The 144,179-nt window shown below is 38.7% G+C and overlaps 1 protein-coding gene across 2 annotated transcripts; it reads left to right on the top strand.

Moving 5' to 3' along the window:
• Positions 1-46,728: 46,728 nt before the first annotated feature.
• On the top strand, positions 46,729-126,799 carry CLVS2 (clavesin 2). Of its 2 annotated transcripts, none has more exons than XM_027551087.1 (6): positions 46,729-47,118; positions 47,580-48,516; positions 60,835-61,009; positions 107,840-107,950; positions 115,171-115,391; positions 124,835-126,799. In XM_027551087.1, exons 2-6 carry the CDS (start codon positions 48,128-48,130, stop codon positions 124,920-124,922), a joined length of 984 nt encoding a protein of 327 aa, XP_027406888.1. In that variant the 5' UTR covers positions 46,729-47,118; positions 47,580-48,127; the 3' UTR covers positions 124,923-126,799. The 2 variants fall into 2 exon arrangements, with proteins under 2 accessions (XP_027406888.1, XP_027406889.1); XM_027551088.1 differs by having other exon boundaries at positions 46,914-47,170.
• The last annotated feature ends 17,380 nt before the right edge of the window (positions 126,800-144,179 follow it).

Genomic DNA, 144,179 nt, shown 5'->3' with positions numbered 1-144,179 from the left:
CATTCATCCTAACTAAGAATTGTTTCCAGGTCTGAAATCAGTATTTTGTATTTTCTCTGAATTTAGAAATCTCTCTCACTTGACCCCTCTTTTTCTTCCTGTTCTAATGTTATCACACTGCATCCTGGCTGATGAATGCATTCAGGTGTTCTTGTGACCTTGAACAAACTATCTTATCTCCTTTCCAGTTTCTGCAGAGGTTCTGCTCTCCATTTCTCTAAAACATCCTCTTTTTAACCCATCACACATTTTTCAACCAGTCCTCAAATTGTGTTTTTTTTTAATCCTTCAATAATCTTAATAAAGTATATAAATTCTCATTGCAGAAATCATAGTTTTGAAAAATGAAACCATCATTTATGTAGACAATAAACATCTTCTAAATGCATGCCCTGTATGATATGTAAGGCTCTGAGGATATAGAATGCATAAAATTTACTTCTAGTGTTCCAGCATCTTCCAGCATCATGATGTGGGGCTCAAACATTAGCAATATTATCACTATTATTTCATAACAGAAACACTCAGACTTGAAGAGTTTAAGTCATACTAGTTCAAAGTCTCATGGTTATAAATGTAGAGGTAGAATTCAAACTCATGTCTGAGTCCTTAGACTCTGTGTCAAAATCTTACAGAAATCTTAAATAGTGGCAGATTGCTATCCCTTTTGTTTAGTGGATAATTAGAATTAGGTTCAACGAATGTCCCAACAGTTGTTGGGATCCAAAAGTAATATAATAAGTATTTTATTATATTTATATGCATGATCATTACAATGTGTATGTAAATATAAGCTTTTTTGTTTTTTTTTATTTTGGTTTCAGAACTTGAATAAGGTAATTGTAAAAAAAAGGTCCCGAAATATTTTAACTAGTGACAGCCTCCCTGGAATGAGTAAGTGAGTGAAAGTCGCTCAGTCATGTCTGACTCTTTGCAACCCCATGGACTGTAGACCATGGAGTTCTCCAGGCCAGAATACTGGAGTGGGTAGCCTTTTCTTTCCCCAGGGGATATTCCAACCCAGGGATCAAACCCAAGTCTCCCACACTGTAGGCAGATTCTTTACCAGCTGAGCCACAAGGGAAGCCCAAGAATGCTGCACTGTGTAGCCTATCCCTTCTCCAGCAGATCTTCCCAACCCAGGAATCAAACTGGGGTCTCCTGCATTGCTGGTGAATTCTTTACCAACTGAGCTTAGTTTTCTAAGATGAAGGATATTCTGAAGAATAACTTTCAATTATATGTACATGATCTTTGGTTTCAAAGAAGATATCTTATTAATTTACCACTATTTCTAGAAGGCTTTTAAAGGAGAAATAACTTACTTCAACATCCACTATTTACCACCATAGACCAGTTAGTTTATCATATTAATTTCTGTCACTTAGGCAACCCAGGGGGAAGAAGAGTACAAAGATAATTCAGTTCCGATCAGTTCAGTCGCTAAGTCGTGTCCGATTCCTTGCGACCCCATGAATTGCAGCACGCCAGGTCTCCCTGTCCATCACCAACTCCCAGAGTTCACCCAAACTCCTGTCCATGGAGTCAGTGATGCCATCCAGCCATCTCATCCTCTGTCGTCCCCTTCTCTTCCTGCCCCCAATCCCTCCCAGCATCAGAGTCTTTTCCAATGAGTCAACTCTTCGCATGAGGTGGCCAAAGTACTGGAGTTTCAGCTTTAGCATCAGTCCTTCCAATGAACACCCAGGACTGATCTCCTTTAGAATGGATTGTTTGGATCTCCTTGCAGTCCAAGGGACTCTTAAGAGTCTTCTCCAACACCACAGTTCAAAAGCATCAATTCTTTGGTGCTCAGCTTTCTTCACAGTCCAACTCTCACATCCATACATGACCACAGGAAAAACCATACCCTTGACTAGACGGACCTTTGTTGGCAAAGTAATGTCTCTGCTTTTCAATATGCTATCTAGGTTGATCATAACTTTCCTTCCAAGGAGCAAGCGTCTTTTAATCTCATGGCTGCAGTCACCATCTGTAGTGATTTTGGAGCCCAGAAAAATAAAGTCTGACACTGTTTCCACTGTTTCCCCATCTATTTCCCATGAAGTCATGGGACCAGATGCTATAATCTTCATTTTCTGAATGTTGAGCTTTAAGCCAACTTTTCCACTCTCCACTTTCACTTTCATCAAGAGGCTTTTTAGTTCCTCTTCACTTTCTGCCATAAGGGTGGTGTCATCTGCATATCTGAGGTGATTGATATTTCTCCCTGCAATCTTGATTCCAGCTTGTGCTTCTTCCAGCCCAGCATTTCTCTTGATATACTCTGCATAGAAGTTAAATAAGCAGGGTGACAATCTACAGCCTTGATGTACTCCTTTTCCTATTTGGAACCAGTCTGTTGTTCCATGTCCAGTTCTAACTGTTGCTTCCTTACCTGCATATAGGTTTCTCAAGAGGCAGGTCAGGTGGTCTGGTATTCCCATCTCTTTCAGAATTTTCCACAGTTTATTATGATCTACACAGTCAAAGGCTTTGGCATAGTCAATAAAGCAGAAATAGATGTTTTTCTGGAACTCTTTTGCTTTTTCCATGATCCAGCGGATGTTGGCAATTTGATCTCTGATTCCTCTGCCTTTTCTAAAACCAGCTTGAACATCTGGAAGTTCACGGTTCATGTATTGCTGAAGTCTGGCTTGGAGAATTTTAAGCATTACTTTACTAGTGTGTGAGATGAGTACAATTGTGCGGTAGTTTGAGCATTCTTTGGCATTGCCTTTCTTTGGGATTGGAATGAAAACTGACCTTTTCCAATTCTGTGGCCACTGCTGAGTTTTCCAAATTTGCTGGCATATTGAGTGCAGCAATTTCACAGAATCATCTTTCAGGATTTGAAATAGCTCAACTGGAATTCCATGACTTCCACTAGCTTTGTTCGTAGTGATGCTTCCTAAGGCCCACTTGACTTCACATTCCAGGATGTCTGGCTCTAGGCGAGTGATCACACCATTGTGATTATCTGGGTCATGAAGATCTTTTTTGTACAGCTCTTCTGTGTATTCTTGCCACCTCTTCTTAATATCTTCTGCTTCTATTAGGTCCATACCATTTCTGTCCTTTATCGAGCCCATCTTTGCATGAAATATTCCCTTGGTATCTCTAATTTTCTTGAAGAGATCTCTAGTTTTTCCCATTCTGTTGTTTTCCTCTATTTCTTTGCATTGATCTCTGAGGAAGGCTTTCTTATCTCTCCTTGCTATTCTTTGGAACGCTGCATTCAGATGTTTATATCTTTCCTTTTCTCCTTTGCTTTTTGCTTCTCTTCTTTTTACAGCTATTTGTAAGGCCTCCCCAGTCAGCCATTTTGCTTTTTTGCATTTCGTTTCCATGCGGATGGTCTTGATCCCTGTCTCCTGTACAATGTTATGAACCTCCGTCCATAGTTCATCAGGCATTCTATCTATCAGATCTAGTCCCTTAAATCTATTTCTCACTTCCACTGTATAATCATAAGGGATTTGATTTAGGTCATACCTGAATGGTCTAGTGGTTTTCCCTACTTTCTTCAATTTAAGTCTGAATTTGGCAATAAGGAGTTCATGGTCTGAGCCACAGTCAGCTCCTGGTCTTGTTTTTGGTGACTGTATAGAGCTTCTCCATCTTTGGCTGCAAAGAATATAATCAATCTGATTTCAGTGTTGACCATCTGGTGATGTCCATGTGTAGAGACTTTTCTTGTGTTGTTGGAAGAGGGTGTTTGCTATGACCAGTGTGTTCTCTATTAGCCTTTGCCCTGCTTCATTCTGTATTCCAAGGCCAAATTTGCCTGTTACCCCAGGTGTTTCCTGACTTCCTACTTTTGCATTCCAGTCCCCTCTAATGAAAAGGACATCTTTTGGGGGTGTTAGTTTTAAAAGGTCTTGTAGATCTTCACTGAAACTGTTCAACTTCAGCTTCTTCAGTGTTACTGGTTGGGGCATAGACTTGGATTACTGTGACATTGAATCGTTTGCCTTGGAAACGAACAGAGATCATTGTCGTTTTCAGATTGCATCCAAGTACTGCATTTTGGACTCTTTTGTTGACCATGATGGCTACTCCATTTCTTCTTCTAAGGGATTCCTGCCCGCAGTAGTAGATATAATGGTCATCTGAGTTAGATTCACCCATTCCAGTCCATTTTAGTTTGCTGATTCCTAGAATGTCAACGTTCACTCTTGTCATCTCCTTTTTGACCACTTCCAATTTGCCTTCATTCATGGACCTAACATTCCAGGTTCCTATGCAATATTGCTCTTTATAGCATCAGACCTTGCTTCTATCACCAGTCACATCCACAACTGGGTATTGTTTTCGCTTTGGCTCCATCCCTTCATTCTTTCTGGAGTTATTTCTGCACTGATCTCCAGTAGCATACTGGGCACCTACCGACCTGGAGAGTTCCTCTTTCAGTATCCTATCTTTTTGCCTTTTCATACTGTTCATGGGGTTTTCAAGGCAAGAATACTGAAGTGGTTTGCATTCCCTTCTCCAGTGGACCACACTGTGTCAGACCTCTCCACCAGGACCCGCCCGTCTTGGTGGCCCCACATGGCATGGCTTAGTTTCACTGAGTTAGACAAGGCTGTGGTCCGTGTGATTAGATTGACTAGTTTTCTGTGATTATGGTTTGTGTGTCTGCCTACTGATGCCTCTCGCAACACCTAAGCAAAAGGCATTCTGAAACGTTATAATTTCTACCATAAAGTTGACATCAATGTGCTTGTGTAATTGGGCTAGTAAAAACATCAGGATCTATTGCAGCTCAAAATATGCATTTTCTATAGTTTAATTTAGGCTTTAAGTCAAACTTCTTTAGATTATAGCTTTTTAAATGGAAAGAAAATGTGCTCTTTCCTTTTGTAGCACATAAAACTTATTTGTCCTCATTGTTTGCTCACCATGGTATTCTCAAGGCAGTTTTCTGTTCTTTCATATCTTTCTGGATATCACTTCAAATAAAAAGAATAAGCATCTTTTCATTGTTGCTCAAAAGCACAGAGAAATACCATCTGTTCCTTAAACTCTTCCAGGTATAGTGACCACCTATGGCTCTCCATCTGTCAGGAGTACATTTATCCACATCAGCTGTGCTTTCAGTAGATCCTACACTTTAATGCAGTGGCAATAATTTTTTTACATCTCATTTTATGTTTGGTAAAATGTGAAATTTTGAATCATAAATAAAATATGAAACTAGAAAACAGTGAATACTGTTTTCTAAGTTGACTTGCGAAGACATTTCAAAGGAGAATTTCCAAAAATGGTTGCAGCAGCATTGACATTTGTGTTTAGTCTTTCAAATGGACTGTTTGGATGGTAGCACTCATTGGGATGTTTATCATTCAGTAAGTTAATTTTTTTAAGGTAAATATTCCTATTTTTTTCATAACTCACACAAGTAAATACTATAAATACAGTTAAGTACAGTTAAATGGGTAGGCATTTAAATAACAAAATATTAGTATTGCCAGCCCCCCTGATTTTGAGTCATTTCAATTGCTATAAACATTATAATTTTAGCAATATTCATAGTAAAAATTTTTGCCTCATAATTCAAATTAATCGTAGGGCATTTGACTACAATCACTAGTCTTTTAACTATATATATTAAAATAATTCAATTTGTCTTGAAAGTTGAAGAAGTTAGCTAGGAATGTGAAAAAAATTTATAAAGTACACATTCATAGAAGAAGTTCTATAGAAAAATGGCAGAATAAGAACTTTTGGCCCTCATTACCCCCACAGAAGCAACAATTTAACAATGATATGTAGATCAAAAGAACTTTGTGAGAAGTCTAGAGTTTGGTTAAAAAGTTGTATTACTTCAGATGAGCATAAAACCAAAAGAAGCCACAAAGAAGTGAGTGAGAACAGCAATCTCACTTTACCTGCATCAGCCCCTCCCCAAGACAGCACCTGGCAGGAAAGAGAGGGTGGAACAGATCTTTTGGTGCACCGCCCTATGGGCCAGTCTCCTGTCTCCCCTCCTATGGAGAGAACTGATGGATCTGGCATACATCAGATACCGTGGTTCCATTAAGATCAAAGGAAAAAGAGCAGGTGACTTACTGTGGCTGACATGGCTTTATGAGAGGGAGGTGAGGCACAGAACCTGAGGCTTCTTCCCCAGGGGAGAGGGGAGTGTCCTGGAGCACAATCTTTTACTTTGTTGTCTGAGGGGCTGGCTTCTGTCTTGTCTCACCAAGACGGCTGACACAACCTGCTAAGTTCGGTGGAGGCAGCTAAGAACAAGAAACTCATATTCAGCACAGCTCTGTGAGATTGAGAGAAGGCACGGAGCTGGGCTTCTCCACAAGGATCAATCTAGAATATTACTTAACAAATCAATACATCACAAAGCCAGCAAGAGAAGTAAAGAGTGACGAAAGAACTACAGAATAGAAAAAAAAAAATTGAGACAACGACAACTTACTGTCTTTAATTATCTTAAAAGTAGAAAAGTAGATGGATTAAACTCCTAAGATCATAGAGGGGCTGAAAAGACTTCAAAAAAAAGAAAGAGAGAGAAAGACAAAAAAGAAGATTCAGTTCAATGCTGTCTACAGGAGACTCATTTTCAATTTAAGGATGTGTATAGCTGCAGCTCTAGATCAAGAGGGCAGAGTAGGAAGATCCTGAACTCACTCCTCCCATGAACACAGCCAAAATACAATTAACAACTACATTGAGGACAACTGTCTCTGAGAATGACCAGAAGACTAGCAGAACAGATTTTCTACAATTAAGGACATAAAGAAAAGGGCACATTGAAACGGGTAGGGGGTGCAGAGATGTCAGAACCCACACGTCCAGTGTGGGAACCCACAAATGGATGTCACAACTGCAGTTTCATCCAGAAGAATCTGGGATGCAAGTCCCAGGTTAGTCTCCCCATCCTGGGGGAACTGCACTGGGAAAATGAACACCTGCAGTGTCTGGCTTTGAAAACCAGCAGGGCTTGTATCTTGGAGAGCCAAAAGGCTGCGGGAGACTGAGGTTCTCCTCTTGAAAGGCTCATACACAACCTCACTTACTCTGAGTCTCAGGAAAGGCAGCAGCTTGAGCCATAGGAAGTTCATTGACTAGTTTTAAAATGTGTGCCAGAAGGGCAGGATTCTGGTGGAACTTTCTCTGAAGACAGAAATACTGGTAGGCGCCAAGTTTCAAGCTCCTACTATGAGGTTCAGTGTCGGAGGGTGCCATTTTCGTCACTCTCCATCAACCTCGCTAACATCATGCACCCTGTACTGGTGTTCCCTTGAGGATCTGCCTCATGTCACCTACAGGGCTTGGCTGCCACCTCCAAAGGAGTTCCTGTCCCATCACACATGGTGAACATCCCTGAACCCCTTCAATGTGGTTCCTGATCTGGGGGAGGGGGCCCAGTACTTCCAAGCGTGGATGGTGGCCTTGGCCAGCACACGTGCCCCTCCAAAGCGGCTCTCACTCTGGGGGCCAGCCACACACACCAGTGTACCCAGAATAGCTGCAGCTAGGTCTCACAGCCAGTCATGCCAGGGCCAGACCTGTGTAGTAGTCAAGACACAGACACAACCTAAGTGTCCACTGACAGATGAGTGGATGAGAATCTACACACTGAAAAGAAGAAAACAAGGAGACGAACAAATAGAATAGAAACAGATTCATAGATACAGAGAGCAACCTGGTGGTCACCAGAGGAGGGGGTGGCACAGGGTCAGGCAAACTAGGTGAAGGGGATTAAGAGGTACACATTTCAAGTTCTAAATAAATGATTTAGTCAATATTTTTAACAGCTTTGTATGGTGACAGATGCTTGCTAGACTTATTATGGCAATCAATTCATAAGGAATTTAAATTTCAAATTACTAGGTTTACTCCCGTAACGAATATAATGTTGTACGTTAATTATAATAAAAAAAATAAAAAGGAAATAAAAAGCAGGCAAAATGACTCAAAACTGTGATTTAAGTCAGACAAAGACAAATATCATATGATATCAGTTGTATGTGGAATCTAAAAGAATGATACAAATAAATTTATTTTAAAAACAGAAATAGAATCATAGATGTAGGAAACAATCTTATGGTTGCCAGGGGGGAGGTGAGGGAGGGGTAAATTGGGAGGTTGGGATTGACATTTACACACGGAACAACAGACTGGTTCCAAATAAGAAAAGGAGTTCATCAAGGCTGTATATTGTCACCCTGTTTATTTAACTTCTATGCAGAGTACATCATGAGAAACACTGGACTGGAAGAAACACAAGCTGGAATCAAGATGGCCGGGAGAAATATCAATCACCTCAGATATGCAGATGACACCACCCTTATGGCAGAAAGTGAAGAGGAATTCAAAAGCCTCTTGATGAAAGTTAAAGTGGAGAGTGGAAAAGTTGGCTTAAAGCTCAACATTCAGAAAACGAAGATCATGGCATCCGGTCCCATCACTTCATGGGAAATAGATGGGGAAACAGTGGAAACAGTGTCAGACTTTATTTTTGGGGGCTCCAAAATCACTGCAGATAGTGACTGCAGCCATGAAATTAAAAGACGCTTACTCCTTGGAAGGAAAGTTATGACCAATCTAGAGAGCATATTAAAAAGCAGAGACATTACTTTGCCAACAAAGGTCCATCTAGTCAAGGCTATGGTTTTTCCTGTGGTCATGTATGCATGTGAGAGTTGGACTGTGAAGAAGGCTGAGCGCCGAAGAATTGATGCTTTTGAACTGTGGTGTTGGAGAAGACTCTTGGGAGTCCCTGGAACTGCAAGGAGATCCAACCAGTCCATTCTGAAGGAGATCAGCCCTGGGATTTCTTTGGAAGGAATGATGCTAAAGCTGAAACTCCAGTACTTTGGCCACCTCATGCGAAGAGTTGACTCCTTGGAAAAGACTCTGATGCTGGGAGGGATTGGGGGCAGGAGAAGAAGGGGACAACAGAGGATGGGATGGCTGGGTGGCATCACTGACTCGATGGACGTGAGTCTGCGTGAATTCTGGGAGTTGGTGATGGACAGGGAGGCCTGGCGTGCTGCGATTCATGGGGTCGAAAAGAGTCGGACATGACTGAGCGACTGATCTGATCTGATCTGATATATAAAATAGTTAACTAAGGGGGACCTACTGTATAGCACTGGGAACTTTACTCAATACTCCGTAATTATCTATATGGGAAAAGAATCTAAAAGAGAGGGGATATATGTATATGTATAAATGATTCACTTTGTTGCACAGAAGAAACTAGCACAACATTGTAAATCAACTCTACAATGAAGGTCGTTGTATAATAATAAGTGGGTCACTTTATCAGAAAGATATAACGATTATAAATACACGTGCACCATGACGCACACATTGTCAGGACTGAAGGGAGAAACAGACAGCAAAACAATAATTGAAAACTTTAATACCAAACTTTCAAAAATCAGTAAGTAAACAGAGGACTCGGACAACTTGGAATTATCTATAAAGATTTTTCTGGAAGTTTAAAAAGCATTAAATGATTTCATTTTTGTTTCTCTTTTGTGTACTATCATATTCTATACTTCTCTCCATCAGATCTACTGTCGTCTTATAGGGGAAAAGTTGTTTTTCATCCTTGTTGGTGAAAGTAAACAGTATTATTAAAAATAGCAAATCAGAGTATACACAGTTCATCAAAGAATTTTGTTCCACGAGTCATTTACTCTATTCAGAGTCAAATCAAAGAATTCATACCAAACACTTAATGATAGGGTACAGATTACCCAATTTGATAGGAGACTCTATTGACCTCATAACAGCAGGAGTTGCAATATAAAAGACATTAGGAATAAACAGACAGTAATGATATGCTGAGAAATGTCTTAACTCTGCCTGTAATACAGACTAAAAAGGAAAAATTTTCTGTTATATTTCTTTGAGGTCTAGGATGAAATTAAAACCCCAGGGAATTTCAATTTTGTTTCAGCATCCTTCAATAATTATTTTTTATTAAAAATAAATAATATTTCCTTCAGCTCTTATCTTTAAACACTAAGTGAATCCTTGTTACTTCTCCCAGGAATATTAAATTCAGACGAAATTATCTTTTCATTATGAAATCTACAAAATAAATTATTTCTCTATAGATAGTAGGACTTTGCAGGTGGTGCTACAAGTAAAGAATCCACCTGCTAATGCAAGAGATGCGGGATTATCCCTGGGTTGGGAAGAACCCCTGGAGGAGGGCATGGCAACCTACTCTAGTATTCTTATTGGGAAAATTCCGTGGACAGAGGAGCCTGGCAGGCTACAATTTGTGGGGCTGCAAAGAGTCAGACATGATTGAGCGACTGAGCACATGGATAGGTAAGGGACACTGGTACACTTATAGACAAATGCCTTTCTCTTTAAATTTCCTGTTTTCTGTAATAAGTTTATAGTCAAGATCAAACTGTCAGTTGGCTGTGAAAGGGTAGGTCAATGTTCCAGTAGATGAGTCTGTTTCAGACTCTTTAGAGGCATAAAGCATTTTATGAGAGCACTGCCTGCAGGATAATGATTTATCCAAGTATTATACTCATTTGTCTAAGAAATGAAGTTGCTGCACCATCTTCCTCAATTTATGATCTTCAGTCCCAGCATGGGAGGACTAGGAAGACATGTGCAAGTGGTTCAAAAAATGAATTAAGGATATTAAATGTCATCACACACAAAAAATAGGATATTACAAATACAGTCTGAAACACAATATATAGAAAGTTCATACTTGACTGTTGACAATGCCTTCCAAAAGGTAACTTAACCATTTTTAAATCTTTTTACTATTTCTTCTCTGGTTGTCTTTATATCTCTTTATAATATCCTCACATTGAAATGTATTATGTTATTGATTTTATGCCTTATATTTTGATTTCATGTTATGCTGGCTTACTGTGCTTTTCTCATTCCCTTCCTCATTTATTCATTTAAGATATAGTCACAATGTGCCAGGTCATGGGGATACAACAATTAATGAAGTAGATAAGGTCCACGCTTTCAAAGAGCATATGGTTATATGAGGAGAGAGATAAATATGTAAATGAATTAATGAGAAAATTCAAATGTTAATGGAGTGAAATGAAGGCAATAAAGCATGGCAATACTAAGGGAAAATGTGGGTAGAACCACATACAGCTTTACATAGAGTCAGGGAAGTCTTGCTTGGAAAGAGATCTTGAGCTAGGACTGGGATAAAGGGATTCCTTTTACGGAAATCTGGGCTGTACATCCAAGATAGTAAAAAAAGCAAAAGCAAAGACCCTACAATTGAAAATTTTTCCATTATGATAGTAATTACATTTTACATAAATTTTGACACATTTGCATACTTAAGAAATTGCTTTTGCTCCATTTCTATTAGCATATCTTCATTTTTGCAGTATATAAGATAAGGGTTTCATTGTTTTAAAATCTCCTTTCCATCTTTTCCCTTTTACAGTTTTGTCATCTAAACTTTGGAATTGTTAATGCTAACAACTCTATTTTATGTTCTATAACCCAAGCTAAGCTGTTCAATTTTCCATAAGTTCATTCTAAAAATTCAAACGAAAACAGTGTTTACATTACTGTGAGTAGTAAAATCCTGCTCTTTACAGAACCAATGGTTTGCCATGAGTTTTTTTCTTTTGTGTACAGTTTTTTATTTTTCCTCATTTCCCTTGTTTTTTCTTTTCCCTGTACTATTTGGTTTATCATACTTTTGTTTTTTAATCTACCAATCAAGCATTCTATTAGCTTGACTTTTTCTCTAGAGGCTCTCTTATGAATTTTTTCTGGTTTTGTTTGCCATCTGGACCTTTTACATAACTATCATCTGGAGACTTTCTCTGTTTTTCATATTTTAGCCTCCAATTTCCTGAATCGCACATCTTTTTCTTTGTATCACTAGAATAGTTTAGACTACAAGCAACAAAACTACACTGAGATGACCTAAGTAATTGCAAAAATACTCACCTCACACAAAAGAAGGCCTGAGATGGAGTGACTCTAGGGCTGTTTAATTCAATAACTCAATGGAAACAAGGATGTAATTACTTTCCATTTTTCTGCTTTGCCAGCCTGAGAGTTATCTTCTTTGTCCAACTATCTTGCTGCTGTCAGGATGGCGACATGGAAGTCACAATTCTAAGGATCACACGTAGGCATGAAAATATCATCTCTTTTTTATTTCTCTACTTCAAGGTGAGGAAGACTTAACCTAGAAGCCTATGCAGGTATCTGCTCTTGTCTCACTCCTAAACAAAATGTTGGCAAAGCAAATGAAATTAGTATGGTTGGCTTAAATATCAAAATTTACCTATAAGGTAGGAGCTAGGATTACCATTCCAAGACCATCTGGGAGAAAGAGAGACAACTACCTAGTCCCTTCCCGACCCCAAAAGCAGAAAAATGGAAAGATTGGCTATTGAAATACTATTTTTTTTGGACCGAGACCACACTGTTCTGAGCCACATTGCCAGAAAGAGTATCCTAAGAAGTGCACAGAGGTAGGTTGTGGTGGTCCCTGCATATGTGAAAATGTCTCAATTTTATCTGCCAAAAGATAGGTAATTGCCTACTTTCGGACTCTGAGAATGGAAAGAAGTGTTTCCTCAGGACTTTGAAAGAATTTCTCCTTGTCAACCAGGATCCAGTGATGAGAATTTCCAAACAGGCCTTTTTAGGTGATCAGCTTAATCCTCTAGGGTTTTTAGGATATACTCCTTATTCTTGGCATGCTACAGTTTCTTAATGTAATGTTGTGTTTTGTTTTTTCATTCAGTGCCATTCATCTTTGAATCTAGGGTTTTATGATCTACTTCCATTCTGGGACATTTAGTTTTATCGATCAAATGACTATTTCCTCCCACTTCTCTTTTTCATTCTCTGTTTCTGGAAATTCTTTTAATTGCATGTTGGATGAAGATGTCATGAACTGGTCTTCTAAGTTTTATTTTTTTTCTCTTTTTTTCTCTTTGCTCTTACATTTTCACCTCTTTTTAATTGTTGTGATTTCTGAGAGGTGATCTTCATTTTATCACTTAATTCTCAGTTGAATTTTTATTTTTGTAATCATATTTAAAATTTTCATGATCTTTTAAATTTACTCCTATTATTACTTTTTTATTGCAGGGTATTGTTTCAGATATAGACGTGATATCTCCTCCAGTCCCAACAGCATTTATACTAAAGTCTACTTGTCTCATTATTTACTACTAACAGGCAGATGATGTGTTTTCTCATTTCTGAATTGACAAAAGGATTGAGGGGAACTTTAATGGTTCTGTTTCTATACAGAGATATTCACTTTATAAAGCCATTACTCCTCAGCTGACAAGACTAATTCAGGCAGAGTGGAGAAAGATATATGCAAAGACCAACAACATATGACAGCTCGGATGTTGAGTTCAGGGGTGTATCCTGGGGACATCATCAAGATTTGCCACTGTCAAAACTGCAAAGATGCTGAATTTGTGTTGTGTGTTCATTTAGTTCTCTTTCTCTTTCCTGTTCTTTATAGCTATTTTTTCCTGTTTTCTCTAAACCCAAACTGGTCACTGCTCTCACATTGTCTACTCTGAGATTCTGTTCAGGCCTTTCTTTCCCCAAAGTATGTCTAGTTTACTCATATTACTCATCTATTAAATCTGCTAATCTGTAAGATTTCAAAATTAGCTGATTAGTTCATGTTTAGATGTGAATGATTAATGATCCGAAGAGAGATCTTGAAAACTCAATAACCCTTAATTGGCATAAATGAGAAGAATATTTTTGAGAATCTTTCCAGGGCCCCTTGTTTTGGCTGGGCAGACACTCAGAAGCTCTAGCCCAGACACATTTAAAACAGTAATCAGCAACTTAACATCTTAATTCTGAAGAGATTTATTATACCAAAAATGACTTGTATATAAATCTAAATACACATATAGATATGTATGTATATACATACACATATATATGTAGATATAAATCTACATACACATTGTATACATACATTCTCTGTTTTTAGGCATAGGAGTATATATGTCTTTCCATGTTTTTCAAGATCCAGGTATAAATTACAGCCAATCTCTACACAGTAAAGCCTTCAGAGAGAGAAAGTTATAATTGTTATACTTCATATATTTCTTCCTTCTCAAAAACATCTAATGTCATTTTGACTGCAACTTGAAGTCTTTTATAATATTGGCCAAAGGAATTAGTCAAACATAAATGAGAGTGTTATACTTGTTATGTATTGATGACTGATTTAAGAATGCACTTAGAAGCATATGGGACTTCCATGGTGGCTCAGATGGTAAAGAATCTGTCTGCAATGCAGGAGACCTGGTTTAGATCTCTGGGTTGGGAAGATCCCCTGGAGAAGGGAATGGCCACCCACTCCAGTGTTCTTGCCTGGAAAATCCCATGGACGGAGGAGCCTGGCAGGCTATGGTCCACGTGGTCGTAAGAAGTTGGACATGAGTGAGTGACTTTCACTTTCACTTCACTTTAGAAGCATATATCTAGTTTTTCTTTTCCAATGAGTCAACTCTTCGCATGAGGTGGCCAAAGTACTGGAGTTTCAGCTTTAGCATCATTCCTTCCAAAGAAATCCCAGGGCTGATCTCCTTCAGAATGGACTGGTTGGGTCTCCTTGCAGTCCAACTGACTCTCAAGAGTCTTCTCCAACACCACAGTTCAAGAGCATCAATTCTTTGGCGTTCAGCCTTCTTCACAGTCCAACTCTCACATCCATACATGATCACAGGAAAAACCACAGCCTTGACCAGACGAACCTTTGTTGACAAAGTAATGTCTCTGCTTTTGAATATGCTGTCTAGGTTGGTCATAACTTTCCTTCCAAGGAGTAAGCGTCTTTTAATTTCATGGCTACAGTCACCACCTGCAGTGATTTTGGAGCCCCCCAAAATAAAGTCTGACACTGTTTCCACTGTTTCCCCATCTATTTCCCATGAAGTGGTGGGACCGGATGCCATGATCTTCGTTTTCTGAACGTTGAGCTTTAAGCCAACTTTTTCACTCTTCACTTTCACTTTCATCAAGAGACTTTTGAGTTCCTCTTCACTTTCTGCCATAAGGGTGGTGTCATCTGCATATCTGAGGTGATTGATATTTCTCCCAGTAATCTTGGTTCCAGCTTGTGTTTCTTCCAGCCCAGCGTTTCTCATGATGTACTCTGCATAGAAGTTAAATAAACAGGGTGACAATACACAGCCTTGACGAACTCCAAATAGGAAACTATTTGGAACCAGTCTGTTGTTCCATGTCCAGTTCTAATTGTTGCTTCCTGACCTGCATACAAATTTCTCAAGAGGCAGATCAGGTGGTCTGGTATTCCCATCTCTTGAAGAATTTTCCACAGTTTATTGTGATCCACACAGTCAAACGCTTTGGCATAGTCAATAAAGCGGAAATAGATGTGTTTCTGGAACTCTCTTGCTTTTTCGATGATCCATTGGATGTTGGCAATTTGATCTCTGGTTCCTCTGCCTTTTCTAAAACCAGCTTGAACATCAGGAAGTTCACGGTTCACATATTGCTGAAGTCTGGCTTGGAGAATTTTGAGCATTACTTTACTAGCGTTTGAGATGAGTGCAATTGCTGGGAGGGATTGAGGGCAGGAGGAGAAGGGGATGACAGAGGATGAGATGACTGGATGGCATTACTGACCCAATGGACATGAGTCTGAGTGAACTCCGGGAGTTGGTGATGGACAGGGAGGCCTGGTGTGCTGCGATTCATGGGGTCGAAAAGAGTCAGACACGACTGAGCAACTGATCTGATCTGATCTAGTTTTTCAATGTGATTATTGTAAACAAATTCACAATATATGAAGGACAGCTGCACTGAAGAAAAAAGATATATATATATACTGCAGTGCAGCTCCTAGAGAGGAGATTAAATATTTTAAGACTGCAGGAAAGACCTTCAGAGCTCATATCAACTTGGAAACTCTGGTAAAACAACAACCCATGAGAAGTACAGTAAGCATGACATGGAATGGACTGATAATAAGAATGAATTTTTTAAAAATTTTAAATTTTTAATTAAAGAATGATTGCTTTACAGTATTGTGTTGATTTCTACCATACATCAACATGAATCAGCCATAAGTGTACATATGTCTCCACCCTCTGGAACCACCCTCCTACCTCCCACCCCACCCCTCCCCTCTTTGTTGTCACAGAGCACTGGGTTTGAACTCCCAGAGGAATGAATTGTAATTGGTTCTTTACATGGATCCAACTCAGTAGGATCCAACACCACCACTCAAACATAATCTCCAGGATCAATCTTTCTTATCCTTTCTTCTCAGCATTTTGGGAAGATTTCATAATTTTCAGTCATTTTCAAATATTTGAAAAATGGAATCTAATGTAAAATTCTAATTTGACTTACAATTCAAGGCTTCTCTCGTTTTCTTAACTCAAGCCTAACCCAAGGCTTAAGATCAGGGATGGAAAGGAGAATCAGAGAGAGAGAGAGGACAGCTAGGCAGCACCTGAGGTCAAGTGCAGATTTAAGAGAGAAACACCCATGAGTGCAGAAAACCTCCTTTAAAATCTTGCTGCTTATTTGTAAAATCATGCCTGACTCTTTTGCAACCCCATGGACTGTAGCCGACCAAGCTCCTTGTCCAGACCTTTCTGTTTAGATCATGAAATGTAACAACTGAAGCCCATTTTATTTCTTCTTACCATTTCTCCTGTGGCATTGCCCAAAACGATTTAAATGAGTGATAATGTGAGCAGGGGATTTTCATATCTCAAATGTTTAGAATGTACTTGTGGGAAAACATAAATAATATACCCTCATCCCTGCAAAACTGAAGTGAGGAAACTGAGCATTTGGAGTGTTGATAGAGATTGAGGTTACCCTGGAGGAAAATAAGATATGCTAATAAATATTTATGTTCTCAATAAATATTTGAAGAACTTCTAAGATGGATATATAGTTAAAATTGGAGTGCTGAACTCAGCTTTGAGGCAACGAAGAATTGAAATATCTGAATGTGTTCAATATTCAGTTGGAAATAGCTGTTTAATAAGCACTCTGTGAGAAGTTCCTTTTTAAAAATTAAGTTAATGTTGATTTCATGATGCATATATATTTAAACTTCTGTGGTTTACTAGTAAAACTTTGAATTAAAATTATTTATTTTCCTGCTTTTAAAGATTATGCATATTGATGTACATTGTATTAAATAAGAAGACATTTTTAAGAAAGAAATTTAAAAATTAACACCTACAATTCTAACATCTAGAAATAACAACTACTGTTAAGTGTTTGATATCTTTTAAATTTCTTTTCTATGCAAATATAAATTTATATACATATTTTACAAACATAGCATATATAATATATTTATAATTTGAATTTTTAATCATGATTTTTAACAACATAATTTTTTTGCTGTTATAAATAGTGCCACAAGAAAAAATCCTTGCACATGTATTTTAGGTACTGCTGTGATCTGAATTTTTGTCTCTGCTCCCACTGCAAAGGATACAAATGTTGAAATCCTAATACCCAGTGTAACCGTATTAGGAGGTGGGAAGTTTGGAAAGTGTTTCACTCATGAGGGTGGAGCCTGCTTGAATTAAATTAGTGTCCTTATGAAATAAGTCCTACTGAGCTCCCTAGCTCCATCTGCCATGGAAAGATACAACAAGAAGTCTGTAACCTGAAAGAAGGCTCTCATCCAATCACACTGGCACCCTGATCTCAGACTTGCAGCTTCTAGAACTGTGAGAAATAAATGTTTGTTGTTCATAAGCCACGCACACTATGATAACAGACTGATAGGAACATATAAGTTCATCATATCTCTGATACAATTGTATTTTTATTTTTATCTGTCTTTTTATCATATAATGCATTTTGCCATAACTTATAGTTTATCTAAAATTAATATGCTACCTTGGTTTTCTTTTGATTAGTTTTTGCAAAATATATCTCCTCTCATCATTTTAAGGGGAAGAAAATGGCAACCCATTCCAGTACTCTTGCTTGGAAAATCCCATGGATGGAGGAGCCTGGTAGGCTTCAGTCCATGGGGTCACAGAGTCGGACACAACTGAAGTGACTTAGCAGCAGCAGCAGCAGCATCATTTTAAGTTCAATACATATGTGTGTGTATATGTACATGTGTTGTGTGTGTGTGTGTGTAAGAGTGTTTTGGATGTTTTTCTTATCAGCAACATAAAGCTGGACTTCTGTAAAAAAAAAAAAATCTAACCCAACAATATGTTTTTTTCAATAGTTGGATTTAACCCATTCACATATATTGGACCTAATGATTATAATTAATGGTTAACAGCATGGGTTTACTCTTGCAACTTGTCTTGTATTTTCTACTTTATATATATATATATATATATGTTTTCTTTTCCTATTTTTCTTCTTTCCTGCCTCCTGCTGGATTATTCCTTTTTATTCTTATATTATTTTTAGAAATTTCATTCAGCTCAACATTAATTTGGCATTTTATGTATATAAAATGAATTATATATTAGCTAATTCTTTCAAACAGTTCCATGAGTTATACGCTACTAGTATGTTAATTTTATGGGTAAAGGAAAATGAGCCCTAGAGAGAGAAAATTAGCCTAAAGTTACACAGTAAGTAAAAGAGACAGAATTCAACTCAAATATTTTTGCTCCAGAGTCTATGCTCTTCCCAACCACAGGGCTAAATTAGTGCCATGGAACAAAATGTAGAGTTTTGGACAAGGCTATAGGATGTTTTGGGACAATATTATATACTGTGAAGTAAATAACAGTAAGAAAGTCTTCATTAGGAAGTGGTATTTGAGCAAAGACTTGAAGGGGTGATGAAGCAAGTTATACAGATACCTGAGGAAAGAGAATTCCAGATAGAAAAAAAAAATACTAAGCCTTGTGGTGAAGGCCACAGACAAGGAGTCCTTGTGTCTGTGAGCAAGCAAGGGTTGAATGTGACAGTGAGCAACAGGAGGATAGGTCAGGTAGAGCCTTTTAGGTTATAGAAAAAACTTTTGCCTTATTGGATCACAGACACACCCATTCACTTGTGCATTGCAGAACTGCAGAGTAGACTGGTTCCAACAGACAATAAGGATTGCAAAGCCTAAAATATATATTATCTGACTCCTTATAAAAGAGTTTGCCAACCTCCCTTCTACTCCACTGATGTTTGTTGAATGAATGAAAAAAGCTTCAATTTTGATACTTTATCATATAATTATATTATCATAGACCACATAATGTATATTTTATAATATTCACTGTACATATATTAATGTATAAATGTAATGTATATTCATACAAATAAAATGTATATTGTAGATATATTAATTTCATGTATATTAGATGCATACATACATTATATAATATATAAATATTATTTACTAGCACAACTCTATATGCTATACAATTGTATACACTGTATAACATTATATAAACAACAGGGAGGCCTGGCCTGCTGCAGTTCATGGGGTTGCAAAGAGTCAGACATGACTGGGTGACTGAACAGCATCAACAACAACAATTATAATATATAATTTTAGCTCTCCATAACTCATACATATATGTGTATATATTAAAAACTCTTATACATGTAAGTGTGACATTAAAAAACATGCATGTCTCCACAACGTTTATTCTCTTTTCTCAATGAAATTCTAAAATAGGAACTAGGCCTTATAATTTTTTTATTATTTAGTTCTCAATTTAGCCTGGTGCTAAAGTGTTTAATAAATACTTGAGCTTGCATAAAATTGTTTGAGTTATAGTAATTCTTAGCCCATTGACCTTTATAGACAGTTGCTCTTAAATTGAAGGCTTATGTCAGAGATTTAGAAGAAAAATATGAAATTGAATAAAATAAATGATTCAAGTATAAATCAGTAATTTATTGCTGGAACAATTATATGTGTGCAGGATAAATACGCTGTCCTCCGTGAGTTGTTATTAAGCAGTCTCCCAGAGTTAATGAACTTCTTAAAGTGCCCTATTAGCAGCAGATAGTTACACATAGAGGGTAGCTAGCTTGAGGTACTATTGAATCAGAACTTTCTGTGTTAGTTTTATATGCTTTTTTTCCACAGGGGTTTTCCATTTTAAAAGCTATGGACATTGATGGATTAAAAAGTAACATGGCCAACATTGCTTGAAACCATGTAGTCCCAAACTATAAGCAGCTTCACTGAAGACGTGTAACACTTGTTTAAAAAGAAAATGTAAGTGAGAGAAGTGATAACAACTTAGAGGAAGCTAAATCCACAAGTGAAGGGCACTGATGTGTTTTAAGTTTGAAAAAAAAAATGATAATGTGTTCTGAGAGCAAAAATCTGTAGTAGAGTTATTTTAGAGCTAAATCCCATGGACGGAGGAGCCTGGTAGGCTGCAGTCCATGGGGTCACTAGGAGTCGGACACGACTGAACGACTTCACTTTCACTTTTCACTTTCATGCATTGGAGAAGGAAATGGCAACCCACTCCAGTGTTCTTGCCTGGAGAATCCCAGGGACGGGGGAGCCTGGTGGGCTGCCGTCTATGGGGTTGCACAGAGTTGGACACGACTGAAGCGACTTAGCAGCAGCAGCAGCAGCAGCAAACATCACCTGGTAACACACAAAATTAAAAATCTCTATGTTGCACCATGGACACTATTTGAATCAGTGTCACTTATCTAATGACTACACAAACCATATAAATGACACAGTTCATAAATGCACAAATATTCCACAAGGGAACACAAAATACTAAACTTTTATTATATCAGCTTAAATATGTTTTAGCTTGTTACAAGGCATAATGTTCATATGATTGATACTCCAACGTGTCTGGGAAAAAAAGATGGACATTTACACGATCACAATTACAGAAAGAAGTTGCTGAACCAATTGATTTCTTGAACTACAAATGGTAACATGCAGGACCTTAGGTATCCCACTCCTTTGGCATATGTATTTGTGTATTTTTCACTGAGTAAAACCCAATGGACTCTTCCAGTGCCCACAAGGGGCTAGTAGATTTTCTCTTTTGCTTTTATGCAAAAGAAAAAAAAAATTACTGCCTAGTGTATAGAGTTTGGGAAAGGGACACTCTTTCTGCCCTTAGACTTTGAACATCAACTACCAGCTTTGGATCCTTTGTTCCTATATTCCAATTTTTATTACAAAATAAACAACAATTCTCTCAGGTATAAGAATTTTAAATTTTGTAGAAAAACTGTGGCTGAGGCATGAGGGTGGAAATTGACAAGGGATTTGTACTGATCTTGTTACTTGGAACAAAAGACAAAAAAACATTTTTCTGATGGAGGAATTGTACTCTTTTCTTCTGGGAACCATGTGACATTTATTTGTTTTTACCTGAGGAAACAAGAGACAGAAAGCACTTTCCTTAATAAGTCTAAGAGTATGTGGAGAAAGAAATGTTGAGTCTCAGTATACAAGAAAGAAGAGGGAACTAATACATACTGAGAACTGAATGTGCATGAGACTGATAGAAACTTTACAAAAATTATCACTTTTAACCATGACAAGAACTTTATAGATCAGAGAGATGAGCTTTAGAGATATTAAAAAAATTCTTCAATTCATCCCACTATGCTTTGGTCTACAACTATTAGAATTTTTTATTCAAACTTACACATTAGGAATTCACATTGCACGAAATTCAGAGCTAAGGGTGGGCTCCAGTGTTGACTGACTTGAGCTAAATAGGTTATCAAGGATTCAACAACAGCAACAAAACCTGTTAGCCCAAGTACATCCAGTAAATTTGCAAGATAGAAAATCAACACATAAAATTCAATTGCATTTCTAATTGATAAAAATGAATAATCCCAAAGGGAAACTAAGAAAACAATTATATTTATAATAGCATCTAAAAGCACAAAATTGCTAGGAATAGACTTAACCAGGAGGTGAAAGATTCATACACTGAAAACTTCAAAATATTGTGAAATAAGTTAAAGACAAATAAGTGGAAAGACATCCATTTCACAGATTGAAAGAATTAATATTAAAATTTTCATGCTACCCAAAGTAATCTATATATTCAATGCAATTCCTATCACAATTCTAGCATCATGTTATATAGAAGGAGAAAAAACAAGCCTCAAATTCATATGGAATGAGAAAGGATCTTGAAAAGCCAAAAGGATCTTATTAAGGAGGACTAAAGCTGGAGGCCTCATACTTTCTGATTTCAAACATATTACAAAACTGCAGTACTCAAAACGGTATAGTACTGGCATAAAGACAGATATATAGGCTAATGGAATAGAATGGAGAGACTTGAAAGAAATTTAGGTGGTTGTTGTTGTTCCATCACCCAGTCATGTCTGACTCTTTGCGACCACAAGGACTGCAGCACACCAGGCCTCCCTGTCCCTCACCATCTCCCGGAGTTTGCCCAAGTTCATGTCCAATGCATCAGTGATGCCATTCTAGCCATCTCATTCTCTGATACCCTCTTCTCCTTCTGCCCTCAATCTTTCCCAACATCAGGGAAATGCAATCAAATAATAGTCGACAAGGGTGCTAAGACTGTTGTTCAGGCGCCAACTCCTATCTGACTCTGCAACTCCATGAACTGCAGCATGCCAGGCTTCCCCATCCTTCATTACACAATGGGAAAAAAAAAATCTCTTTAACAAAGGCAGTTGGGAAAGCTGGATATCCACATACAAAAGAATAGAATTGGACTCACCTTACACCACACACAAAAATCAACTCAACATGGATAAAAGAGTTAAAAGTAAGGCCTGAAACTACAAAACGCCTTAAAAGGAAACATTATGGTAAAGCTTCACAACATCAGTCTTGGCAATGATTTCTTGGATATGACACTCAAAGTACAGGCAACAAAAGCAAAAATAAACAAGTAGTGCGGTTTCAAACTATAAACAACAGAGTGAAAAGGTAACAATTGAATGGGAGAAAATATTTGAGAACTATGTATTTGATAAGAGGTTAAATCCAAAATATATTGATATGAGAAACTCCTACAACTCAATGATACAAAAACAAATAACCCAACTAAAAATTTGATAAATGACTTGTATAGACATTTTCAAAGAGGACATACAAATGGCCAAAAGATATGGAAAAATGCTCAATAACACTAATCATCAGGAAAATGCAAGTCAAAACCATGAGGAGATACCACCTCATATCTGTTAGGATGGGCAATAAAAATAAAACCAAAATAAAAAGCCATGATGTGGAGAAATTGAAACTCCTGTGCACTGATAGTCAGAATGCAAAATGGTGTAGCCACTGTGGAAAACAGTATGAAGTTTCTTCAAAAAAATTAAAAATAAAATTGCCATATGATTCAGTCCCATATCCCATTTCTGGGTATAACCCCAAAGAAATAAAAAACAGGATCTGAAAAAGATACTTGCCTTCTTGTGTTCATTGCAGCATTATTCATAGTGGCCAAGATGTGGAAACAAACTAAATATTCACTGATAGATGAGTGAATAAAGAAAACGTGGTATGCACAGGCAGCAGAATATTATTGATTCTTAAAAATAAGGAAATGCTGTCATATGCTACAGTATGGATGAAGCTTGAGGGCATTATGCTAAGTGGAATATGACAGTCAAAGGATAATCACTGTATTATTCTACTTTCATCTAAAGTAATCAAATTCCTAGAAGCAGGAAACAAATTGGTGGTTATCTGAGGCTGGTGGAGGGTGAGATGGGGAGTTGCAGTTAAGTGGGCACAGTTTCATTCATGCAAGATGAAAAAATTCTAGTGGTTTGCTGTATAACAGTGTGCATATGGTTAACAATACTGTACTGTACACTTCAAAATTTGTTAAGAGGAATCTCACAATTTATTTTTTACCACAATAAAAACAAATTGAAAAATTGAGTTCTGTTATAAAGGAAGAACAGAGTTAGATTCTGGGTAAGCAAACAATCTATTCTATTAAAACAGCATATTTGATTCCTGAGGAATCAAAACTATATTTCAGCATCAGAGGCTATGATGTGTTGGCCTGTGATCTACTAGTTTTCATTTAAAATAGAAAATTTACTTTAGGTAAAAGGAATGTATATTGTATGAGCATAATATTATTAATTACTGTTTAAGTATATGTCAAACACTTATTTAAGCTCTTTGTATGTTACCTAAGTTAACCCTCACAACAATTTTATTAAAGTATGTACAGGGGAGGGAGGTGGGAGGGGGGATCAGGATGGGGAGCATGTGTATACCCGTGGCGGATTCATGTTGATGTATGGCAAAACCAATACAATATTGTAAAGTAATTAGCCTCCAATTAAAATAAATAAATTTAAATTAAAAAAAATAAAAAAATGAAGTAAGTACAGTTATATCTATTTACTGACATGAAAATTAAGAGCAGAAAGTTAAAGCAATTTGCTTCAGGTAAGTAAAGTGTAGAAAAAGAATTCAAACACAAGTAGCGTAATTGTAGAGCCCACTCTTTTGAAACACATGAGAGAAAACTCCGAAGAGGGCTCTGTTATGAAAAAATGTATGTTAGAGTTAGCCTGCCTTACATGATTGACAAAATCACTATAGCAGCTCAAAAGCAACAAAAATATTAACATTGATTCACAGCATCTTGTGTGATGTGTGATCACTTGAAGATAAAAGGAGGAACTAAAAGCATTAATAATATTTTGTCTCTCTTGATGTGACACTACCATACACCCTTCTTCACTGTTTAAATGTGGTATTCTCTTGACTTCCTGACAGAAAAAAAATGTGAATTCTATTGTCCTTCGATAATGCAGAAACAATTAGAGAACTAATATTTGCACTCTTAATTTCTGCCTACCTTGATAGACACAAAGTACAGTTAAATATTCTAAGAGGTAACCGTAAATCATTTAAAGTAATTAGCTACTCTCCCTAGAAAGTTCAGCTCTGTAGCTCTATACAACAAACTGGAAAAATTGTCTTGATTGACCAGTACTAGCTGATTGTCCAGGAGACATTTAATCTCTTGGGCTAAATGTTACTTTTGTGTCACGAAGAATGGGTGCAAGCCTGATGACTTTCACCTCCATTTTTAGTTTATATTCCTTCACTTTCACAGGTGACATGCCAATGGCTGTCACACCTACCCTGTGCTGCCATCACAAAGATCTGTAGTCATTTTCCTATGTCACTCTTTCTCTGAATTACCATGTAAGGGTCTCGGAATAAAGTAGTTGTACGGCATCATGTTTTTCAAAGTCAAACTCTTCATTTTTCTTCTCAACACTATATTAAATTTGTATATATTCTTAGTTTTATTTTTGAATTATTTAAAGCATATATTCTAAGTTTCAGTAAAGTCTTAAATTTGAGTGTGCCAGGTCATAGTATAATATAATTTGAAAATAATATTATATATTGTATTTTCTTATACAGTAATTTCCCTTTTCCACATAGTTCTTCTTACCCATTGTTCTGAGAAGGGATTTTAATTTTTTTTTTTTTAATGCATCGTTTTCTCTTTGACTGTTTGGTTAGTCCATGGAATAACTTGAATCATCAGTGAACATTCTGGAAAGTGAAAGCTCTATCTGTTGAAAGGAGATGAAATTAAGTAGACTATCCATGTCTAAAATCTAAAAATTGTAATCTTGGACTTTCTCCAAAATTATACTCTTGTCAGTATCACAAGGAACCATTTACTTGAATAATTTACCATCTATGCTCCCAAGTGTGCATTTTGAAATCCTCTTTATTTCCTTTAACTTTTCATTAGGGGGATTTTCAAAATACACAAATTTAGCGAGACTAGCAGAGCAAAGTCACTTATATCCATAACCCAGCTTCAACAATTATCAACATTATCCCAATTATTTTTAAACTTTCCACTACTCTCAATTTTTTTTTTCCTAACATGTGCTTTAAAGTAGATCCCAGACATCATGTCATTTCACTTATAAGTAAAATAATATTGTTTGCATTGAGCTCTTGTTAAAGAGTAAGAATTGTGCAAGGAAAACATTCAAATCAATATGAAAATCACAGTTATCCCTCTGTTGCAGGAAGGGGGACCCCTTCCAGGGCCTGGAATTGGGCTCTTGAATACGTTGAGATGAATTGTCCAAGGAGACATGTGTGCTGACAAAGCAAGAGATTTTATTGGGAAAGGGCGCCCGGGCAGAGAGCAGTAGGGTAAGGGATCCCAGGAGAGCTGGTCTGCACGTGGCTCGCAGTCTCAGGTTTCATGGTGAAGGGACTACTTTCTGGGTTGTTTTCACCCAATCATTCGGACTCAGAGTCCTTCCTGGTGGTGCACGCCTTGTTCAGTCAAGATGGATGCCAGCAAGGATTCTGGGAGGTGGTTGGACATGTGGTGTCTCCTTCTGAACTTTCCCGAACTCTTTCGCTTGGTGGTGGGTTATTAGTTCCGTGTTCCTTACAGGACCTCCTGTCCTAAAACAGCTCATGCAAATGGTTACTATGGTGCCTGGCCAGGGTGGGTGGTTTCAGTCAGTGTGCTTCCTCTGACATCTCTAGATATGATCAAGTAGTAGAGAGTGAAAAGGAGCCTTGGCAAGCTTCTACTTCCCTTGAGTGACAATCCTAAGTCAGGCACATATTAATGAGATTTCAGTCACGCACCTTTCCCTCCGTGTCCTCAGTTCTCTTTTCTAAAGTGGAAAATTTCAAATGTCTTTTACCTCAGAGACAAATGCTGTGTTGTTACAATGAATACATACAAAGAATGTATGTTGCTGTTGTTTAGTCGCTAAGTCGTGTCTGACTCTTTGTAACCCCATGGACTGTGGCTCACCAGGCTCCTCTGTCCATGGGATTTCCCAGGCAAGTATATTGGAGTGGGGTGCCATTTCCTTCTCCAACAAAGAATGTACGCTGCTGCTGCTGCTGCTGCTAAGTCGCGTCAGTCGTGTTGGACTCTGTGCGACCCCATAGACGGCAGCCCACCAGGCTCCCCCGTCCGTGGGATTCTCCAGGCAAGAACACTGGAGTGGGATGCCATTGCCTTCTTCGAAAGAATGTATACATACATACAAAGATGTATACATACATACATACATACTCTGTTAATCTCAAATACAACAGCAACTTTAATAGAAACTTAACATAAAAGCACCAAATAACTATGTGTTAAATGGAAGAACAAGTATATAAAAAATGAATTAAAGATATTATCTGTACCATATCAGATAAAGTTAAATCACTTCACCAAATGTTTTGCTCAACTGATGTTGAGCAGGTAGCCATTTAGTCACAATGATTGAATATATAGCGTTTATGGGCTTCCCTGTTAGCTTAGTTGGTAAAGAGCACACCTGCTAATGCAGGAGACACAGGTTCGACCCTGGATCAGGAAGATCCCGTGGTGTAGGGAATGACAATCCACTCCAATACTCCTGCCTGGGAAATTCCATGGACAGAGGAGCCTGGTGGGCTACAGTCTGTGGGGTTGCAAGAGTCGTACACAACTTTGTGACTAAACCACCACCACCATATAGTGTATATAAAGTATACACACCTTGAGATTATTTGACTTTTAGTCTTTTGCCAATAAAACACCATATAATGGACAGATATTTTCATTCTTCATTTAGAGGCTTTACTATTACGTAGTAATAGCAAGAAAAATGCTATATTTTGCATACTACTGCTTGTATTTGGAGAAGGAAATGCAGCCCACTCCAGTATTCTTGCCTGGAGAATCCCATGGAGGTAGGAGCCTGGTGGGCTACAGTCCATGGCGTCGCAAAGAGTCAGACATGACTGAGCGACTTCACTTCACTTCACTGCTTACATTAAGTGTCAGATCTGCAACCTATGTGTTTGGGCATTTTTGTTGCCTAACATGGTGATGAAATGAATCTTCTTACATGAATTCTTATTGATTACTAGCTGCCTATGACAACTTCAGCAACATAATTTTTGCAAGAAATTATGTTCTCCCCTATTTTTTTTTTAAAAGTAAGAATATTTTGAACTGGTTAAATTAAACCATGTTCAATTATACACGAAAATACTGAAATTTTGTCTCTTTGGAGAGTATCATATTTTGTGGTTGTGAAAGGTGCTAAGATGAAACAGCCATGGGCACTGCCTTTTAAGAGCTTACAAATGTGTCATAGAGAAAAGCATGCTAAAATAAAGGTCTGCTTCTAGACAGAAAGTTCTAGAAAGAACTTTAATCAGCAGTTTTTCTAAATGTGCTGTATGCTGTGCCATGCTAAGTCACTTCAGTTGTGTCTGACTCTCTGGGACCCCATGGGCTTTAGCCTGCCAGGCTCCTTTGTCCATGGGATTCTCCAGACAAGAATACTGCAGTGGGTTGCCACTCTTCCCGACCCAGGGACTGAACTCATGTCTCTTATGTATCCTGCTTTGGTAGGCAGGTGTTTTACCACTAGCATCACCTGGAAATAACATTGCAGAATTAAATAGTTTTTGTGGAGAAATGGCTTAGGGAATATAGAATTAAACAGTTTTTGTGGGGGAAATGGCATAGAATTACAGGAAGCTTTTTAGTCAAAGCAGCTGCTCTTGTGATTTGTGTGGGGTTTACTGAATTCACACAAGAGGGCTTACTTACTCTGTCACCATGGTGGTTGCTCTTGTCTCATCACCCTACAATACTCAACTGTAGGCAGAAGCCACAAAAGGTTTACAGTGTCTAACAGATGGAGTTGACGAGATTTTAAGGCTGTAGCTCTCACCACTCTAGGACTAAGTAACAAACTGAGATTTTTTTTTTTTCCATTTTAAAAATACTGTGGGGGGAGTCTTTGAACGTGTTGTACATAGCCACATAGGGAAGATGTGTTGTGGAATTTCTACCGCTGTGAGGGCTGCGGAAGGATATCGACATCCAACTCTTTAAAGGCCCATATTTCATGCTTCTGTCCGCCTAATTCGCACCCCCTGGCTATAATGGAAGAAGGGGCCTCTTTTGCCCCTCACCCAGCTGTTCCTGTAAGTGCAAGCTTCTTCCACGGAGAAGACCTGGATCTCCCTGGGGCCAGCACTGCACAGCGTTCTCTCTCCAGTACCCTCCTCAGGTCAGCTGGACTGGAGAGACATAAATGGTGCACTGTGTTTGTTTTTCCCTTGGCCTCACATTCCTTGGGACCATCCTCAGCCTTCCTGAACTTTGCTATGTGACACACGGATGAAACATCTCTCTCTCCCCAGCCATCTTCATAGTGCCATTGTCTTATTAGACAGTGAAGGGAGGATCATGCTTATCATACAGATAGAGTCAATTGATTTCCATTCAGAGTGACTCATGTTTGCTTTAATTGGTACATCATCAATGTCCATTCTACTAAGACAACCAGTATGCTCTTTGATGAATTGCTTTTAATTTTGCTCTGACAGTTTGTGGTGGATTCTCAAAGGTGATATTACCTTATTCACTGAAAACTGGAAATTCTAATTCTATGGCCTCATAGCAACACACTGACATTAAATCATATTCATTTGAAAGAGAATAATGCTAACATTTTGAATTATCCATGCCGGCTTCCATATTGTGCTAATCAAAGAAGGATGCATAAAAAGGTACTAATAAAAGACCCAGAGTCAGAGGTAAAAAAGACCATTTAATTGAAAAGTGAATTTCTATCTGAGATTGAATCCGAGTAATTAAAATTGAATTACTAAAAGTAGACTTGAGTGGGTTTCAAGACACCATTTAGAATTGAGACAAACTTGTTTTCCACTTCAATTTTAGTTAAGAATTAAGTTTTTCATTCTATAGCAAAATCACAAAAACAAACTGATTTATAAAGAGTGTGAAAGATATTTAATCAAATAATAATGACTATTTATATATATATATTTATATGTATATAAATATACATATATTATTTAATTCACTCCCATTTTACACAACTGAATAGAAGTAAACAAACCATCATGTGTGTGCGTGTGCACTCAGTCGTGTCTGACTCTTTGTGACTCCATGAACTGTAGCCCACCAGGTTCCTCTGTCCATGAAAATTTCCAGGCAAGATTACTGGAGTGAGTTGCCATTTCCTTCTCCAGGTGATTTTCTCAACCCAGGGATCAAACCCGAATCTCTTGTGTCTCCTACATTGGCAGGTGAATGCTTTACCAGCTGAGTCACCAGGGAAGCCCTATTTCTGGTTAAATAATTTGGGAAACAGTCATACTTTACATAGATGCTGCCTACATTTGATGCTATTATCTGAGTAGAGAATTTTAAATTTGAAAGAAATATTGGGAAGTGTCTAACTGAACACCTTCATAAGTGAAGAAAAACTGGTTAAGAGATCTTAAATAACTTAATCTAAAGTGCAGAAAGTGAGAAAGACATAATTAATATTGGGTCTCTTGACTCCTACTCACATAATTTCTACCATGTAATTCATAAAGCTTTTTCTTATCTGTTTTATATCACTGCTATCATATATCATTTGATATTTTTATTTGAATTTTCAAATCCACTGAGAAACCTGGCATATTCCTTAATCTAGAAAGACAAATGGTGTTACTCATTAATTCAACATATATTTATCACATCCCTACAAGACAAAGCCGTAACTTTAAAGTGAAAGTGAAAGTCGCTCAGTCATGTCTGACTCTTTGCGACCTCATGGACTATACAGTCCATGCATTCTCCAGGCCAGAATACTGGAATGGGTAGCCTTTCCCTTCTCCAGGGGATCTTCCCAACCCAGGAATCAAACTGGGGTCTCCTGCATTGCAGGTGGATTCTTTACCAACTGAGTTATCAGGGAAGCCCATGCACACTAAGGGACAGGAAAAACAGGAGAAGGCAGGCAATTACACTGGAGCTTGATGTGTGATACAGTACGGTTATCATACAGCATTATGAGCAGGGTAGAAGCTCAGAGCAATCTTAGCCCGAGGTTGTGTAATGAGGTTGGTTTCAAACTGAGCCCTGAATGATTCATAGTTGTTTCCACTACAGCGCAGTATGTTCCAGGATTAGGGAGCAGAGTATGAAGCAGAGTGTGGAAAGGCTCAGAAGTGAGACTGTGCAGTACTTATACTTTCAAGGATATGACAGGAGGTTGATTTTACTGAAGCTGAGTGAATGACAAGAGAAATGAGTCAAGAGGTATGCAAGGTTCAATTATATTTGGACTTTAAATTGAGGGAAATAGAGATCTGGTGAAGGGGTTTAAGGAGGAGATACAAAGTTCACTGCGGTCCAAGAGCAGGGACCGGCACCTCTGTGGTCAGGGTAGTCATCTTGCTAGGTGACTTCCTGATTTGCATTGGTTTTCCATTCTCCTTAGGATAGAGTCTAATCTCCTTACACAGTTTACAGGGATCTGCTTCTGTTTCTTCTACCTTGGTGCCAAATTTGTCTTGGTGCCAAAGACTTTAAATAGCCTTTTGAAAAGGTTTAAAAGAGATGAGTGGGGAGGAGAGGGGTAGGGTGGGAGTCAGAGAGATTTGTGAGGTTGAAGAACCCCATAGACAACAACATTTTTAAAAAATACAAAATCATTTTGAGAACTCATCAAAATATTTTTCTTTGACTTGTAATTGGATGAATATAGAGACATCAAACAGGAAGGATAATTGTGTACTGAAAGATAAAAATCATACTAAGTAAATGTGTATCACATACTTTGATTTGTATATTTGAGTCACTGAAGCATGTATATTATTGAAGCAACTCTGGTTTCTTCTTTCTTAAAAGCTTATTGTGAAACATGTAAGACATAGACATAGAAAATATATTATGAGGTGACCCTTACACCCAGTTATATACTATAAAATAAGATAATGCCAAATTGCTTAAAGCCCCAAGGTGCCCCTCTTTTATTTTATCTCTCTGCCTTCAGCTGAACAGTTACCAGCATTATGAATTTGGTGACACTTCCTCAGGAGATAAACTAAGAATACATTCTCACTGTGTCATTTTCCTGCAAGTAAAATGACCACTAATCAGGATTAGTATAATGTTGATTTATTATTTGACACTATGAGAAATTCTCAATTTTGAAAACGTTTAAAACATATTTTTATACAAACAGGAAAATGAACTTTAGAAGATGGCTTAAGCCCTGCAGGATAAGTAAATTCTCATGTAAACCAGACAGTCTGGGCATTATAATAAAAGATAAAGCTTATGAGCTAAACTAAAGCTCTTGCTTTGACTGGTGTTCCTAATTTCATGCCATTTCCTTATTCTCATGGTGTTTAATATGGTATTTTGAGCTCAGAATGATTTTTTTCCAGGGTTAAGCCTCTTAGGCTGAAATACCAGTCTTCCTTGTGAATGTTACCATTCATTTGGTAGAAGTGCTGTGCTGTTTATACAGGTGAGCAGGGCAAGTCCAGACACTGGGCTAGTTGATGTGAGATGAGAAGGGGAGAAGATGGGACATAAGTCCAGAAGCACATCACCAGATATTAATAAAGTCCACGTGGTACTCCTTGCTTATCCAATAACTTAAACCCTGGTCACGTTAAAATCACTCTGTCACTGGAGGATTGCTAACCATTTTCTGTAAGACAGGAGTACCGGGTCTTGCATGGATTTAGCTTCAATAGTTTTAGTATTCACAGTGAAATATTTCAGCTTTGCAGCAATAAAGAGATGCAATTATTTTTTACCAGATTACTTTTTCCCCTCTTTTTGAAAGTCTCAATTACATTTTGATTCATTGATCATTTCTGAAACAAACATACAGTTCTTGAGGCTCTGAAAGTTCCATTTTTTGTCTTTGGAGAAAAATAAGTTTCAGTCTCATAATCACAAAACATTAACACAAACATCCACAGCAGCTCCTTTGAGACACAATTGCATCAGGTGTTGGGAAGTCAATACAAATTTCCTGAAGAAAGCCCAAGTATTTCCTTGAGAATGCAAGCAGACCCCACTGTGCCTGCTGTTTCTGGGTCCTTTAAACCAAGCACACTCCAAAGGCAGGGATTATCTCAAAAGACACATGTAACTCAAACATCCATTGAGTTTCTCTGAATTTGTAACTCTCCAGCCTTTCTATTCCCTTGCATGAGACAAAGCAGTGTCCTGGAGCCTCTGCCCTTCCTACAAGGGTCGACGCAATCATGTAAGATGGATCAGATAAATCAAATGACCAGATAAATCAAATGTAGTCTTCCCAGACTACAGAAACCCATGGTGAATTCCAGTGGAAGTGCCTCCCGGATCCACTGCTCCTATTCTCCGTCATGGCTACCCCACAGACCCGCAGTCTAAGCTCCTAGCTGTCAGGTTCAGTGCATTAGTATGGTCTTATTCACCAGCTCCTTGCCTATATCTTCCCTGCTTCCATTTCTGGTGTTGATTAAACAGGACCTGTCTTTTACTGTTAAAGCTTCTTTCTTCCCTTCTGTGGGCAACAGGCTTTTCAACTAAGGCTACTCTGGTGTGGTCAACACAGTAAAGGATCCACCTGCAATGCGGGAGACCCAGGTTCGATTGCTGGGTAGGGAAGATCTCCTGGAGAAGGGCATGGCAACCCACTCCAGTATTTTTTCCTGGAGAATCCCCATGCACAGAAGAACCTGACAGGCTAGAGTCCATGAGGTCACAAAGAGTCAGACACAACTGAGCGACTAAGCACAGCACACCAGATAAAACAGTGGGCTGTCCAGATTAGATTTAGATTTAATTTTTTTTTTTTTTTAGTATAAATATTCTCAGATATTTCATGGGGCATATTCATTGTAAAATTTTGTTATTTGAAAATCAAATTTTTTCTGAATTGGGCAATTTTGTTCTCTTTTTTTCTGAATCAGGCAATCATACTTTCCACTAGCTTTTGGTAGCCCAGACCCTGGAAGACCACTGTATTTTGGCCCCTGGATGATAGCCAAGCTCATTCAAGTTTGTAGCACCCTCTACTGGGAAGCCAGACCACATTTTTGACTTGAGCTCTGCTCTGAAGCTGTGAGCAGTGAGCAAAGGGTAGTTCTGGAAGAAAGTATAAGATGATAATGGGGAATAGTGAGTAAATCCATTTATATGAAGCATGGGGTATTTTGAAGAACTGGGCCATACATTTTTTTCTATCAGTTATTTTATATTTTAGGAATTCTTACAGTCATATGAAGTCACTTTTTGTTCAATTATTTTTGGAATCATGACACCTGTGTTTTATTTCTTCTACTCCATAATGAATATACATCAAACTACTACAAAATTATTTTGTAACTTGGATCCCAGAAAATGTCAACTATCTTTAAAGTCTTGTTTTGTAGCTTCTTGAGGGTTGTAAGATCAAAAGATAGAAATAGGATGTTATTTTCTAGTGATTAGTGTTTGTGGCACAGTAGTAAAGAATCTGCCTGCCAATGCAGGAGACACAGGTTCAATCCCTGGGTCAAGAAGATCCCCTGGAGAAGAAAATGGCCATCTGCTCCAGTATTCTTTTTTTTTTTTTTTTTTAATTTATTTTATTTTTTATTTTTATTTTTTATTTTTTTTCTTCCAATTTTATTTTATTTTTAAACTTTACATAATTGTATTAGTTTTGCCAAATATCAAAATGAATCCGCCACAGGTATACATGCGCTCCAGTATTCTTGCCAGAAAAATTTTATGGGCAGAGGAGCCTGGCAGGCTACTGTCCATTGGGTTGCAAAGAGTCAGACATGACTGAGCGAATGAGAAATAGACAATTTGAAACTAACTTCTAATTGGAGAAAATCGCTACTAATTGGAGAAATGGCTTCTGTTTTTCATTACAATGTTATTTTTAAATTATATTTTGCTTCTTTGTGAGAGTCCTTCAGATCTTTTTCCATAGTAACTTTTCCACAGTAATTTGACAGGCACCTGCTGCAAAGTTGCTGAGGTGTGGGGAAGTATTTATAGTAAATAAGTCTTTCACCCTTTGGAATCAAGTAGTATGAAAATGGACAGCTAGCAGGTTGACTGAGCCAAATGCAAATTTTACAGGGCAGCGTACCCTGGCCTGCATGTTACGAACAGCTTTACATCTGGTGGCCAACATCAAACTCCTCATCAGTTTCTTGAAATGTGAGGAGAAACTTGCATAATCCACTGAGTGGAAAACAGAAGGCATATTCTGGCCAATTCAAGGTATATTCTGCCTTGAATTGTAATTTTGGTAGACTCAGGACAGTTGTTGGCTGGGTAAAGAAGAAATGTGGAGCCAGAAAATCTATCTCTGAGATGCTGCTGGGCTCTATTCTCCAGAAGGGCCTATATCTTTCCCACACAGTGTTGTAGGAGAGACGTGCCCTTGACCATGACTCTGACAGCCTGGACAGAAAGTGATGCTGCAGCCTCCAGTGCTCAGACTGGTGGGAGAACATTAACAAGTCAGAGAGTTCTTGGTCAACTTCTGGAGAAATTTTCTATTGAGGACTGATGCCTGGTTTCAGACACAAGGCAATATTCTGGCCACAAGGAGAGCAACCAGAACCAGCAAAGCAGAATACCAGATGGCTGTTCAGCATGGAAGTGTCTGAGGCAGGCTTCATAGCTCAATCCTGCAGAATGAGCCCACTTGTGTGTCAGATATAAAGGAGTTCTGAGGTGCTGTGACTCATGGATCATATGGGAATGAACTTCTGGCACACCGTGTCCCGGGGAGCTTGGCAGATAAAGCTGAGGGGCGGGAGAGGTCAGTGGGGCATCACAATCAACTTGAACATCTGGAAGCTGCAGGGACAGTGGCTCACAAAGTCTCAGGTTTGAAGCACGATAGAGAAGAAGCTTAGGCAGAAAATACCAGCTTACATTAAAGGATGGAAACTGACAGCCCAGCAGATGTTTTGGGGGCTTAGTAATGGTTATCGACTCCAGTATTCTTGCCTGGAGAATCCCAGGGACAGAGGAGCCTGGTGGGCTACAGTTCAGGGGGTTACAAAGAGTCGGACACAACTGAGTGACAAACACACACACACACACATAGTGTGAAAAGAAATCAGAAGATCTGAAAGTTAAATATGCTTTCACATTTGTTACAGTTACCAACACTCCCTGTGGCCTTACACAGGCTATTCCACATTTTAAGATACCCAGCTGCTGGGTCCCTAATGCCATCTGAATCTGGAAACTCTGGGGGACACCTTACTTTTGTTTTGGTTGACCTGTAAAGCTGAGAAAGGCTGGAATCTTCAGACGCAGATTGGATCCAGCTGTGAGAAGCTGGATCAACCAGAGGTAGAAAAGGTAAAGTAGCTGCTGACATTGCTAAAGGGAAAACTGTCATTAGAAGTACTATCAAAGACGTCTGGTTACTCTGACACAGAAACTAGCTAAACTTCATGTCAATTGATGAAAACAAGGCCAGTTGCTCTTAATTACAGGGAACTAACAGACACATCTTTTTGCTGTTTCATGCTGTTCATGGAGTTCTCAAGGCAAGAATACTGAAGTGGTTTGCCGTTCCCTTCTCCAGTGGACCATGTTTTGTCAGAACTCTCCACCATGACCCATCCGTCTTGGGTGGCCCTACACAGCATGGCTCATAGTTTCATTGAGTTAGACAAGGCTGTGGTCCATGTGATCAGTTTGATTAGTTTTCTGTGACTGTGGTTTTCATTCTGCCCGCCCTCAGATGGGTAAGGATAAGAGGCTTATGGAAGCTTCCTGATGGGAGAGACTGACTGTGGAGAAAACTGGGTCTTGTTCTGATGCTGACAAAGATCCATCTAGTCAAAGCTATGGCTTTTCCAGTAGTCATGTATGGATGTGAGAGTTGGACTGTAAAGAAAGCTGAGTGCCGAAGAATTGATGCTTTTGAACTATGGTGTTGAAGACTCTTTAGAGTCCCTTGGACTGCAGGAGAGCAAACCAGTCCATTCTAAAGGAAATCAGTCCTGAATATTCATTGGAAGGACTGATGCTGAAACTGAAACTCCAATACTTTGGCTACCTGATGTGAAGAATTGACTCATTGGAAAAGACACTGATGCTGGGAAAGATTGAAGGCAGGAGAAGGAGACAACCGAGAATTAAATAGTTGGATGGCATCACCAACTCAATGGACATGAGTTTGAGCAAGCTCCAGGTGTTGGTGATGGACAGAGAAATGTGGCATGCTGCAGTCCATGGGGTTGCAAAGAGTCAGACACGACTGAGTGACTGAACTGAACTGAACAGACACATTTTATAAGGACTCCAGGTTGTATTCTATACTTATTTGAGTGGAAGAAAACTAGATAAGCAAGCTTTCCAGAGACTGCACAACACCCAAAGGTCTATCTTACCTATGAGGTCATTGGACGATATCTTAAATAGGTTGAGGAAACCTGTTTTGGATAAAATTTAGGTGCTCCTAAAGAGATGCTAAAGGATATCCTTTAGGTTACAATTTGAAAAGCCATAGTATCACCTGTAATGGTCACTATCCCAAAGGATTCTGTTTGAATTTATAGACCTGTGCCAATCTGAAACCAGAAAACATGATCTTAGCAAAACAACCCTAAAAATGAGGCTTTTGCAAATTAATCCTCTAATAGTTCAGATAATTTAGCTACAGTATATTATACAGTGGTTAGCTAAAAAGGAAGCAAAAGTTGCCTAGCACAGGGTCTACATTGGTTTTCAATAAATATTTGGTGAAAGAATAAATGAATTTTCAGAGAACTGAAACTGCATTCCCATCTTTAAAAAACATTTTGTTGTTTTCAAACTTCATCTGAGAATTGTCCATGACTTACTAGAATGATATTTAAAGTACTCTTTGTATCAGTAAGAGTGTCATCTTAATAATCTGTCAACACAGATCCAGCTGGACAGTTTCAAGACTTTCTTCTACTACATAATCCTCTCTAGTAAGCCAGAAGATAAACAGTTTGGGAAAAGCACTTGAATGTTTGTAACTGTAGCCTAAAAGGAAGTGAACCAATGGATATCTAAGGAAGGCACTTTCAAAGGATGATTTAACTGAACTGGAAAAGAAATCCTAGAAAACCAATTTATAACATACAGTCAAATGTCAAAAACAATTGCTTTCAAGAATCTAAAATATTTCACTGGTATATTATGTGGTCTATTTCCACTTAAAAATGCCCACTTATAGTTGGAACACATAGGGATTTTTTTAACTCCACAAGTTTTACTTTTCTTCCACTTGTTTTCAGTGGTGGCCTTTTTGCACATTTAATGTGTGCTGAACACTTGGGGCTATAAGCAGGGCAAATATATGTATGACTTCCATGCGCTTTTTGTACAAAATTTACTTCAACCTTTCATGAAGTTTAGCTAATTATGTTCCATTAGAACAAACCTAGGTCCTATTAACTGATTGTTAACAGATATGATGCAATAACAGGATTCTCAATATTTTGGAGAATAAAAATGAAAGAGATTCAAGTTTGAGCAGTTGGTATGAAAATATGTTATAACTGAAATTATATGCCTCAAAGTAATAGCAATGAAGCAGAACTGAAATTGTTCTTATCTACTAATGAGACATCATCAACAGGATGACATTTAGTCGCAAGCATATTCACTGCCGCGGACAAGCCTGGATATGCTGCCTTTATTTACAGAGTGACAAGTCTGGGAAATTCAGCACAATGTTAGTTTTCTACATGTTTTTCTCTTGAAGTATCTTCCATTTGATAGACTCTTTAGTATTGTATTTGGGGGGACTCATCTGGGGTCTAGTGTTGCTTATAAAAAACTGCTGCCCAGGGAGTGAGCATTCAGTTGGTGATTGTGTTAAATATAGCTGAGGTTCATATACATCCATCCAGACCTTCACACACACACACACACACATGACTCTTAAACCATTTATGGAACCTTTTTCCTTGAGGTGGTCCTTAATGATTATTTTAATCTAGTTTCATCTGCACAGCTATATTGGAACTATTGACACGTAGAATGAAGTGATCCAGGCAAATCTTTTTAGTAAAGTCTCATTTAAAAGTAGGAAACAACTTTGCAAAGTAAAATAAAATAACTAAGAAATTGATTTAATATAGATCTGTGATATGAGATAATAATTAAAATAGTTATATATAATATGTATTATAAATTTAACAAAAACTGTCAGGCTAATAATTTAACGTAATCACCTCCTTGAGTACATTTACTTCTCTGAAAGAAGGGAGAGAGCAGTTCAGTCACCTAGACTGCACGAAATAGGGTCTCTGGGAAGCATTTGTTCATCAAGGGGATAGCTGGATCAATTTCCCATTACTGGTTTCTGTGAAGGTGTGATATTACCAGTAATACAATACTAAGATGAAATGAGAATTTGTCAACTACTTCTGCAACACCGCATCTATGTAATACTATTAAAGACCATACGCTTATCTGTAGTACTACCTATATAGGAAAAAAAGAGAGGGATAAAAAAACAAAATAAACCTCTGGATAAAAGAATCTTGCCTATTGACTATCACAATAGAGACTACAAATGATAATTTGGAATGAAGAATAATGAAAAGGATAAATATGTATATAAATCTAGAGCAACAATTGTCAAACTTTAGTGTAAATTATTGAAGCCTGAAAGGCTGTCTGGATGACAGTTTGAGATCCCTCACCAGGATTTCTGATTCAGTATGTCAGGGTTGGGAAGTTACATTTCTAACAACTTCCCAGGTGATAGTACTGGCCTGGGGTACCTACTTTGAGAAACACTGAGAAATATTGGTTGTAAAACAATGATGTCTTGTGGGGCTTAAAATTTGTATATAGTTAAAATCAATGTATATACGAACAGTTATTTTGTGACAATGGTAGCTCTTCTGCTCATTAGGAAAAACATAGTCTTTTCAATAAACAGTCTCAGTAAATGGTGCTGAGTCAACTGGATATTCACATAGGGGAAAAACCAGCGCTTGATCTTTCCCACACCCTGCACTAAACTCAGTCTCAGGTGGACCACAGGAGGTCCAAATGTGAAAGGCAAAAGAATAAAACAACTAAAAGGTAATATCAGAGAATATCTCAGTGACCTAAAACATTCTTGAACAGGACACAAAAACGCTATATGTAGGAAAAAATTAAGCTACGTTAAAATTTTAAATTACGTTAATCAAAAGACACTATTAAAAAGAGCAAAAAAAAAAAAACAAGTCACAGACTGGAAGAAGATAGTTGTAACATATATAACTGACAAGAGATTCATATTCTGAATCTATAAAGAACTATAACTATAATAAACAATCCACTCTAAAAGGGGGCAAAATTCTCAAAATGATACTTCACAAAAAAGGTTATGCAAATGGTCAAATGTATGGAAACTTCATAACCTCATTAGCAATCATGGAAATATATATATGAAAACCACTATGAAATTCTCCTGTTTAAAATCAAAACATAGTTTTAATTAAAATATAGTTAAAATGATCAGATCAGATCAGTCGCTCAGTCGTGTCCAACTCTTTTCGACCCCATGAATTGCAGCACGCCAGGCCTCCCTGTCCATCACCAACTCCCGGAGTTCACTCAGACTCATGTCCATCGAGTCAGTGATGCCATCCAGCCATCTCATCCTCTGTCGTCCACTTCTCCTCTTGCCTCCAATCCCTCCCAGCATCAGAGTCTTTTCCAATGAGTCAACGCTTCACATGAGGTGGCCAAAGTACTGGAGTTTCAGCTTTAGCATCATTCCTTCCAAAGAAATCCCAGGGCTGATCTCCTTTAGAATGGACTGGTTGGATCTCCTTGCAGTCCAAGGGACTCTCAAGAGTCTTCTCCAACACCACAGTTCAAAATCATCAATTCTTTGGTGCTCAGCCTTCTTCACAGTCCAACTCTCACATCCATACATGACCACTGGAAAAACCATAGCCTTGACTAGACGGACCTTTGTTGGCAAAGTAATGTCTCTGCTTTTGAATATGCCATCCAGGTTGGTCATAACTTTCCTTCCAAGGAGTAAGCATCTTTTAATTTCATGGCTGCGGTCACCATCTGCAATGATTTTGGAGCCCAGAAAAATAAAGTCTGACACTGTTTCCACTGTTTCCCCATCTATTTCCCATGAATTGATAGGACCGGATGCCATGATCTTCGTTTTCTGAATGTTGAGCTTTAAGCCAACTTTTTCACTCTCCACTTTCACCTTCATCAAGAGGCTTTTTAATTCCTCTTCACTTTCTGCCATAAGGGTGGTGTCATCTGCATATCTGATAGACAATAGTAAAAACTTATGAGAACTGTGGTACAGTGAAAAACCTTACATACTGTTAGAAGCAGGGTGAAATGACACAGTCATTAGGATATAAATAGTTTGGCGTTGTTTACTGAATTTGATGGTGTTCTCTGGCGGCTCAGCGGTAAAGAATCCACCTGCCAATGCAGGAGACATGGGGCTCATCCCTGGGTTGATGGCAACCTGCTCCAGTATTCTTGCCTGGGAAATTCCATGGACAGAGGAGCCTGATGGGCTACAGTCCATGAGGCTGAGAAAGAGCTGTACACAACTGAGTAACTAAACAACGATAACAACTGAATTTGAAAATGCATATTCCACGCGACCCAGCAATTTCATTCCTAGGTTATGTCCACATGCACTAAGAGACTTGTACCAGAATGTTCATACATCATGACTCCTAATAGTCCCAAAGAGAAAACAACACAATTTCCATGAACAGGAGAATGGATAAGAATGTCATTTGTAAAATGGAATTCTATGCATCATCACTGATTATGGTTGAACTAACTACATGCAACCAGTTAGGTGAATCCTATAATATTGAAAGAAAGTAACCAATCACAAAATCACATATGAATGATTATATTTAAGTCAAAGAAAAAAGACTAATTTGTAGGGCATAGTTACTTAGTTTGCAAAATTTAAAGAAAGACAAGTGATTTGAAGTGATCATTTCCAAAATGAAGATAGAATGGTTTCATTTTTGGGGAAGAAAAGCCAGTAGTTATGAGTGAAGGATAAGGGGGCTTTTTTTGGTACCTGCAATGTTCTATTCCTTAACCTGGGTAGGTGTTTACTTTAGTATGTCACTGAATTATACATCTCGTTTTGTGCCTCTTATGGTACATATATTTTATTGGACAACAAATGGGATAAAATGCTTTAAAACAAAAACCACTCTCTCCATTTTAATACAGCAGTAAAGCAAACTGTCTTTTTGGTTGCTTGAAAACACCTTAAGTCCGTAATTTAATCATTTTCTAATTATGACTTAATTATTCCTGTTGCTTAGTTAATTTATTTTCATATTCTAGTTTCTACATTGCTGTAGTCCATGGGGTGGCAAAGAGTCGGACATGAATTAGTGACTGAACAACAACAGTTTTTACATTACTTTCCATTAATTTGTCAAAGCGAGTTAAGTTAATTTTGAATGAGAATGAAATGCTCTGGTGTCATCTGGATAAACATCTTGTTTCATTCTTAGAAGGCTTTACATATTTATTTTGGCTTCAGAACTGATTTCAAGTGTACAAGGGGGACAGAATAAAAGTATAATCATTGAAGGACTTAGCAATTGTAAATACAACTAACTGGCTAACTCCAACAATGTTACTACATGACAGAAGTGATCTGTATCATATACTGATATGTTGAAATGAACCTTTTTGAGGCAATTCTATTATTGATATATAATGAAAACATCATCACTGAACATGGGCTATACCATTTCAATGACCAACAGGTTTTATTTTATAAATTCTCCTCTAAAATTATAGTTTAATATTTCCATCTCAGGGAACAAAATTAAGCAATGAAGGCAATGGCATCCCACTCCAGTACTCTTGCCTGGAGAATCCATGGACCGAGGAACCTGATTGACTGCAGTCCATGGGGTCGCTAAGAGTCGGACACGACTGAGAAATTTACTTTCACTTTTCACTTTCATGCATTGGAGAAGGAAATGGCAACCCACTCCAGTGTTCTTGGCTGGAGAATCCCAGGGATGGGGGAGCCTGGTGGGCTGCCATCTATGGGGTCCCACAGAGTCGGACATGACTGAAGCGACTTAGCAGCAGCAGCAGCAGCAGCAGCAAGTACCTTGAAGGATTTGAGATTTAACCCTTCCTGCAAGCCAACAAGTTAGATGGCCACAGTTTCAAGGATGCAAAACTCCTGGGTTACAGATGAAAGACTCAGACTCAGCAAGAGGTCTGAACATCAGCATATTTGGGGCTGGTTTTCTGAGCCCAATTCCCACAAGCCTAAGAGAAGAGTTATATTTGCATACCCAGTGGGTGGCCTTACAGGAGAGTAACTCTTGAGTTGAAGGAAACCAAATAAATCTGCTTTGTTCAGGAGGGAGACAGTATCTTCTTCCTCTAAAGCCCTAAGCAAACCAGTCCTTCCTTCAGATGGAAGTACCATCTGCAGCTTCTAAGGCTCTTCCAAAGCTGCTCACTATGCACACAGCCTTGAAAAGATGGTCTCGAAAAAAGGATAGTTAGTGCCTTGATCATAAGACATGAAGAAACATGAGACCCATGGAGAACTGTGTCTCCTTATTGGTGATAGTTAAAACCTCTCTATGCATTTGATATGAATCATTTTCCTCAGAAATTGAAAGCTGACTACTGTCCTACACTGAATTTTTCAATTTTTTTGGAAATAGGAACCCAAATATTTTAACAATTCATGTTGCACTCAGAATGCTTTTGAGAGTCATAAACACATAAAGTCCTAGAAGGACTTTGAATATATATACTGCATATATATATATGGATATATATATATGTATGAAGTGAAGTGAAGTCGCTCAGTCATGTCCAACTCTTTGTGACCCCATGGACTGTAGTTTACCAGGCTCCTCCGTCCATGGGATTTTCTGGGCAAAGGTACTGGAGTGGGTTGCCATTTCCTTCTCCATATGTATCATATATATATTCCTTCTCTATACTACATATTTTTTATATGTATACACTTATATATATGTAGTATATGTATATGTATATATATATATATATAGTGCATATATATAAAATATGTAGTGCTAAGTCATTTCAGTGGTATTCCATTCTTTGTGACCCTATGGACTATAGCCTGCCAGGCTTCTCTGTCCATGGGATTCTCCAGGCAAGAATACTGGAGTGGATTGCCAAGCCCTCCTCCAGGGGATCTTCTCACCCAGGGATCTAATCCTCTCTCTTAAGTCTCCTGCATTGGCAGGTGATTTTTTTTTACCACTAACACCACCTGGGAAGCCCATATATATACACATATAGATGTGCATGTTTATACAAATGATGCTAAAGCTGAAACTCCAGTACTTTGGCCACCTCATGCAAAGAGTTAACTCATTGGAAAAGACTCTGATGCTGGGAGGGATTGGGGGAGGAGGAGAAGGGGATGACAGAGGATGAGATAACTGGATGGCATCACTGACTCGATAGACAGGACTTTGAGTAAACTCCGGGAGTAAACTCCGCCAGGACAGGGAGGCCTGGCGTGCTGCGGTTCATGGGGTCGCAAAGAGTTGGACACGACTGAGTGACTGAACTGAACTGATACAGGTCTGCCACCCCTCTTTCTCTTTGTCAGCACCATCACCTTGAAAGCAATAACAGAAAGCCTGTTTATTAATCTGAAGGTTCTAATAGTCATCAAATACAACAATGTTTTCTTATCTTCAAGACCACCCATGCATAGACTCTAGGACAATGGCTCACACCCAGTTCAGTTCAGTTCAGTTCAGTCGCTCAGTCGTGTCTGATTCTTTGTGACCCCATGAATTGCAACACGCCAGGCTTCCCTGTCCTTCACCATCTCCCAGAGTTCACTCAAACTCACGTCCATTGAGTCGGTGATGCCATCCAGCCATCTCGTCCTCTGTCATCCCCTTCTCCTTCTGCCCCCAATCCCTCCCAGCATCAGAGTCTTTTCCAATGAGTCAACTCTTCGCATGAGGTGGCCAAAGTACTGGAGTTTCAGCTTTAGCATCATTCCTTCCAAAGAAATCCCAGGACTGATCTCCTTTAGAATGGACTGGTTGGATCTCCTTGCAGTCCAAGGGACTCTGAAGAGTCTTCTCCAACACCACAGTTCAAAAGCATCAATTCTTCGGCACTCAGCCTTCTTCACAGTCCAACTCTCACATCCATACATGACCACAGGAAAAACCATAGCCTTGACTAGACGGACCTTTGTTGGCAAAGTAATGTCTCTGCTTTTCAATATGCTATCTAGGTTGGTCATAACTTTTCTTCCAAGGGGTAAGCGTCTTTTAATTTCATGGCTGCAGTCACCATCTGCAGTGATTTTGGAGCCCAAAAAGATAAAGTCTGACACTGTTTCCACTGTTTCCCCATCTATTTCCCATGAAGTGATGGGATCGGATGCCATGATCTTCGTTTTCTGAATGTTGAGCTTAAAGCTAACTTTTTCACTCTCCTCTTTCACTTTCATCAAGAGGCTTTTGAGTTCCTCTTCACTTTCTGCCATAAGGGTTGTGTCATCTGCATATCTGAGGTTATTGATATTTCTCCCAGGAATCTTGATTCCAGCTTGTGCTTCTTCCAGCCCAGTGTTTCTCATGATGTACTCTCTGCATAGAAGTTAAATAAGTACTTGACGTACTCCTTTTCCTATTTGGAACCAGTCTGTTGTTCCATGTCCAGTTCTAACTGTTGCTTCCTGACCTGCATACAGGTTTCTCAAGAGACAGGTCAGGTGGTCTGGTATTCCCATGTCTTTCAGAATTTTCCACAGTCTGTTGTGATACACACAGTCAAAGGCTTCGGCATAGTGAATAAAGCAGAAATAGATGTTTTTCTGGAACTCTCTTGCTTTTTCGATGATCCAGCAGATGTTGGCAATTTGATCTCTGGTTCCTCTGCCTTTTCTAAAACCAGCTTGAACATCTGGAAGTTCACGGAGAAATGGAGTAGCCATCATGGTCACAGCCAGTGGAGCTCAGTAGACATTTGTTGCATTGAGTTAATCTGAACTCAGGACCCCATTGGACACTCTATAAGCCAAAAGTTTATAAAGTGACAGGCTCAGTAATACATGCTGTGCTTTGAAAATACAAGGCATTCATTTTTCTCAAACCCTTAGTCATCTTAACCTCATCGGTTCAATCATGATGATTCTAGTATACAGATGTATCAAACTGAGGGAACTATCAAATGCATCTCCAGAAACATGTTTTATTATGAAATGTAAGTCAAAGAGTGCCTGTTTTTCCTTCTTCTGAAAACGGGTCCCCCCACCCCCACCCCGGCTCATTTCCATCCTCTTCCAGAGTTTGAAATATTATTCATATAAGTTCCTCCGGAGGCTTAATCATCAGCCCAATGCTGTGGAACCACTCTGGTCTTTTCTAAATTCAACATTTCTGTCAACAACAAATGCGGAAAGTACAAAATGTTTCCCTACTTCTTCCACATCAAAATTACCTCCTACAGGAACTAGAAAATGTTGTGTCGCTGAATTACCGTCTACAACAGCCACTCGCCGCCGGGCAGCTCAAGGGTCTTGCACACAAAGGGTGAGAAAGGGTCGTGGGGAGGCTGCGGGGCGTCGCTACCCCGCCTGGCCCCGCGATGCCCGTCCCAAGTAGCCGGCCCGGGAGTTGGGGGACCAGGAGCGGGCTAAACTTGGGGCTCGGGATATTTGAATGCCACGGAAATTGCGGTCCTATCCAAACGAGTCAGGGCGAGAGGAGCGGAGTGCGTGCGCGAGCTGAGTGAGTGCTTACGTCGCAGCGAGATCTGTGCTGGGATAATTAGAGAGGAGTTGGGCTGAGCCGAGTCCTCTTTTAGCAGCGGCAGCCGGAGCCGCAGCAGCAGCAGCGGCCGCGGCGGCAGCCCGGAGGGGCGCGTCTGACTTCGGCCGCCCGGGCGCGCACAGGGTGAGGGCCCGGGGCCCGCAGCAGCCGCGCCCTCGGCCCCAGCGGCTCCGAGCGCACAAAGGCGGCGGCTGCCCGCGTGGCCTCCTCCATCCAGGCGGTCGATTCTCGCTCCCTTCCTTCTCTTCTCCGGCAGGCGAGAATGGCAGGGCCGGGTGAGGACCTGGGACAGCGGTGACCCTAGCTCTGGTCTCCCCCCAACCCCCATCCCCCCACCCCTCCCGCGGGGAGAGGAAGCGGCTGCTTGCCGACGATGTGGTCAGGGCTGCTCCCCAGTGCGTCTTCTGCCCGGGTCCCCGCTGCCGTCCCTCTTCTCTGCTCGCTCCATCCCACCGAGAGGAGTTGATGCTGCGATCGCCGCCGCCGCCTCCGAAGCCGCGGCTGATGGATGCCAGGGAGTGCCGCATTGCTTAGCGTCCCCGCCTCCGGGTTTGCTGGTAGGAGCCGGCTGCTCTTTCTTCTCTCTTGCTTTGGGGCATTGTAGAAAAGGTAGAGATATTTAAATTTTATCTTCCACTCCTCTTTCCCACCCTCTCTTCCCCCCAGCCTCGCTTTTGAAACGTACCTTTCCGGAGAGATAGCCCTCCCCCCACCCGCCCCCCTCCACAGCAAGTCCGTTGAAATAAAGGGCTAGAGGCAGGCAGAAGTTGGTGGGGGTGGGGTTGGGGGGGAGCCCACACGGGTGCTAACGCCACCAAAAACCCTTCTGGTGTCTTAAGAGATCACGGTGTATCCAGGAGGGGAGGAGGGAAGGTGCGCTCTCTGCAGTCGCCACCTAATTGGATCCTAATCGTTTTCAACGGAATCCCACAAATGTCTTGGAAATAGCATCTCTGAATAAGTAGGAAAAATAAGCTTCGTTCCCCTCTCTTTCTCTCTTTTTTTCCTTCTGGCAAAGACGCTCTCTCTCCCCCGCCCCGAGCTCAGCGCGCTGAAGAGCCACCTTATTATTAATCAGAATTTCCATCGTTATCCCTGGCAGGAGCATCGTTCAGTAGGGACCGCAGAAGCATCAGAGTGCTGGGGCTGAGATGTGCGTGGGGGTTGTTTTTGTTCCATCTCGGAAGAGAAGAGGACGGTACCAAGATCAGCACCCCCTGTGCTGGGTGCAATTAGGGGTGTTTTGTTAGGAGAGAGAGAGGACAAGAAGAGGGGTCCTGGGCCACCGGAGGGCCGCATCTCTTTGGAGGTAAAGGAAGAGGGAACCAGAGCGGGACGTTGTTTTTAAGGAGGGGTGGGGAAAGAAGTTCCTATCTTTCAGAGAAAAGGTGCAGGGAAGCAGGAGCAACAGGGTAGTTGATTGGACACCAAGACAAATCATTTCCTGTAAAGAAGAGGAAGCAGGCAGCAGGGAGGTCTGGAGGCTGGAGTGTGGTGGTGGCCAGGGCCAGCTTGGTGGTGGGACAGTCAGCAAGAGAGAGGCAAGGCTCAGGAACACGCAGGACAATGACTCATTTACAAGCGGGTCTCTCTCCTGAGACCCTGGAGAAAGCCCGCCTGGAGCTCAACGAGAATCCGGACACGCTGCACCAGGACATCCAGGAGGTGAGGGACATGGTCATCACTAGGCCGGACATTGGCTTTCTCCGCACAGATGATGCCTTCATCTTACGCTTCTTGCGGGCTAGGAAGTTTCATCACTTTGAGGCCTTCCGCCTCCTGGCCCAATACTTTGAGTACCGGCAGCAGAACCTGGACATGTTCAAAAGCTTCAAGGCCACTGACCCTGGCATCAAGCAGGCACTGAAGGATGGTTTCCCTGGGGGCCTGGCCAATCTGGACCACTATGGCAGGAAGATTCTAGTCCTTTTCGCTGCCAACTGGGATCAGAGCAGGTAAGTCCTAAGTGCAGTCTTGTGCTGGGTCTTCTTTTACTCTCCCATTTTCCAGAAGGTATCCTGGGCAGTGTCACCGTTTTACTGCTTTGAGGGTACTGTTTATTTGGCTCTTGAGAAAAAGAGAAACCTGAACTAAGGCAAGAGTTTTTGGTGGCTGCCTTGAGGGGTGGCAGGGGCTTTTATTTTTACAGTTGAAACTCTTACTTCACTAGCACCCTTTTCTACTGGAGATTTAAGTATATCCTGAACCTTATTATTGTGCTGTGTAATCTAAATCATTTGGCTTCTAAATAAAGCTGCTACATTTTTCAGCTCCTGAATAAGTTTACTGTTCTGTGGAGAAATGAGTTTGAGAATAGAGACAACTTTCCCTCTTTCCTCCCTAAAGAAATTCTTGTTTTTTTTTTTCCTAAAGAAATTCTTAAGCTAGATTCATCATCACCACCCTCCTTCCCCTCCATGTCCTCCTCCTCCTTTGCATCTCTCTCTCTCTCTAGCACTGCAATTTTATTTTATTTTTTAAAGAAGAGCCTGGCATTCAACCAATATCAAGTAGCTTTATTGCTTGGGAACTTTTCTGCTTGGTGATGTGTAGATGAAGGAATAATGCGATGTATGTCACTTCAATAAAGAGGAAGAGTTGTCCCCTCTGTTGCTGAGTGTGCTGCCGACACCGAATAGGAAGGCTGACTGGTGTGGTTGTTGTACACCTGTCACTAATCTAAAGAATGTGTTTCCTGTCTGATGTGATTTTTCATCTTTTGGAAGGAAGTGAAAAATGTTCAGATCTGTTAGTTGGTAGACTTTTTTGAGCTCTCTGTCTTTTTAATAGAGGAGAACTAATATTCTTATTTCATCTACATGACAATAGAAAATAACAGACAATGACTTCTCCTTCCTCAGTCGGGGGAATTATTTTCTTAGATTGAAAGATATAAGAAATTATAAAAGACTCTTGTTGGAAGGTAGTTTCAATTAAGTTCAAAGTTAAATAAATTTCATGAAACTTAAAAATGTTACCAGAATTATGAATAATAGGAAGCCTATTACATTAAAACATCAGTGTATATTTAGTTCTGTGAACCGTGATTTTTGATGCATCTGGTTAGTTTAAACCATCTCTGAAGCAATTTTAAAAGACTTTATAGTTACTGGGAAACCTTATAGATCTTATAGATGTCCTATGGCTTCTCAGAGTCTTGGGATCTTAGAATGCAAATTAATATTTTTAACAGGTGTTTAACTCTTTGATTGGTCTCCTATTCTCTTTAATTTTAGGTTGAGAACTACTCTAATTCCTTTTTAGGTAAATAAAAAGATAAATTACTACCTGAAGAATCATAAAGCTAAGACACTCATTGAAGGATTTGGCCGTTGAGGTGAAATGAAGTTCTCTTTCTGTTTGTTACTTTGGTTATTTATAGAGATTTTACTCTGCTTTTTATCAGGTAGCAAAGTTGAAAGTCTCATGAAATGCCATCTTTGACCACAATTTCTCTTTAAAAAGTTTTTATTTCATCTAAGGAGTACATTGAAGATTTATGCAAACCAGTTATTGTGTAGATCAAAGTCGAAAAAATTTATTCAAGAAAGAATCTAATATTTCATATGTCAGTTAGGCAGGAACTTAGTTTATTGAGCTACCATGGAGTGGGAGCTGTGGAAATGGTATGTTTAAATATGTGTCAGAGTCTGTTAAAGATATCCTTAGGGAGGCAGATAGCCCTTAGAGACATAAATCTACATTAGACCTATTTTCCTTTATTTTTATAAGTGATCTAATATTCACATTGATTTATAAACCTAATTAAGTTGAAAATCACTTGTAGTTCTCACCTATATGAGAAGGTGATTATTCTGGATTTACTAAAGAAACTATGTTTTAGTTGTCTATCTCATGCTTTCATATAAAGTATAAGTTGCTAGTAATCAAAATATCTCCCTAGAAATCTACAATGGGAGGGGACTTATTAATTGATATATAGAATTATTTCTTTAAATCAACATATGTAACATTAATGTATATGGGACATTAAAATGAAAAGCTATGTCCTGTAAAAATACCTTACAGGATCTATAGACTAATAATTGTGAATTCTATTTCTAAGGTTTAAATGAATAGGTATGATCAACTAATAATAGTACTTCAAGGTCAAAATGTATACATGGTATTTAGAGCTTGTCTAAAATTCAGTTGAGTTTCCTCCTCCTATATTCTTTTAAAAAAGTTCCCCCTTGCTTCTCTTTGCCTCCTGCCACCCCCATCCCAGATCTAAGTATACATATGGAGCTCGTGGTAAATAACCTACCTGCCAATGCAGAAGACACAAAAGACATGGGTTCGATCCCTTGGTCAGGAAGATCCCCTGGAGGAAGGCATGGCAATCCACTCCAGTATTGTTGCCTGGAGAATCCCATGGACAGAGGAGCCTGGAGGGCTACATACAAAGGGTCACAGAGAGTTGGACATGACTGAAGTGACTTAGCAGCAGCAGGGCATAAACAGCTCCATCCTCGTATCTTCTGTGAAGCTTTATCATGGGGACATGTGCATAAGGACTGTCTCTGCCCTGCTCTGAAACCAGCAGGACAGCTGCCTTTCTGACAGTACCAGGGTGTCACCAGCCCTTTTCCTGCCTTCTGCCTGAATCCTTTTCCTTCCTTCACCATACATCTTCAGGGCTTATCTGACCTGACTCCGACAGAAGTTTCTGCCACCTTCCCTCGATGTTTACCTTGTGATTGTTCTGGTAGCTGGATATGCCATGTGCCGGGTTCTCTTGCTCCCCATCCCTCCCCTGTTCTGTGAGTCAGGTGTTCTCCCCTTCCTGCTCTGATCCCTCCAGCCCAAACAACCTGGGTCCCTGGAGAAGACTGCACATCTCAACATAATTCTAGCCATCTTCCTTGAGTTGTTCAGTGAGTTGTCTGGGTTTCAGTAACTTAAAAAAAAAAAAAAAAAAAAAAAAAACAGTTTTAGAAGAAACAGAATTGTTTTAAAGAAAGAATAGGTGGGAATTGATCAGGGTTACATAGGGAAATTCTAGAAATGAGGTAGAAGAAAATGCACCCTCCCCTTTTATTTCCAACTTCTCAAAGGGGATAAGCAAAATATTCTTTGTAAATTTTGAAAAACTTTGTAAAGACCCATGAAATAATTGATCTGTATAACAAAAAGCAAAGACAAAACTAAGCTTTGTATTATAACAGGACCTAAACTAGAGTTAATGTTCAGTATATGTTTGTTGAGTTGAATTGAATTATGCATTTTCTTTAAAAAAAGGTTTCTAAGTAGGAAGTTATCTGATATATACTTTCTCCTATATTAAATTTTTAGGACAGTTTTCTGTGCTTCTCAGGAGACTGGAGACAGTAAATACATGTGAGATGGTGACTATAAATAAAATAGTCTCTTCCTACTGCAATATAATGCAGGTCAGTTTCAGGTTATTGCAAATAACTGGACCATTTCCAAAGCCTTTACAAGAAATATGGAATCATCAGTAAGACGAAGGTATAATATTTACAGTGTGCCCACCTAATAAAAATAAAAAAATAATCGAAATGCTGAAATGTCAAAATGACTTTCAGCGTGGTTGTGGTTCTTTTTAAAAAAACATAGAACAGGTTCAGATGATTTATTACATTTATTGAGCAGGCTATCCTTGGAAAAGATTCACATAATCTTATCTTCTTTCTTTCAAATTGTCCACCATAATTTCTGAAAGCAAAAGTAGATTCCACGAAATTAAAAGCGATTGAATTGATACCCTGCAGCACGATGATGCAGTAGTCCTCCATGCCTGACATGGTGTCTTGCTGTCCTGAGTGACAGTACCCTGCTTCACGACTCAGCAATACCTTTGCATTTCCCACCTGATTTCATCAACAGAATGTGATGATAATGTACCAAGAAGCTAGAGCAGATTACACTACCTTAAGAAAGGAAGTTTGGAATGAAAGTAGATTGTGCTCTAGACCCTAGAGCGTGAGAGCAGGTATCTGAGAGGTTGAAATTCACTGGCATGTAGTGATTGGGAATGTTCATGAGTAAATTGTCTCACCCAAAACATAATGATAACATATATTCTGATAATTGGCCTGTAATTTGTCAGTTAGCCTGCAAGTGGTATGTCACATTTGTTGCTGTGGTTTAGTTGCTAAGTCATGTCTGACTCATTCCAACCCCATGAACTGCAGTGCACCAGGCTTCCCTATCCTTCACTCTCTCCTTGAGTTTGCTCAAACTTATGTCCATTGAGTTGGTGATGCCATATTTAATCCAGCAGACAACCATCGATTTGGAATCAGATTAACAACCACTAGAAAACAATTAAGTACAGTGAAGTTAATGATTCTAATATAGTGGCAATTCAGAAAGCACTGACCGTCTTGCAGCATGTTTGGCTTGTCATAATGGACATTGATTATCACTTTTAGTACTGAAAGTTTGAAAGGGCTGGAAGACTGATTGGTGAGACCATGCTAAGATCCTCTAACCTGTCCTGGAATTTGCCTGAAAAATGTGCTATTGTCAGTCTGTTTGTTCCCACAGTATGGCTTTTTCATACAAAAGAAAATATACAAATGGCCAGCTGTTTGAAGCTGTAGTTTGAATTATGATTATATTGTAATTTATTGGGCTTCCCTGGTGTCTCACATAGTAAAGAATCTGCCTGCAATGCAGGAGACCTGGGTTCGATTCCTGCATTGGGAAGATCCCCTGGAGGAGGCCGTGGCAACCCACTCTAGTATTCTTGCCTGGAGATGGACAGAGGAGCCTGGTGGGCTACAGTCCATGGAGTCCCAAAGAAAATTATTTGGCCAGCCTTCAAAATGAATGAAGATTATGATGATGGTAGCTTAAATTTTTTTTAAAAATAGCCATAGACTATACATATTTGTTTTATTCTCAGCTACAAAGCTTTACTATTCTGTGAAAGTGCAATAAAATAAAATAAAATAACTAGAAATAGATTAAAATAGACAAGCAATTAACTAGATAATTACAGAGAAACAACTTTTACTTGGTAATTTGCAAAAAGCAAGCCAAAAAAGAGGTTTAAATTTTTGGACTGATTTTTTAAGTCTTCCTGGCTCTATTTACTAAAGTATTTAAATATTTCTCAACTTTTTGTTTCATGGTAGGGTCAGGATTCCTTAACTTCAAAATCCTAGAGGCACTGCTGTGCTGTTTTACAGTTGATTTTAAGATTGTGCTCAGTAACTCAGTTGTGCCTGACTCTTTTGTAAACCCATGGGTTGTGGCCCACCAGGTTCCTCTGTTCATTGCATACTCCAGGCAGGAACACTGGAGTGATTTTCCATTTCCTGTTCCAGGGAATCTTCTCAACCCAGGGATTTGAACCCACATCTCCTGCATCTCCTGTATTGGCAAGTGGATTTTTTACCACTGAGCCACCTGGGAAGCCTGATTTTTAAGATTAGGTCAATCCTAGAAATGACAGGTATGGATTCCACGAGGTTTCTGTCTCAGCAGAGCTTCTGTATTGCTTCCTTATAGGGATGCTCTTTAAATAAATATTCTGGGAACTGCAGCTTATTTCAAAATATGCCCTTGGTTCATACCATGAAAAATGAAAGAGAAAAATTATTGTCCTGAGAAATGTTATCAAATACTGGAACAAATCTCTGAACAAAATAGGACAGTCTCTAAAAACTAGGACAATTATGCAGTAATTAGAGAAATAACCCTGAAATAACAGCAATGACCAGGAGTGCCAGACTTCACTAGGACCTTGATTGGGTCTGGCCCAAACCAGGCCATTTTCATGTTTCAAATATGCAACTTTAAACAAAGTTGAAAAGAAACAATGGATTTGGTGTTACTATAGTGCTCTGAATGGATGCTTCAAAAGAAATCTTTAAAGATATTTTAAAACATGAGCCAACAGTTAGTAAATTCACAAGTTATCCTTAGTAAATTACTATATTTCCTCCATTCTGAGAAAAAGATTGAGCTCTTTTAAACCACTGAAGGCAGGTATATATGTGTATACATATATAAATATATATATATTAACAGTTAATATAGTCATTAACATAGTCAGTGGCACTCTTGATGTGAGGGAAAAGATGTCCTTGTGTGTTGGCTGGATCTTTACAACATCAAGTAAACTGTGTGAATAGTACTTAATTCAAATCAGTGTTTTAAAAAGTATACTTTTCCCCAGAATTTGCTACATACTTAGAATTTTAATAGGTGCTAGGGGCGAAAAAAAGACACATAACACATTTGTCCTACCATCAAGGAACTTACAGCCTCTCTGGGAAGAAAAACATGAAAAGCTAAATGACTATCAGAGAGATAGTGAGTGTTTAATGAGGATACTGCTGCTAGTGCTGAGAAGTCCGGGCAGACGCGGTAGCAGCCTGCTCTGCGTTGTGTGGAAAGAATGCCACTTGTTTGGGCAATGTAATTCAACTTTTACTTTTTCATTTTAATTAATCCATTCATTTTAAAACACTTTTATACAGTATGCTATATTGTAGTGTATGTCATATTTTATATATATTATATACAATATTTTATATATATATATACACAGACACATATATATATACATGTCATATATTTTATATAACGTATATATTTTATATGTGTCAGGCACTATTCTAAGCACTTTATAAACATTCATTTATTAAATCTTCTTCACAATCATGAAATAGGCCCTGTTAATATCCACATTTTGCAGATGAGGAAACCGAGGCACAGAGCAGCTAAGTATTTCACCCAGAACTGTACAATGAGTAAGTGAATTGGTCAAACTTGTTTTGTGTGTACAGATAGTGAACCAACATAAATCTGGGAAAAAAAACAAATATATCAAAAAAAGCAAGCTCTGATAATTAAAAAAATCCATCTATGGCTTAGAAAATCTTGATTAAACATCAGAATGTAGACAATTAGGCACAGAAAGTTAAGTTGGTAGAATAAATATTCTTAAGACAAAGACTGTACTAAGCAGCTAAGTAAACAGAGTATTTTGCCCTGAGGAAGAGTTGCCTTTCCAATGTTTGTATTTTTTTTCCAACACGACTTCATTCTGTTTTATTTCATTTTGGTGGCAGTAGGTGCACATTTTTAAACTTTTTTTTTCCAAAGAAAGACATTTTTCCTCTGGATGTTTCATGTCCAATTATTTTCTTGTTCTCACTCACCTATGTTTCCATAGCAGTAAATTCTGGAAAACACTCAGCAAGGCTGAGACAGCTTCATATGCCTAGTGATGATGTGATGATTTTGGATTTCATATTGCCTCCAAGGTTTGTAGACTTAGCGTCTTCCCATTCTGACTCAAGATGTCTTGATGTTTTCCTTCTGCCAAAGCCCCTTGCTGGGACCAGGCTGGAGCTGCCCTGATACCTGGCCTGGTGCCATGTTGGTATCGACTTTCTGATCCTTCTTCTGATGTACATTATGCCACTGACACATAAAAACACAGAACAGCTATTCATCAAACTCTGTTCTAGGTCTTGGCACCGTAAGGAGTGGAGAGCTCTGTGGTGTCAGAAAAACCTAGCTTCTCATCTAGGCTTCCAGTTTTACTCTTACAGTGATTTCAGAAAAACTCTAAATTCTCTGAGACCTCCTCTGTGTCTTTATCTTCAAAATAATAGGAACTAAGCCATGCACAGAGACTTTGGGCTTATTTTGAGATTAAGATAATGCTTTTGAAATTGCTTTGGAAATCTTAAATGGTTACACAGATAGAGATATTATTATTACCACTCAGTAATATAAAGCACCTTGATGGATTCATCAACTTTAGCACCAATGATACCCCAAGGCATTAATGAAGGTATTCTGCTCCTTTGTCTCTCCCTGTACCACCTTTCTAACACAAGTGCTTTAGACATTGGGAAATGTGGCTTAATGAAAGCTGACGGTTGGGGGCAGCCTTAATGAAGAATTTAATAATGGCTGATTGATTTAATGACCAAGGCAAGCTGCTTGCTGTTGTGCTGCTCAATGTGATGCCAAGATGCTGGTTTTTCCATGTCAGGCTAAAGAAAGGGCTGGAGAGTAGGAAGGAAATGACCTGTTTGTGATTTGTGTTGCTCTTTGCACTGATGGTCAGCTCTAGTAGGGGATGTGACCTTGTGAACCCCAGGAGAGTAGCACAGGCCAGGAAACTCCCCAAAACCTTGCAAGGTCAGAGGCAGGAGAAGAGGCTTTTTTTTTTTTTACATATTGTAGCAGCTTTGATTTAAGAGCAATGGTTTACATAGTCCCAAGTTGTAAAATCCCTTACTGGTGTCATTGTTTCATCATCTCCAAGTCGATTTCGGATGCAGACTTTACCCGATGCTGCTTTGGGAAGCTCAGTTAGGAGTCAAGAGCTCCATTAACATGTTGGTTTATTGTTTATGGCTTTCTTTCAACATAGAAAGGAAGAATAGCAATGGTGGATCTACTATAATTGGGGTGTAAACCTCAAACATGAGCTTTAGAAATACTTACTGTAGTAACATCTAATTTGTGAAGTACAACAGTTAGAAAACAGTTTTAACAAGGATAATGAAAGTCAGATTCCTGAAGACAGAAAATTCATAAAATACTCCATTTCTTCAGAAGATATTTTATGGACTTTGGCATGTAATAATGTTCTGCTTAGGAATAACCTGCTGAGCTGCTAATGGTAGTAATGTGACATGTTTGACAACAGAGGATCGGAACATCAGGAGTGGTTTTGACCTGCCCTTTGAATGCCGTTATTAATAGCTAGAGTGTTTTTTATATTTCTTCTATTAAATGTATAGTATATAATGTATACTTCTAATAAAAGAAATATAAAAACACCCCAAGCTAACTGCATTCAAAGGGCAGGTCAAAAAAGAATCCACCTGCCAATGCAGTAGATGCAAGAGATGAGGGTTTGATCCCTGAGTTGGGAAGATCCCCTGGAGGAGGAAATGGCAACCCACTCCAATATACTTGCCTGAAAAATCTCATGAACAGAAGAGCCTGGAGGGCTAAGGTCCATGGGGTCGCAAAGAGTTGGACATGACTGTGTGATTGAGTGCACGCACAAACACACACACACACATTAATATAATTTATATAAAGGTCATTTAATTCTCTTTTTGGAAGAATATATTAAATTAAAAAAAAAAACATTGGTTAAATTTACTCTATTGATAATCCTGGGATTTACCTTATTTTATTTCCTTTGGAATAATGATATGCATGTAAGTTTTCCTCTTGATTTGACACAGTTTTGGAAAACCATACTTAAAATGTGTTATTTAAAATAAATTGCCTCTTATTTTCAGCCCTTACTGGTGTCATGGTTTATTCTTATTATATACAGTGCATCATTCTTTCAAAGCTGATTTCAAATTCAAGTTTTACTTAATGCTATTTGGTATTCTTACAGGAAAATCTAAGAATGATCATAATGGGAGGAAGTTCTAAGTTGGATTGTTCTAATTTTTAATTTTTTCAACCGTTATTATTATGAATTTCAAAAATTAAAGTGAGTATTTTTTTAGAGGGGGCTCTAAGTTTTAACCAAGCTTCCTTGGTGGCTCAGATGGTAAAGAATCTGCCTGCATTACACGAGACACAGGTTTAGTCCCTGGGTTGGGAAGATCTCCTGGAGAAGGGAATGGCAACCCACTCCAGTATTCTTGCCTAGAGAATTTCAGGGACGGAGGAACCTGGTGGGCTAAAGTCTGTGAGGTTGCATAGAGTCAGACATGACTGAGCAACTAAAACTTTTCACTTTAAATTTTAACCAGAAATACAGTCTTTCTGCTCCAAACTTTTCAGTCTGTGTAAGTTCATAGGGGTTCTGGTCACAGTACTGTGTTAGGCCATTATATTTAAAAAGGAGATGAGCCGGCCATGAAGTGACTGATAAAGGTGTTCAGTCATTCATATTTTACAGTTTTAAAGACAGATAAGTGGCAGAGCTCTACAAAAAGTTTTATCTTATAGACTTACATAGTATTTGGGGAATGCCATATCCTTGCTACTGCTAAGTCGCTTCAGTTGTGTCCGACTCTGTGCGACCCCATAGACGGCAGCCGACGAAGCTCCCCCGTCCCTGGGATTCTCCAGGCAAGAACACTGGAGTGGGTTGCCATTTCCTTCTCCAATGCATGAAATACATAGCCTGTATACTTTCCAGAGATTTAAAAATAGTCTCTTGATCTTTGCCTTTAACAGTAGCAGTAAGCTATCTAAAGATTGTCTTTACTTTTTAAGTAAAATTTACAAACAAATATTCTTTAGTTCTGATTACACCCTGCCTAGTGCACTGTGAGTGTGGTCACCACTACAGTGAAGAGTGTGCTGTGTGTGCATTCCAACAAACCCTTCTTGAACACACTGTATACTTAGCATTACTCACATGCTCTCACCTGAATCATATCTTTGACTTCCCTTCCTATTCCCCCTCCTCTCACCTGGCCACTGCCAGTGAGTTGCTGTGAGATAGTCATAGACACTCTCATTTAAGGAACTCAGCCTCAGAATGATAAGTCATTGACTTGTCCAGGGCCACACAGCTAATGAGGAACAATGAAGAGATTCCATCTTGAAGTCTTCTGATACCAGGCCCTTTGCTTGATTAATGCTGGGACCCTAAAGAGATTCTATTCCAAACTACTGATATTACAGATGAGGAAATGAAGCCCAGAAAAAGTGAGAAATTGCCTGAGGTTTCACTGTTAATTTTTCCTTCCTTTCTGAACTACTACGCTTTCTCCCTTCTCCTCCAAATGTTTTTAGAAGTAAAAATAGAACTGCTCCCTCACATGTGCTCATTGTCTCAGACGTCTTCCTGGTGAGCCCATCACTTCCACTAAATCCCAATGATTTCAACTCCCAATCCACCCCCCCCACATCCCACCTCTCCCCTCATATCAGGATCTCTTTCTCTAGCTTTTCCTGGACACCTCCACCTGAACGAGCAAAAAAGTAAACTTGAGAGCAGGGTGCTAAAAAAGGAAAATTGTTAATATCTTCCATAAATGTACTAATTTCTCTTGAAATGCAGGGCTTCCCTCTTAGAACAATTACCTCGTTTTCCTCTCAGCTCTGATTGCATTACCTCCTTCACTTCTGTGAACAAGGGATTGATATGCCTTTGGTTCTGGAATTTTCAATTTTGGGCTTTCTACTGAGTTTGAAATTTACTTTCTCAGATGTTTACTTGATATATCTTCCTGGGTATACTACCCGTTTCTCAAATACAAGCTATTCTATTCCAAATTCTACATTTCCAGCCATCCTTAACAGCATCCTTTTTTTTGCATTATTGATTTTGATGAAAGATTTTACCATTTGATAAATGGTAAAACCTGAAGTACCATTTACTTTAGATAGCTTACTGGTACTGTCAAAGGCAAGGATCTGAAACTAGAATCTGTGTCATCTTTTACTTTTCCCTCAATCTTAGCCCCCACATCTAATTAAGTATTAAATTTTCACAAGTTTACTTCAAACATACTTGTCAAATTTGGCTTCTTTTCTTCTTACTTCCACTGCCTTTGTTGAGACAATGCCGTCGTGTACAATTAGTGTCTTTGCACTCGAGCTCTGTTTTACAAGAAAGGAAGAGCATTTATTGGATTTTTACAGTGTGTCAGGGACTGTGCTAAGCTGCAAGGTAGAAAAAGATAAAGACTCAACTCCTGAATGTGGGTGGCTTGTGTAATAATAGGCAGATACATTTTCCCTTATATTTTCATTGATTTTACTGATTTTCCTTTCTTTCTACCCATCCCACCTTTCCTTTTTTCTTTTCTTTTATCTTTATGATATAAACTCAGTCCAAGTAATTAAAATTGGTTGACACTTTCAACCACAACTGTTTACACATGGTGTTGTTTATTGATGAAACTCCTTCAAATCTCATTCTCAAATTGTCCACATGTGAAGATATGAAATGTCAGTACTTTTAAAAGCATTCCTGAACTATTTAAAAGTACCATGCCTAGTTTTTAGGGAATAGTACATTTGCTGAAAATGAGATTTTGTAAGGTTATAAGAAGGCCTGCAAAGAAAGGAAATGATTATAAAATATGAAACAAACTGTAGAATTTTCAAAAGCATTGGAATTTGTTTTGGTAGAATGCATGTTAAGTTCTAATATGTCCCCTGAGTATAGTGAATAAAGTAAATTTCATCTTAGAAGATTTGTAAACAAAATATTTTCCTTAAGCTTTCTGAGGTATTTTAAAGGCAATTTTTAGTATGCTAAAGACATTCCATAGTTTCTACAAATGGTCATTCTACATTCTACAAATGTCAGATTTAATGCAGTACTTTTCTGTTGCTGATAGGTACACGCTGGTGGATATTTTGCGTGCCATCTTACTTTCTTTAGAAGCCATGATTGAAGATCCTGAGCTTCAGGTGAATGGATTTGTTTTGATCATAGACTGGAGTAACTTCACCTTCAAGCAAGCTTCTAAACTGACACCAAGCATGCTGCGCTTGGCTATCGAAGGCCTTCAGGTAATGATTTACAGATTGCCGAGTTTCTCAGTCTCCCGTGTTTGGCTTATCTCTAGTAGAGTAACAGGATGTCTTACTTAAATAATAATAATAATTAAAAAACAGTTTTTAAGCACAAACACTGAAACACTAACAAGATAAAGGATCATAGAAGAAAAGCCAGAAGATGTGGGCCTTTCAATGAAGGGAATTTTGTGGTACTTGGCAAAGCCCTCACTATGTCTAAACGTTAAGTGGATGATGAGCTGAGATTTTTATCTTGCTCATCAGAACGAAATCTGGACTTTAATTATTAGCTATTTAGGTTTTTGTTTCCCTTTCTTTTTCTGTGTATAGTTGTTAATTAGCTAAATGTTTGCTTCATTATTACGTTTAACCTGGTGACTTTGGGGGATGATTAGCAATATCTTCATGTGGTCCGACAACTGTTGGAAAGCCAGTCAATCAATATGTATTTTCATGCCTAAGATGTGGAATCACTGTTTTGAATTACTTCTTTAGACTTAATTTGGATTTTTGTTACTCTTTTTTTGTGGAGGGGCCATCATGTGGAATTGACATAGGAATGGTGCGTCTTCCAGTGAATGACATTTACCTGGTTGCAGATTATGAAATAGAAAATCAATTATTATTTAGTGGCATGTTATAAAGCTAATATTGAAAATTTCTTTTTAGCTTTTAGGATGTCCTTCTTCTACTCTCTGCTGTCTGCTACTTTATATATAATATTTATGGAATAAAATTTAAATTCTTAAAAAGATTTGCAAATTAATTCTTAAGTGATGTTATTCAGTAATTATTCTTAGTGTGTTCAACGTGCATTTTAGAATTTTGAAGCAGTTAAATTTTTGTAACTTTTACCAATGAAAATATCATAAAATAACTAATTTTATCTTTGTCATTCATTAGGCCAGGATGGTAGTTCTCTTTAAGTCAAATAACTAAAATTATCTAGAGCTTTCAGTTCAGTTCAATTCAGTTGCTCAGTCGTGTCCAACTCTTTGCAACCCCATGAACTGCAGCACACCAGGCTTCCCTGTCCATCACCAACTCCTGGAGTTTACTTAAACTCATGTCCATTGAGTTGGTGATGCCATCTAGCCATCTCATCCTCTGTCATCCCTTCTCCTCCTTCATTCTTCATAATAATTTCTGACTGTGTCTAAAGGCACCTAAAGTGATGGATGATGACCCCCTAAAATAGGGTCACTTTTCCAAGCAGCAGGGCGTCCTAACCAAATTGAATTCACAGTTTGGGTTTTGCCTCTGGAGTGAATAAAAAACTGATTTTTTTATATGAATATGTTTTTCCTGATGCAGGCTTCTTGACTTGCTCGTGGTGAGTCAGCCTTGCTGCTACCTTATCTTGAACAACATTTCCTTTTTAACTCCATAGAGATAGTTAATATGAGTTGGAGAGAGGGCAACACTTGGAAATGTGTATATCAGGTAGAATCAGTCCTAATTCTGCCCTATTGCCAGCAGCATGTAAAGTGTTCTTCACAGAAGAAATTAGTTACCGCCAGCATATTGCTTAACACAGAATGGTAACTTAGCCCTTGATTATTGTGATTCCAGTTTCGCTGGCAAGAAGCATAGGCTAGGCCTTCAGCACATGAAGAACTGGAAAACATATTATTTCCAAAAGATTGAAAAAAATCACCTCAAGGATAGGCCTAGTATCTTGCTATTTACTAATATACACACTTTACGGAGTCATTTAATAGTAATAAGTCACCACTGGAGAAAAAAACATGCTTGGGAGCTTGTGCATATTTGGGAGCTTCCCATGACTCATGGCCCCAGTTAGGACTTTTTAAGTGCTGAGAGTCAGCACAGCAAGAGCTACAGTCAGATTCAACGTCTGTGCTTGTGTCAGAGAGGGAAATGGTCCCCTCTCCCTGCAGGGATCTCTACTGAACTTCCTTGTCTCTATCCAACATCACTCTCCCAATTCCCTTTCCTTCCTACCAGGACCCAGACTGCATAAGCAGGCTTGATTCCTCCTGGTTGCTGATTGGGAAGCCACTTAAAAGAAGGGAACTCCTCCATGGGAATAAATTTGACGTGTTACTACTTTTAAACTCAGTTTTTCCTTGGTTCAAATTAATTTCTTTTTAGTTTAATCTTTTTTTTTGGCTGCGCTGGGTCTTCATTGCTGCATGCGGGCTTTCACTACTTGTGGTGAGCCGGGGGCTATTCTTCACTGTGGTAGCTTCTCCTCAGATTGATTTTAAATGCTCCATATCTATATCTGTGTCTGTGTCTATATTGGTATCTGTAAACAATGGTGATTCTGAATAGGAATGTAAGATGTGCTAAAAATGTTCCATTGTGACATGTGCGCTTTCATATTCAGTTTTACATACGAAAGTAACATTTTCTGACTTTTCTAATTAAGACTGTTTTATTTTACATTTACTATGTGAGAAATACTATTGTATAATGAAACATGTTTCATGCAGAGCTTGAATAAACTTCTGAGATAACGTAAGATCATAAAATATTTGAAGTAAAGATACATATACACAATTTTTGATTGTTAAACACAATTATCACTATCACTAAGATCATCACCACCACTACAATAATAAACCCCTTCCGATTAACCCAATCAGAGAAATTAAGAGGTAAAACTATTTTTAATAACTCAATGATCATTTATATCATGCTATCATCCTGCTATAATATTGTTACTTTTACTTGTTGTTTAGTTGCTAAGTCATGTCCAGCTCTTTTGTGACCCCCCATGGACTGTAACCCACCAGGCTCCTCTGTTCATGGGGTTCCCAAGCAAGAATACTGGAGTGAGTTGTCATTTTCTTCTCCAGGGGAATTTCCTGAAACAGGGATCAAATGTCTCCTACATTGCAGGTGGGACCACCTGGAACACCTACTTTATCAAGCATAAAATATATCCTGGAATTGAACCCAAAGTAAGAAAAGCTATCAGTGGGTCTAATGCCAGGGAGGAAACTTGTTTTAATGATGTATATTATTAATGAGATGTTGCTATGTTTTGAAGAGGGCCTATCTCTCACCCTTTTGAGGGGACTATGTAACCTGTCTACCCTCACCAATCCCCTTTTTTCTCAAGTATTTTGAGTGACTCAACTGGAGATAGCACCTTATACTTTGGATAAAATATGTAGGCTATTGCTATAATATCCACCCCTGTTCACAGTACAAGGCTATAGAGGCAGACAGACCTGGATTTGGATGGCAGCCCTGCCACATATCAAATATTTGAGCAAATTACTTAACTTGTTTGGATGTCAGTCTATTCATTTATACTAATTTTAAAGTATTAAATTAGAAGTGATACATCTTGCACCTAGCAGGTGATATTAATGATCAAAGTAATTGCTGTGGATAAGCTCATTTTTCAAGTGGCATTTTTTTCTGGATGTGTGCTGATTTTCTCACAATTCAGTGACTACCTTGACTGTGAAGACTTAAAGATGATTGACTTTGGGAATCTGAAAAATATCATACTTTGTCTTAAATGCTCAGATTATAGATGCTCAGATTACATTTTTAAAAAATCGCTTCACTTTGTGGTTAAATAGCATCTAGATATTTTCATAGCAGGTGCCAAATAATATATTTTTTCTTGTTGAAAGCCAGGCAAAAAATGAGGTTTTTTTCACCTGGTAAAAATTAATCTTTGTTTCTTTAGCCAGAAGCTCCAGCACAGTTGGAATGGTGGTGATTGTAGAGATAATTTTGGCCTTAAGGGATGAACAAGAGTTTGCTAAGTGGGTAAGGGCAGGAAGAACAGTTTGGACAAGGAAACTTTAGGGAGGTAATTTGAACAAAATGAAAGTGAAGTCACTCAGTTGTGTCCAAAACTCTTTGTGACCCCATAGACTGTAGCCTACCAGGCTCCTCTGTCCATGGGATTTTCCAGGCAATAGTACTGGAGTGGATTGCCATTTCCTTCTCCAGGGGATCTTCCCAACCCAGGGCTCGAACCCCGGTCTCCCACATTGTAGACAGATGCTTTACCGTCTGAGCCACCAGGGCTTACCTCGTGGCTCAGCTATAAAGAATTCTCCTGCTAATGCAGGAGGTGCAGGTTTGATCCTTAGGTCAGGATGATTCCTTGGACAAAGAAATGGCAACCCACTCCAGTATTCTTGCCTGGGGAATCCCATGGACAGAGGAGCCTGGTGGGGTACAAGCCATGGGGGTTGCAAAAGAGTCAAACATGACTTAGCAACTAAACAACAACAACAGCAGTTATAAAGGATTGAGAGTATGTGGTAAGTCTGATTTGATGTAGCTAGAGTGAGAAATGAAACGAGTGACCAGAGATGATCTGCAAAAGACAGGCTGAGACCTGGCTCTTTGGACTGGAGGAAGGCATGTTTTGTGGTTTGACCTGTGTTCTCCAGACATGGGGACATTTGGGATAGAAAAGTGACCTGGTCATCCTTCTGCTTTGGAAAGATCTGGTGAGTAGAAGAAATGACCAGGATCAAAGGAGGAAGGGTTAGATATAGAGAACCCCCAAGCTACCCTCAGTTCAGTTCAGTTCAGTTCAGTCGCTCAGTCATGTCTGACTCTTTGCGACCCCATGAATTGCAGCACGCCAGGCCTCCCTGTCCATCACCAACTCCCAGAGTTCACTCAGACTCACGTCCATCGAGTCAGTGATGCCATCCAGCCATCTCATCCTCTGTCATCCCCTTCTCCTCCTGCCCTCAATCCCTCCCAGCATCAGAGTCTTTTCCAATGAGTCAACTCTTCACATGAGGTGGCCAAAGTACTGGAGTTTCAGCTTTAGCATCATTCCTTCCAAAGAAATCCCAGGGCTGATCTCCTTCAGAATGGACTGGTTGGATCTCCTTGCAGTCCAAGGGACTCTCAAGAGTCTTCTTCAACACCACAGTTCAAAAGCATCAATTCTTCGGCACTCAGTTTTCTTCACAGTCCAACTCTCACATCCATACATGACCACTGGAAAAACCATAGCCTTCACTAGACGGACTTTTGTTGGCAAAGTAATGTCTCTGCTTTTGAATATGCTATCTAGGTTGGTCATAACTTTCCTTCCAAAGAGTAAGCGTCTTTTAATTTCATGGCTGCAGTCACCATCTGCAGTGATTTTGGAGCCCAGAAAAATAAAGTCTGACACTGTTTCCACTGTTTCCCCATCTATTTCCCATGAAGTGATGGGACCAGATGCCATGATCTTCATTTTCTGAATGTTGAGCTTTAAGCCAATTTTTTCACTCTCCACTTTCACTTTCATCAAGAGGCTTTTTAGTTCCTCTTCACTTTCTGCCATAAGGGTGGTGTCATCTGCATATCTAGAGGTAGTTATATTGGTCCCATTTTATAGGACAGATAATGAAACTTCAGGGAGTTTAAGACACCTACCTAAATTTTTTCAACAGATATCAAGGCTTGAGTCCAGGTTGTCTGGATTCCAAAGAATGAATATCTTCCGTGAATCTTGTTGTTCCTGTTGTTTAAACATTAAAAAAAATTATACAAATTTCCATTCACAGTTAGTATAAAATATCGCACATATTCCTTGTTATGTATAATACATCCTTGAGCTTCTTTTACATCCAATAGGTTGTGCCTCCCATTCCCTGTTGATGTTTCTGTTGTTTCCGAGACTGCGCCTAAGAAAACATGGGTCAGCTCAGGTTAGGGTAACTTCCCTCCCCATGCCAAAAACCCTCACATTTTCATACAGATGAAATTGCTTTATCGGGATAGTACAGTACTAAAATAGTCACAATGGCTGACCTTGCACTTTTTTGAAACCAAGTGGCAGAACTATTTTCTTCTTCCCAGTGAGTGGTCTCCTTGAGTGACTACAAGCCTCCCATTTCCCTGTGATGAAGGACAAGGGCAAGGCACTTTTCTGATAGCTAAAGAAAACTTTTATCCTCCAACCACAAATTGGTAAGCCACTCATTATATCGATTCAAGGCAACTCTGTAGGCTTTCTTTCTGCAGATTCTTCAAACATTTTTTTCCAAATGAAAGGCATAAAGCATTTTTTTACCAACATAGTGCTCCTTGATAGATAAGAGGCAGCATCAGATATGTTTTGTGGAAATAAAGAATTCAGGCTTTTTTTTGGGGAAAGAAACGAGAAAGAGAAAATTGTCTGCACCTTACATGACGTTAATTGATTAAGGTAGTCATAGTAACAAGAAGCATCCTAGAACAATCAATAGAAGATTAAGTGGATGTGACATGTTGACGCTAAGATATCTGCCTGGGAGGCCAATTAAAACATGAAATATTTGGAAATACCTGGAACAGCTGAAATTGAATTTATAATGAAGTGGTATGCTTTTAATATTTTTTGGTTGCTATTGCTCTGTTTTAATTTTTTCTTATAAAATATTATAGTTGTTAAAACTCTTGGGTAATGAAAGACTCACTCTCTTGTGAATCCTTAATCTCTCATTTGTGATTTTTAAAAAACATATCCTGACTCTGTTGCCTTTTTGGATGCATTTATCTGCTATTTCCCCTTAGCTCTGTCCTGCTGAGTCTCTGTGCTTTTGCTTTCACAATTTCACAGGAATCCCCAAACTCCATCTGCTAAACAGTACATAATGTAGTCAGGACGTGGCTTGCTGGCAAAGGGTTTGGCTCTAACAAGGAATTGAATAGCTCTTTGAATTGCTACATAAGACTCAGATGTAGGGCTGTCACAAAGTGCCTAAATCAGTGCCAAATTTTGTAAGAACCCTTAATAAATGGGACTTGTGAAAGAATAAAGAATATGTAATCAATTCACAGCACTTAGTGCTGGCCCTTTCTTTTGACTCAAGGGTCCAGTGTTACTAACAGCCACCAATCTGCTAGCTCTGAGGGCTCTGGTCATTCATGTAGAAGGCTGAAAGTGCTGCCACTACAAATTCTGGCTCTAACTGTTTGGAAGCCCAGTCCTACCTAGGGGATCTTGCCAATAGCAGGGGCCATGCAAATGACTTGAAATATCCCTATCCAAGGCCAGCGGGTGAAGAGCTCCATTAACTTCAGTCTTGCATTGGATTATTTAGTCTTCCCGATCTTACCCACAATTCCCGCTAGCTTTGAAATTGTACGTGTGTATGTGTTTGTGTGTGTGTCTGTATGTAGGACGGTTATGAGAGAATATTAAAAAGGAAGTCAGTGAGATCTTGAGTAAATTAGGCTTTCATAATAAAACAAAAGGCCTCTGCTTTGCAACTGTTTTTTGCAATGGTTGTTAACCTGCCAGTAGTTTTCATGCTTATTAACTTTGGACAATAGCAGAAACCTCTTGCATGCAAGCTACCTTGTAAATTTAAGGCAGCGTGATGGTGCATTGATGGGAGAGGTCTGAAACAATAGCTATCTTTTTGAAAATGAACACACGGCCTCATGAACTGTATTCATTCAGACAGCCTGGAGGTGGGAGCGTTTATTTCCACATTTTGTATGCACAGGCAGAACCATATTGAGAAACAGTGACAAGGGCAGTGTATAAAAAAAGTGACATTTTGTGCATCACATGCTTCGCTGTCTGAGCTAAGTGTGCTTCCTTTCAGTTGTTTCTTAACCTAAAACCAAATAAGTGAAAACTCTAAAGTTACTTTATTTCATGGTGTGATAATGTGGTTTGGTTGAGAGGTTTAGTCCCCAGAAGTAGAATGTTGAAATCTTTTTAAAAGCTGACCATAGGCTTGTAAAAGCTATATATAATATTTAGTTCAGCAAGGAGGCTAAGGATTATATAATCTTTGCTAACAGGCTAAGTTAATTCTATGTACCTATATACACATACATCACATTTATGTGCCTATATACATGTATATCTGCATATATATCACAATTTTTTCCTTGCATTAAAACTGCTGTTTTTTTATATTAGCAGTTAAATCTATTTAAAATGTCTAGTTATAGGAAGTAGCTGTCAACCTTGACAAAAGAAGAGATGATTACTCTAAATTTACTTAACATACACTTACTGAATTGAAGTAGAGAATATCAATAAGTATCAATAAAATTTAATACCTCTACACTTTCAGCCACTGAAAAGGAGACTAGTTACCATTGTGTTTCAAATAGTCAAATAATTTAAGCAATAAAAGGGAAGGAAGCAAATAATCTTTCTGTTTGAGTCATTGAAATAATGATAAATGGATAGAAAGTAATTATCTAGAAAGAAAAACTGAACAAGTCATATGAGTTATTCTGCATTTCATTTTATTGGCTGTGTTTAGACAAGTCCTTAACTGGAGAACAAAGAAGATGAGTAACTGCAAGTTCTTTCTTACTCTTTTTATTAGCAATGTAAATGTATCTTGATATATTCTTCTCTCCCAGTAGAACTACATTTTTTTTTCACTCTCTTCAAAGCAAAGTGGCAAAATGTGAATGTTCATGTATCTTCAAAAAAATAGTTTAGCTGCAACCTTAAAAAAGAAAGAAATCCTGCCATTTGCAACAATATGGATGAACCTTGAGAACATCATGCTAAGTGAAGTAAACCAGGTACAGAAAGACAAGGACTACATGATCTCATTTATATGTGGGATCTAAAAAGTCAAATTCATAGTTAACAGGGAGGAGAATGGTGGTTACCAAGGGCTAGGAGGTGGGGTGGAGAAGGCAATGGCACCCCACTCCAGTACTCTTGCCTGGAAAATCCCATGGACAGAGGAGCCTGGTAGGCTCCAGTCCATGGGGTCGCTAAGAGTCGGACACGACTGAGCGACTTCACTTTCACTTTTCACTTTCATGCATTGGAGAAGGAAATGGCAACCCACTCCAGTGTTCTTGCCTGGAGAATCCCAGGGACGGGGGACCCTGGTGAGCTGCCATCTATGGGGTCGCACAGAGTCGGACACGACTGAAGCGGCTTAGCAGCAGCAGCAGGAGGTGGGGGGAATAGGAAGATACTGGTCAAAGGTACAACATTTCAGTTATGAGATAAATAAATCCCAGAGGCCTAATGGTAGCATGGTGACTATAATTAATAATAAAGTGTTGTATACTTGAAATTTGCTAAGAGAGTAGATCTCAAATGTTTTTTATCACACATACATAAAGAAAGGTTATTATGTGAGGTGACTGATTTGTTAGCCTGTTTGTGGAATACCACATCATGCTGTGTGCTTTAAATATATTCAATTTTTGTCAATCATCTTAGTAAAACTGAAAAGAAAATTGGTTTAAGACCCATGTGCCATCAGATTTCCCATGGATGTTAATAAAATTGACATGCTTATCTCTCAAGTGCTTAGTCATTTCCCCTTCATAAATGTAACCTCCTGGATTCTAAGAATCAAAACCTTTAAAAATCACAAATTAAGGTGTCATTTTTGTTTTCTTAGGTTTTAAAATTCTAGTACCATGTTGCCAGAATTTGGGAGGTGAGCAGTTCTTCTGTTCCATCCATGAATAGCAGTCTTGTTATATTCTCAAGATTGATCTGGAAATTAAAATACTCTTTTATTCTTCACATCAGAGCTTCCCTGAGAGCTTAGTTGGTAAAGAATCTGCCTGCAATGCAAGAGACCCGAGTTTGATTCCTAGGTTGGGAAGATCCCCTGGAGAAGGGATAGGCTACCCACTCCAGTATTCTTGGGCTTCCTTTGTGGCTCAGCTGGTAAAGAATCTGCCTGCGATGTGGGAGACCTGGGCTTGATCCCTGGGTTAGGAAGATCCCCTGGGGAAGGAAAAGGCTACCCACCCCAGTATTCTGGCCTGGAGAATGCCATGGGCTGTACAGTCCATGGGATCTCAAAGAGTTGGACATGACTGAGTGACTTTCATTTTATTCTTCATTATAACCATTCTGAGGATTTGTTTTTATTGGTCTTAATTTTCTTCAGTTTCTGCAATTGGAGAAGTCACAATAAACTCATAAGAGGAATGTGTCCTTGTGTTTATCCTGGGCTAATATTTCATGCACAGTGAGTTATAGTGTGTTTTTATGACTTCAAGTCAACTGCAAGGCTTCAATCATTGGAATTTTAAGATGTGGGTGACTGTGAGGTAATTACAAAAGATAGTAATAGCTGCTGTAACACACAAACGTGTGCATTGGCTTAGCCATCTCATGGTGAAGTCAAATAGAGTCTTTGATCCATGTATGTTGCTTTCCCTACTGAGTCAGTAACCCATGTTCCTTCCACCTTGTTACCCTGCTGTTTTCTATGTGTGGTTTCTCAGGCCACTTTGTTCCGTTTCATTACATTTCCCTATGAGGTGAAAAAGCATGGAGAAACACATATGATAACATTTCTATGGGCCAAAGCTGAAAACAGTGTACATTGCTTTATTTGAATTCTGTTGGCTAGAAAACCTGGTCAAGTTGACATGCATAACTCGAAAGGAGGTGAAGAAATGTAGCTTGAGATCCTCGTAGGAAGAGGGGTGGTGGACACCTCGTTGCAAGGCTGGTTCCCTAAAATGGCTTTGATGACTCTTCTGTCAGCTCTTTATAGCATGTTTGCTTATGTCCTCTGAAAGGAAGAGGTGATAGTGTTTCAAGAAAGTTTAATTCCAACATTCAAGCTCAAAGGAGTAAATGCAGTTTTCCTACAATTCATGCACTTATTGGAGTCTCTGTACCCAGCTAGTTTTGCCTAGGTAGGGGTGCTGGCAATCTCTATGCACCTGTATCACTTAGCTGTATCCCTGTTGCAAAGGTAGCACAGGTGTGATTCAATCAGTTCAGTGCCCCTAAGATCCTGATTTTAAAAGGAGAAAAAAGGCACATCCTTCCTCTAGGGTCTCAAGACTGCGTGTAAGATGACTGTAGTGATACTTTGTTTTACCTTGGAAGTTAGGAAGCCTCTGAATTGGGGATTTGATTTTCATAAAGTGAGAACATGATTTTTTAAATAACTTGAGATTACTTTGAGAAACTCCGTGAAAAGACTATTAGCTGTTGAAACACTGAGGAGATTTCACTCTAAAGTCTTATTATATAGACTGAAAGACTAAAATCAGTGTCAGACTTTAAGATGTAGAGTCCACCAACTTTTACCATTTTGTCAATATCTATTAAATGCTTTAAAAACCAGTTGAAGTTTTACTTATTGTTGAGTCATCTAGTCAAAACATGCAAAAACGTCAATATAATTTTAGCACATAAATTAACAAAGTAAAATTATATTATCAGTACTTAGTTTTTGAATCGTATTGTATTAATATAAGGAATCCACTTTCCTCTTGAATGTATTCTAGTAGCTCTTTATTTCCTGTTATGATTTTTTTCCCTCTTGTTTATTAAGTCTATATTAAGCTATCATTCTAGAAAATTTGAGAATTTCACTCGTGTTCTATTCACTGCTTTTTAGATTTCCTTTCCTCAAGTCCTTAAATTCTTAGTTCTTCCTTTTTTTTTTTTCTCCCGTAAGAATACAGGGGAGGTAAAGTTGCAGAACACATGCATTCTCTAAAGTGTTTTTATTTTCACATTGGTTGATAGTTTTGTCTAGACATAGAAGTATAGGCTCAAAATAATTTCCCTCAGTACTTTGAAATCATTATTTTATTGTTGTTAAGCATCCATTATTTCTGACAAGAAGCCTGGATTCAGACTTTTTTTTTTTTTTACTTTGTAGCTCCGTGTATTTTGTCTGTAAAGATTTCAGGATCTTTTTTCATCTTTGGCATTTACAAGAATGCGTCTGGGAGCGGATCTTTTTATGTGTCTACCAGACCTTAATGAATCCTTCACTTTAAAAAAGAAACATTTTTGTGATTCTTTCCTTTCAATTTTTCTCTGATCCCTTTCTGGTATTCCTATTGTATGGACACTGTATCTGTGAACTTAATCCTCCGTGAACCATAATGTTTCTGGATCACATGTTTTTAAATTAAACTGTCTCATTTTTATTTTGAAATTGATTTAGATTCATGTGCAGTTATAAGAAACAGTACAGAGAAGTCTCATATATGTTCTCCTCAGTGGTACCATCTTGAAAAAATATTGTGTAATGTCACAACCAGGATATTAACATCCATCTAACAGGGATGAGAGTCTTGGCTACCCACTCTGTCTTCTCTTACATGACACTGATTGGGGCTGGGATACTTCATCACAGCTTGGTGAGGGTGCTCTCATCCTTTGCTTGTGTGGGTGGGGGTGAGGTCACATTTTTTTTGTCTCCTATAGTGTTTGGCTGGAGTAGACTAGTTATCGCCTAAAACTTTTATGCATTGCTACGAGGCAACTTTCCCTGTCTTCTGTCCAGTGACAGTAAACTTTAGTTAGGGCTTTTTTTGGTCTGTGTCCATTGTAGTTTCCAGTGGCCAATTTCCTGAACTATAAATCTGGGATAAAACCCACTGCAGTATTGTTGCCTGGAAAATCCTGTGGACAGAGGATGCTGGAGGGCGGGCTACAGCCCACAGGGTCACAAAGAGTTGGACACAACTGAATGACTAACACTACTCCTACTATATGAAGCAAATTCAAACCCAGGGAATTTGCTAGCATTTTCTTCTTTGGATCCCAAAGTCTCCAGCTGGTCTGCCTCCTTCTCTACACCATTTATAGTCCTCTTATATTTGTTTGGATAGCAAGGAGATCCAATCAGTCCATCCTAAAGGAAATCAGTCCTGAATATTCATTGGAAGGACTGATGTTAAAGCTGAAGCTCCTGTACTTTGGCCACCTGATGCGAAGAACTGACTCATTTGAAAAGACCCTGGTGCTGGGAAAGACTGAAGGTGGGAGGAGAAGGGGATGACAGAGGATGAGATGTTTGGATGGCATCACCGACTCAGTGGACGTGAGTTTGAGTGAACTCCAGGAGTTGGTGATGGACAGGGAAGCCTGGCATGCTGCAGTTCATGGGGTTGCAAAGAGTCGGACACGACTGAGCGACTGAACTGAACTATGTTTATCTTATGTATAGTGCCCAGGCTTTTTAGTTATACTTAATGAGAAGAATAGGGAAAAAAATAATTACTTCATCTTTCTTGAAGTGGAAGCTATAAACATGTATTTTTCACCTTTCAAAATTTAATCCAATATCTGATTTAATAAAGTTACTTTGCCTTATTTAGTTTTTGATACTGTTGTAAATTTATTATAGTTTGTAATATTTAGTGTCATTTAAGTTTGTGGGGGAAGGTGAGGAAATTGTGCTTATTCAGTCTGCCTTATTGACGTGGAAGCTCCTTGACTCCTTAAAACCAACCATTTTTAGTTTATGGTCATGAGATGATAGAAATGAAGGTCATGAGCCATCATTTTTATCTATAGACAAGGATCTAAGGGATAGATTATTATTATTCTATGTAGTTATAGCTTGTATTATTATTATTATGTTCTTTAAATTTTTGGAATGAAATATGGAGTAAGTTTATTTCCCCTCCCCCCAAAATTCCAAGAGATATACTCACAATTCTTTGCCAATCATTATAGAACTAAGACTCTAAAGCTTAGAAAGCCAGGCTTATTTGCAACTAAGACTCTAAAACTTAGAAAACCAGGCTTATTTGCAAGTAAGAAGTAATTTGGAGCTTCCTTGTAGCTCAGATGGTAAAGCATCTGCCTGCAATGCAGGAGACGTGGGTCAGGAAGATCCCCTGGAGAAAGAAATGGCAGTCCACTCCAGTATGCTTGCCTGGAGAATCCCATGGACAGAGTAGCCTGGCAGGCTGCAGTCCATGGGGTCACAAAGAGTTGGACATGACTGAGCAACTAACCAACACAACAAAGAAGTAATTCAGGCTGATAGGCAGTTTTATCACTTGGCTTTAAAAGAAGGCCTCAAGGAAATGCTACCAGTCAACCTATTATCTCTCCTAAAGTGGCTAAGAAAAGAACACTCTGCCCCACATAGGACAGTGCTGGGTTACTACAGAACTGGTAGGCAAGCTACACTAGTGATATTTGAGGCTTGCTGCCTCAGTAGGAAGTAGATAATCAGCATCAGAGTGGGTTACTACTATATGCTAAACTTAGAGATGTAATTTAGTCAGTGAAAGGAGAGTAAAAGCACTCTGCTGTAAATCACAACAGGCTGTTTTCTAGCTTCGTAAGTATTTGGATCTGGAACCTGCATTAACTCGAAGAAGAACTCATGTGACTTCAGGGCTGCATAGTGTTGGTTGCTCAGTTGTGTCAGACTGTCAACGATCCCGTGGACTATAGCCCACCAGGGTCCTCTGTCCATGGAATTCTCCAGGCAAAATACTGGAGTGGGTTGCCATTCTCTTCTCGAGGGGATCTTCCTGACCCAGGAATCAAACCCTGGGTTTTGATTCCTGCATTGCTGGCAGATTCTTTACCATCTGAGCCTCCAGGAAAGCCTATGCTGCTGCTGCTGCTGTTAAGTCACTTCAGTCATGTCTGACTCTGTACGACCCCATAGATGGCAGCCCACCAGGCTCCCCTGTCCCTGGGAGTCTCCAGGCAAGAACACTGGAGTGGGTTGCCATTTCCTTCTCCAATGCATGAAAGTGAAAGTGAAGTCATTCAGTCGTGTCCGACTCTTAGCAACCCCATGGACTGCAGCCCACCAGGCTCCTCTGTCCATGGGATTTTCCAGGCAAGAATACTGGAGTGGGGTGCCATTGCCTTCTGTGCCAGGAAAGCCCATAGAAACCCTCAAAGGAGGCTTAGGCTGAATTGAGCAGCACCACGGAGAGCTCCTTGAATTCCAATGCTGTGGTTTATCTTTTCCACTTTGCAGTTGTTTTTCTCTGGCCATCACTGCCTCTAAAGGGCTTCCCTGGTGGCTCAGATAGTAAAGAATCTTCCTGCCGATACAGGGGGACCTGGGTTTGATCCCTGGTTCAGGAATATTCTCTGGAGAAGGAAATGGCAATCCACTCCAGTATTCTTGCCTGGAGAATTCCATGAACAGGGGAACCTGGCAGGCTACAGTCCATGGGGTTGCAAAAAGTTGGACATGACTGAGTGACTAACACACACACACACACACACACACAGTCTCTAAAGTAAGCCTTCTACCTCTTGGAATATGTCCCAGTCCTCACAGAAGTAGAGATTTCCTTCATTATTCCTTAGTCTCATTCCTTAGTTTCAATGATTCAGTGTTTGAGTCACAGCTACATTTTTCATGTGGTCCAAGGTTTTGCTTTTAAGTCTTCTTTTCCATTATTATTTAGCTCCTATCTTTTTGGGATTGTTTACTGGAAACTCATGTATTGGCATTGGAATAAGAGCTATCTCCTCTCTTTGCTTTATTCTTGAAATCTTCCCATAAATTATTTATATTCTAATTTTAAAAACACAAAAGACTTTCCAAAGTTGGATATAGGGTAAGAGAAATGACACAGTGATTTGTGTTTCGTCATAAGGCCATGTAAGGAAGAAAGAGATTGTCTTCTTTCACCCAAGAAAATTGCTCGGAAAGTGGTGGTTTGATTATATGCTTTCTTCATAAAGAGTCATTTGGACAAAAATTATATAGGATATAGTTGAAAATAAAATTGTCTCTCTTCCTGACAAGTGCTAGAATAGGAAGCTTTAGAATCAAGTATTCCTGGGTTTAAATCTTGCCTGGTCACATCCAGATTTCAACTTTAGAAGGACTGGTTAACTGATCCTAGGCTTTGTTATCACATATAAAATTGGAATTAATACTTTGCATCTGGTGTTATTGTGAGAATTAAATAAGGTAACATATATGAAAGAGAATGGCATGATATCTAGTTAGAGAAGTCACTTGGTTACCGTCAGTCCTGCCCACGCAGTTTTCCCCTACCCTGTACCAGAGAAGATAGTTTAAGTAAACTATGTAATAAGATGATTACATCTTTAGAACAAAATATGGTTGTTCTGTAATGTAATTAGTCTAATTTGGCAGATCATAACAAAACTCACCAACTAAAGTTAGGTGGGAAGAAACTCCCCCCACCTGGATATTCAGCAAATGATCCACCTTTTAAGAAATTAAGTGGATAATTTTCTCTTAGAAATTTATAGTCCCTGCCTTTGTTCTTCCAAGTTGTAACATAATGGGTGCGTGCTGCGTGCTGAGTCACTTCAGTCATGTCCAAGTCTGTGCTACCCTATGGACTGCAGCCTGCCAGGCTCCTTCTGTCCATGGGATTCTCCAGGCAAGAATACTGGAGTGCGTTGCCATGGTCAAACTTTAGAATAGGTCAAAGATCCTCCAGGGGATCTTCCTGACCCAGGGATTGAACCTGTGTCTTTTAACATCTACCTGCATTGGCAGGTAGGCTCTTTGCCACAAGTGCCACCTGGGATGCTCAGATAATGGATAAATGTGATTATAATAAGTGTAATAAATATTGTGTTTTATAACATGTGGAACTCATTGGTTTGTTTTTAGGATGTAAGACAGGATATTTCCCTCTTGGAAATATCACAAATATTTTCTGTTGAAATAATTAAGAGATTTGTATTTACATGATTATTATACATATCTCTCCTCACTTAACTAGATGAAGAGTTCCTCAATGATAAGACCAACATTTAGTTCAGCTAAATAATTCACTGACTGTCCGACAAGGAGGATTATGTCTCTGGTTCTGGGTGGACTAAGGTGTGTTAAGACCCGCATTCCTTAAAGCTTTCCACCTGTGGTGAAATATGATGGGATACTCTTGGAAGAGCATATACTGGAGAGTGCAGTAGCTAGGACATTTGAGAGCTTTGGGGAAATTACTAATCAAAAGGACTGTGGTAAAGCAAGCTGGTACATTAGAGAAAGTCAGTGAAAGGATTCTCTGAGCAATGGGGATGACTGGATTCAGAAATACTACTGGGCAGTTGATGGCGTTTACACAACAGAAGTATGTTGGGTGCAATTTTTATAATGAGGAGCAAGGTTGGAATGACAATCCTAAGGGCCTGGCTCTTAGGGAGCTATCAGTTCAGTTCAGTTCAGTTTCTCAGTTATGTCTGACTCTTTGTGCCCCATGGACTGCAGCATGCCAGGCTTCTCTGTCCATCACCAGCTCCTGGAGCTTGCTCAGACTCCTGTCCAAGGAGTTGGTGATGCCATTCAACCATCTCATCCAACCATAGGGAGCTATGGATATGGTTATTAAACACGGTGTTCCTATAGGAAAGAAAGATGGGAAGACAATAAGTTTTGCTTAAAATATTCAACCAAAGAATAGAGAGAGAGAGAAGGAATGAAGGCAGCTATCTGAATATAAAGTTAGAATAACATGCCTAGTTTCCTGACCTGAGGCAGTTTTCAAACTCAGAATCCATGTGCTAAGGGAGAATATAGATCCTCATGAAGAAGGACTCTGCAACCCTAAGTTATTTCTATGATGGATGATCTTTCAACTATGAGGAGTAATGGTTACAAAGAATTTATGGTAATATGAGCAGTGGGGTTATTAATAATCTTAGGTGTGCATGATAGAAACAAATGTAAAATAGGATCACGTTTACATTAATAATATGTTAAAGAGAAGAAGAAGATGCTTTGGAACCTAAGCAATGATTATATGGGAGTGCTAAGACTGTGGTGAAAATTTTTTCTTCCCTACTTTCTGCATTTTGTACATTTTATCATTAGGAGCATTGCATTTTTATCATAAAGCATTTTATTTCAAGCAGTCATCATATACAGTAAAAAATAAAGGAAATTAACAAATAAGTATACAATGTGCTATGTTTAAAAGATTAGCTTCTATTTTAAAGTGATATTGATATAGTCTGATGAGAAAATTAATAGAATTAGGCTGCTGCAGCTGCTCATCTTAAGAAAATTATGCAGTGCTAACACATATAACTGTGATGGGTCACATTTGGGGAGCACAAAGGAAATTTACAACAGGGCCTAGGAAAACAGTCAGTGAAAATGTAAATATGCTTTGGAGTTAAAGATCAGACATGCTTAAAAAAGCATGTTTTATGAAGCTACCAGCCTTATATATATTATGCTAATATATCTGTATGTACTAAAGAGTTTTGGTAGGAGAAAAGGAAGTGGAATTGTTAAATAGCCATTAATAAGCCCTATTTAAAAGCACTTTAAGCAAATCTGAATATGATAACCATGGATGAGTTAAATAAAAGACAAAAAGTGGACATAAATTACACCTTATAAAGACAATCATGGGACTTCCCTTGTGGCCCAGTGATAAAGACCACCTTCCAGTGCAAGGGTGGGCTGCAGATTTGATCCCTGGTGGTCAGGGAGCTAGGATTCCACATGACTCTCAGCCAAAATTCCAAACATAAAACAGAAGCAGTGTTGCAACAAATTCAACAAAGGCTTAAAAAGATAAAGACAATCATGCTTTTAAACAGTACATCTTATTTCTTCTGTCAGTCATATCCTTATATTATTACAGTTAATTCTATTAGTGGCAAAATAAAATTTGCAGACAGAAGTTGTTTAATTGATCAGAAGAGAGAGTTGATGTGTGTGGACTAAAGTGCTAGAAATGTTTTATGGAAGAGTTGAAGATTGAACATATCTTCAAAGACAAGAGTTGGTATATAGACATAGGGAGGGAAACAGCAGAGCTAAGTATAGAGGTGAAAATTCATACATTGCATTTTGGATGTGTAATAAGTCTAGGCAGTCTGATGTGATGAGTTGTTGTAAGGTAGGCAAGAAAGATATGCTGAAGAAATCTGATAGGGTAAGGTCAAAATGGGATACATTTTAAATTTAAACTGTATTTTATGATCACTGGAGAATCAATGAGTATTTTCAGTCAAAGAATAAATCTTGGAAAATGGCCAATGGAAAAATTAATGTGACATAATTCTTTTGTTCGTGATTTCAACCCACAAGTATCTATTGAGTGGGACTAGTTTTAAAGAAAGAACTTGGAAAAGTGGGAATTTAGGAGACTTTTATAGCATCCCAGCCCAGAGATGCTGAAAACATGCATTTGTGCTGGCCAGCTGATATGAAGAAGGAGAGGGTACTTTTGGTCTGTTTTCTTTCCCATTCACATTTTTGTTCCTATCCTCCTTTAAATCTTTGTTACCTCCTCTCACCTTTGTTCTCTCTGAAGATAAAACAGTGGCCCTGCCTCCAAGTGTACCCTGTCCAGTTCCTCCTCATCATGGATGTGGAAACCACAGTTGTGTTTCTAAAACGTGATCTGGTCACCAGACCCTCTGCTCCACCTCATGTCTTTGCTCACTTTGGTCTCTTTGCACAGACAGGAAGTAAGGGTTCTGGCATGCTCCCTGGACCCAGAGCTTGTCAGGCTTACCTCAAATGAAACAAACCAGAGGTTTTGGCAAGGCAAGAGTTTGGCACCTAAATTAGAATGCCATTTAAAGATACTCTTAAAATATTAAATTACTTGTTACTCGTGGAAAAGCCTTATGTGGAAAAGATTTTCTTGAGAAGGTTTATACTTTAATTTGCTCAAAATATGATGATAAATTATATTTATGATATTGAAGAACCCCACATTTATAAGGAAGTGCATTCTGTTTTATAAGACTTTTTAATGGATTGATTTTCTCCTAAAATCTGATCAAATGTTGGTAAATTATAAACATACTTTAAATGTGTAACATTTACATATTCGTGAGTGGATTCTTCTTTTCCCAGTAGACTTTCTGGACTAGTAACTAAGTACATGTGAATGGAAAGCCAATTATTAAAATATCAGAGAGCATCCTAGTGTGATCTTTCTTGTCTAGTAGCTATGCTATGTCTTGGCATTTTATGATTCTGTATTGGGCTCTTGAGCATTTTATATAGATCTAAATTAGTTTCAGGTGGTGCCTGACACAGGCACACATTCTATGTTGAATGCTACCATGAAAAGCTTAGCATAGATGTGGCTAGAATCTTAGCATTTGAAGGAAACACAGACGTTACACAGACGATCATATGTAATAACTACTTCTGTGATAATATTAAGAGATGATTCTACAGCTTCTGTTTATACGCATTCTGAGCCTGCTAGCACAGCACCTCAAAAGGAGTACTTTTCATCTTTAAGAGTGGCAACAAAGCCCTTTCTTCAGCTAAAATCTGCCTCTGGGTATTGCACCCACGGGTCCTTAGACCAACTCACGAAGATAGTATCAATGCTACTACACTTAGTAGGGTGGCCCTTTACATAACAATACTTCAGAATCATAGAGTGTCTGTTCCCTGGGACATTTGAAGCTCTCTGGTATTTTCTATTTTATGGTTTTCTTCTCCAGTTACCTGTGGCCTGTTCCTCCATCCTTTTCTCTCATGACAGAGTTTCTAAGTAGTGTATCCTTCTAGTTGCCTTCTTCTAAATTCAAAACATTTTTTTCACTGTATCTCCAAATAAAAAAAAAATTACTCCACAAATGTTTAGATCAGTGTGCAAATATTGCCCATCATGAGTAAAAGATATTATTAAATAGCCAAATGTGATGTTAACTTAAAATTGTAAATACTCTGTAAAAGTGCAAATAACATAGAGAGGAGAATGGAAAGGGCAGTTACATTTTACTTAAGGAACCATTAAGAAAAAAGATATTCTTAGAAGGCCCTGCAAAGATTTTGAGAGAAGGGAAATGCATCATTAAAAGCATTATAGGCTGAGGAGCAGCTGGGGGGAAAAATAGAGATGAAAATGTACATAATGTACATAATGGGTATTAGAAAGTAGATTAATTTAATTGTATCTTAGCATTCATGAAAAAGTAAAGTAGGAAATAAGGTTGCAAAAGTTAATTAACTCCTAATAGTAAAAGGTCATAAATGCTACACTAGAGTTTGAATGTTTTTTCTGTGGGTGATCAGTCAAGTGTTTGAATTGACAGGAAAAAAAATGTATTTTAATAGAAAAATCTAGCGGGCCTGTCATAAAGGATGGATTAAACAGAGACAAACATTGTAATATTTGCAACATGCTGTTGGTTAACTTAAGCAGATCATCAACCCTGCTTGTAGTAAACACTGATCATGGAATTCAAAGGTAGAAAGGAACTTGTGTATGAAAACACATATTGATGAGGCAGTTTTTGCTAAAAGCACCATGAGAATAGTTCTCATACGTCATCTTACATGGAGAATGCTGTTGGACCTGAAGAAGCATCACCCTCCTTAGTGAAATGCTCATAACCTCTGCACACGGGACCTTTACCGAGCCACACAGAGAGCCGAGTCAAAGCCCTGTGCCAGCTCTGCAGCCCTGACTGGAAAAAAGACAGGAAGTTAAGAGTTTATCACCGTTACACTGTTGCCTTTTGCTATCCTAACATCTCCTTTTATGTCATTTTTTTCCTTGCTTCTTTGAAATAGGCTTTTAAATAGGCTGTTAATAAAAGTGTGTAAATTTAGGTCTTTTCTTGTTCAGTTCTATCTGTGCTTGATCTTTGATCTCATCTCTTGTCTTATGGGGCTATTATAAGAGACAGATAAGAGACTGGATTCTTGAAATCTTGGTGTCAAGTTTAATCTGCAGTGGAGTCCTAGGTATCCAAAATCCTTATCTCCTGTTCTGTTTAAATGTTCTCAGGGCTATGGGAGTGAGCAGCAGGAATGAGTCATGTTGAAATCAAGCTTTATGCCACTTAAAACTGTATTCTGTTCAGACTCATATATGACTGCTTGGAGAATGGCTCACTCTCTGCTGGCTAAGCGTAAAGGTCAGCCCTATCTTCAGTAACATTTTCTTTAAATCTGCTTCCCTTTGTCTTTTTCTTATATCTCCAAACTGGACTTGCTGTCCAGGTAATGTTGGGGTGGAACCAAGGTGTGCAGATCCCAATGAGAGCATGTACTTTCTTTTTTACACTAAAACTTGCTCTGCCAAACTACATGGAGTAAATCTTAGGGCTTTAACTGCTAATTTGTTTCTACGCATTAGGGCAGGTTTGAAATACTTCTGTAAGGAGAATCAATCCTGCCTGAAAGGTTTCATTCAATTCATCACAGAATAGAGGAAGGATGAATTTATGTTGTGTTAGTCTCTCTTAGGCCACCTCTAAAAGCTGCTTGTTTTCACACAAGCAAATGCTAATCCTAATTCCATCTCACATATCTGTTCACCAATCTGATGAACTTTTAAGTGAATGTTTCCTGAAGATTGTCAGGAATTACATCCCCAAATTCTGCTGCTAAAACACCCAGGTATATATCTGTAGTCCACAAGTACTTACATATATCTTACTGCATTATCATTTTTGTGAATCTTGGTCTTATTTTTCTTCTTTCTATATTTAATTTTTATTTGAAAATATTATTTGCTGTTTAGTTGCTAAGCTGTGTCTGACTCTTTTTGTGACCCCATGGACTGTATGTAGCCCACCAGGCTCCTCTGTCCATGGGATTCTCCAGGCAAGGATACTGGAGTGGATTGCCATTTCCTTTTCCAGGAGATCTTCCTGACCTAGGGATCTGCATCTCTTATGTCTCCTGCATTGGCAGGCAGACTCCTTACTGCTACAGCCACCTGGGAATCCCCCAAAATCTACTTCTTCATAATCCCCCAAAATCTACTTCTTCATAAAAAATATAAGAGCTTATAATTAAAAGACTTTTTCCTGGTGTTTACTGCCAGTATCTTATAGTCATCTTTTCATACTTACTCATGAAATTTTTTTTATTCTTTTAAAAAGCATTTTTCTTTTAGCCCAAACCCTCTCTCTTCTAATTTGTCTAATAGCTTTCTAGTTTTGATTCATGACTATCATGTTGGGTTGTTCTTCAGTGAATTTCTGGTTTAAATCTATTGTTTCTTATTAAAATATCTATTTCCTTCATGTTTTCATGCCTGTATTGCCTCTGCTTAATTCATTAGACTTTCGTACCCTTCTCCTATTCTAAAAATGCTTTGAAATGGTTTATGTGATCATGTTTTTTTCCTCCACTCCTCTCACTATTCATGGTTTCATTTCCTCAAAAATATTTCCTTCTCATCATTTTAATGAAGTCTCAGGAGTAAGGAAAACACATATACATGCTCTGTCTTTTTAAATCAGAAAATACTCATCTACTTTCATATAATTTTATGTATCACTATAAGCCACCAAAATGCTCTCTGATAAAGCATAGAATATAAAATTTTATTTCAACTAAATGGCAAAATCTATGAGTGGCAGGGATGGTTTCTTACCATCACTAAGGGAATGGCAAAAAAAAAAAAAAAAAAATGAGGCTTAACAAAAGTTCCTTGAAAGAATATGTATGTCATCAATAAAATGAGAAGTTCTTTTTTGCCTAAACTAACAAAATTATGAAGGTGGGTGTTGACTGTAGTTTGACTGAAGCAGTGCCACCATTACGGGCGTATTTTCTTAGTATGATACTTAACTCAAATATTCAAATTTTTGTCTCTTTCTCACTTACTAACTAATAGACAAAATTTTAAGAGTGGATTAAGAAGTAGACTTGAAACTATGGTAGAGTCCATGCTTATCTTAACTACAGCTTCATTAGAAATTTAGTCCTTTAAAATCTTTAAACTTTCTGTGCCTCAGTTTTTTCGGTTATAAAATTAAGATCATGTAACAAGAGACGTATCCAAGAGGCTATGGGTATTCTGTATATCATAATCACCAAAAGTTTATTTGTTGTCTGTTGCTTTGTCTATGTCAGAGATTTTTTTTTAAATTATTTCTTAGTTGTATATTTTTTCCTAGTAATTTTTTTCAATCTTTAGATATGCATTTTTTAATTCAGATTGGAGATTTGGGGGTTTCTTTTTTTCATACTGGCATATTAATCTTTTTTTTTTTTTTTTGCCTAACAGAAACATTTCGAACTAACACTATTTGGCCCATGAAATTGAAAGGTATAAAATGGCAAGTTAATTTTCAGCTGTTTCTAGGGATGGAATTGTTTCTTCAAAAATCAATTTTTATTTATATTTCAGAGAACTACATAAAGTTATATTTGCAAAATAATTTAAACTTACATCTTTAGAAGAAGTAGATTTTTTTTGTGTGTGTCAAATTTATACAGCCACAGTAATATTATATATAAATATTAGAATGTTGAACTGGTATAGGGTAAACACATAGAAAAATAGAGCAGAGCACCTAGAAATAGACTTACAAAATTATCCTTGGATCTTTTGCAGAAATTTTATATTTCTATTCAGTAGAGAAAGTATAGCCTTTTCAACAGATGATGTAGGAAGTAACTGGACATCCATAGGCAAAAAATGAATCCCAATTTAAGCTTCAAACTTTATGCAAAAATTAGCTTAAAATGGATTATGGAATTAAATGTAAATGACAGAACTGTAACTTCTAAAAAACTGAAGAAAATCTTTAGGACCTAAGAACAGGCAAAGCTTTTTTAGACTTGATATTGAAAACACAATCTATAAAAGAAAAAATAAATTGAACCTCACCAAAATGAATGTTTACTTTGTGAAACACTGTTTAAAGGGTGAAAAGACAAGCCACAAACTGAGAGAAAATATTTGCAAACCACATATTGAAAAAAGGAACTTTTGTCCAGGAAACAACTCTTAAGAAGTTAACATTTTCAAAAAAGCTCCAGTAATAAAATGAGCAAAATAAATGAGCAGATATTTCACTGAGAAGGATATATAGTTGACAAATAAGGATGAGAAAAGATGTTCAATATTTGGCATTTTATGCCTTTAGGAAAAGGCAATTAAAACTACAATGAGGACTTTCCTGGTGGCCCAGTGGTAAAGAATCTGCCTGCCTTTGCAGGGGACATGGGTTCAACCCCTTACGCCACAGTTACTGAGCCCACGTTCTACAGTGACTGAAGCCCAAACCTCTTAGAGCCCATACTCAGCAAAAGAGAAGCCACCACAGTAAGAAGAAGCCTCCCCTCACTGCAACTAGAGAAAAGCCTGCTTGCAGCAATGAAGATCTAGCACAGACGATAAATAAAATTGAAAAAAAAAAAAAAAAACAAGCACAATGAGATATCACTATATACTTACCAGAATTGCTAAATAGTGAAAATACTAAATGATGGTAAAGATCCAGAGAAACTGGATCTCTCATACCTTCCTTGTGGTGATCTGAAAACAATTCGTAGTTTCCTATAAAACTAAACATGCAGCCATGTGACCCAGCAGTTTCACTCTGGAGCGTTTATAGCAGATAAATGAAAACTTAGGTTCACACAAAACCCTACACACAGATGCTCTTGACATAGTAGCCCCAAGCTGGAAACAGCCCAAATATCCTTAAATGAGTGAATGTTGGTATATCCATACCATGGCATGTGTGTGTATTAGTCACTCTGTCGTGTCTGACTCTTTGTAACCTCATGGACTATAGCTTGCCAGACTCCTCTGTCCGTGGAGTTCTCCAGGCAAGAGTACTGGAGTGGGTTGCCATTTCCTTCTCCAGGGGATCAAACCTGGATCTCCTGCATTGCAGGCAGATTCTTTATCACCTGAGCTACCAGGGAAGCGACTGCCACTGCTGCTAAGTCACTTCAGTCATGTCCAACTCTGTGCGACCCCATAGATGGCAGCCCACAGGCTCCCCCGTCCCTGGGATTCTCCAGGCAAGAACACTGGAGTGGGTTGCCATTTCCTTCTCCAGGGGATCTTCCTGACCCAGGGATCAAACCTGGATCTCCTGCATTGCAGGCAGATTCTTTACCACCTGAGCTACCAGGGAAGCAACTACTTAGTAATAAAATGGGGAAAAAGCGACTATTGATACACACAGTTTTCAAGTATATCAAGGACATTATGTAAATGAGAAAAGCCAGTCTCAAAAGGTTTTATTCTGTTTGTTTCTACTTATATATAAAACTCTCAAAATAACAAATTATAGTGATGGAGTACAGATCAGTGGCTACCAGAGGTGTGGTATTGGTGTCAGATAGATTGGATGTGACTTTGAAGAGGTAGCGGGTTGGGAGCCCTGTGGTGACAGAGGATTTCTGGATCTTGAACGTGCTGAGCTACACAGATGATCCAAACTGCATAGAAGTTACACATGTGCACACTCACCAGTGAGTGCTTGTCAAGCTGATGGCATCTGAATAGGCTCTGTGGATTCAGTTGCTGAGTTGCTGAACTCAGTTCATTCAGTTGTCAGTTGCTGAGTCATGTCTGACTCTTGGCAACCCCAAGGACTGCAGCACGCCAGGCTTCCTTGTCCTTCACTATCTCCCACAGTTTGCTCAAACTCATGTCCTTTGAGTCAGTGATGCCATCCAACCGTCTCATTCTCTGTGGATTGTACCAATATCAATTTCTTGATTTTGATGGTTTATTCTAGTAAAATAGTATCCCATTGGGAGAGACTGGGGGAATGGTACAGAGGCTCTTCCTTTCAGTTTTTCGGCTTCCTGCAAGTCTATAATAAAAATTTAAAAACCAGTGAGTGAATAGATAGATACAAGTACCTTCCAATTGGTTAAAAAAGTGAAAATATTATAGCCTGGATCTCACCATCAGCATCATGGTATACTTAAATACTTGTTGAATGAGACAAACACTTTATTATCACTTTTGAAGAACACCATAGAATAACATTCAGGAAAACATTTTTTATTTTGCGTCATTAAAAGAAGTAGATTTTTTTGCTGTTTTGTTTTTGATCAGATCTATATGACAGAGACTATTAGACAAATAAAAGCAGTACATTTTAATGTAAATCTACCCTTGTGATAATATTTACTTGTAAAGGAATTTTTGATGCCTTTTCCTAAAGGATTCCCTGCTGGCTCAGACGGTAAAGTGTCTGCCCGCAATGTGGGACCCTGGTTTGATCCCCGGGACGGGAAGATCCCCTGGAGAAGGAAATGGCAGCCGACTCCAGTGTTCTTGCCTGGAGAATCCCAGGGACAGGGGAGCCTGTGGGATGGAGGAGCCTGGTGGGCTACAGTCCATGGAGTCACAAAGAGTTGGACAAAAGTGATAATAAAAGTGTTTATCTCATTCAACAAGTATTTGTTTTAAGTATACCATGATGCTGATGGTGAGATTCAGGCTATAATATTTTCACTTTTTTCACCAATTGGAAGGTACTTGTATCTATCTATTCACTCATTGATTTTTAATATTTACTTGTAAAGGAATTTTTGATGCCTTTTCCTAAAGTTGGGGGTTATTTTTTTAGAGTTAATAGACAGAACTTTATATGGAATTCTCTATCAAATATGTACATATATACATACATGAACACAGATAAGACCCATGTTGAAGGGATGGTAGGAAAAAAAAAGGAACGCAATCAAGACCTGATCCAATGACAAACTATATGAATGTGACAGAGAGAGTGTTGAAGTTAGAGAAAAGGTGTAGCTCCTGGTGTTTTGTCTCCAAAATCTCTGGAATTTACCTAAATTGTAAGTTACAGTTGAGCCATGGACTATTATAAAGGTTAGAAAGTGTTAATTGCTCCATTGTGTCTGACTCTTTGCGACCCCACGGACTGCAGCCCGATAGGCTCCTCTGTCCGTGGAATTCTCCAGACAAGAATACTGGAGGGTAGCCATTCCCTTCTCCTGGGGATCTTTCCAACCCAGGGACTAAACTCAGGTCTCCTATATTGCAGGCAGATTCTTTACTATCTGAACCACCAGGAAAGCCCAAAAGATTAGAGTGTGAGTTTTAAAAAATTACACAAATTGAAATATCAGCCTAAAATGTTGTATACTTCAATTTTTAAAATGACATGCATTGCTCCAGTCAGATTTACACCTTATATAAAGTGGATATCTACCAGTTTTATTACTGGTTCAGAAGTGTTGTGTTCACTTAGATTTCAAGGTCAGGTAAAGGGGTGTAATTTCTTCTGTTCATGAATTGCAAGGAAAAGGTGAAGGTTAGGAACTTTTTTAAACACATACATCCATGCATTCAGCAATCGTTGGAAATAACATTTCTTTATTCAGGAAATCTGTGCTTTCTTGAGGGTTTTATGCAACTTTATGTGGCTGGGCTGGAATTTTATTTTATTTTTTATGTATATGCCATGATTGAAATTATGGAAAGAGGATGTGTGGTTGCCTGAATATGAATTCTTGGACAAATAGAGATGTTTGCATATCTTTTTCATGCACATTGGCAGGCCAAAAACTAATATTAACGCTCCAGTACCACTGTAAGATTCAACAGTGAAAGGAGTCCTTCAGCGTGTAGGAATACTATGAGGGGACAGTAAGTTCCAATCAGTGACATCTCCTCTCCAGAGACGTGTACCATGGTGCAAGATCTTTTTGAATACGACTTCCCAAACAGATTTATTTGTAAGAGGACTTTGCAGCAATGTGAAGGCAAACTTCCAGGGAATAACTTTGGATGATTATTACTGCCAATAAAATCACAGCGGGTAAGGTAAAGGAAGAGTAATCCTACATAGGCCATGTGAATTTCCTGGTGATCTAATTAGCATCTTCTCAAATTAACCAAATCGATAAGTACCTTTGATTTTTGTAATAAACACTAGGAAAGCATGGTCAAATCTTTGAGAAATGAAGTTAGAATTTCTTTTTTTTAGAGGTACATTCATTATGTGTTTTCAGATTTGGAGAGGGAGTGATCAACCCAAGCCATATCCTTGCTTCCTTCCTGTTGTAAAACTCCCAGGTAAAGAAAAAAGTAAATAGTCCCAGGTTGGCTAAACTGAAGCATCATCCTCCTTACCCTTGGCCTTGCAGAAGACACTCAGAGACCAAAGAGGAGTTCCTCATTAGCAGTGTTGGGTGAAGGGACTCTCTCCACCCTGAGCCTCGGCCATGCTGTTCTTCATGTGTACTTCTATGAAGGACACGTGCCTGAACATCTTTAGACCCTCTCAAGCTATCTTTATAATCCACTGCCTCACTATCCATATGGACCCCACACGGTCTTGGAAGGAGTTGGTAGAGCTAAAAATGTTCTGGCGAATGATTGGAAAACATCACTCTGGCTTCAGTGACCTCTTCTCTCCAACTCCTTACTCAAGCCGGCAACTCACGTGATATTGGTCAAGAACTTCAGTTAGGGAGACAACTGTGTATTATTATCATTAAAAATATATGAGGGCTTGTATCCTTTTAAAACGTTTTTCAGTGTATTCACGAGTCTCCAGTTTTTGCTCCGTTTCTGCTTTTCTGTGTCTCTGCTCCAGTCTGAGCTATCCAAACTTGAGGATAGCTCCACATGGCCTTCTGCCAGTTGAAATTCGACATATCACACTTCCCTTCAAATATAATCCTTTCCCTCTTTCAGTTTCTAGTACAAGTAGTGGTCTTTCAACTAAGCAAGATTAAAATGTACCAGCCTGCTTTCAGCCATTCTCTGGTATGCTTCCTCTGCATCCAGTCATTTCAGTTATATAACGTCTGTCTGCCCCGTGTTTCTGTGAGTGTGCCTTGTTTTCCTTTTATGGGTAGCACCTTCCTATGACTTGAATTTGGTTTTTTTACTGGCACAGTCCTAATAGCCTTGACCTCATGCCTCCTTCTGCCTTTCTCCCTACTTGAAATCAAGTAAAGGGGGACGTTTTTCAAGTCTTCATTAAGTGAACTGGGTAGGTCAAACCATAAAATCACTACACCCAGGACTCTCATTCCACCCTTATCTCCGTTAGTTCCTTTGGGCCCATCCCATTGCTAACCCTTACCGTCTTGAACTCTCTGCCTGGTGATGGGAGGACCTGATGGATGGATGTCTGTGTCTTAAAAAACAAAACAAAACTGACACTTGTTTTCTATTTTCAACCTGAGACAGAACGGCTCTACATCAAAGTGGTTGCACTAAAGCGTAAATATTAAAATGTCAAATTTCCATAGCAAACTACACAGCCCTGCTAGATAAGTGTTCCCACAGCAGGACTGAAACATGCCACTCTTCTCCGAAGGCCCAATGGGAGATACACACAAACTCTGCTGTGAGACAGCTTGGACAGTTCGGGTGGACGGCAAAACTGGCTTCTCACTTGTGCTGCCAATACTTCTTCACACTTGGCTTCAGCTGCAGATAAACAGTCCTGGTGTCTGTATCCTGAAGGGCCCAGTCTCCTCTCTGGCCCCACTGCTCCTCTCTGAGATACCCTCTTCCCCTGGCTCTGTTGCCTCATTCACAGCGACCGGATTCTCATGGACATTCTAAGATTTACTGCAGATACTGCCTCTTTGGGAAATTCTTTCTTCATCATTCCAGTTTCTGTTCAACCTATCATTCTTTCTCTCCTTTAAACCTGATAACATCTTGTGGACATTATCTTCCCTTATTTTACATTACTTGTTCCCTTTACCAGAATATATATTTCTTCAAAATAAGGACTCTGCTTCATTCATATTCCCCTGATGTTTCCTAGGCTTGAGCAGTTTTCAGTAAATATTTGTTAGAATTAATCAATGCTTAGTTCTATATTGTCTTTGTGTTGATTTTTTAATAATATTTCTCTCAATAATAAAAAATATTGATTTTTTAATAATAATATAAAAATAATAATAATATTTAATAATAAAATAATAAATATTTTAAAATATTTAATAATATTTAATAAGAGTGTGTGTGTGTGTGTGTGCACGCATGTATGTGTGTAGTATATGGTCATTTCAGAACATTTGAAAGATATAAAAATATACAAAGAAAAAGATATAAAATATACAAAGAATAAAATAAAAGTCATCTATTCTATTACACAGGGTTAACCAGGCCAATATTTGATGTATATTTCCAAGTCTTTTATATTCTTTGTTAAATTAAAATTTTTCCTGATTTATTACCTAATATTATATTTTGATTGTTTTCTGTCATTAAAAATTCTTTGAAAATGCCTTTTCAATGGCTCTTTAGTATTATATATTACAAATACATCATTCATTTATTCACTCTTTTGTTAAATAAATTTAAATTGATTCCAGTGTTTTCCTCATTACAAAATATGTACAAAACATTCTTGTACAAAAATTTTTGCTCCAATTAATGATAATTTCTTGGAATTTATTTCCAGAAGTGGTATTAGGAGAAATAAATTACATGCTTTGAGATACTGGGGGAGAATGTTTCACCAGTTTCTGTTTCCTTGGCAGACTATGACAGGTCCTGTCTTGCCAAACCCTTACAGCGTTGAATTTCACCATCACAAACAATCTTGGCGAGTTTCACCTGCCGGAGTCGGCAGGAGTGACCTGAAATATTCACTTAAGGACTTCTGCCTAATTCTTTTTATAATTTGCTCTTCTCAGTTCCTCTGGCTGTAGTTTTGCTGCTTCATTCCCCTTTGGCAATTATGAATATAAGAACGTCAGCACTTCTGAATGTGTGTTACTAAAGTAGTTTAAAAGTCAAGTGGGAGACCTGATTCGTTATTGGTCTGCTGCTGCTGCTGCTGCTGCTGCTAAGTCGCTTCAGTCATGTCCGACTCTGTGCGACCCCATAGACGGCAGCCCACCAGGCTCCCCCATCCCTGGGATTCTCCAGGCAAGAACACTGGAGTGGGTTGCCATTTCCTTTTCCAATGAATGAAAGTGAAAAGTGAAAGTGAAGTCACTCAGTCATGTTCGACTCTTATCGACCCTATGGACTGCAGCCCACAAGGCTCCTCCATCCATGGGATTTTTCCAGGCAAGAGCACTGAAGTGGGGTGCCATTGCCTTCTCCGATTGGTCTTCTGGCTAGGGGTAAAAGTAAAGCTGTCTTGCTACAGCTAGCATATAGATTGAAGCCACAAGACTCATGACACAGATCACAGAAAATTGCCATATATTCTCTTTTAATTAGAAATGGTGCGATTGTTTCTTACCTTTGCTTTGCGTTGTTTTAATAGACGAACCTAGCATTTTCCGCGGCGGTAGTTTTTAACCTTGGGCTCCCTCCTGCTGTTACATCTGATTGAAATTGGTGCTTCATGAATGGTGAAGAGGTGTGAGAATGGCTTTGTGTCCTGTCCTCCAGGCTCTCTTGCCCCCATCCCCCTGCATGTACCAGGCACACACCAGCAGTGACTAATTCAAATAAGCTGTGTGTCTTTGTGTTAAGGCTCTGTGACTGTGATTTGTTTCACAGACCTTCTCTGACAGCAAAAGTAGCTGGGGAGAATACCAACTGCTCACAAAAAAGAGATCTTCTTGCTCATTCAGTTATGTGATGACTAAACATGTTACAAATTCATTTTCAGTGTTGGTTTTACGTTAAGAAATATTTTTAGCTAGGTAGAGCTCTTTCGAGGAGGAATATTTTATATAATATCCCACTTTATGTTACCTATATTTTACTGTGCTCAAGACTCAGACATGTACAAAGTTGATGTTACTATGTCATCAGTGTAATTTCAGAGTTTTATCTAGGGGCAGTGATTTAGCCACACTAATAGACCAACATTGTGTTCCAGAGTTCTTCACAGGGTGGGAAGGGATGTATTTGAAGCAAAGTTTTATTTTGATTTTTTTGTCATTTTTTCTTTCTTTTGTATTTATTATCTTTTATATTGGAAGGTAATTGCTTTACAATGTTGTGTTGGTTTCTGCTGTACAACAACGAGAATCACTCATAATTATACATCGCCTCTCTCTTGAGCCTCCCTCCCCCCTCCCAGCCCACCCCTCTAAGTCATCACAGAGTGCAGTAGCATCAGGTGATCAACTGTAGGCACAAGAAAACAATAATAAAATAATGATTTGCCTGGAATTAGAATATACCTGAGATTTTGAGAAAAATTAGTTCTCGCCCACAAATGTCAGAGACCCTGATCACAAAGTTATAAGATACTCTCATGGGTGTTCTCTCCATAATAATCCCTCTGGTCTTTTTTAATGTTAATAATTCTGATTGTGTGGCTGGGGAGGAAGGGACAAGGATACTTTTGCTGATGGAGACACATTTACCTAATAGGTAAGTGGATTTATCCCTGGAACCGGAAAGTCAAGAGTATTATGGATTACTTTAATATATGTGCTTGAAGCATAACAAGGATAGGAAAAAAATGGAATAACACTTGTGTTTTTTCCTGTGGAATTAGTGTATAACCATGATTTACAAGCAGTGATTTACTGATGAGAGAAGAGATAAAGTTCTCTAAAGTTCTTCATAGATTTAAGAAAGCCAACTAAAGTGTATTTAAGATTCTTAAAACAAAATTAAAAATTGGGAAGTGGTGATCTGTATTAAGATTACAACAATGATAAGAACATCACAAAAGTCTCATATTCATGTGAACAGGTGATAATCATGTACCATCTTGGGTGAGGAAAGGATCGCTCCTTCCCTTTCTCTAGGTCTGTAGCTTCGTGAGCTGGAGCAGCCCGTGGCCACCACTGGCTTCAGGGTGACCCAGAGATGTTCCTTCTAGTCCTTTGGAGTGGAAGGTGGAAGACTCTCTCAGTGCAAACAGAGTAATGCAGTCAGATACCTCTGCCTTCAAAATGTTGGTGTGAGACCTGCTGTCCCTACAGCACATGTCCACTCATAGTTTAAAGGACATGATAATTTAATCCCTAAGAATCCTGTGGCCATTTTCCTAGTTATTTGCATTGAGAAGATACAGCCCTCCAGTGATCCCTCTAAGCTTTCTTTTATGTTTCCCAGAAAGGAGAATATCAGGCAACATCATTGCACTTGGATATCATTTCTAATTAACTTAAAAAAAGAAAACACCCTCAGACAAAACTGAAAAAGAACAAAGCTAGCACATCTCTATAATGGGAACTGAATTTTATGAAAGGAGAGTGACAAGGCAAAAGATAGATTTATTAGGAGTTATAGTGTCATAAAGTCTTGTTTAGCCAAATATTGATGCATATAGAATGAAGGAAAGTGGAATTTTTTTAAACAGAAATGTCAGAAATGATATGCATTTGCCCTTGGGTACAGCACATCCTATTGGTCACCCTTAAGAGAAATACATGTTGACACACTTGTGTTCATGATAGACACTTTAAACAATAGCTGACCTGTGCCAGAGGTCTTAAAACAGATACTATGAAGTATGTAAATGAAAATCTAAGAACATCAATTTACAAATCAAAAAATTTAACATTGTACTTATATAAAATTTAATTTTATATTTTTTAAATATAGAAACTTCTATTTTAACACATATTTGGATTTAAGAGTTTAACCTTTAGAAGGGCAAAGTCATTTCAAATTATTTTCATATCTCAAAAATGTTTAACTCTAAAAGAATGCCACATATTAATGGGAAATTAACGTACCCTATTCATCACTCTTTTAAATGATCCATCATGGTTAATCCATGTTTCTTAAAATACTTATTAAAATTAAGGCACTGTTTTCTGAGGAATCATAAAAATTTAAATCTGTAATTTACATGCATTTTGTTTCAGAGATTGCTCATCAAATAAAAAGCTTTGCTAAGTGCTTATTTCGAAATGCAGTGTGATCTATCTTTGAAGGCTGACTTGTTTCCTGTAACAGGAATCTACTAATTTTTTCAACCATTCACTTTTTTCCCCCCCTTTTTTCTCTGATGACAAACTCTAAATGTTATATAAACTGATTCTAGAAAGTGTTAATCATTATTGTTTCCCTACAAATCAGAGCAATTGCTTTTTTGGGGGTAAAATTTTGTTTCTTAACAATTCTTTGCCTCCAACTAATTCTTTTATTGTATGCCTACCTAGGTCGCTTGAGGTTTTAATGGACAGTTAGAAATTAAGAGGATGGAGATGAAGCAGCCTTCTGCACATGTGCAATTTCAATGTAAACTCTTATCTCTGTACCAGGGTCAAAGTCCTTCATTTTCAATATGTTATTTGCATTTATTTACGTATGGCTTATTACCAGTTATGAGACAGGCACAGAAAAAGACATCCCAGTTAGCTGATAATTAAATACTTCCCTGTGTGTCTTCTCACAGTTTGGCAGAAGGCACTAGTTCGAATGTTTTGGTAAAAATTCTTGTTTCCCTTGTGGACACAATTGAATGACTTACCTGGATCTGTCTGTCCACTATTGATGACACTAAACATACAGGATCACAACTGATTTTCGGTTCCAGACACTGCTCCGGGTGCTAGTGTTAGGGAATGGGAGCTAGGCTTTGGAACTAGGACAAACATTTCATTCAGGAATCTAACCTCCTTGAAGATGGTTATGACATGTAGTCAGATAGCTAATACAACATTCTAGAAGATGGATATGAGGTAGTAAGACACGATTTTACCATCTAGAAAGGATATCCTCAATGTACATACTTAGGAAGACATGGTATGGTTAGCATGGCAAAGCAATCTTCAGAAGTTTGAACGTATCTGAAGGAAATTAATGTTGACTGTTGACTAAAAAATATCGTCACAACCTGAAAGAGAGTTTTTTTTTTTTGGTGGGAATGTTTGGTGGGAATGTGTAGCTCTGAGAAAACTGCTCTAAGAAGGAAGGAAGGGAAGTCAGGCTATATACAAGTTTGCAACAAAGGGAACAGGCAATCTGAACATCAAAGATCAGGTGTCCAGTTAAGGAATTTAACATTCTTTGTATGGGAAGATGCAAGCCTCTGGGCTCCTTGAATTCAGTCCTTTCATGTGAACCTCAGCTGTCTGGGGCCCGTCCTCTTTCCTTGTTCATGTTGCTTCTTGCGGTCCCCAGCTCCTCAGCAGTTACTGTGGGGGTGACAGCATCTGTTGGATCACAGTTTGGGGAGCCCGCATTCACTTTTGGAGGCCAGAAATTGCTGATGGCTGTGACATTTCTTGTTTGTTGATATGGCAGGAAATATTTTCATTTCACATGATCCTACCTGAGGAATGTGCCTGTGTGCTTGGTCCTCAGTCATGTCCGACTCTGCGATCCCATGAACTGAAGCCCACCGAGCTCCTCTCTCCATGGGATTTTCCAGGCAAGCGCACTGGAATGGGTTGCCATTTCCTTCTCAGGATCTTCCCGACCCAGGAATCGAACTCGTGTCTCTTATGTCTCTTGCATTGGCAGACAGATTCTTTACCACTGAGCCACCTGGGAAGCCCACCTAAGGAACCAGTGGTATCAGTTGCTATAATAATCACCTTCTACTTTCTATATCTGCTCATACTTTTAGAGGGAGTGATGTTACGTATGTTGAATACATACATGCCATTATTAAAAAAAAAACCTATTATCATAATTCCTGACTATTAGATAGAGTTTCATGCCATCTATATAAAGTTTAACTGAAAAAAAAAAATGGAAGCATATCCCAAGATGCTTAGAGTATTGCTTTTGTCTCTGGTTGGTAAAATTATGAGTGACTTTTTAAAAATTATACTTATTTTGTGTTAAAGATTTCTGCAACAAGCATGTTTTATATTTATACTAAAAGCATCATAAGAGAATAGTATTTTATTTTTTATTCTAATGTAACTTTAGGGATAGAGTTACGGAATTAAAGATCTAATTAAAAAAAAAAAAAAAGATCTAATTTCTAGGTGCTGGTGCGTTATCACTAAATGCATTTTGCCATAGCACATACAGTAGCTGAAACTAAGTGCTATAGAAAAGTGCAAGAAAAGAGGAAAAGAAAAACATTTTAAAAAGCTGAATAGATTTAATTCTGAATGGGTGAACTACAAGTTGAATTTTTGCCTATATTCACATGGAGGACAGTTCTTAACACAGTTGAAAAGTTTAGGAATCCTGGACAGTGTGGTTTAGGAATTCTAACTAGTCTTACTTGTGAAACAAGACCAAAGTTGTGGATTTAATAATAGAAAGTTCATTTTCCTCACATTTATGATGTCAGACTTTACACCAGAAATTATATTGATTTATGCTCTTAAATCTGACAGTTTATTCATAGTAGTAGTAATCTTATTACACAATTTTTATATTTCATCAAGATTGGTTAAAAATTAAAGTAATATGCTAATAGATTCTCCAGCTTTTTTCTTGAATGGCTAGATATTTGGAGCAAACATATTTTTTTGCTAGAAATATGTGAATAATCAGTTATGTATATTTGATAGATACAAATATGTTTGTCATTGTGTTGTTGTTTAGTCATTAAGTCATGTCTGACTCTTTTGCAACCACATGAACTGCCAGGCTCCTCTGTCCATGAGATTCCCCAGGCAAGAATACTGAAGTGGGTTGCTATTTCCTTCTCCAGGGGATCTTCCCTCCTAGGGATCAAACTCGTATCTCCTGCTTGGCAGGTAGATTCTTTACCACTGAGCCACCTGGGTGGCCCCATAAATATGTTAACTCCTCCATATATTGACTTTGGCCAATGGTGCCAAAGTCTATAGTGTCTATAGTTTTTCTGTGCCAATGAGGAGATGGTCAAGGCTTTGCTTTAACTGAGCTTGTTTTGCAGTTGTTTGTCAAGGCAGTCACCTCTTAAAGAAACTCACATACTACAGGATAGAAGTACTTCCAAATCCATCTTCTCCCAAAGAATGATATTTATTTAAGTTTATGGTCGACAAAGGATGAGATGATTGGATGGCATCACTGACTCAATGGACATAGTTTGAACAAGCTCCAGGAGTTGGTGATAGACAGGGAAGCCTGGTGTGCTGCAGTTCATGGGGTCACAAAGAGTCGGACATGACTGAGCGACTGAACTGAACTGAATGGTCTACAGAGGCTTGGAGAGATGCTGAATTCCACTAGAGCTTTAGTGGGTCACATTTGCATTTAACTGAAGAATTTATTCAAGAGTTTGTGCATTAAGCCCAAATGTTCTGCTCAAGGGAAAATGAATGGAAGCAGGGGAATTGGCAAAAGCTCTTGGAGGATAGAAGTTCTATTAACTTTCTTCAGCCCTTTTTGGCCCTTCTCTATTAATTGCAAAGCATTTCTTGTTTCATTGTCTCCAGTGAACAGCAATGTGCCCAGCAGAGCCAGTGATTAGCATATTGTATTTTCTTGATATTTTTATTACTGTTTTGTACTCTGTAGTGTTGGAGGAGGGAATGACAACCCATTCCAGTATTCTTGTCTGGAGAACGCCATGGACAGAGGAGCCTGGTGTGCTACAGTACATAGGGTCGCAAAGAGTAGGACACAACTGAAGCAACTTAGCACCCATGCATGCACTCTGTAGTTTTATTTAAGGCCAAGCAACTGCCCGGTAAGCCATATTGTAAAATTTCCTCCATGGTCATTTCCACTTGTGTAAAGGGAGGGTTCATTGTTAACTTGGTAGCTTAGTACCAAGGAGGTGTGCTGAATGAGTAACACCAATGGTTAGCCATAGCAATCCTATTAAATATTGTTCCCATTTTGCAGATCAAGAAATTGTAGCTCAGAGAATATGGCTTACCTAGACAGCATATTAAAAAGCAGAGACATTACTTTGCCAACAAAGGTCCATCTAGTCAAGGCTATGGTTTTTCCAGTGGTCATGTATGGATGTGAGACTTGGCCTATAAAGAAAGCTGAGTGCCGAAGAATTGATGCTTTTGAACTGTGGTGTTGGAGAAGACTCTTGAGAGCCCCTTGGACTGCAAGGAGATCCAACCAGTCCATTCTAAAGGAGATCAGTCCTGGGTATTCATTGGAAGGACTGATGTTGAAGCTGAAACTCCAATACTTTGGCCACCTGATGTGAAGAGCTGACTCATTTGAAAAGACCCTGATGCTGGAAAGGATTGAAGGCAGGAGGAAAAGGGGACGACAAAGGATGAGATGGTTGGATGGCATCACCAACTCGATGGACATGGGTTTGGGTGGACTCTGGGAGTTGGTGATGGACAGGGAGGCCTGGCGTGCTGTGGTTCATGGGGTTGCAAAGAGTAGGACATGACTGAGCAACTAAACTGAACTGAACTGAAATAATAAATATCAAGATCTATTTCATTTAATAAATATTCATCTAGCTTTGCTCTGGGACACACACATATATATACACACATTTTCAAAACACTAGGAGTATAAAGGTGAATCAAGCACAGTCTGGATCAACATTCAGTGCACAAAACAGAAATCTCTGGATAGTTCAAGTGGATTTAAATGCAGAGAGTGAGTGCCTAAAACCTCATTGGAAGAGCAGGAGGAATGAGAATTAGGGGGAACTGTGACTAATCTCTTGTTTTGAGGTCACAACCCTGCAGATGAGATTCAGAGGTCAATAAACAAATGTCTTTACCTTCTTACTGACTGATGTCCCAGCAGACTTTTACCTGCCAAAGTGACAACTACAAAGTGGAAGATCGCGTCCAGATACTGCTGTAAACAATTGCTCCTCTAGAGCTTGCTTTTGTTGGTATTTAGTCACTATGTCATGTGCAGCTCTTCTGTGGCTCCATGTTCTTTAGGCTCCTCTATCCATAGAATTTCCCAGGCAAGAATACTGAAGTGGGTTGCCATTTCCTTCTCCAGGGGATCTTCCGACCCAGGGATCAAACCTGCACCTCCTGCACTGGCACAGATTTTCTACCCCTGAGCCCTTGGGGAAGCCTGGTGCTTGTTTAGCAGCTGTCGTTGCACAGGAAGGTGACTGCTGCCTCCTTTTAGTCCTTTAAATCTCACTCAAGTAGATCTCATATAGATCTCTCCTGTTAAGAACCCTTGTGGTAAGATTCCTGTGGTTTAGCCTTCCATGCCCTGCTCTCTTAGTTGGGCATGAAGTGGGTGGAAATGGATGCCAGGCCCAGCACCAACAGATCATATGGAACACTTTGAGTGCAGAGGTTTCTGCACTCAAAGAGCTCACAGTTTAGTAGTGAAAGCAGATAAATTAAGAGACAATTTTAGTATCTCATGGTAGGTAGAGTGATGGACTCCAGCACTGTGATGGTAGAGGTAGGCTTTTATGGGAGAGTGGAGAAAGACATGGCAACCCACTCCAGTGTTCTTGCCTGGAGAATCCCAGGGACGGGGGAACTGGTGGGCTGCTGTCTATGGGGTTGCATAGAGTCGGACACGACTGAAGCGACTTAGCAGCAGCAGCAGCAGCAGGATGAGGCTACCAGTGGCTCAGATGGTAAAGAATCTGCCTGCAAAGCAGGAGACCTGGGTTCAATCCCTGGGTCAGGAATATTCCCTGGAGAAGGAAGTGGCAACCCACTCCAGTATTCTTGCCTGGAGAATCCCGTGGATGGAGGAGCCTGGCAGGCTACAGTCAATGGGATCGCAAAGAGTCAACATGACTGAGCGACTTCACTTTCACTTTACTTTCTTTCACTGGGATGAGAAGTGAGGAAAAGGATCAATAAAGCTTCCTGGAGAAGATGTTGCCTGAGCTGATTCTTAAGGATTCAGTATGAGCAGATTATTTTAAAAAGGGGGGAAAAAAGGAATAGAATCAACAAATAATAAACAGCACATGAGTATGAACAGACATGAAGGGGATGGAGAGAAGTGACATGATGCTAAGCAGAGAAATGGGGATAGTGGTTTCAGGTTTTCCTGGGATCACATTGGCATCGTATGGAAGGTGAATATGAAAATATGAAGCTGCACAGCATTGGGTATAAATATTTCAGGACGTGGGGTGTGGTAAGAAGTGAAGGAATCAGACTTCTGATTTTCAGTTTCACATATAAAAAGCTTGGAAGTTGCTACTCTGTCCTAACAAGGAAAAAATGGAGCAGATTGAAAAGTCAACGACTATTCTTAGATTTTTAAAGATGATACAAGGATACAGGGCAATCCCCTACCTCCAAGACTGGAGAAACAGGTGAATACAGGCAGTCTTGGCTTAGTGGGGCAGAAACTCTCGATCAGAAACCAACATGGAAATCAGTGCTGGAGATGGACAGCCTGAATTATAATTGACAAATTGCTGGAGGCTCATTGTACAAAATTCTGAGAGTGAAAAACTCCAGTGAGGGTGCAGGTGTAGGGGTCCATCCATACTTTGGTGAGATTTACCTCCAGAATCTTGACCCAAGTTCTCTCAGTAAGTATTTGAGAAAAATCCCCTTGTGTTTGCTTTGGGGGTGGGGAAAAGGAGCCATTTTTAAATATGCCAGAGCACTGTTCTGGTCATCAAGGCTTGCTCTCAGGAGAACACACGACCTTTGCACTTAAAGAGCTCACAGTTTGTAAATTAAGAGACAATTTTAGTATCTCCTGGTAGGTGCAGGTAACCAGAACCCAAGTGGCTGGGTTATTAGAATATATTCTTAGAATATAACTGACCTATGTGGAGAAGGAAATAACAACTCACTTTCTTATTTTTGCCTGGAGAATTCCATGGACAGAGGAGCCTGGCAGGCTACTGTCCATGGGGTCACAAGAGTCGGACACGACTTAGCAACTAAACTACCACAACTGACCTAAGGAAAGAAAATTCCCAATTTTAGTCCCCACATGGGAGAAGAGAAATACCCAACTCTGGGTACTTTAGCCATGTTGTTCTACCTAAGAGGGGAGAAAAAAATTATAAAACAAAAAACAACCCTTGGGAGTGCACAGTCCAGAGACAGGATCATTAAAAGCATGAGAGCTAGTCTGCTGCACTATAGAATGCTTCACCCTGCCCCACATCTTACCATTATACTACTGAAGGCTTTTTACAATAGTTCTTTATACCTAGTAGGTCATGCCTGGCTGTCATGAAAACATTATAATGCATAGCTGAAAAAAGGTAGAAAGCACAATTGGAAGAGACAGAGTAATCATCAGAATGATACATGGCAGGGGTGCTGGAATTATTAAACTGGGAATTTAAGCAACTATGAGGAATATGCTAAGGGCTTAAATAGATAAGCTGGAAAGCAGATTTAATAGATAAACTGGAAAGCAGTTTAATAGATAAACTGGGCAGTGTAAGTCAAGAGGTGGAAAGTCTAAAAAAGAACGAAGAAAGAAATGCTAGAGATCAAACACTGTGACAAAAATGAGGAAGGTCTTTGATAGACTTTTTAGTAGACTGGACACAGTTAAGCAAGAATCTCTGAGCTTGAGGTTATATCAATAGAAACCTCAAAAACCGAAATGCAAAGAGAACAAAGGGAAAAAAGCAGAACAGAATGTCCAAGGACTGCAGGGCAACTACAAAAGACGTATCATACGTATAATGGTAACACCACAAGCAGGAGAGAAAGAGAGAGGAAGTGAGTGGTGTCACCGTGAGGAAAGGAAGGAATCAAGTGTTATGTCCTCGGTGTGGACCTGGATGCCCGAGAGGACACAGGCGGTATTAAGTTAGAATTTTAACCTGAGTCTACTTGATTTCAAAGTCAGTGCTTTTCTTTCTCTTTTACACCATCTTAACTGTGACCAAATTATTCTGTATTTAAAGATGTGTCTAATGGCATCATTTGTAAGTTATGTGCTTACGTGTGCATATTCCTTTTTCACAGTAGAAGAAGCATGACCTTCAAATGATTCTCAAAGTTGAAAAATCTCTGAGCTAAGACTTTTGGTTAAATAAATCGATAACTGTTGTTCATTCAGTTTTGTTCTAGAGATCAAAATGCTCACTCGGGAGTATATTTTAAAAGTGTACCAAGTAGTTCTGCTTTAGGCAGTGCTATAGGTTAAAAATTCTTCAAGAACGCCCTGCCATGAAACACCAAAGTTTTGAAAAAAATCACAATGAAAATATGTCTAGATGATCTACTGAACTCTCGTGAACATAAGACAAGTCCCAACAGAGACTAGCACACAGAGTCTACTTGAAAGAAAAAAAGAATTTAAGTGAAGTTTGAATGGTTCTGCAGGTAAATGTTGACTGTAAGAACCTAGCTGGCGCTAGTGGTAAAGAATCCACCTGCCAATGCAGGAGACAAGAGATGAGGGTTCAGTCCCTGGGTTGGAAAGATCTCCTGGAAGAGGGCATGGCAACCCACTCCAGTACTCTTGCCTAGAAAATTCCATGGGCAGAGGAACCTGGTGGGCTGCAGTCCATGGGGCAGCAGAGCTGGATGCAACTGAGCACACACCCACAAGAACCTAGGATTTTGGAGAGTAATGGTTGCTGGGGCTGTGGGGTTGGCAGGAGCAGGCATGAGGCCTCCACACACTGAGGGCAAGTTGGTGACTGATGAGAACCTGCATTCCTCCAAGTGCTACATCCTTAGGGGAAGGTTGTGCTGGGAAAATCCCAGCTGGCCAGGAAACTTTTAAGGAAACCTGTCTGCTTCTCCCATGCGTGCTTGCTCAGTTGCTTCAGTTGTGTCTGACTCTTTGCAACACCATGTACAATAGCTTGCCAGGCTCCTCGGTCCATGGGATTTTTCTGGCAAGAACACTGGAGTGGGTTGCCATGCTCTTCTCTAGGGGATCTTCCCAACCCAGGGGTCAAACCCCCATCTCCTGCTTCTCCTGCATTGCAGACAGATTCCTCATTGCCAAGCCACCAGGGAAGTCCGCCTCTTCCATACTCAGGTATAAAAATAATAATAGTAATAATAGTATTAATAATAATGATGATAATAGTCTTCCCTGATACTCTGAAGTAATAATTGTCTCATGTATCTGACATTTGCACATACATACATCCTACAGGCAGAGAAACTGTGAGATGAGAAATTAAATTATAGCCAAACGAGGTTGATAGAACCTGGTAGAGATGATATAGATCTTGCCTGGAGAGAAGCATCCTCAAGATAGCTCTTTCAGGATTCCCAATGATTAATAGTAACCAAATATAAACTCACTGTAAACAAGATATCATGAACAAGGTCAGCAGACAGGCCCTCAAGGACTCAGAAGCAGAATACCTCTGAGTAAAATGGTTATGCTATCAAGCAAGTTATTAATGATGGAATTACAAACAGCAAAGACCAAGCAACTAGCAAATTAAAGTGTCAAGAGAACCTATTTTATACCCGTTAGATTGGCATTAGGAAGATTGACAATATCAAGTGTATGAGGAATAGCCAGAACTTTCCTGCATAACTGGTGGAAGGAAGAGTATAAATTGGTACAATTTGATCTCACCTCTTCTAAATGAAGGCTTTCCTGGTGGCTCAGAGGTTAAAGTGTCTGCCTGGAATGCTGGAGACCCGGGTTCATTCCCTGGGTTGGGAAGATCCCCTGGAGAAGGAAATGGCAACCCACTCCAGTACTCTTGCCTGGAGAATCCCATGAGAGGAGCCTGGTAGGCTACAGTCCATGGGGTCGCAAAGAGTCAGACACGACTGAACGACTTCACTTTCTTCTAAATGAAGAGGAACTAAAGAGCTTCTTGATGAAGGTGAAAGAGAAGAGTGAAGAAGCTGGCTTAAAAATCAACATTCAAAAAACTAAGATCATGGCATCCAGTCCTATCACTTCATGGCAAATAGATGGGGAAAAAGTAGAAACAGTGTCTGATTTTATTTTCTTGGGCTCCAAAATCACTGCAGATGGTGACTGTAGCCACAAAATTAAAAGACACTTGCTCCTTAGAAGTAAAGCTATGACCAACCTAGACAGCATAATAAAAAGCAGAGATACCACTTTGCCAACAAAGGTCCATCTAGTCAAAGCTATGGTTTTTCCAGTAGTCATGTATGGATGTGAGAGTTGGACCGAGCTGAGGAATTGATGCTTTCAAACTCTGGTGCTGGAGAAGACTCCTGAGAGTCACTTGGACAGCAAGGAGATCAAACCAGGCAATCTTAAAGGAAATCAACCTTGAATACTCACTGGAAGGACTGATGCTGATACTGAAGCTGAAGCACCACTACTTTGGCCACCTGATGCGAAGAGCCGACTCATTGGAAAAGACCCTGATGCTCAGAAAGACTGAGGTCAAGACTAGAAGGAGGCTGCAGAGGATGAGATGGTTATATAGTGTCACTAACTTGATGGACATGAGTTTGATCAAATTCTGGAGATAGAGAAGGCCAGGAAAGCCTGGAGTACTGCAGTCCATGGGGTCACAAAGAGTTGGACACGACTGAGCGAATGAACAACCACCATGCAATGGTGTGCTATATAATAGTGACAATGAACTGTAGCTGTGCACAAAATGTTTATATTTCAGATCCAACAAGCCTCAGTAACACCATTATGTGATGACATTCACTATGACCTTTGTCTAAAGTTTACGTGGTGCCTGCTAAGTCGCTTCAGTTGAATCTGACTCTTTGTGACCCTGTAGACAGTAGCCCACCAGGCTCCTCTGTCCATGGGATTCTCTAAGTAAGAATACTAGAGTGGGTTACCATACCCTCTTCCAGGGAATATTCCCAACCCAGGGATCTAACTCTCATCTCCTGCGGCTCCTGCATTGCAGGCAGGTTTTTACTGCTGAGCCACTGGGGGAAGCCTAGTATATTTGTATATGTAGTATTCTTGCCTGAGAGATGAGCTTGGTGAGCTACAATTCATGGTCTCTCAAAGATTTGGACATGACTGAACAACTAACACACATAGCAAAATAATAAAATAGAAAAATAAATAAAATATGCAAAATATAAAATAATATGATATATTCACAATATTTACAACATAAAATATAAGCAAAAGAAATGCTTATGTTTGAAATAAAATATGAAATTTTAAAATGTGGGTAAGTGAAAGAATATGAAAATACAGTGAACTTCAAGGTTACCAGCATATTCTATTTCTTAAGCTGAATGGAGGGCACATTTTGGTATTCTTTTTAGTGTGTATACATTATTTATCTTCTTTTTATGTATAAAAATGTCATGATTTAAAAACAACTATGTCTTCTTTTTTTACCTGATTCATTTCTGTTTTGTAATAATCTTTTGATGAATGAAAACCACAAATTTATAAAAGAAGTAAGACACTGACATAGAATAAGACACATTTTACCAATTTATTATTGGAAGTACCATGGTGTTTTCATAGCATATTATTCTCAGAGATAGAAATTTCTTTGCTAAAACAATGTTTGTTGACTCAAAAGCCACTGTACAAAATCACTAATTAATTTCTAATGCTCATAAAATGAAAGCGTTAGTCATTCAGTCATTCTTGACTCTTTGCAACCCCATGGACTGTAGCCTGCTAGGCACTTCTGTCCTTGGAATTCTCTAGGCAAGAATACTGGAGTCACTAGCCATTCTCTTCTCCAGGGGATCTTTCCCACCTGGGGATCGAACCCAAGTCTCCTGCATTGCAGGCGAATTCTTTACTGTCTGAGCCAACCAAGCCCTTAATGCTCATGTGTTCCCTAAAAACAAAACAGTGTTTTCAAATCTTTTGAATCTTATTCAAGAGAAAACTTAAATTAAGAAAATAGATTTACAATTATTTCAGTTTCTCTTCTTTTGTTTTTATTTATGCTCTATATAGTATCCAGAAATATGTTAATTATTATGATGCCACTCAAGAGAGACTTCTAGTGGATGAATTTTTAAAAGGAGACTTTTGTAGTCAGCTCAGCATGGAATTTTGAACCATCAGGTGCATTTATGCAGAATCTTAGGACTATCAAATGTCATAATCTGTTTGATTTAAGGATTCTATTCAGATTTGGGGGTGGACTTGAGATGCACTTGTTTAGTCACAGATGGGAAGAAAACACCTCTGCATCACTTCAGATGCAAATCTTGCACAGGAGTGTTCTTACTGAAAGAGAAGCTGGCTTTATGATAGCCCCATTTTCCTCCTGTGGGATGAGAACAGAGCATGTGAGTTTCATTTACCTTGACAAAATGCGTGTGCAAATTTTCTTACACTACACTTCCAGGTTTTTATTTTGCTTAAGCACATTTCCTTTTTTTGGTAGCTGGAATAAGGAGCGTGTTCATAGTAAAGTTGATAATAGAATAAAATGTGTTTGATATGTGACAGTCCTTACATTATAGATGTCTACATTGAAAATTTATAAAACATATTAATTTAAATATAATTTAATATACATATATCTAACATAGATTCATTGTGCAACAAATTTCTCAGGTCTTTTATTTATATTTCTTGGTTTATAGTGATTATCAGGAATTTGCAAGCTTGAAATGTGGCACTCTTAAAAACACTGAAATTCCTATCAACAACCGGTTCTTGAGAAAGATGTGCTTTATTACATATTCCTTCAGTTTCCATATGAAATTTGCAGTGTTAATTGCAGTAAGGTTCTTTTTTCTTTTTCTCCTTTGCTATGCAGATAATCTCATTTAAGTGTGTGAAATAACAAAGTTGTTCAGCATAACGCCTTCCCTTAACCTTCTCAATGTTTTAAAGCGTGTTTTGATTTTTTCCCCCTCCATGTTACTCTAGGATAGTTTCCCAGCACGATTTGGAGGAATTCATTTTGTTAACCAACCGTGGTACATCCATGCCCTGTACACCGTGATCCGGCCTTTCCTGAAAGAGAAGACTCGGAAAAGGGTATTTGCTTGCTTCTTTATTTTTTTTTGTTGTTTCCTTTCCCTCCCCATTCAATAAGTTATCATGCATACTGCGTGTATAACGTTTGCTACAGCAAAAGTGTGCTTCTATACTGAATGTAACTATTTAACCTAAAAGATATTTTACAAAATTTAAAACCTTGTGGTTAATTCTGAACAGTGGATCTGTGAAAGAAATATTTAAAAACTAACTCTCTTGCTTTTCCACAAATGGGGAGAACATTTTAGCACATTCATCATATATTAAAGCCTCAGTTTAAAAGTTAAAAAAAAAACAATTATGCCATGGTACTGTATTGTTATTGGTATACTTAATTTCATGTAACGTTTAGACAGAAGTTTTTTATATGTTGATAAATGGGTGTTAGTAATTTCACAATATGTATTGCATTATATATGGTGAATTTTGTAATATTTAATATAATTTTGTAGTGATTGTCATGAGCAATCATACATTACAGACAGAATGTTTATATGTAGGAATTTTAATATTTCTTTAAATTACAGGTTACTTGAATTCCAAGATTTAGTTTTATCCAACAACTAGGATATTCAAAGTATGTTCCAAAATAATCATTTTTCTGAGAATACAAAAATTTATATAACTCATTTAACATAGTGTGTGTGCTCAGTCACTCAGTTGTGTCCAACTCTTTATGACCCAATGGACTGTAGCCCACCAGGCTCCTCTGTCCATGGAATTTTTTTGGACAAGAATACGAAACAGGTTTCCATTTCCTCCTCCAGGGGATCTCCCTGACCCAGAGATGGAACCTGCAACTCTTGTGTCTCCTGCATTGGCAGGTGGGTTCTTTACCAGTGTGCCACCTGGGGAACCCCCATACTACAATGCCAAACACATTAATCATTATAATGCTTTTAAAGTGCATTTAATATACATTATTTCATCTTATCCTGCAAACATCTCTGCAAAGTATGATTAGTAGCATCATTTTCTATTTCAAAGCTGAGGAAAGTAAGTTTTAGGATGGATAAATAACTTGCTTACTCATTTACACAGCTGTAAAGTTGTAGAGTTAACATTTGAATCCAAATAGCTTCGCATTTAGAGATATTTTTACCACTGTGCTGTGACCAATTTTCAAATGATTAGTTCCACAGAAAAATATAGTTACTTCTAAATCCATACAGAGGATAATTTTCCATGTTTCTCAGTGAATGAGAAGGTCCTTCAGGTACTTTAGTGCCATAAAAGCCTTACTGTAAGTGTGAAAGTGAAGTCATTGTTAGGTGTGTGTTGGTTTCAAACATTTGTGAACAGAGAGTTTTCTGCTTATGAATTTGTTGAATATGTTTTAGTAATTTAGGAGGAAGAATTCTGTAGACAATGATCATTTATATTAGGAATTATGTCTTTCACCAAGATTCAAGTTAATTTGTTGTTGTTCAGTCCTAAGTCACATCTGACTCTTTGTGACCCCATGGACTGCAGCACGCCAGGCTTCCCTGTCCTTCAGTATCTCCCGAAGTTTGCTCAGACTCATGTCCATTGAGTCAATGATGCCATCCAACCATCTCATCTTCTGTTGCCCCCTTCTCCTCCTGCTCTCAATCTTTCCCAGCAAGAGAGTTTTTTCCAATGAATTAGCTCTTTGTATCGGGTAGCCAGAGTATTGGAGTTTCAGCTTCAGCATCAGTCCTTCCAATGAATATTTGTAAATCAAGTTAATTTACAATTTATAGTTCAAAACAATGGATTGACATGCCTCAGAAATAACACTTTCAAGCAATCTTTTGTGAAGGGATGGTCAGGTGATCGAAAGTGCCTGCTGGGGTTTTTAGTACAAATTATACCTGTGAACACTAATGTAGCATTCATTCTACACCACATGCTGTTCTAAGTACTTTCAATATGTTAACTCATTTAGTCCTTCCAACAAGGCTTTAGGGTAAGCATTATTATTTTTCTCCTTTTATAGATGGGAAAATGAGGCATGGAAGGTGAAACCATTTGCTCTAAATCTCAGCTAGGAGATAGTAGAACTGAAAATACGGATTTACTGGGAAGACTGTTCCAGGTACAGGGAATAGCAAAGGCAGTGGTTCTTGGGTAGAAACAAGCCTGGAATATTCGACAAATAGCAAGGAGGCCTTCCCAGGTGGCCCTAGTGGTAAAGAACCCACCTACCAACGCAGGAGACATAAGAGACACAAGTTCAATCCCTGGGCCAGGAAGATCCCCTGGAGGAAGGCATGTCAACCCACTCCAGTATTCTTGCCTGGAGAATCCCATGGACAGAGGACCCTGGTGGGCTACAGTCCATAGAGTCCAAAGAGTTGGACACGACTGAAGTGAGTTAGCACACACGCAAAGAGGTCAGAAAAGTTGGAGCCAGATGAGCTATTGGAGAGGATAGTAGTGCATTGGATGGGTGGGAACATGGTGTGCCAGCTCTTGGAGGGCCTTGCACACTGCCATCAGATCTGGGCTTTCAGTCAGAGTGAAATGACTGGCATTTGAAAGACTGAGTTCAGGGGTGACTTGTTGTGACATTATTTTGACATGATTCTGCTCTGTTGAAAAGACTGAAGAGTGTCAAATCTATAAAACGAGGAAAGCTCTAGGTTTGGGAGTTATTTGGTGGAATTCGATGATTTTGACAATGCCTTAAAAAAGACAGTGCTGGCACTATTCTAGATGGAAGGGAGGTATTTGAATTTTACCATTTTAGTTACAACTACACGATTTGGGAATTTTTATATGAGAAAATAATTATAAATTAAAACACCCTTAACTTCTGCTTATATAATCAATACACAATACAATGCTATTGCTATATTTCCTTCCTGGAATCCCAAGTGATTCAGCCTTACAGTATTACTCAAGCACCTTATAATGCAAATGCTATACATCTATGTTCTGAAAAGCTGGTAAAAGAAAACCTAAAGAAAAGTTGTGAATCATCTTTCACAAATGGCCATTTAGTTCTTCATTTTCTTAAATTAAAGCAGACTTTGAGTTTCCAACATGCTGGGTTGATGGGAATGTCAACCTTAAGTGTTACAGAGATCCCTTCTCAAAATTTCACCAATGTCTGGAATATTTCATGTACAGCCTAACTTACAATCTATCATGGCCACTTTTGACATCTTCACTATTCAAGCTAGTATTAGTTCCTTGAATGAAGGTCTCTTTTTGGACCCAAGCATCTTTGTTGATGTTAGAGTCCAATGCCTAGGTTTCAATCCACTATCCCAGTGAACTTTTTAGCTGGTCCATAGATGTGGTCCTGCCACACCCCAGGAGCTGACAGGAAACTGATTTGCCTACTAGTTGTCACAAGCTTCTCCTTCTTCCTCAGTATCACGGACTTTCTCATCTACTCCTTGCTAATTCTTAAAAATATTTTACCCTCCTCTTCCTATAATTATGGTCTCCTACCATAATCTCTTTAATGGCACAGTTTAGGAAAAAAAAATTTTTTTTAATTTTTAATTTAAAAATTCAGCCTAAGTATAATTGTAAGGCAATCTGAGGCAAAAGAGCCCCTAAGAACCAGACTTCTTGAGTAAAATGGAGGAAGAAAAATATGTAAGAGGGAGAATGTAGTAAAACTTCAATAAACGATGAGACAAATGTGTGCGTGGGTGCTCCAGCAGATGAGTTGCAGGAGATGTGTTCACTGAAGGCGTTCGTAGAGAATCTTAAAGGATTGGAGCAAGAAGAAAGGAGAAGCCAGTGGGGGATTGTGAGCAGAATAATATTATCTGACTGATTCAAGTTTTGACATGGTCCTTTGGCTGCTGTGTTGAGAGTAGCATCCTGGTGGCAAGAGTGGAAGTGGGGAGAGCAGTTAGGAGGCTAGTTCAGTAACACAGTGGAAAGGATGATAGGAGTTGAGTTAGGGTTGTAGCAGCAGAGTTGTTCAGATGTTTGAATTCAGGATAGATTTTGGAGGTAGTACCGAAAGAATTTACTGACAACTTAGATTATGAGAGAAGTAAAAGATGAGTCAAAGGTTTTGGCCGGAGTAACTAGAAGCATATTTGTACCATTAGCTGACCTTGAAAATAGGGAGAATCTGATTTAGGGGAGAAAGTTATAAGTTCCGTTCTGGATATGACATGTTTGAGATGCCCATTGATCATTTAAATGGAGGTGTGACACAGAGAGTAAAAATAGTAATATGGAGTTCAAAAGAGAGGTCTGGATTCAGGATACACATTTTCAGTGTATATGGTGAAGATCGCTCAGTCGTGTCTGACTCTTTGCGACCCCATAGACTGTAGCCTACCAGGCTCCTCCCTCTATGGAATTTTCCAGGCAATAGTACTGGAGTGGATTGCCGTTTCCTTCTCCAGGGAACTTCCCCACCCAGGGATCGAACCCGGGTCTCCCACATTGTAGACAGTCGCTTAACCATCTGAGCCACCAGGTCTTAGTGTATAGACGATATTTAAACCTTGTATTTGTTCAGTCACAAAGTTGTGTCCGACTCTTTGTGACCCCATGAACGGCAGCACATGAGCCTTCCCTGTCCTTCATTTTCCCAGAGTTTGCTCAAACTGATGTCCATTGAGTCAGTGATGCCATCCAACCATCTCATCCTCTGTCGTCCCCTTCTCCTCCTGCCCTCAATCTTTCCCAGCATCAGGGTCTTTTCCAATGAGTCGGCTCTTTGAATCAGGTGGCCAAAGTATTGGAGCTTCAGGTTCAGCATCAGTCCTTCCAACGAATATTTGGGGTTTATTTCCAAATTACCTGAGTGCAGTTAGAGAAGATAATAAATCCAAGAACTGAAGCCTGAGGCTCTCTGATGTTAAGATATTGCAGAAGTGGAATAACCAGCAAAAGGGACTGAAGGAGGCATCTATCAGATAGTAGGAAACCAAGAGATCCTGGGAGAAAGTGTTTTCATTGAGGAGAATCATCTACTCTACCCAGTGCTGCTGAGAGTTTAAGAAAAATAAGGATAGAGAATTATTGGACACTGAATTTAGCAGTGAGAAGGATCTTGACAAGAGCTATTTCCGTGTAGTGGTGGGAGGCAAACCTATTTGGATTGGATTCAGGAAAAATGGGACAAATGTACTTGGGCAATGAATACAGATAATTCCTTTGTTGAGTTTTGCAGTAAGAAGAAGGAGAAAATAGGATAATAACTGGAAATAGAAGTAGGGTCAAGATAGGTTTAATGCATCTGTATGGGGGGGAGGCAAGAGTAGAGTTAGTATGTATGTTCTTTGATGGAAAACATACAGAACAAAGAGGAAATCTGGTGATGTGAGAGAGACAAGAGATAATTGCTTGGGAAATATAACTGAGTGGAAGAGGGGATGGATTCTAGTGCACAGGTGGAGGGGTTGGCCTTTGTAGACTGGATTCTTCCATTGTGCTGGGAGCAAAGGCGAAGCATATGGACACAGATGCTAGTGGGTGGATCTCATCTGGTTGCCCTGTTTTTTTTCTGGGAAAGAGGAAACAAGGCCAAAGCTGAGAGCAATGTTGAGGGAGGCGGTAACAGGGTGTTGGCAAAAAAGAGAAGAAGTAGTGTGAACTGCATTTACTTGTCTATGGATTTATCACCATAACTCTTGCATGACTTGAAAGGGAAGGTTTCTGATGTGAAGCAACATGTCTGATGAAAGAAAGGTTGTATACCTAATAAAGTAGGGATTTCAGGCACTAGAATTTCATATTCCCAGGAAAATTATAGGGGTGGGTATATTTTCCTAGGCTGTTGTGTTCTGTAAAAGGAGTGGGAAGGTGGAGAATTTGCAAATAACCTGATTTAACTTGGGTCAGAAAGTATCTTCCACCTCTGTAGTATTATGTATTCCACCAGCCACTTGCTGTGATCATTTTGGCCAGTACCTGCTCTCACATGCTTTTATATTCTTCCATAATTTATTAGTATTACTTGTTGATTGGTGACTCCCAGTCTTCTCATTTTATTTGATATAGACTAGTCTTTCTTTGGCTTTCTTTGGGCTTCCCTGGTGGCTCAGATGGTAAAGAATCTGCCTGCAGTGTGGGAGACCTCGGTTTAATCCCTGGGTTGGGAAGATCCCCTGGAGGAGGGCATGGCAACCCACTCCAGTATTCTTGCCTGGAGAATCTCCACGGACAGAGGAGCCTGGCGGGCTACAGTCCATGCGGTCACAGAGCTGGACGTGACTGAGAAACTAAGCACATGCACACACAGTCTTTGTTTTCCAAAATATTTACTTAAGTGGATTCTAAAAGTATGGAAAGCAAGATGAATGTCTTAGCTCTTTCATCTTGAACCTAAAATATGAGATTATTTCTAAGCCACTTATAAGCTATAATCTTTAAATAAACGTATAAATCTATATAAGATGACAGTAGTACTTTATTAGAGAAGACTGATCTGCAGTTTTGAGATTAATATAAAAGAGAAAAGAGGTAGCTGTTTAGGGAGAAACAAATCTTGACTATGTAGCTGAAGTGATCCTCCAATTTAACAAAAAGCTCTGTGTAGACAGTAATAACAATGATTAACATATACACACAGCTTTACGGTTTCAACTCTTTCCATTTACGATTTGAATGATAAGCATGGAAATCTGTAGCAGAGAAGATGCTGGCAACGTTACAGGACATAACTCCTTTGGGATGTGACTCTTCAGTCAACCTTTCATTGTGATGATGCTAATCTACTTTTATTTACATCACATACTTTACATTATAAAGCAGTAATTTAGTGGTTACAGTATTCTTATTTTTATTGATGATAATGACAAAGCCATACTGGTGACAGCTTTGGGGTTCAGTAACTTGAATGGGCTCAGCAGTTGATGAGTCCCTCATGAGAAAAGTCTGTTTTAATAGCGTTCATTATGCACATCATCAGCTTTGCACAACTAACACCAGGATAATGTGCAGATCGAAGTAGGCACATTAGATTCTGCTCATGTTCCCAGCTATGAAGCAGGACACTAAATTTTCAGTTCCAATTCTTTAAAAACGATCTGACCTTCTAGAAGCTACTTAAAGTCCCTGACCCTCAGGATTTTTATATGAAATATTAAGATTATGATACCAGCCTGCCTGTTTCACAGAGTAGAAGAGAGGCTTAAATATGCTAACAGACATGGAAAACTCTTGTTCTGGCTCTTTCTATCCTCAGTTCCTCCTCCTACCCTACCCCAACCCCTGGTGTCCACATGGCATTCATTCTCCTCTGTGGGTTTTCCCCACCCTCTTCTTGTCTGTAGATATTTTTGCATGGTAACAACCTGAACAGCCTGCACCAACTAATTCACCCTGAGATTCTGCCCTCTGAGTTTGGAGGAATGCTCCCCCCTTACGACATGGGAACCTGGGCAAGAACACTGCTGGACCACGAGTATGATGATGACAGCGAGTACAGTGTGGACTCCTACAGCATGCCTGTCAAGGAGGTAGAGAAGGAACTGTCCCCCAAGTCCATGAAGAGGTAAGCTGAGGGTACCTGGGAAGTGGGCTGGGCCAGGGTGGGGACGCTTCATACAACTCCAGATTTTATATTTTTCTAAAGTAGATACTTGGTGGGATTTTGAAGCCTTTCATGCTCCTGTATTTGGATGTCTAGGAGTTTTGAGTCAAAGATAAAGTCATTCAAGGTAACCTCAACTCAGAGTTCTGCTCCAGATTCACAGAGTCTAGCTGGCCCCTTAGAAGTCACCCAATCCAGTGGCTTTTCAAACTGTATTTTAAGGTTCTTGTTGAGTGCCTCAGGGCAAGTGGGGTGGCGTGGGGACAGTGCCCTTCTCCACTGTCGTGAGACTGATGGTCTAACCAATTTTTTGGACTTCTGTGTAAGATTTCATTTGAAGAAAGGGATCCACAGCAAGCACATGCATACACACACACTTCAAACGTTATCATTCAAAGCTTCTGTTCCTTTTTCAGTATCTGTGCCAGGTTTCTCGGAGAAGGCAATGGCACCCCACTCCAGTACTCTTGCCTGGAAAATCCCATGGACGGAGGAGCCTGGTAGGCTGCAGTCCATGGGGTCGCTAAGAGTCGGGCACAACTGAGTGACTTCACTTTCACTTTTCACTTTTCACTTTCATGCATTGGAGAAGGAAATGGCAACCCACTCCAGTATTCTTGCCTGGAGAATCCCAGGGACAGAGGAGCCTAGTGGGCTGCTGTCTATGGGGTCGCACAGAGTTGGACACGACTGAAGCGACGCAGCAGCAGCAGCAGCAGCAGCCAGGTTTCTCTTTAAACATTTCTGTCTAGCCATTCCTGGAGCAAAACCTTCTGTTTCCCTGCGGCTTTAATCTTTACAGAATTCATTCTTGAGAATATCTAATTTTCTGCTTTGACTCTTATGGTGTTATTAGGCCTGTTTTCTCTCAATCAATGTGTATTTATTCAACACATGCTCTGTAATAGAAGCTTTCCTAAATGTTTTGGATTCAGTGTGTATAAAACATATGTCTTGCCATAGTCTATTGGTGATTGAGGGCAGAGGAGTTGCTAGACACATGCAAATACAGAACTGACACTGTGTTCGCATTCTGTAGCAAACCAGAAGACTTCTAATTCTCATGCTACCCCAGGCTGTACCAGCCCAGGCTTCATTTGGATAATGGCAACAAATATTATTTCTCGGTTGATTTCCTGTCCTGGAAACTTAGGAACCACAGCTCCTACAATTTTTCTTCACCTAGTTCATGGAGGACCCAAGAGCATATTACATGTCATCCCCAACACTGTCTTACATCCTTCTCTGATGACAATTTTGTGGTCTTTCAGTTACCACTGACTCATGCAGTGACAACCCTGTTATTTTAGACTGACCTCTTATTTGTTGCTGTTACTGATGCTAGTGTGTGTGTGTGGTGTGTGTGTGTGTGTGTGTGGTGTGTGTGTGTGTGTGTGTGGTGTGTGTATGTGGATGCCTTTCTCTCCCAGATTGCTCCACAACAACTTGGACAAAATGGGAAGGTTAGTGACATCTCCAGCTTTAATTTCTGCATTAATCGACAAGATTATGTTTAAATGAAGTTTGGGCTTCTCAACTCATTTCCCTTTAAAACAAGTCTTCCTAATTTGAGTTTTATGCTCTGCTAAAAGGGTTCATTGATGGGCTCTCAAAGGAGACTGTTAAGTGCTAAAGTTGTGTTCAAAACTGTGTGGGTATATGTGTGGGTGTATATATATTGGTGTATATAATATATATAGATTATATAATATATATATATATATATATTATATAAAATATATATATATATTTCCCTGGTGGCTAAGAGGGTAGAGATTCTGTCTACAGTGCTGGACACCTGGAGAAGGGAATGGCAGCCCACTCCAGTATTCTTGCCTGGAGAATTCCATGGACAGAGGAGCCTGGTAGGCTGCAGTCCATGGGGTCACAAATAGCAAGACACAACTGAGTGCTAACATATACACACACATATACATGTGTGTGTTTGTGTGTATAGTGCATTTTTTTTTTTCTGGAGAGAAGGCATATTTCATCACATTCTCAAAGTTTTCTAAGACAAAAATGGTTAAAAGCCATTGCCTAAGAATAGGTTCCTTCTGATAAAAATAAAAATCCTAATAATGATAATTATTACAATCTATCATTTATTACCAGCTGCAATGGCAACCCACTGTAATACTCTTGCCTGGAAAATCCCATGGACGGAGGAGCCTGGTAGGCTGCAGTCCATGGGGTCACTAGGAGTCGGACACGACTGAGCGACCTTCACTTTCACTTTTAACTTTTATGCATTGGAGAAGGAAATGGCAACCCACTCCAGTGTTCTTGCTTGGAGAATCCCAGGGACGGGGGAGCCTGGTAGGCTGCAGTCCATGGGGTCGCAAAGAGTCGAACACGACTGAGCGACTTCACTTTCACTTTTCTCGTGAGTTAGGCCCTTGTGTGCTGTGCTTAGTTGCTCAGTCGTGTCTGACTCTTTGCGACCCCATTGACTATAGCCCTTCAGGTTCCTCTGTTCATGGGAATTCTTCAGGCAAGAATACGGGAGTAGGTTGTCATGCCGTCCTCCAGGGGAACTTCCCAATCCAGGGATTGAACCCAGGTCTCCTGCATTGTAGGTGGATTCTTTACCATATGAGCCACCAGGGAGGCCCAAGAAGGCTGGAGTGGGTAGCCTGTCCCTTGTCTGGGGGAACTTCCCAACCCAGAAATTGAACCAGGGTCTCCTGCATTGCAGGCAGATTCTTTATCAGCTGAGCCACCAGGGAAGCCCTGAGTTAAGCGCTTACCAGGTACTTTTTTTTGGGTAAAACTCATTTAAGTTTCATAGCAACCCTATTACACAGATATTTGTATCCCCAAAGTCACATAGTCTATATGTAATGGAACAGGATTCCAGTCTATGAGGTACAGAGTCTTTCACATTGTGGATATAACTCTTTTCTGCTCTTCTGTGACAGCGTGACACAGAGTGCCCTCACTCTAGAACTGAGCTATAGGAGGATTCAAAGACAGCTCTCATAGGTGTCCTCAGTTTTTTCCCTTGCCAGCTAGTGATGCTTATTTCCTTCAGCCCCTCCTTCTGTGACTTGTTAACTAGGGCGGTCCCTTCCTCTGAGCACACTTCTTTCATATCCTCTGCATCCTTAGCTGTATCCTCATCACCTGCACTTCCTCCAGAATTTCTTACCTGCTGTCTTTGCTTCTACCCTTATCCTTCTCCATTTATTATCCACGTGTCAATCAAAATAATGTTTTTAAAGTGTAAATCAGGTTGTTTCACTTCTCTGCTTTGAATTTTTAATGACTGGTAATTATACAAGGCATACAATCAATTTCATATTGTGACTTATAATATGCTACATAATCTGACTCTGCCTACCTCTTTCCTCCAAGTTTATCTCCCTTTTCTCTCCACCTTTCACAGCAGTTTTCTTTATTCTCCTTCAGCCTCTGGTTGGAATGTCCTTTTCCTCTATCTTCCAATGGCTGGCCCCAATCAAAGGTCACCTCCTCCAGAAGGTCTTTTGGTTAGTCACCAGGTCTTAATAAGCTCTACTCTGCCTTCTAGCCACTTCCAATCAATCATCTCCTTTATTTTCTTTATAGCTCATTATTAGCCTGTGAAATTATTGATTTGCTTTAATTATTTATCCCTTTCATCCTGCCATGTAAGCTTCAGGGAGACTTCAGTGGCTTTGTCTATCCTGTTCTCTTCTGAATCTTTGGTGCCTGGAGTAGAGTGTGTAGAGAGCAGAAAGGATGCTCACGAAGTACCAGTCAAATGAAGGAGTTCTCTGCTGTTTGTCAGTGGCCCCTTTTAAGTGCAGTGTTTAGAAAGGCAGAGGTGACATCTGATGCTGTCACTGCTTCCGCTGAGATTCCAGAATCCTGGCTCTGCAGCGTAGACCTCATTGGCTTTCTCTGTTTACTATTGTCGTCACTGTAGCTATCGTTCAGGCCGCCAAGGCACACTGCTGACTCACACTGAGCCCCTTAAAACTAGTCTCCTTACTTCTAGACCTTTATCCTCATAGCTCTCGATTTCTATATTTAGCTCTTTCTTCTCAGCACATTTATTTTAATTGATTGACATCATCTTGTTACATTTGGTTCCTGCGATCCACCTTTTGAAGTCTTTTTGGATCCTGCTTCTCTTTTCCAATTAATTAGGCCATTTTGTCCCCTGCAGACGTGGCTCATAGCATGATGACTTCCCCAGCCCCGAGTTTCTTGCTTCTAACTTGGGCCAATTGGAATTTCAGACACCCTTTGTTTGGTATAGGTTTTGCATCCTGTGAAGGTTATATGGTTCTATTTGAAAACTCTTGAAGAATGAGATCAAGAGAGTTGTTTCACATGATTTTTATCTTCTCTCTGGCAGGGAATAGCAGTTCCCCATCAAGGATGGGAGAAAATCGTTTCTAGATTCCACCTTTCCTTCATTGTCTTTTCCAGTTTTATATCATTTTTAGATTGAGAGGGGGAAAAGTCATTGCTTCACAAATGAGTTGTAGGTAACTATTCCTTTGGGTGAATTCAGCTTCTTGTATAGGAAGAAGAGGCAAGCCACTGCAGTATTCTCACCTGTAAAATCCCATGGACAGAGCAGCCTGGTGGGCTACAGTCCATGGGGCCTCAAAGAGTTGGACACGACTGTGTGGCTGAGCATGATAGGAAGAAGATTATGTTCTGTGAAAATTTGTGAAGAGATAGCATAATCAAGTGAAAGAATACAAAGCTCATTAGATTATGGGTAATATGTGCTTCCACTTTATTAAATAATATTCAGCATCATAGTTCAGATCAGATCAGATCAGATCAGTCACTCAGTCGTGTCCAACTCTTTGCGACCCCACAAATCGCAGCACGGCAGGCCTCCCTGTCCATCACCAACTCCCGGAGTTCACTTAGACTCACGTCCATCAAGTCAGTGATGCCATCCAGCCATCTCATCCTCTGTCATCCCCTTCTCCTCCTGTCCCCAGTCCCTCCCAGCATCAGGGTCTTTTCCAATGAATCAACTCTTCACATGAGGTGGCCAAAGTACTGGAGTTTCAGCTTTAGCATCATTCCTTCCAAAGAAATCCCAGGGCTGATCTCCTTCAGAATGGACTGGTTGGATCTCCTTGCAGTCCAAGGGACTCTCAAGAGTCTTTTCCAACACCACAGTTCAAAAGCATCAATTCTTTGGTGCTCAGCCTTCTTCACAGTCCAACTCTCACATCCATACATGACCACAGGAAAAACCATAGCCTTGACTAGACAGACCTTTGTTGGCAAAGTAATGTCTCTGCTTTTGAATATGCTATCTAGGTTGGTCATAACTTTCCTTCCAAGGAGTAAGCGTCTTTTAATTTCATGGCTGCAGTCACCATCTGTAGTGATTTTGGAGCCCAGAAAAATAAAGTCTGACACTGTTTCCCCTGTTTCCCCATCTATTTCCCATGAAGTGGTGGGACAGATGCCATGATCTTCGTTTTCTGACTGTTGAGCTTTAAGCCAACTTTTTCACTCTCCACTTTCACTTTCATCAAGAGGCTTTTGAGTTCCTCTTTACTTTCTGCCATAAGGGCGGTGTCATCTGCATATCTGAGGTGATTGATATTTCTTCCGGCAGTCTTGATTCCAGCTTGTGTTTCTTCCAGTCCAGTGTTTCTCATGATGTCCTCTGCATTTAAGTTAAATAAACAGGGTGACAATACACAGCCTTGACGAACTCCTTTTCCTATTTGGAACCAGTCTGTTGTTCCATGTCCAGTTCTAACTGTTGCTTCCTTACCTGCATACAGATTTCTCAAGAGGCAGATCAGGTGGTCTGGTATTCCCATCTCTTTCAGAATTTTCCACAGTTTATTGTGATCTACACAGTCAAAGGCTTTGGTATAGTCAATAAAGCAGAAATAGATGTTTTTCTGGAACTCTCTTGCTTTTTCTATGATCCAGTGGATGTTGGCAATTTGATCTCTGGTTCCTCTGCCTTTTCTAAAACCAGCTTGAACATCAGGAAGTTCACGGTTCACATATTGCTGAAGCCTGGCTTGGAGAATTTTGAGCATTACTTTACTAGTGTGTGAGATGAGTGCAATTGTGCAGTAGTTTGAGCATTCTTTGGCATTGCCTTTCTTTGGATTGGAATGAAAACTGACCTTTTCCAGTCCTGGGGCCACTGCTGAATTTTCCAAATTTGCTGCCCTGTTGAGTGCAGCACTTTGACAGCATCATCTTTCAGGATTTGGAATAGCTCAACTGGAATTCCATCACCTCCACTAGCTTTGTTCGTAGTGATGCTTTCTAAGGCCCACTTGACTTCACATTCCAAGATGTCTGGCTCTAGGTGAATGATCACACCATCGTGATTATCTGGGTCATGAAGATCTTTTTTGTACAGTTCTTCTGTATATTCTTGCCATCTCTTCTTAATATCTTCTGCTTCTGTTAGGTCCATACCATTTCTACTACCTGTCAAATCCTATCTAATGTTTTGTATATATCAACTCCTTTGCTTTTCTAAACAACTAATAAGGTGATACTGTATCCATTTTATTGATGAGGAAACCCAGATACAGAGAAGGTAAGTAACTTCTACATGTTCCATAGCTACAAAGCTACAATGCTAATATTGGAACACAGGCAGCAGTATTCTGTAAGTCATTTCTTTAACTGCTACCATATGCTATTTGCCAGAATTAATGCTGGGGATTATGCATGCGTTATTGAGTGCACTTGATCCTTAGTACATCTGTATGATGTAGATGTTATTTTCCCCATTTCACAGGTAAGGGAACAAAATCTTAGGACATTCAAATAGCCTCCATTTGGTCATGGAACTAGTAAATCACAGGATGTGGAATTGGAATCCATTTCTGTCCAAAATCTAGTCTTTCAAACACTAAAGTATAGCACAATATTGTAAATGCATAATAAATGAATAAATGATACCTGGATAATTAAAGTTAAACTACAGGTTTTCATGGGAAGAAGTTATTCATTGAAAGACAGCAGAGCCTGGAGACTAAGATGTACCATGAGTTAATGACAGATAGCTTCCTTTATTGTAGTTGAAAAAGACCAGTTCAGTAACCAATCATGCACAAATAACCCTGTTGTTTTGTACAAGAGGGCAAAAAGAAAGTCTAGACTAAAACAACAGTATACTTGGGACACTTAAATACCAAAAAAGTCTTAATCAGAAATTGTTTCTTTCTGTCTTACTTTATTGAGGAATTTCTCTGCATATGGAGCCAGCAGCGTTTATAATCGGACAAGTTTAACATCTGTAGCGCATGATAAAAACAAACTAGAAACTTAATCCCAGATTGAATAGTGCACTACAATTTAAAATATTTTATTAAAATTGCCATGAAAGAAAGAAAGAAAGAAAGTGAAGTCACTCAGTCGTGTCTGACTCTTTGTGACCCCATGGACTGTAGCCTATCAGGCTCCTCCGTCCACGGGGTTTTCCAGGCAAGAGTCTGGAGTGGGTTGCCATTGCCTTCTCCAGGGGATCCTCCTGACCCAGGGATTGAACCCAGGTCTCCCGCACTGCAGGCAGATGCTTTACCATCTGAACCACGGAAGTAGTTAAGGAAAGTAACAATATATAAGATGTGTGTGTGTGTGTGTGTGTGTGTACAATGTGTGTTTTAATAGAACATTATGGCAAATGCTAAATGTGTAGACTCTATGCTGTCTGAAGAGCTTTAGCGTGTACTTAATATTATTAGGATGTACCTCAACATTTGTATACTTCGTGAGATTTTAAAATAACTTCTCTGTAAAGAATTCTTTTCTTCACAGGGTAAATTGCTTTATCTTCATCACTCTCCAGTTTGAATGCATGACATCCAGCTTCTTTCAGTTTGGAAAGTATTTATTGGATAAGAATTAAGACATTGAAATCCTACTGTGTAACAGATTGTGACACACATCGTGTCTGTCGCAAGGAGAGACACTGATAAAGTCCCTGCTTACGGAACTTATAGTCCAGTGGGCGCTAGTAGTCAGGTTAACCCTCTAGTGCAGGACATTAAATGAACCTCTGCATATTTTAGCATGGATTCATCTTGGGGAACCAATTATTGTATTTGAGTCTAAGAAAAAGAATGTTACAGGTCTAATTATTAAGTGTTTTGTGCAATTGTCAATTGTGTTAAAGTATATTTTATTCATGTACTGTGTTCTAAGATAAATTATCATTGCTCCTTTCCCTCTTTCTTTCTCTGTCTCCTGCACAGACACACGCACACACACACACACACACCATATTCAACTGTGGTTAGTCTCCATTCTGATTTATGCATCTAATACCTATTATGGAGATAAAACAGTAAAAATGACTTAGAAAATAAACCTCCTGATACAACTGTTCTCACCTTCCTCTTCATTCTCTCTTTAGAAATGAACTTAAGTTTACTTCAATGAAAGAGTCAATTTATCAGTTAATCTTGTAATTATTTTTGCTTTGATAATTCCTTCCATTGCTCTTCATTTTCATTAGCATGTGTGGTTGTATTTTCACTTATAGTCTTCCTTTTTGAAAGTTAATGAGGTCTACTAAGACGCATATTGTCTCAGCAATAGCCAAATGGCTGGAATGCAGCAGCAGGGGAAAAATTCATTAAGGAAGAGAAATTTAAAAGGACGGCTGCTTCTTTAATGCCATAGCCATTAAGATGGCAGCTTCCTGCCACCACAGTAGCACGTTTCATTGACTTTCCTCCTTCTCAATTTCGTGTTTCCTGGTGATGAATTGAGATGTAATTCCCACCTGCTATCGAAAGCATATGTAAGGGTTTTCACATTATTTGTTTCTCTAATAGTAAAGTACTGCTGCCTAAACAAGAGAGGCTTCTAAAGTTTGAAACCATTTCATAGATTTCCAAGAATAAGACTGATTTTATTCAGATGTTCTAGTGGAAAATTTAACAAAACTCATATTGAAATATTTTCTCCTAATGTGCTCATTATACATTAAAAAAAAAGATGGTTAAAATGCACATTCCAGTTGAAGTTTTTTCATAGAGCCCTTTAAGCCAGAAATCAAGGCTCCTATTATTTCTACTTCATTTCTTATAATGGTAAATTCACCATAATAATTTCCCCTTTTAGTGATGTCCTCTTGGAATATGTCAGTCATGTACTAAAAGTTCTCAGTCTCAAAGAAAAGGCTCTTCTTGATTGTAAAGATGAGAACTTAAGCCTGTTATTGTGTGTTTAGAATCCTCTGTTGTGCACTATTGTATTTAGAGGCCAGAGGGGGTTGCTTCTTCGTAAACAATCACCATAAGTGTGCGTCTCTCTCAATGTGCAGATTCTCAGTTCATAAATCCCTTGATGTAGAAGTTAATCCACATCCAAGAGAGAAGTAATAAAGGAGAAAAGATAGAAGAGAATGTGATTGTTTGGCAGTAACACGCTGACATTGGCTTTATTATTTCCAGATCCCAATCAGTTGTGGATCCTACAGTGCTAAAACGCATGGATAAAAATGAGGAGGAAAACATGCAACCTTTGCTCTCTCTGGACTGATAGCTTCTCTGCCCTCTCCGTGGATTAGAAATGGAAGGTACATGTTTTCAGCACCAGGGCCAGTGCTGTGGATGAATTACCAGCTGGAAACTTATTTATTCTTGTTAATGTAGCATAATATATAGTAAGGCATCAGGCTTTCCCATTTGCCTGAACCATGGGTGCCCTGGTCTAGATTTAAAGAAAAGTCAATAATTTATTCTGTAAGTGCCAAGTTCTTTGTAAATACAATGTAATCTTCACGTCAAGTTTGTAAATTTTAGTAGTAACTTAAATTGGAAGATTGGCTTTTGAGTCCATGCCAGTGAGATGAACTGTAACAAGAACAGAAAAGACACATAAACCATCGAAGCTAATTAAATGTAGCCCTGTTTCCTATGAAGCCATATTTCAGCTATCATGGTGATTGTTTCATTGTTTTCTCTGAAACTCTGTCATACTCAGATGTACATTTAATGGGCACAGGGAGCTAAATGATTCTAGGAAATTATTATGATAAATGTACTTCCTGTCTAGGGATTTTCAGTTCACAGAAAATGTACCCTAGTGACTATCACTGGCCTTGAACTTGGGAGGCAAGAAATGGCAAATAACCTGGTAAACTCAACACTTGAACTTTCTATGTTGTTTAGTTCCTGGAGTCTTGTGAAAAAATATGTTCCCCAAAATAAGACGTGGAATTCTGAAAGAGAGTGGATTCTTTATAAACGGCTGTCTTCACAATGCGTCCTTTACTCAAGATCTCATTATATGCCTGTCTGATGTACTTTAAGAACTTTATCCCGAAAAACTCTTTGACCAAGAGAAAGAACCAATACTTGAGTAGTGTTTGACAGCTAATTTTGAGCAGAAAAGTTGCCAAGTACTGATAAGGGGCTAATTTCTAATTCTTGTGACTGGTTGAAAATATATATATATTCACACACACACACATATATATATTTTTACTGGGCTTTGGTAAATCTGTGATGTGACAGGCTTATAAAATAAATCATGCATATTCAATGGTCTTAGAGATGTTATAGATTATTGTCTGAGATGTTAACTCTGGAAAACCACTTCCACTAAAGTTAATGAAAATGAGGTATTGTGAAACAGACTTCCTGTGAATTTATTTAAGGGAATTCAATTTAATTTGTATTGCAATCTTGTATCTGTGCCATTCCAGTGAAATATATTTTTTCTTCAAAAAACACAACAGGTCTCAGCATAGGCAGTATCAGGTGACAGAGAATAATACTGTTTTTCTCAAATTTAGGTTAATTATCCTAATGATCCTGGAAGCACACATTTTCTTCTCAGAAAAGATTTTAAGAACATATTGCATCTAGGAGACATAATGAAAGCTTCTGAGGGCATCTGAGAGTCTATGTTATAGTTTAAATCTAGATTTGGAATCCTTATGTTAAAGTTTTCTTTTCACAAAAATTTTGCAAGGATAGCACATTTAAAAATTTAACTTTAAATTTCAAATTCTAGTGTGAAAAAGCAAGATTCTTACCACCTTTTCAGAGTGGTAATTTTTGAGACTGAGACTTTACCATTAAAATATTGTCTTGAAAGAAAAATATCTCAAGGAACTTATGGAAACCAACAGAAATAAAGGCATGTAGCAGCCTTTATAATATACATTTTAGCCAAAAGCTTTAAAAAGTCCAGTTATAATTCTGTAGCCCAGAATCTTAAATTAATATCAGTACATTATTCTGCTGTGTCACCAATGAACTGTCTAGTATTTGTAAAAATACATAAATACACATAGATATTATGAATGAAAGATACCTTTAAAATGCCAACCTCCAATCAAGTGCAGAAGAATAATGACCATTAGGTCTTCTGCTCTACTCATAAATGTTATAGAGATTGGAATGCACTGGGAAAAAAAGCCACAGCAACTCTAATCTTTCTAAGAACCCTGACCAAAGGTGTTCTTATGTTTTTTTCCTGCTTGGCATCGTACATTTTTTGGCCTTGGGCTCTATATACTGTACAAGCAAGTGTTAGACAGTATGATGTATTGGAATAAAATGAAACAACTAAGCTCAGAAGGCCAGACAACTTTTCATTTTCATGAGTTTCTTTGATATGCACCATTTATTGCCAAATTCAGAATTCTACCAGCTTCGGACGTCAACCAGCATAGCCGGCTTTTTTCCCCTGTCATATGCTAGTGTCATATGTAAAAATAACTCGGAAGGCATAATTTATATGTGTACCTACCCATTTATAAGTGTCATTCACGCTCTCTCATTACCCAACATTTGGAACCTGCATTGGTACTGCTGCTCGACTGCTGTCCTTCAAATGAGCAATTGAGAGTGGTCTGGGTTGTGTGAACTATTTTTAAATGCCTGAACAAACGACAACAATGTTGTGTTTGAAATTGCTGTATCTCGTTCAGTCTGCCTATGATATCGTCAGCCTGAAAAAAGCCTTTCAGTAATCTTTTAAAGCTGCTTATAGAACATATGATCAACTTTATGAATTTTCCCCTCAGCACCAGCTAACTGACACCATTTGGGAGTTTTCTTTTTCTTCGTGATTTTCTATGGTATGTGATTATGTTTACTGTTACATAACTTAATAAATAAGCACCCTTATATTCTTTCGATATAGCGCAGGCGGGCCTGGCGTGCTGCAATTCATGGGGTCGCAAAGAGTCAGACACGACTGAGCGACTGATCTGATCTGATCTGATATTCTTTCGATTTCATTGAGATAGTACATCCCCACTCATACACAGACACTAACACGACACTGTTTGCCCTAATGATTTGCCTCCCTATTTTGACAGCTGTGCTTTCTCTTTTCAGTTATCTTGTTACTTAAACTTTGTAGACATCAAAGCATCATCACATTTGATTTGGAATAGGCCCGTAATTCATTTACTCCCTTCACTCAGCCTTCCCTACCTTCTACATCTGGTATTATTTCTTTTCTCCAATTTTTCAGGGGCAGCTGCTTCCAAAGCTGGTTAAAAATAAGTAGCTTCCTTATGTTTTCAGTGGTATTTGCACACATTTTTGACTGATATTTTTAAAGGAAGAGATTATCATAAAAATATCCTCTAAGAAATATGAAGTGCCTCTTTTAAAATGGAATAAAGCAGTGATACTAGAATATGGATTCTATTTGTTCTCTCTTCCAAAAAGTAAACACATGCATCTCTATTATAAGGGTGAGATACAGATATCATTTGAAGAAGGATATTTGAGATCTTGCTTTGAGCTTTCTTGTATAGTATTGTCTTTATTGTGTAAGTTCAGTATAGTAACTTGAAAACATTATTGACAAACAAAAATACAGTATTAAATTGAGTTTTGCAAGCAGGTTTTTCAAATGGGCATGCATGATTATTTTTATTTCAATAATGGTTTACGTAGGTATGAGCAGGGACATTCCTCAAGTGTTTCCATGTAAAATCCCTGTTTTCTTTACAATCATAAGCAGGAAAGCCAAGCAGCTGGGTTCTCTTTAATATTAACTAGGTCACATTGTTAAATTAAACATTTGAAGTTTCTGTAATATTCCTGAGGAAACAGAGGCCCTCTAAGGCATCCAGAAAATGCAGAGTTGTTTTAGACATCAAGAAATACGTTTATGACTTGTCACGAAAAGAAACTTTGAGCCATGGCAGTGTGTCTTTAGGAACAGACTTCCTTTTCTTCTACAAATAACCCAAAAGCATATGGACATACCTTTACAGAAGTTCTATCAAGAAAACCTGCTGAAAGGTTGTACGGTCCTCTGTTGTTTTATTTAAGTGTCTAGCTGGTTTGGTTGGTTAATAATATCTCTTTGGCTTCTTATTTGGTATTTATGGATGATTACTTGAAATATTGCCTTCAGTTATGAGGCTATTTCAGAATGATTTTCAACACACAAAATAAATGGAGCAGAGCTCTGGTAGGATGTGTGAACGTTCAGATTTGGTATTTATATTTTTTGCATCAACCAGCTAATAGGCAAATGTTCCATTTTATATGTGCTATATAGATATTACAGATATATGGTCTAAGAAACAGTGATACATTTTAAATTTATGAGGCTATTAGATCATGTAAGAATCAGCAGATTATCTAAAATATTAATATAGAGGATTGGCTAGGTGGGTAGCATGTGTAATTATCTTTAGCAATGAAAAGGATTTTTTAAAATAACTTTTGTTTTAGAAAACTGCTTTCTAATATGTTATTAGCACTAGTTAGCAGTGTTACCAGTATTCTTACAGACAGAATACAAAATTCTACAGACAGAAGAGCCTGGTAGGGTATAGTCCATGAGGTCGCAAAGAGTCAGACATGACCCAGCATACACACACATATCCAGCACTATTAGTATTTGAAAGGGAGAAAATAATCAATATAAAAGAAAGCTTGGCTTTGAAATATTATTATATCTCAACTTAATATAAATTTTTTCATGAATTGAAGTTTTTATTTTGTAAATATCTATAGGTTAGCCCCACACATGGACATAATACTGTGGAATTTATTCTGTGCTATGTAGAAATTTATTCCCCTGTACCATAGGAAAAAAATATAAAATAGTAATTCACTGGACTGAAACACCCAAGTTGTACTATTTTTTTAAAGGAGTGCAAATGGTACTGTTGAAATAAAAAGATATATTTAGAAACCAAATAAGTATAGGTATTAAATACAATAAATGCACTTTTATAGTAAATAGTGGACATTGTTACGTTTAGACAGTGTTTGGTCAGTATTTGACTTAGTTTCAAGTTTCCTGCATATATTTTTGTCCTTAATGATACTGATGCATTTATTCTGTCAAAATTAGTTTTTGTGGTGAATGAGAGGGACCTAGATGAGAATCAAAATAAACATTAACGAAACAATTAAGAGTGAACAAATCCTAAACCGTATTAAAAAATTTCAATGGATTATAATTGGTTTACATATAACAGAGGTTCAAAGCTTTGTCTTGTTTCTAATTCAGTCTTTCAGTTTTCATATTTCTGTAAAAGATAAATGAAACTTTCCAACCTAAGTAATTTTTGTTTTCAAAACTGTCCGGATTAAATAAGAATACTACTAAGCATACTCTTTACTATTTGGCTCAACTACCTTTGACCTTTTGAGGGAGTTGTTTATTATAATACAGTATTATAAATGATATAATTTTGAATAAATGTACATTTCTGCTTTTAAAAAAGTCTTTATTTTGCATATGGTAAATGTTGAATTTTATAGTGTGGATCTGTTGCATCTGTGAAATGGAGATTTCTAAAATGTCATCTAAAAATGGACAACAGTAATTTCATTTTGAGGGAAATTGTAGTTAGCCACTTTGGTTAGGACACCTGAAATTTTCTGATACTTGTATGTTTGGGGTTAAAGGGAAAAACATAATTTCATCAAAATTACATTTTCAGTATGTTGTAACTTCTAGTCAAGCCTTCAAAGGACAGCTTGAAAGAAGAAAGTTAACTTTTAAGTCTCATGGAGCAGTGGGAATGATCAATAAGTAAAATAGCATTTTCATACAAAGTTATTGGATTAAACAAGAAGCTAATTATAAAAACATTGATTTAAATAAATCCTATAAAATAATTCTGGTTCAAAATATTAAGTAAAATAAAATTTTCAGTTTAACATGAAAAAAATGCCTCCTCAATAAATACACAGTTGTATCTTCTGTGAGTTTCCTCATTTATCCTATCTATGGATGAAAAATCATCTGATGAGGGAAAGAGACATCTGGAACCCTTTATATTTGATGTACGACTTTAGCTAAGATGCAGATGATTTTCCTGTGCACAGCTTTTGAGGTTATCATGTCTCTTAGAGTTGCCTGTTTCCCCAGCTCTGTCAGGAGAAGCCCAAGTTTTCTAGCAGCTACTGGAGCATTCTGAGTGGGAATAAACCCAGGCAACCAGAGAATACTCAAAAAGCCAGAGATACAGCCGTACTTCTTGTCACCTAAAAGTGCATTAAACTGTATCATTAATTCTAAATACAGAAGATGATTTCAAAATGTCAAGAGTTTCTGATATCAAGAATTAAATATCAAGATAAGAGGCCATGGGGACGTGATGGGCAGGGTGGTGATGTATAGCAGCACCATAACCCTTATCTCTGAGTAATCACTTTTCTCTGAAGATAAGATATACTCTTATTCCCCTTTAGCTTCCCCAGGGGCTCAGCCTTAAAGAATCTACCTGCAGTGTAGGAGCTGCAGGAGACATGGGTTCAATTCCTGGGTAGGAAAGACCCCCTGGATGCGGAAATGGTAACCCACTTCAGTATTCTTGCCAGGAGAATTCCATGGACAGAGGAGCCTGGTGGGCTATAGTCCATAGGACATGACTCAGTCGACTTAGCACATACAGATGCTCTTATTCCTATTTTTCTAACTGGAAACATAAAAGTATCCTCTGGAAACTGTATATGCTTTGTAATCTTTTAGGGAAAAAAAATGCTGCGTTATATACACAAAAACACAATTCACTCAGTTGTGTAGGACTGAAATATTTGCATGCTGATTTATAAGTCCTAAAATTTTTAAAATACATATAATAAGACTTTATTGCTAGAAAATTATTAAATGTTCTTTGTATCTGGGATTCATGGAGAAGACTGGTAATATCCTTTCTGTTGAATCCATATATCTAAACATTTCATTTGGATGTTTAATGGACATACTGCATTTAACACTGACGAAACTAAATTTCTTTATCCTGAACCTGCTTCCTCTTTATAACCTTCCCATCTCACTCAGTCAGTCCTAACCTTCCAGTTTCTAGGGCTTAAAATTTTATAGTCATCCTTTCTCTCTCTTTTTTTAAAAATCTCAGAACCACATCCAATCTGCTAGCTCATAGTTTCCACACTCTGTCTACTTCTCTAAACTTCATCATCAGTACCTTGCTCCAAGACCTCACTTTCCAACTGGAATAATAATCTGAAAACTCATCTCCTTGCTTCAGCTCTTGCCCTCTAGAGTAAATTTCTAACATATTAGTAAGGATGAGCTCAGGTGATTTCATTCTTCTGAAAACCCTCTGCAAGAGTAAAAACCAGGGTTCTTACGTTGATGTTTGAGGAGTGATAGAAAGTTTGTAAGCACCAGTATAGCAGAAGAACATATTTTCTGATTGGGCTGGCATCATTACCTGCACAATGCCAACATAATTGTTAAGTAATTTCTTGCTTCTGAAGTTCTAGACACTGTACTCTTTCACCCTGACCTTGATTTTTCTTAGGTCATCTCTTAAGCTTTTATCTACTCTTTATTATCTTCTGTCATCCTTGCAGTTCTAGGAACTTGTCAAGCATTCCTCCACCTCAAAACTTTCACTCTCTGTTGCTCCTGCTTCTTTCCACCAGATATCCCCATAACTTTTCCCCTCATCTCCTTAAGATCTTTGCTCAAATGTCACTTTCTTAGAACTCTCTGGATTTCCCTGTTTAAAACTACATGGCCCTTTGATTCTTCACATTTTTTTTCTACTCTATTTCTTCTCCATAGCTTTTATCACCTCCTAATACACCATAAAGATCATTTATTTTGGTCACTTTACATTTTCCTCTAATAGCATATGAACTCCACACAGGCAGGGATTTTTGTCTGTCTTGTTTACCATTGCATTACCAGTGCCTTGAATAGTGCCTGGAATTTAGTAGCAAATCCAAGAAGATTGCATGAATATCTTAATTTGTTGTTTCAGCATGTTATATATTAGCTGGTAGTATACATTTGAGAAGGGCTCTTTTTTTCATTGATAAGAATTTTTAAAAAAATTCATCATCAAAGTGAGAATTTCACCTCTCTGATGATGGAGGAATCATCAACCAAGAATTACATTCCCTTTTCTCCCAAATCTGGTTACCACCCCAGGGCCTAATTTTACATTAGTGTATGAGCTTCATCTTTGGAAGCTTTATCTAAAATGAAAGTGAAGTTGCTCAGTCGTGTCCGACTCTTTGCGACCCCATGGACTATAGCCTACCAGGCTCCTCTGTCCATGGGATTTTCCAGGCAAGAGTGCTAGAGTGGATTGCCATTTCCTTCTCCAGGGGATCTTCCCAACCCAGGAATCGAACCCAGGTCTCCCGCATTACAGGCAGACGCTTTTACCGTCTGACCCACCAGGGAAGCCAAGATCATTAAATGTTGTGTCTAAATATTCATGGCTTATATTTACACCTAGAGAGACTACAAGATACCTCAGATGAAAAGTCATTTTGAACTCAAAACAATAGCAAATTGTTCTTAGTTGATTACTCTAGTTAATTCCAATCTTTAAAAATTGAAGAATGTTCAATATGAAAGAAAGATTAAGAGAATATGCATATATACTTACTTTTACTGGAAAGGAAAAGAGGAGAAGGAAGGAAATAGATTATGATCATCCTTCCTCTGAAACAATTATAAGATAAATGAGGAAGTTCTTTTATGTTTCTAAATCTTCTTCTTATCTAGAAATCTATATATTGCAACCACTTCATCTATGAACCCTCTTTACAGAAGTCTTATCTCAACTGGGTTTTATATTTGATGTCTTTTCATATTTTTCACTATCCTGACATTACATGACAAGAATTGATCAAGCTTATACATTCTAACTGCATTTCCAACTTTCTCCCTTCACCTCTGTATTTCACTTGCAGATACTGTTTTCTGAATTTTACAATCACAGTTTTGGTCCTTAACAATCCCCCCACCCCCACCCGTTTTTGTTTTGTTTTGTTTTTTATTATTTTGACAGATTTCCTCATAGTTTTAGTAAACAGATATATTGGATATTGGTTCTTGGTATGACAAGTTTTGATTTTTATCCTTTGCAGTTTATCTTTTTATTGATACTAAATCGATGCTATTCCTTTTCTTCCACTACACCTTCTCCTACATTACAGTAGTTCAATCCAACAGGTTTATAGTTTTCTACCAGGACTTCTGTTAAGAAGACACTGAAAATAAAAGGTGGGTAAGTGGTATTGAAGAAGGAACCAGAAGTTGAAAAGTATAGATATTTGAAAGTGTTTTCAGAAGACAACCAGTCTTTAGTGACTTTTTGGTGGATATTGTGTGCACTGATACTCAGTGTTGATCATGTTTCTTGTCAATTACTTAAAAATATGGCATTCAGGGTTAATGGATAGTTTGGAAAATCTTCTATAGAGAAGAGACTAAATGGCTCCTGCTCAGAAACAAGGCAGGATTTTCTTGTGTTTATATCCTTGACAGTCTGTGCAGTGGAAGCCATTTGCCTCTGTGGCCTCCTTTTTTGTCAGTCTTCAAGAATGTGTTTAGTACCACTTCAGAAATATAGACTTCAAGCTCAGTACACATAGAATATTAAAGATACTATACGTTGTGTTGTCTTCTACTCAATTTTATTTTTTTCATGAATTATTTTTATGATTTAATCCTAACAATATGTTCTTTGATAAATGTATTAATTACATTCACTGTTTAATGCATGTAGAAATTTTACAAAGTAGGTCACTTTTTATTATATTCTTAAGCCCATAGTATCAATGTTTCATTTAATGTCTAGATTATTTCATGTAATGTCTAGATTGTTTCATGCCTTTGTTGATTTCTGAGGACAAATGGACTTCTGTTAAATAAAATGTCGCTAAATGAAATTTCAGGTTCTGAAATGTGAATGTGCGTATATGCCCTTTCAATCTTTTCATCATAAACTAAATTTCTGTAAATTTAGAAGACATATCATATCAAATAGCTATGAATACATTTGTCATTGAAACATGGAGACATGAAGCTGCTGTTAGTATTTGAAAGTATAAAGTACTTTTAAAAAGACTTTAAACATGTGGGCATATTGTAATGTTATTTTGAATTTATTGTTGACTCAATAAAATACATTTTATGAGATTGTTATAAACAGCAAGTCACTAGAAAGAACTTAGTGACTTCTGGAATGACAAAATATCTCCAAGCCAGTGTTAGTTATAAAGTCCTCCCTTGAAGCAGAGGAATGGACTGGATGATGATTTCAGTTTATTTCATTTTTAATGTTAACAAACATTTATTGGAGCACTTATTCTGTCCCAGGTACTGTCCTAGGCTCCAGAGGTACAGGAGTAAACAAAACCAAGCCTGTGTCCTTCTGAAAGTCTCATTCTAGGGGAGAAGACATACAAAAAGCAGATAAGCAAAATTATATACTGTCAGTTAGTAGTGGGAGTACAATGAAGACTTATTAGTTTAATTTGTATCATCTCTGACACTCTGGGCTTCCCTGGAGGCTCAGATGGTAAAGAATCTGCTGGGGTCCGGGAGACTAGGGTTTGATCTTTGAGTCGGGAAGATCCCCTGGAGAAGGGAATGGTTACCCACTCCAGTATTCTTGCCTAGAGAATCCCATGGACAAAGGAGCCTGGGAGGCTACAGTCTATGGGATCACAAAAAATCAGATACGACTGAGCAACTAACATTTTCTGGCAGTCTTGTTTCCTCAGCTGTGAAGTAGGACAATACTTGTACCAAAAACATGAGCTAGATCTCATTATATATCCTCTTGTTAATCTGGGCCCTTACTTTTCATGGAAAAATATAATATAATCTTTCTATATCCATGCTATTTGGGGATGGTGATCAGGATTCTTCCGTTTCTTCTTTTCTGCTCAGCACTGGCGGTGGTTGCCAGGGTTGCACATGCTCACAGAAAATGCATCTTGCATCCTGCCTTTCAGGATCATTCAGTGGTGCCGTCTCCTCCTCAGTTTTGTCACTTTTAAGGGAAATTCCATACTGCTTTAATTTATTATGAGTGAAACATAAGCATGAATTTTCATCAGAAAATAAGACTAAAGAACCAAAGATAAATAAGTCCTGATAGACTGAGTAATTTAATTTTTCCATTTAATAGGTTACTTTCACTTATCCACAGGGAGAACCACAGATCGATGGTTTTCCTGGATGGGTTTGGGTGTGTTTCTTCTATGTACCACAGTTAAAGGGAGCTCTGATTGTCCATCCAGAGGTGTTAATTTAGGTAGCATGAAAAGGATTACTTCCTCTTGGTATGTGAAACTTAGTGAGTTTTGTTTTTTTATAAATGGGTCATATTGTAAAATAGAGAATCTTGTCATGGGAAAGTCTGAAAGTTTGGACGGAGTACAGGATACCATGAATATTGACTATAACTCATCTAGGAGGAGCTGAGAGCAAATAAAAGTTTCTCTTATGAAACAGATAAAAAAAAAAAAACAGCAAATGACTTCCATCTTAGGAAAACAAATCACTAAATAAAAGTATCTACATTAGGGCAGGATGGAATGCCAGGTTAATTAATTAAAATAAAAACAGTCATCTTTCATATACTTTCATAAAGGGATATTTCAGATGGTCAACAATTAATTCTTTAAATTCATGGGGAAAACCCAGATAATCTATTATGGTTATAATAAAACATCCTGCCTTTGAAAGCAGTAAAGTATTGCCTATAATTGTGAACTGATATGTTTATGAAGTCTTTGTAAATTTATTTCTCTCATTGACTATATACTAAAGATTTTAGCCAATCTCTAGAAAAATAATAGTGACTTTTATACAATTTCATACAAAAAGGCATTTGAAAGCAATTTTTCTTGTAGAAAGAATTTTAAACCTATTTTGCCACAGTTGCTCTTTTGCTATTTAATGGATGTTATAACAAATTTTTCCCAAAAATAATAAAGCAAATTATTGATATAATTCAAGACTTTTAAAAAAAATCTAAGAATTCATAGGCATAAATAATTTTAAACTTGGAACAATGATGAGAATATTTGATAATTATTCAACATATTTGATTAATGAAAACTAACAAAGAATTGTTAACACCCAAGGAAAAAAAGCAAAAAAAAAAAAAAAAAGAGCTTTCTTATTACTCATCCCTCAGGCATGGCCCCCCTCAACATAACCCAAAACTGGCTCCCTTTTTGCTTTCTTTGAGAATAATAGATATTACTACTGGAAGATCCTTTAGAAATTAAGTAATCCAGATTGCTCATTTTATTAGTATTTCTATAAATATACTATTATTTATAGTATAATATAAGGTTTGTCTTGCTAAAAGTCACACAACTAGTTAAGTGAAATGCTGGTACTAGAATGAAGATTCAACCAATTTGGAGATAATGTAGTTGCTTTTAAGCAATGTTGCTGCTTCCTTGTTCTCCCCACCCTTTTCTATTAAACTATGTTCTGCCTGTGTATGGTCCCGTTTCATTTTTTTCCATACCATTTAATGTGCTTGGAATTCTCAACCAGTATTATATTGGGTAACCATCTACAAATGCAAAAAGCACAATATTCAGAGATATTAAAATTAGAAACAGACTGTTCGGTTCAGTTCAGTTCAGTTCAGTTGCTCAGTTGTGTCCGACTCTTTGCGACCCCATGAATCGCTGCACGCCAGGCCTCCCTGTCCATCACCAACTCCTGGAGTTCACTCAGACTCACGTCCATTGAGTCAGTGATGCCATCCAGCCATCTCATCCTCTGTCGTCCCCTTCTCCTCCTGCCCCCAATCCCTCCCAGCATCAGAGTCTTTTCCAATGAGTCAACTCTTCGCATGAGGTGGCCAAAGTACTGGAGTTTCAGCTTTAGCATCATTCCTTCCAAAGAAATCCCAGGACTGATCTCCTTCAGAATGGACTGGTTGGATCTCCTTGCAGGCCAGGGGACTCTCAAGAGTCTTCTCCAACACCACAGTTCAAAAGCATCAATTCTTTGGTGCTCAGCCTTCTTCACAGTCCAACTCTCACATCCATACATGACCACAGGAAAAACCATAGCCTTGACTAGATGGACCTTTGTTGGCAAAGTAATGTCTCTGCTTTTGAATATGCTATCTAGGTTGGTCATAACTTTCCTTCCAAGGAGTAAGTGTATTTTAATTTCATGGCTGCAGTCACCATCCGCAGTGATTTTGGAGCCCAAAAAAATAAAGTCTGATGCTGTTTCCACTGTTCTCCCATCTATTTCCCATGAAGTGATGGGACCAGATGCCATGATCTTCGTTTTCTGAATGTTGAGCTTTCAGCCAACTTTTTCACTCTCCTCTTTCACTTTCATCAAGAGGCTTTTGAGTTCCTCTTCACTTTCAGCCATCAGGGTGGTGTCATCTGCATATCTGAGGTTATTGATATTTCTCCCAGCAATCTTGATTCCAGCTTGTGCTTCTTCCAGTCCAGCGTTTCTCATGATGTACTCTGCATAGAAGTTAAATAAGCAGGGTGACAATATACAGCCTTGACGAACTCCTTTTCCTATTTGGAACCAGTCTGTTGTTCCATGTCCAGTTCTAACTGTTGCTTCCTGACCTGCATACAGATTTCTCAAGAGGCAGCTCAGGTGGTCTGGTATTCAGACTGTACATATCCACATATCCACTATTCCCAGTCTTTGAAACGATCTTCAGTGAAAGTTGCTCAGTCGTGTCTGACGCTTTGCGACCCCATGGACTTTACAGTCCATGGAATTCTCCAGGCCAGAATACTGGAGTGGGCGGCCTTTCCCTTCTCCAGGGGTTCTTCCCAACCCAGGGATTGAACCCAGGGATCGAACCCAGGTCTTCCGCATTGCAGGTGGGTTTTTTACCAGCTGAGCCACAAGGGAAGACCTTGAAAGGATCTTAGCATATATGGCATAATCCCAGTCCTGCAGGAAGATGAAAGTTTATCAGGCCTATGACTAAAATAGCACTAGTCACTCTACGAAGCCAGCTATCTTGTGTTTAGAACCATGTGTTTCTTTATTTCAAGAAGAAAATGGAGTGGGGAGCACCTCAGCACAATTACTCAGCTTAACTCTTGACTATTTTCTCTACATTTGCAATGATTGAAGGCAAGTCAAAGATCAGGAATCTGGTGACTTTTCCTGTCATGGTGGCTGCCAATCAACTTTGTGTTGTGTGGGAGAGTTGTGCTACTGTCTGGGAGAGAGCTTCCCACACGCATTTCCCCTAATGTGTTACCTTATTATGTACTTTTGTCATGGGATTTGCTATAGGAATTTTATGGACTGCCAAAGAGTCAGATACAACTTAGTGACTAAACAACAAAAATCTTTAATGGATTGGATTCCTCAAATCTTAAGAGAAAGTTGGAGAGAACTATGGGTCTTAATAAATTGGTTAATCTAAGTATACAAAAATATTTAATTCAGTTCACTAAAAGGGAGTAAGAAGATTCTGTTTCAGAATTTACCTGAGATTATCTCAGCATTGCTATTGTTGAGTTTGGAAAATGGTGGCTTTGGAGTTACTTGGTCATTATCATTTTAGTTGACTTTTAAACCGCATTCTTTTATTTTTTAAATTAATTTAAATTGGAGTTTAGATGCTTTACAATGTTGTATTTGTTTGTATTATGCAGCAAAGTGGATAAGCCATATATTAATATATACATCTATCCCTCCCTTTTGTTTTTTAAAATAATGTGTGAAAATATGGTGTTAGACCCATACTGAGAATAGTAACATAAATGTTACACAGAGTAAACTATCTTAAAATAATGCACTTAAAAAACCATAGTACTCATAATGCAATTGTAATCTAAGTTGAGAGTAATTTAATTTAAATATGGTTTCTCTTTGGGAAACAAAACTGTGATGAAAAACAGCATGCTTCATACATCATACCACAGATTATGATAAATTTCAAATGCAAGTCATTTGAAAGTCAAAAGCTAAATGACAATTGGGAAATTTTTTCAGCTCATATCACAGACATAGAGCTAAGTTCTCTAATACATTAAAATGTTTCTAGAAATTGATGAGAAAAAGAAAAGCCTAATAGAAATATGATTTAAACTTTTGGTTCACAGAAAAGAAAATATAGTATCTCTAAAAATATAAAAAGATCATGTACCAATGCTCAAAATGAGAGAAAGAAACATTCAGTGGAACAGTCTGATAGCACACCCTCTCTCAAGGAGGTGATGGAGAAATAAGTTCTTCCTCACATTGTTATAGGATGGATGACCATTTGGCAGTATCTTTAAAAACTACAAAAGGAAAGGTACATAGACTCAGCCAATGCACTTTTGAGAATTTAATCCTTCAAACACACTTGCACAAGAGAAGTATTTCATAGGATATATTTAAATATATTTCCAAGGATGTTCATAGGATAATTGTTCTCAAAAACAAAATATGGAAGAAAATAATGTCCAAAACTACATGCTATATCTACAGAAAAAAATATGTGCTATATCTATACTCTACAGATCTAATACAAAATGCTTAAATAAACCAGAATCCCATTCAAACCTTAAAAAATGAGGAAACACTTTCTGTACTAAAATAGAAAGATACATTGTTCAGAAAAATATCAAGGTACAGAATACTGTACAGTTCAGTTCAGTTGCTCAGTCGCATCTGACTCTTTGTGACCCCATGGACTGCAGCATGCCAGGCTTCCCTGTTCATCACCAACTCCTGGAGTTTACTCAAACTCACGTCCACTGAGTGGGTGATGCCATCCAACCATCTCATCCTCTGTCGTCCCCTTCTCCTCCCACCTTCAATCTTTCCCAGCATCAGGGTCTTTCCCAATAAGTCAGTTCTTCCCATAAGGTGGCCAGAGTATTGGAGTTTCAGCTTCAGCATCAGTCCTTCCAATGAATAATCAGGATTGATCTCCTTTAGGATTGACGGGTTTGATCTTGCAGTCCAAGGGATTCTCAAGAGTCTTCTCCTGTACCTACTGTGTTTATTACAGTCTTCTACTGTACAGAATGTGTTTATTTAATGTAAAAAATGTAAAAAAAGTGGGGAAGGGAATAAAATAAATGTACATATTTGCTTGTATATTAAGAAAATGCAGAAGAATATTAAAAAATTAATAGCATTGGTTGTCTGTTGGGGGAGTTGGAAATTGGGTAGATCCAGCAAGGGTGGGCAGAGAAGGCAATGGCACCCCGCTCCAGTACTCTTGCCTGGAAAATCCCATGGACGGAAGAGCCTGGTAGGCTACAGTCCATGGGGTCGCTAAGAGTCAGACAGGACTGAGCGACTTCACTTTCACTTTTCACTTTCATGCATTGGAGAAGGAAATGGCAACCCACTCCAGTGTTCTTTCCTGGAGAATCCCAGGGATGGGGGAGCGTGGTGGGCTGCCGTCTATGGGGTCGTACAGAGTCGGACACGACTGAAGCGACTTAGCAGCAGCAGTAGCAGCAGCAAGGGTGGGAAGGAGATTTGCACTTTTCACATTTCTATATTTTTTAAATTGAACTTTGTCCATGTATTGTTTATTGAAAAATCAAATAAAAGCAATAAATTGTTATTGTCTTAAGCCATTCTGACATTGCTAATAGTTTAAAAGTTTGTAGCATATATACAGAATAACAGGAGTACCCATACACCTACACTTCGGCTTAAGACTAGTGCCAATAGTTTTAACTCTTCCTTCACATCTCTATATGATGTCATCTGATTTTACTTAGATTGCTATCCCAAATTATGTTGATTATTAATTTTATTTTCTCTGTAGTTTTTATCACTTATGAGTAGTTCTTTGAAAAATATAGCTTTTGCAAAGAGCAAGATCAAATTTTCTCTTCTTTGAATGGCAAATACAGTTAAAATTATCTGGGGCTGGTATTTTCCTTATGTAAATATTTATATTCTTAATAGCATATCCTCAATGATTTCAGGACTATTGCAATTTTCATTTTCTAGTTGAGTTATTTAGGCTATTGTACAGGCATACCTCATTTTATTGTGGTTTGCTTTATTATGCTTTGTAGATACTGTGGTTTTCTTTTCTGAACTGAAGGTTTGAGTCAACCCTGCCTCAAGCAAGTCTATTGGCTGCATTTTTCCAACAGCATTTTCTTACTTTGTATCTCTGTGTCTCATTTTGGAAATTCTTGCACCATTTCAAATGTTTTCATCATCATTATATGTGTTATGGTGATCTGTGATTAGTGATCTTTGACGGTACCACTATGACTCACTGAAGGCTCAGATGACTGTAAGCATTTTTTAACAATAAAGTATATATTAATTAAGGCTATGTACATTGTTCTTCAGACATAATGTTGTTGCATACGTCATAGACTAGGGTATAATGTAAGCAAAACTGTTATATGCACTGAGAAGGCAGGAAAATTGTGTAATTGGCTGTATTGCAATATTCATTTTACTGCAGTGGTCTGGAACTCAACCCACAATATCTCTGAGGCATGCCTGTCTCTGTATTTCTTTTTCTAGAAATCTGATCATTTTCAATAAACTCTTCAAATTTATTTACCTAAATTTTATACTAATCTCTGTTTTTTGAATATATAGGCTGCATTTGTGTTCACCTCTGCTTCCTATTCCTCATATTAATAATACATTTTTTTGCTTGTATTGCCATATGCCTTCTTTATATAGCTTAGTTGAAACTGTATTGTACTTTTGCTTCCTATTTCACTAACTCCACTATATTATTTTTCATTTGCTTCTTTCTTTGTGTTAAATTTTGTGGATATTCTTTTTTTTTTAAATATGAATTCTTACTTGGGTTCTGAACTATTTTAATTTTGAGTCTTTAGAATATTAAAACATTTTAAGCTATGATTTTTTTCTCAAAAAAAATGTTTTCCTCTTTGTTCCAAAGTATTTTACATTGTTGCCTCTCACATTTCATCCTTGACCTCTGTGGAATTACTGTTTATATGCAGTGAATGGTGGAGATCAAATATTGCCTCCCATCAAGCATCTAACCTTAGTCTTTGGTAATCCTGACTTCTCATATTGTTGTATATTTCAAATGTTCCAGCCCCTTATGTTTCCCTTGCTTTATCTCCTGTACTCTCAGTAGTTATCTAAACCAAAACATTAAATGAAACAGGAATGGCAAAAAATTCCTGATTAGTGACCATCATCAGACTTAGAAATCCTTCTTCAGATTCACACACATGTCTTGTATTTATCATCTGAGAATTTCCCTTATTTTCTTCTCAGTTTAGCATGGTTTAAATTTTTTGTTAACATATAGCATTTCTTTTTGTTTTGTAAAAAGAGAAATTGTTACAATATCTACATATTAATAGTATAAGGATTGCCATTTTCAGAACTTTTAACTATGGCAAAATAAAAGCTTTGGAATAATTAGTGTAATTTAGTTTTTAAGAAATATATATAGAGGTGGTCCTAAGATGACGGAGGAATAGGACGGGGAGACCACTTTCTCCCCCACAAATACATCAAAAGAACATTTAAACGCTGACTAAATTCCACAAAACAACTTCTGAACGCCGGCAGAGGACATCAGGCAACCAGAAGAGCAGCCCATTGTCTTTGAAAGGAGGTAGGAAAAAATATAAAAGACAAAAAGAGAGACAAAAGAGGTAGGGACGGAGCTCTGTCCCTGGAAGGGAGTCTTGAAAAGAGAGGTTTCCAAACACCAGGAAACACTCTCACTGCCGAGTCTGTGGCGAGCCTTGGAACCTCAGAGGGCAACATAACTGGGAGGAAAAATAAATAAATATTTAAAACCCACAGATTACAAGCCCAGCGGTAACTCCCCCAGCGGAGAAGCAGCGCAGATGCCTGCACCCGCCACTAGCAAGCGGGGGCTGGGCAGGGAGGCGCGGGCTGCATTGCTTAGTGTAAGGACCGGGCCTGAATGCCCCGAGGGCAATCTGAGGGAACTAACTTGGGCTAGCAAACTGGACTGTGGGATAGCTACCGTGCGAAAAGCCCTAACCTAAGACACCGTCAGGTCCGCTCACAGAACAAGAGACTGAACAGATAGCCGGCTGCAGACCATCCCCCTCCAGTGACAGGCAGACAGAGCCAGAAGGAGGCAGTCGCAGCCCCAGAGAGGCATTATCTACCAAACTGCAAGCAGGCTTCTTTGCTAACTAAGACTTCTTGGGGTTCTGGACAGTCAACATCCACCTGAGAAGGCGCGCCAGTTGTACACCCAGAAAATCGAGCGGCAGGGACGGGGGAGGCTGTAAGTCGCAGCAACGGCGCTCGCCAAACACCTCATCACCTGAGCTGCTCAGACCTGGAAAGGGCACAAAACGCAGGCCCAACCGAGTCTGCGCCTCTGAGGACTACACGAGTGCCTGAACCTGAACGGCTTAGACCTGGGAGGTGCATGCAACCCAGGGCCGGCCTCGGATGGTTCCCGGCGGAGCAACCTAGAGCCTGAGCAGTGTGGGCAGGGAGGGCACACGTGCCGTGAGTGGGGGCAGTCCCAGTGTGGCCGAGACACTGCGAGCACAGGCCAGTGTTTCTTGTTTGCAGCGTTCCTCCCTTCCCAGAGCGCAACTGAAC

This window comes from Bos indicus x Bos taurus, chromosome 9 (genome assembly GCF_003369695.1).
Source record: "Bos indicus x Bos taurus breed Angus x Brahman F1 hybrid chromosome 9, Bos_hybrid_MaternalHap_v2.0, whole genome shotgun sequence".
Taxonomy (NCBI): domain Eukaryota; kingdom Metazoa; phylum Chordata; class Mammalia; order Artiodactyla; family Bovidae; genus Bos; species Bos indicus x Bos taurus.
The sequence above is the reverse complement of the archived record's forward strand: the minus strand, read 5'-3'. Positions and strand labels throughout refer to the sequence as shown.

Bases quoted from the DNA above. Each gene is read 5' to 3' on its own strand.
- CLVS2 (XM_027551087.1), top strand. From the start codon at position 48,128: ATGACTCATTTACAAGCGGGTCTCTCTCCTGAGACCCTGGAGAAAGCC. The intron at 48,517-60,834 runs GTAAGTCCTAAG...TGTTGCTGATAG, and splicing joins GCCAACTGGGATCAGAGCAG to GTACACGCTGGTGGATATTT. The intron at 107,951-115,170 runs GTATTTGCTTGC...TCTTGTCTGTAG, and splicing joins AAGAGAAGACTCGGAAAAGG to ATATTTTTGCATGGTAACAA.